This window comes from Strix uralensis, chromosome 23 (assembly GCF_047716275.1).
Source record: "Strix uralensis isolate ZFMK-TIS-50842 chromosome 23, bStrUra1, whole genome shotgun sequence".
Classification (NCBI taxonomy): domain Eukaryota; kingdom Metazoa; phylum Chordata; class Aves; order Strigiformes; family Strigidae; genus Strix; species Strix uralensis.
In genome coordinates, this window is record NC_133994.1 from 8,486,683 (window position 1) to 8,609,007 (window position 122,325).

Below are 122,325 nucleotides of genomic sequence, written 5' to 3' on the forward strand. Positions count from 1 at the left end.
CCCTCCACCTTGGGAGCACCGGGGCAAAGCAGCACCCATGGGTGCTTTCCGCCCCCCACCTTGCTGCTCCCCAGCTTGCAAAGCAGGAACATCCCTTTTTTAGGTCAAAACAGGTCGGGTTTTGTTCCTCCCCCCCCCCCCCCCCCCCCCCCCCCCCCCGCCACCGTCGTTTGCTTAAATCACAATAAAACCACATTTCCCCAGCTCCAACAGGGAGGGGGCACCCAAGGGTGCGGGGGGGGGGGGGCACCCACGCTTTAACCCTCTCCAGCCAAGGGATTTTCACCCTCTTTACAACTTATAAAAGTCTTAGCAGGGCCTCAAATTGCCTGTTTTTCCCCCAAATCACCCCTTTGCCTTATAAACAATAAATCCCACGTGCGTCAAGCCCGCGCGCCCCGAGAAAAGTCCCGGGGTGGTGGGGGGAGGAGGGCACCCACCACCCCGCCACCCACCACCCTCCTGGGGAGCCCCTCACCCCGGCATCGGGGCGCCCCGAGCCGCCGCCGGCTGCTTTCAATTCCCGCCCGGGCGCCATTTCGGAGAAACCACCGCCGTTACCGCGAGCGAGGACGTTTCTCCCGCCTCCCCACCGAGCCATTCCCCCCATTTTCATCCCAAGCCCCCCCCCCCCAATCACCCCCGCACCCCTAAACCTCCACCTGGCCGAGCGGTGCCCGCCCCGGCCCCCCCCGCCCGCACCCATGGGTGCCCCCTGCATCTCCACGGCCTGGAGTCAGCACCCACCGAGGCTCAGTCATCAGGATGCCCAGGGGATAATTAGCAACTCCTGGTGTTAATTAGGGGTGCCGGGAAGGGGGTTTGGGTGGGCACCCCGTTTTGCAGGGAGCCCTGGCTGCGGATAAATACCAAAAAACCCTTTAAAAGGAGCAAAAAAAAAGGGTTAAGTTTAAAAAAAAAAAAAAAATAAGGGGGGGGCAGAACAGCCCAGTTTGGGATTGTTTGCAAACAGCCCCCCCAAAAGTGGGTGCTGCTGGGGGGGGCACCCTTGCACCCCTCTCCTTGCAGAGGGGGATCCTGTGCGAGTCCCCGCGGTTTTGGGTCAAGGGCTGGATGCTGGGGGGGGAGGATTTAGGGGGGACCCCCATTTTGGGGTCCCCACCCTGGGGACCCGCTGGCCACAACGCAAACCCGGCTGGGGGAGTCGATGAGGGGGGGGCACCCAGGGGTGCAATGGGGGAGACTTTGGGGGTGCTGTGGGGTGAAAAGGGGGATCCCTTGGGGGTGCAACGGGGATCCCATGGGGTGCAGTGGGGGGGTGAAAAAGGGGATCCCTTGAGGTGCATTGGGGGTCCCTTGGGGTGCAGTGGGGGTCCCTTGGGGGTGCAATGGGGGATCCCACGGGGGTGCAACGGGAGTCCCTTGGGGGTGCAGAAGGGGCTCCCCTGGGGTCTCAACGTGCATCCCATGGGAAAGACGCATCGCCCCGCGCCCCGGTTCGGCCGAGCGACCCAACCCCGACCACCGCCGGCTTTGGGGTGCGGGATGGGGACCCCCGTCCCCCCACCCCACACTCACCATGGCTGCCACCACCACCACCACCACCCCGCTCCCGCCGGCCGCGGCCCCGCTGGGGCGCGCACCCGCCCGGGCCCCGGCGCTGCTCGCTCCGCCGCCGCGGCCTGCGGGGGGGGGCCGGGGGGGGGCGGAGGGGGATGTACCTGCGCTGGGAAACCAATGGGGCCGCCGGAGGGACGGGCTTCCGCGCTCGCCTCCGTTAACTCTTTCTTGGGGGGGCCCCAACCCCATTTTGGGGGTCCCCGTGTATGTGTTTAACAACCCCTCGAAGGGGTTTGGGGGGGGGGGGGGAGCGTGGCCGGATTTGGCGGCCTCGCAGCGTGGAGTTCCCCAGATTGTGGCTTTCCGTGTGCCGGGCTAATGAGCTTTTTAATTAGCGGTTCATCACCGGCAAGCACCCACAGCTACGCTGCGTGTGGGGTGACACGTGGGACACGGTGACACACACACACACCCCCCCCCCCCCCCGGCGAACCCCCGTGCCACGGCGCTGGGCTGAGCACTGACGCGCTCATCTCACACATGGGGCTGCAAACTGCTTTGCTGGGCTGGGAGAGCACTGGGGGGGGGGGGGGGGGGTGTGTGTGTGCTGGGAGGATTTGGGGGTCTGCAGGAGCCGTGCCCATCCCCGGGGCGTCGGGGGCGGCGTTGGGGCACCCTTGGGGGCACCCCGAAGCTTTCGGGGAGCGGATTTTTGGGCTGAGACCGCCACCTTCTGGGAAGCCACCCACGGCTCCGCGGGCCACGGAGCCCCACGGTCCCCCACGACGGGGAAACTGAGGCAGGGGGAACCCCACTTCTCCATCACCCCCACCCCAAAATCACTCTCGTGTCGCTGGCACGTTTTGGGTGAAAATAACGCAAAATTCGGCAAAACACACATCTTAACACACACACACACCCCCCCCGCGTTTGGCGGGGGAGGATGCTCATCACCCACAGCCATGCTTGGGTGCACCCCAGTCCTCCCAGTCCTCCCAGTATAACCCGGCAGAGGGCACCAGTAAGCCCAGTTTGTTGCCTTTTCTTCTCCGTCCCCCCCACCGTCCCGTCCCCCCCCCCCCCGTTGGCTGCGGGGGGAGGGTGGAGGAAGGGGAGGAGGAGGAGGAGGCGAAGGCCGGGTGCGGGGGGGATTTAAGGGCTCGCTGTCCCCCCGGCCCGGCCTCCTCCCGCCGCCCAGGAGGGACGTGGGTGTCGAGACCCAAGTTTGTGCGGGTACGTGTGTCCCCCCCCGGCGGTAAGGACCCCCCCGGGGCCACCGCTGCCACCCCCAGGGGAGCGGGGGGGTCCCTGGGGGGCGGGGGGTGCGGAGGGGTGAGCGCGCAACGTTGGGGGAGGGTGCGATTGGGGAGCCGGGGGTGTGATGGGGACATGGACGTGAGATGGGGACATGGGTGTGCAACAGGGACACGGGCATGCGGTGGGGACATGGGTGTGCGATGGGGACGCAAGCGTGCAACAGGGACACGGGTGTGCAATGGGGGACACAAGTGTGCAACGGGCACCCAGACATGCAATGGGGTCACGGGTGTGCGATGAGGACACGGGTGTGCGATGGGGACACAAGTGTGCAACAGGGACATAAGTGTGTGGTGGGGACACAGGTGTGCGATGGGGCCATGGGCATGTGGTGGGGACACAAGTGTGCAACAGGGACACAGGTGTGCGACGGGGACATGGGTGTGCAACAGGGACATGGGCACGTGGTGGGGACATGGGTGTGCAATGGGGACACAAGCGTGCAACAGGGACACAGGCATGTGATGGGGACATGGGTGTGCAATGGGGACACAAGTGTGCAACAGGGACACAGGCATGTGGTTGGGACATGGCCATATGGCAGGGACACAAATGTGCAACAGGGACCCAGGCATGCGATGGGGACATGTGTGTGCAACAGGGACATGGGTGTGCGATGGGGACACGGACATGTGGTGGGGACACAAGCGTGCAACAGGGACAACAGGCGTGTGATGGGGCCGTGGACATGTGTTGGGGACACGGGTGTGCAAGGGGGATGCAGACGTGCAACAGGGCTGTGGGTGTGAATGAGTTGGGGACACACGATGGGGACGTGATGGGGACACACGATGGGGACACAGGAACGCAACAGGGACACGGGCATGGGGTGGGGACACGTGTGATGGGACACGGGTGTGCAACAGGGACATGGCCATGCGATGGGGACAGGGACAGGCGATGGGGTCACGGCCATGTGACAGGGACCCCAACGTGCAATGGGGACCCAGCCGTGATGGGGACGGACGTGGCCATGCGAGGGGGTCGGGGACACGCGCCGGGGACCCCGCTGTGCCGCGCACCCACGGGAGCCACGGCGCCGTCCCCAGCCTCGGGTTGGTGCCAGCGAGGTGATGCCCCATGGGCCCAGTGACAAGGGGTGGGGAGCTGGCATGTCCCCAGGGTGTCACAGCAATGACCGCGCGGGGAGGGGACATTTCCTTCCCGTCCTCGCTTGGCCGAGCCCCGGGACGAAGGTCTCGGTGGGGAAACTGAGGCACGGGGCGGGTGCCCCCCCCACCCCGCAGCTCTCTCCTATCCAGCACCCGCGCAGCACCGCAGCATGAAGGCTCTCCTCCTCCTCCTCCTCGCCCAGCTCTGCTCGCCATCGCTGGTCCCCGGTAGGTGAGGTTTTGGGGGGGGGGGGTGTCACCACCCCAAAAGTGGGTGCTGTTGGGTGCTATGGAGCCCGCTTTCCGCAGAGAGGGAGAAGGACCCCGAGTACTGGCGGGGGCAGGCGCAGGAGACCCTGCGGGACGCTCTGCGGCTCCAGCGCCTCAACCAGAACGTGGCCAAGAACCTCATCCTCTTCCTGGGTGACGGTGAGACGGGGGCACCCACCGGGGGCGAAGGGGGGCTGCCGTGAAGTGGGGGCTGCGATAAATGGGTGCCATGATCAATTGGGTGTCTTAAAGTGGGCGCTGTGGTAAAGCGGGTGCCGTGGTAAATCGGGTGTATTAAAGTGGGTGTGGTGACAAAGTGGGTTTGCAATAAATTGGGTGCTGGGATCAATTGGGTTTGCAGTAAATTGGGTGCTGCGATAAGTTGGGTGCTGCGATTGGGTGCTGTGATAAGTTTGGGTTTGCGATAAATCGGGTTTGCAATAAATTAAGTGCGGTGATGAACTGGGTTTGCAATAAATCGGGTGCTGCGATAAAGGGGGTTTGCAATAAATTGGGTGCTGTGATAAGTTGGGTGCTGGGATAAACTGGGTGCTGCGATAAAGGGGGTTTGCAATAAATCGGGTGCTGTGGTAAGTTGGGTTTGCAATAAATTGGGTGCTGCGATATTGGGTTTGCAATAAACTGGGTGCTGCGATAAGTTGGGTGCTGGGATAAACTGGGTGCTGCGATAAGTTGGGTTTGGAATAAATTGGGTGCTGCGATGAACGGGAGTTGCAAAAAATTGGGTGCTGCAATAAACTGGGTTTGCAATGAATTGGGTGCTGCGGTAAATTGGGTGCTGCGATAAACCGTGTTTGCGATAAACTGGGTGCTGTGATAAGTTGGGTGCCGCGACAAACTCAACTTGCCATAAGTTGGGTGCTACGGTAAACTGGGTTTGCAATAAACTGGGTGCTGTGATAAAGGGAGCGCTGCCATAAATGGGGTTTGCAATAAAATCGGGTGCTGGGATAAACTGGGTGCCCGCCAGCGTTGCGCGGCGCCCGTGTGGCGAGCTGGCCCGTCCTCGGCGGGGAGCTGACGGGTGCCCTGGCAGGCATGGGTGTCTCCACCGTCACGGCCGCCCGCATCCTCAAAGGGCAGCTGCAAAACCGCAAGGGCGAGGAGAGTCTGCTGGAGATGGACAAGTTCCCCTACGTCGCCTTGGCCAAGGTGAGCCCCCCGGGGGGGGTCAGATCCTGAACCACACCCCCCCCCCCCCCAGGATGCCCCTGGGGGACGCGACACCCACCGCAAGGTCACGGACGGGCAGCCGGCATCGACTGGGAGCTGAAATTAGGTCAGGGGCGGGCGAAGGGAGCTGGCGCTGGTGCCCGCTGGCCGTGCCAGGGTCCGGCCCGTGGGAACGGGGAGGGGGGGCAGGATGAGGCCGCCCGGCCGTGGGAAGCCGCGGGACCCCCCCCCCCCCGCTTCTCCTGGGGTCATTTTGCTGAACAAAAGGCTTTTTTTTATTATTAAATTGGAAGTCTCGGCTGCTCCCCGCTGTTTCTCTTTGCCCCGCGGGGGATGCTCATGGTGGTGGTTTCCCTCCCCCTGCCTAAAAATGGGCTAAAAAAAGGCTAAAAGTATCAAAATACAGTGAGGGGGGGATGTGTAACTGCGCTGAGGGGAGCAAGGGGCAAAATGGGGGGGCAAGGGGCAAAAGAAGGGGGCACAGGTGAGATGAGGGTCCGGTGCAGCCAAACAGCATGGGGAGGGGAGCTGCAGGGTGAGGATGATGATGATGAAGGCCCAGGGTGGGGATGATGGTGGTGCTGGTCATGGTGATGGTGGTGATGATGATGGAGGTCATGGTGATGATGGTGGTGGTGGTCATGGTGGTGGTGGTCATGGTGATGGAGGTCATGGTGATGATGGTGGTGATGATGGTGGTGGTGGTCATGGTGATGATGGTGGTGGTCATGGTGGTCATGATGATGGTGGTGATGATGGTGGTTTATTTATCTCCCCCCCTCTCAGACCTACAACACCAACGCGCAGGTGCCCGACAGCGCGGGCACAGCCACCGCCTACCTCTGCGGCGTCAAAGCCAACGAGGGGACAGTGGGTGTCAGCGCTGGTGTCACCCGTGACCGCTGCAACACCACCAAGGGCCAGGAGGTGACCTCCATCCTCCGCTGGGCCAAAGATGGAGGTGAGGGGCTGGTAGGCGCCAGAGGTGGGGGTGTAAAGCGATGGGTTTTGGGGGTGTTCCCACCATTGTCCCCTGAATTCGTGGTGCAGGCAAGGCGGTGGGCATCGTCACCACCACACGGGTGACCCACGCGACACCCAGCGCTGCCTACGCCCACTCTGCCAACCGTGACTGGTACTCGGATGGAGAGATGCCCCCAGACGCGCTGGAGGGTGGCTGCAAGGACATCGCCCGGCAGCTGGTGGAGAACATCCCTGACATTGAGGTGAGGATGGGGACGAGGCCACTAGGGACATGGGCTGGAGCCTCCCAGAGATGGGGCCACCAGGGATATGGGCTGGAGCTGGCCAGGGATGGGAACGGGACCACCCAGGGATGGGGACAGGGCCGTGGGTAGGTGGAACACCAGGAACGCCAATGGCTGAAGGACTAGGACCCCCAGTAGATGTTGGGCTGGAACAACTAGTGGGTGAAGAGCCAGCACCAAAGGGTGCAGGACCAGGACTGTGGGTAGATATGGGGCCAGGACCACCAACGGGTGCAGAGTTGGGACCCCAGAAGATGTTGGACCAGGACCACCCATGGGTGCTGAGCCAGAACCCACAGCAGATATGGGACTGGGACCACCCATGGGTGCTGAGCCAGAACCCCCAGCAGATATGGGACCAGGACCACCCATGGGTGCTGAGCCAGAACCCACAGCAGATATGGGACTGGGACCAGCCATGGGTGCTGAGCCAGAACCCCCAGCAGATATGGGACCAGGACCACCCATGGGTGCAGAGCCAGAACCCCCAGCAGATATGGGACTGGGACCACCCATGGGTGCTGAGCCAGAACCCACAGCAGATATGGGACTGGGACCAGCCATGGGTGGGGTGCCTGGCCGCTGGGTGGGTGTGGGACCAGGACCACCGATGGACACACCAGTAGGACCATCGGACGCAGGGCTGGGACCACGAGCACACAGAGAACCCCGAATCAATCCTGCTTAACCCCCCTCCACCCACATCCACAGCCGCCCCCTCCTTTCTCATACTTCCCATACCCCAAACCCTCCATTTTCCCCCCGATTCTGCCCCTCGCTGCGGATTTACGCAGAAATTCAGCCCTGTAAATAAATACTCTTCTGTCCTTCAAAATAGCCCCAAAGCAAAACATTTCAGCCTGTTATTTAGCTCTTTAATAGCCTCTTCTTCTGTTTTTTTTCCCTTTAATATAATTTTAACTCTGTCCCAGGCTGGAAATAATTATATAGCGGGGAAAAGACATTTTTTTTCCCTTTTTTTTCGCTTAATAATTTTGGCGGTGGTGTTTTGCAGCTTTATAATTCACCTTCTGCGCAGAGAAGGGGGGGGGAATAAAAAAAATCTGTGCTTGGTTATAAATAACAGAGGCCAAATAAATCGGACTCCAAAGCAAACAGCGAGAGCCGCGGGATGGGGCTCCGTCCTGGCGGGTTCATGTGGGGACCCCGATGTGGAGCATCCCTCCCACAGATGGGGGGGAAAAAAAATTTAAAAGCCAGATTCGCTGCTGGAAATGGTTATTTTTGTCCTGGGGTTTAATTAATAGGAAGAGATTCAGGGATATTTTGAGTGAGGTGAAATTCCTTGGGTGTTTTTGCCCGTTTTTTTCGCACAGCGACAGGGTTTCCCTGGACATCCCGCTGCTCCGCGTCGGGGTTTTCTCCCTGAATTATGGGGGAAAAATTTAAAATAATTAAAAATATTTTTAAAAATGCATTCTTTGCCCCACTTTCACAGGTGATCTTGGGCGGTGGGCGGAAATATATGTTCCCCAAAAACGCCAGCGACGTGGAGTATCCCCATGAGGACAAGCATCGGGGCACCCGCCTGGACCGCAGGGACCTCGTCCAGGCGTGGCACGATGTCAAGCCCCCCGGCAAGGTGACAGGGACTTTTTTGGGGGTACACGCATATCACCCCACTATAACCTTGAGAAGCCATTCCCAGAGGGAGGAAATATTTTGGGGAGGGGGGTATACAGCAGCCCTGGGGTCGGCAGAGGTGATGGGGAGGTGACAACCTGTCTGTCCCCCGTCCCCAGGTCGCCAAGTACGTGTGGCACCGGCGGGACCTGCTGGCGCTCAACCTCAGCCGCGTCGACTTCCTCCTGGGTGAGTCCCAGCACCCAGGGGTGCCCCGGCCTCAATTGGGTGCTTTGGGGGGACCCCTGGCCTGTGCCAGAATGCTGAGGCAGCTGGAGTGACCGGTTGCCCACCTCAAATGATGCTGGTACCCCCAAGGGATGCTGGTACCCCCCCCCCAAAGATGCTGCTACTCCCTTGGGGATGCTGGTACCCCCCCCCCCCCCCCCCCAAAGATGCTGCTACTCCCTTGTGGATGCTGGTACCCCCCCAAGGGATGCTGGTAGCCACCCTGGGGATGCTGATGCACCCCCAAGGGATGCTGGTAGCCACCCTGGGGATGCTGCTACTCCCCCCACAAGGATGCTGCTACCTCCGAGGGATGCTGCTACCCTGCCCTGGGGATACAATTTTTGTTTTGGCCCGTGGTGCTGGGCTGCAGGATTCAGCTGTGCTGGAGGAAGGAAGGGCTGGGAGCATCCCCCGGCTCCTATCTAATCACCCTGGATCCGGTGGCGTGTGAAATGCTTGAACCAGCACAAGAAGCAGGCAGAAATGCTGGATTTGGCCCCCTTTTTTTTGGTGTTTTTTTTGGGTTTTTTTTTTTTTTGTGGGGAAAGGATGTCCCCAGCAGTGTCACTGCCCCCAGGCCTCTTCGAGCCGGGTGACATGGTGTACGAGCTGGACAGGAATAACGAGACGGATCCGTCCCTCACTGAGATGGTGGCTGTAGCCATCAGGATGCTCCAGAAAAATCCCCGGGGGTTTTTCCTCCTGGTTGAAGGTGTGTGGGGGTGCAAAGGGGAGCAGAGGGGATGATGGGGGATGCATGGGGGAAAGGTGATGGATGCAAAAAGGGGGGGGATAAAGAGGCTGATGGGGGAATGCAGAGAGGGGGGGATAAAGGGGGTGATGGGGATGGAAAAATGGGGGGATAAAGGGGTGGGGGGGATGTAAAAAGCGGGGTAAAAGGGGTAATGGGGATGAAAAGAGTGGGGGGATGCAAAGGGGGGATAGAGGGGATGATGGGGATGCAAAGAGGGGGATGAAGGGGGTGATGGGGTGGAAGGAGGGGATGAAGGGGGTGATGGGGGGCTGGAAAGGGGATGAAGGGGGTGATGGGGGCCTGGAAAGAGGGAGCTGAAGGAGGTGACGGGGGGATGCAAATGGGGGAAAGGGGGTGATGGAGACAGGGGGGATGCAAAGCAGGGAAGAGGAGGGCGATGGGGGATGCCAAGGGGGGGGTGGGGGCTGCAGAGAGCGATGCCGAGCGGTGCCGGGGGCCGCAGGGGGCCGCATCGACCATGGGCACCACGAGGGGAAGGCGAAGCAGGCGCTGCACGAGGCGGTGGAGCTGGACCGGGCCATCGGGCTGGCCACCCGCCTCACCTCGCCCCAGGACACCCTCAGCGTCGTCACCGCCGACCACTCGCACGTCTTCACCTTCGGCGGCTACACCCCCCGCGGGAACCCCATTTTCGGTGAGTCCTTGCTGGGCCACAGAGGGACCCGCAGGGAGGGGACACCCATCAACCCCGGGGACACCCTGGGGACGGCCCCGTCCTGCTGACGGTGCCACCGCCGCCAGGTCTGGCCCCGATGCAGAGCGACGTGGACCGCAAACCCTTCACCTCCATCCTCTACGGCAACGGCCCCGGCTATAAAATCGTGGCAGGCGAGCGAGAAAACGTCTCCGCCGTGGATTTTGGTGAGTGCATTTTGGGGCAAAACCCCCTTGAATTATCACAGCCTGGCTAAAATGAGCGCTTTTTAAAAATTAGTCTTAATTTTTGCTTTTTTTTTTTTTTCCCCCCCAGCACACGCCAACTACCAAGCGCAATCGGCCGTGCCGCTGCGCCAGGAGACCCACGGCGGCGAGGACGTGGCCGTTTTCGCCCGCGGCCCCATGGCCCACCTCCTCCACGGGGTCCACGAGCAAAATTACATCCCCCACGCCATGGCTTACGCCGCCTGCATCGGCTCCAACCGAGCCCACTGCAACGCCGCCGCCCGCCCCGCCGCCACCGTCCTCCTGCCCTTCCTCGCCCTCCTCTTCCTCCTCTGCTAAAGCGCCTCTTGCAAACCGTGGAGGGGGATTTATTTTTAATTCCTCCCCTTTTTTTTTTTTTTTCTTCTGTGGATAGCAGCGCCCAGAAAGAGGAGAGAAAAAGAAAGACTCAGCGGAGTAAAAGCAGCCGCCGGCGGTTTCGTGCTGGGAGCTGCCTCTGTAAATACACGGTTCCTTCCCCTATAATTAGCATCGTTGCCTGCCCCATCCCGAACCCACCGCGGGATTTGGGATGGGAGCCGGAGCCTCCGCGGATAAAACCCCCTCTTTGAGCCAGACGCGATGGGGCTGGGTCCCAAAATGCCTCCCGGTCCCTTGGCTGAGGACTGACCCCAGTGCCCAACTCACCACATGTGTGGATACCCAGAAACCACATGAAGCTGGGAAAAAAAATTAACTCACTGGGTTAATTTGTCCCCAAAACTTGTGGGTTTTGCTTTTTTTTTTTTTTTTTTTGCCTCCTGGGTGACTTATTTTGCTTTTAAATCCTTCAATTCAAGGCAACTTGCTGCCCAGGGAGGGATTTAGGGTGGTGTTGGGGCTGGGGAGCGAAGGGATTTAAGGGGGTGGCACCAGCTGGAGTGTCTTCATTAAGATTGGATAATTAGGGAGGGTAATTAGGGGAGGGGGGTTTTGCAGCTTGCAAGGTGCTGCAGGAGGTGGGGGGGGGGGGAGCAATTGAGGCCTGTGGTAGCCCCAGAGAGGGGCTCTGGGTGTGCAAATGTCACCTTGCACATGCAAATGTCACCTTGCACGCGCAGACGTCACCGTGCCTGTGCAAACGCCACCGTGCGTGTGCAAATTCTGCAGCGTGCGCTCACAACACCCCCACCACCACCACCTCACCCCCCCCCCAAAAAAAATCCCAGTGGGCCTGTCCAATCCTCCCCTTTTTTTATTTATTTACCAGCTTTATAAATAAATCTCCACTCCGGTTTTTTTATTAACCGGTAAACTTTGGAACGGGCGAAGGCGGTGACCCGAGCGGCGCTGGGTTTTGGGGGGGGGGCGGGTGTGTGTGGGGGTGTCTCTGACACCCCCACTTTGCTCAGCGCCCTTTGCACCCGCGCCGGCATCCCCAACCGCGACCCAACCCTGGCGCTGGGGCTTCCCAGAAACCAGGCGGTACCGAGCTATGTTTAACCAGTCCCGGGGTGCTTCGTGGTTTTTGGGGGTTCGGGGGGGGGGGAACCACTTTTTCTTGGCCGGGGATTTGGCGCAAAGCCGGTGGCCACCGGGGCTGCTGGCCAAAGGCCACTCCCGACGCCGCGTTGGCCACCAGAGCTGAAAAAGTGGGTTTGAGGGGAGTGCGGGGTGGATGGGGGGGGGGGGGGGGGGGGGCGGTGTGTGTGAGGGCATTGCCTGCCGAATTTTGGGGTACCTACAGCCCCCCCAAAAATATGGATAATCAAATAAAGGCTTTGCTCAGCCTGGCTGCTGCGAAAGCCCCAAAATTTGTGTAAGTGACCCCAAAAAAGGGTGAATTTGGGGTGTTTTTAAGACCGTGCAGAGCATCGGTCCCTGCTGATGCTTGGGGTTTTGGGGACCCCCCCCTCTTCAGATATCGGGGACCCCGCCTCCAGCAACCCCCCAGCCGTAGCGATAAATAAACCTTTATTTTATACAGGACCTCACGGGAAACACAAACACGATTTGGGGGGGGCTTGAAAAAAATAATCCCTCCCTCCCCCCAATTGCAGCATCCAACCCATTCCACAGCTTTTTTCCCTTAAAATAAAAGGGGGAGGAGGCAGGGGGAGCCCCACTTTGGGTTTGCCCTGGATTTGAGCCCCCCCTTTTGTTTAGGGAGGGGTTGATGCTCCGGTTGGACCCACTCTTCAGTGTGGGGGAGCCCCCTCCGTGTGGCATTGGGGTCATGGGGCAGGGGGGGGCCCTTTGTGGCCCATCACCCCCCCAAGGGGTATTTGGGGTGACAGAGATTGTCGGGGGGGGGACACCTCCATTTTTCTGGGGGTGTCCCCCCAAATCTTGCACCGGGGACGATGGCTTCAGCTCCTGGCACGGGGGTGGCACACGGGGGGGGGGGGGGGGGGGGGAGGCGAAGCGGTGACACACTCCCCTCCCGCCGGGGTGTGTGTGTGGGGGTGACTACGAGCCCTGTGTGGAGGAAAATCAGTGGGTGCACCCCAATATGGTGCCCCCATATTGGGGTGCACTGGGGAGGGGGGGACACAGTCTCACCGGATTAGGGGGGGGCCGCTCCAGCTGGATTTTGATCTCGGGGCAGGGGGGCTCGGGGGGACGGCGGCCTGGGGGAAAGCAGGGGGTGGGGGGGGGCGTGAGCACCCCGGGGGGGGTTCCCCAGCCCCCGCGGTGGCCTGACACCCCGGTGATGGGCTACCTGGGGGGATACCGGGGGGGTCATCCGGCCAGGGGGTGTCGGTGAAGGCGTCGTGGTGGGTCCCCGAGGGCGAGCGGCTCTCCTAAGGGTGCGAGGGGGGGGGTCAAAGCGGTGCTGCCCCCCCCCCTCTGCCCCCAGCCCCCCCCCCCTTGGCACCCCGGTACCCTGCCCGGCTCGCTGGGCTCCTCGGTGGCGCTGCCGAAGCTGCTGGCGCTGGAGGAGGAGCGGGAGAAATCCGGCGGCTCCGGCTTCTCGGCCCTGCCAGGGGACAGTCCCCAAAGCCGGGGACAGGCTGGCACCGTGCCGTGTGGCCGCCACCATGGCCTGCCGCGACGCCGCACTGTCCCCGGGACACGCTGTCCCCACGCCATCCCGCCCCTGGGATGTCCCATCCCTGTGCCACCCTGTCCCTGTGCCACCTTGTCCCTGGGATGTCCCATCTCTGTGCCACCCCATCCCCATGTCATCCTGTCCCCACGCCATCCCGCCCCTGGGATGTCCCATCTCCATGTCACCCTGTCCCCATGCCATCCCATTCCTGGGATGTCCCATCCCCGTGTCACCCCATCCCTGTGCCACCCCGTCCCCACGCCATCGCGTCCCTTTGATGTCCCAGCCCTGTGCCATCCCATCCCCACATCCCTTGTCACCACACCATCCCACAGCCGCCCTGGCCCATTGCATCCCTGTGGCCACCCCATCCCAGTGCCACCATGTCCCAGTGCCACCCAGTCTTTGCACTGCCCCATCCCAGTGCCCTCCAGTCCCTGTGTCACCCCAATGTCACCCCATCCTGGTGCCACCCCATCCCAGTGTCACTCTGTCCCCATGCCACCCCCCCTCCATGCCACCCTAACCCCAAGCCACCTTGTGCCCAAGCCACCCAAGTGCCACCCCATCCCTGTGCCACCCCCCCACATCCCCCTGCTATCTTGTCCCTGTGACACCCTGTCCCTGTGCTGTCCTGGCCCCCTGCTGCCCTGTGCCAGCCATCCTGGTGCCACCTTGTCCCAGTGTCATCCCACCCCAGTATCACCCTGTCCCAGTGCCACCCCATCTGTGTGCTGCCCTATCCCAGTGCCCTCCCGTCCCTGTGTCACCCCATCCCAGTGCCACCCTGGCTCACTGCATCCCTGTGCCACCCCATCCTGGTGCCACCATGTCCCAGTGCCACCCTGTCCTCATGCTGCCCCATCCCAGTGCCTTCCAGTCCCTGTGTCATCCCAATGTCACCCTGTCCCCTTGCCACCCCATCCCAGTGCCCTCCAGTCCCTATGTCACCCCGATGTCACTCCATCCCAGTGCCGCCATGTCCTAGTGCCACCCCATCCTTGCGCTGTCCCATCCCAGAGCCCTCCAGACTCTGTGTCACCCCAATGTCACCCTGTCCCCTTGCCACCCCATCCCAGTGCCCCCCAGTCCCCGTGTCACCCCCTCCCAGTGCCACCCTGGTCCACTGCACCCCAGTGCCACCCCATCCTGGTACCACCCCATTTCAGTGTCACTCTGGTCTATGGTATCCCAGTGCCGCCATGTCCTAGTGTCACCCCATCCTTGCGCTGTCCCATCCCAGAGCTCTCCAGACTCTGTCACCCCAATGTCACCCTGTCCCCTTGCCACCCCATCCCAGTGCCCTCCAGTCCCTGGCCTATTGCATCGCAGTGCCACCATGTCCCAGTGCCACCCAGTTCTTGTGCTATCCCATCCCAGTGCCCTCCAGTCCCTGGCCTATTGCATCCCAGTGCCACCATGTCCCAGTGCCACCCAGTTCTTGTGCTATCCCATCCCAGTGCCTTCCAGTCCCTGTGTCACCCCATCCCAGTGCCACCCTGGCCCACTGCATCCCAGTGCCACCCCATCCCGGTGCCACCATGTCCCAGTGCCCCCCAGTCCTTGCGCTGCCCCATCCCAGTGCCCTCCAGTCCCCGTGTCACCCCGTCCCCGTGCCCCCATCCCAGTGCCGGGTGTGGGACCTGTCGGGGGGCCGGTGGCTCTCGGGGGAGCTGTGTACGGAACAGGCGCCCTCGGGGGCGGCGGCGAGGCCGTCCCTGGGTGGGGGGGAGGCAGCGGGCGGTGAGGTGATACCGGGAGGGGACCCCGGCCGGTGCCAGCCCCGTGTCCCGGTACCGGCGCTCACCTGCCGGCCGGCGCCTCCTGGATGCTCTCGATGCCGATGGCGCTGGAGCGGCGGGAGCCGAGCGGGCCGGGCCGCCGCCGCGACGGGCTCTTCCCGGGTACCAGCAGCGCCTGCGGGTCGCCGTTAACCGGGGACCGGGGGGGGGACACCGCGGGGCGGGGTGGGGGACACACACACAGACACCGGGAGGGGACACGGCGGCTGGGTCCGTGCCGGGGGTACCCACCTCTTCCACCGAGCCCAGCCCGATGGCGCTGCCGCGGCGTCCCCGCCGGCTCCCGGGCACCAGCAGCGACTGGGGGCGGCACCGCGTCACCGGCCCCGGGGGGCACCGGGGCACCGGCGGCACGGGAGGGGCGGGGCCAGCGCGAGGGGAGGGGCCGCGCGGGTGAAAGGGGCTGCGGGGAGGGGGCGTGGCCCTCGCGGATGGGGCGTGGCTTAAAGATGGGGCGTGGCTTTCGCGTGGCTTGGGGAGTGGGCGGGGTCAGAGAGCTTTAGACGCGCGGGTTGTTCCCTGTGGGGGCGTGGCCTCCCGTAGGTGGGCGTGGCCTCAGCCCTGCGGCCGCGGGCAGGCTGGCGGGGCGGGGGCGTGGCCAGAGCGGCGGGGGCGTGTCCCGGGGGCGTGTCCCGGGGGCGGGGCACTCACGCAGGCGGCCCCCGGGGCGCCCTCGGGGGGTCCGGCGGCGGCGGCGGCGGCGGCGTTGGCGGCGTTGGGGGGGGGCGTTGGGGGGGCCCGGCGGGGTCCCAGCCCCACGGCCTCCAGGGAGGGGCTGCGGCCCCGCAGCGCCCGCTGCAAGGCCCCCCCGCGCCCCGTCAGCAGCGCCCGGTACCGCCGGGCGCCCCCGCCCCCGGTGGTTTTTAGAGGTGGGGGGGGGGGGTGGGGGGGCACGGACCCCCCCCATGCCCCACCTTGAAGGACTCGAAGAAGCCCGGGGCGGCGGCGCCGTTGTCGGGGCGCTCGTCGTCGGGGCCCAGCCCCAGCATGGCCTGGCTGCGCGCCTGCAGCTCCTCGTGCAGCGTCTCCAGCAGCGCCGCCCGCGTCCGCTCCTGCGCACCCGCACCGCTGCGACACCCCGCGACACCCCCCCCGCGACACCCCCCTTCCCCAACGCGCCCTCCTGCCCTCGCTGCCGGGGACACGCGGACCCCCCTCCCCCCCAGCCCACGCGGCCCCCCCACGGCGTGAGCAGCACCCACATCATGCACAGCACCCACACACACAGCACCCACGTGCACAGCACCCATGTGCATGGCACCCACATGCACAGCACCCCCCCACACACAGCACCCGCAGCAGGCACAGCACCCATGTGTGTGACACCCACATCGTGCACAGCACCCACGTGCACAGCACCCACAGCACCCATGTGCATGGCACCCACACACACAGCACCCACATGCATGACACCCACACAGCACCCACAGCAGGCGCAGCACCCATGTGTGTGGCACCCACATCGTGCACAGCACCCACTGTACACAGCACCCACATGCACAGCACCCACACACACATAGCACCCACAGCAGCAACAGCACCCACATGCACAGCACCCACACACACACAGCACCCACAGCACCCACCTACACAGCACCCACGTGCATGGCACACACACACACAGAGCACCCACAGCAGGCGCAGCACCCATGTGTGTGGCACCCACATCGTGCACAGCACCCACTGTACACAGCACCCACATGCACAGCACCCACAGCAGGCACAGCACCCACGTGCGTGGCCCCCGCACGCACAGCACCCACGGCATGCATGGTACCCACCTACAGGCACAGCACCCACATCCACAGCACCCACGCTGTGCCCAGCACCCGCATGCCCAGCACCCACAGCCTCACGGCATGCCCAGCCCCCTTGCAGGCACCCCCCCACACCCCCGCAGATGCCCAGCACCCTCAGCAACCCCGTGCCCAGCACCCAGCACCCACATTTGCACCCACCTCCAGCTTGGCGAACTTCTCGGCCTTGTAGCAGGCGTACTCGGCGTTGATGAGCTTCGTCAGCAGAAACTCCTGGAACTCGGGGCCCTGCGGGGGTGAAGGGTGGCCCTGGGTGGCTGCCACCCAAGGACACCCCCCCAGCAGCACCCATGGGTGCTCACCTTCCTGAAGACAGCAGGGTCGGGCAGCGGCGGGCCGAAGAAGGGCACGTCGTCACGGGCGGTGACAGAGACCTGCGGCGGGTGGGAGAGGTGACGGGGCACCCTGCTGCCCCCCCCCCCCAGCACCCTCCGGGGATGGGGACACTGAGGCCCGGGGCGGTACCTTGTAGAGGGTCCCCTGGGAGCCGCCCTGCTCCAGCTGCACCACCACGAAGGCGTGGAGGAAGTTGGAGGCGATCATGTCGGGGACGAAGGGGGTGTTCTCGTCCTGGAAGACGACGGCCACGATGTCGTTGCCGATGTGACGCTTCCGCTGCAGCTGCGGGGACAGAGGGGGGGGGGGATACGGGGACACGGGGACACGGGGGACACGGGGGGGGGGGCAGTCACACCAAGGGGGGCAAAGGGAATGGCAGATCCTGTGCCCCAGAGGTGCCCAGGGGCACCCAGGGTGCCCCTGGAGCTTTTATATCCCATCGACAACACCCTACGGGTGCCCTTCCAAGCCCCCTGCATCCCACAGATGTCCCCCAGCACCCATGGGTGCCTTGCCAGCCCCTGTATCCCATAGATGCCCTCCAGCACCCATGGGTGCCCTGCCAGCCCCCTGTATCCCATAGATGCTCCCTAGCACCCACGGGTGCCCTGCCAGCCCCTGCATCCCACAGATGCACCTCCAGCACCCATGGGTGCCCTGCCAGCCCCTGCATCCCACAGATGACCCCCAGCACCCACGGGTGCCCTGACAGTCCCCTGTGTCCCATAGATGCCCCCTAGCACCCACGGGCGCCCTGCCAGCCCTCTGCATCCCACAGATGCCCTCCAGCACCCACGGGTGCCCCGCCAGCCCCCTGCATCCCATAGATGCCCCCCAGCACCCATGGGTGCCCTGCCAGCCCCCTGCATCCCACAGATGCCCCCCAGCACCCATGGGTGCCCTGCCAGCCCCCTGTATTCCATAGATGCCCCCCAGCACCCACGGGTGCCCTGCCAGTCCCCTGTATCCCATAGATGCCCCCCTAGCACCCACGGGTGTCCTGCCAGCCCCCTGCATCCCACAGATGACCCCCAGCACCCATGGGTGCCCTGCCAGCCCTCTGCATCCCACAGATGCCCCCCAGCACCCACGGGTGCCCTGCCAGCCCCCTGTATTCCATAGATGCCCCCTAGCACCCACGGGTGCCCTGCCAGTCCCCTGCATCCCACAGATGCCCCCCAGCACCCACGGGTGCCCTGCCAGCTCCCTGCATCCCATAGATGCCCCCCAGCACCCATGGGTGCCCTGCCAGCCCCCTGCATTCCACAGATGCCCCCCAGCACCCATGGGTGCCTTGCCAGCCCCCTGCATCCCATAGATGCCCCCACCAGCACCCATGGGTGCCTCTGGAGCTTTTGCATCCCATAGACACCTACACAGCACCCATGGGTGCTCCAGAAGCCCCTGTAACCCATAGACACCCCCAAAGCACCCATAGGTGCCCCACCAGCGCTCCTACCCCACGGGGGTGCCCCAGGACCCCTCACACCCCCATCCTCCCCAAGCACCCATGTGTTTCCCCCTTAACCCTTGCCCCCCACCTCCCTCCACCCCACCCCCCAGCACCCATGGGTGCCCCACCTGCTGGGCGTCCCCCTCAGTGTAGGGCAGCTTGGTGGAGACGTGGAACATGATCTCCTTGTCGCGGAAGTGGCAGTAGATGGACTCGCTGCCCGTCTGCCCGTGGGTCACATCCAGACCCCCCCGAAACCTGGGTGGGTGGGGGGACAGGCACCCTAAACCTGGGGGGTCCATGGGTGCCCCCCCACCCAGCACCCCACCACGTACCCCTTGAAGTCCCGCAGCTGCACCCGTTGACCCAGGACGTCGAGAAATTCGGTGAACGCCGGGCTCTCCTCCGTGGTGCCGAAAAGCTCCTCCTCGGAGGTCTGCGGTGGGGTGGGGATGGGTGCCAGCACCCAGCTGGGACCCCTCCCCGCCCACCCTAACCCCCACCCACCCCACCCCATACCTGCCCCAGTTTTTGGTAGATGACCCCAAATTTGAAGTGGTTGCTGAGCACGTGCTCGTCAAAGGCGAGGATGAGGCGGGACGCCTGCGGGGTCGGGAGGGGGCGGAGGTTGGGTGGCGGGGCACACCCCGGGGTGGCCCCACCCATGGGTGCCCGTGGCCACCACCCCCCCCCTGCACCCTGTCACCTTGGGATAGAGCACAGGGTAGAAGCGATCCACGTTGACGTCCTCGCACACCAGCTGCGGGAAGGATGGGTGATGCGATGGGTGGCTCAGGGTGAGGGGGCACCCATGGGTGCTGCCGGAGGTGTTGCACCCACCTTGGCCATCTGCACCACATTGGGGAACTCGGCCAGGCAGGAGATGGGCACCACGTCATGCAGGGTGCGGGCACGGGTGCTGTGGGGTGAGGCAGAGGTCAGGGTGGCCCCTACCCCCAGCCAGCACCCATGGGTGCCCCCTGGCACCCTGCTCACCGCAGCAGCAGGTGCAGGTGCTCCTGCTCGTCGTACTTGAGGGAGAAGACGAGGTGGCCCAGCGCCGGGTCCAGGGAGTAGTAGTTGAAGTGCTCCTGTGGGGAGGGGGCCAAGCACCCATGACCGCGCCAATGGGTGCTCACGCTGGCAGGCACCCATGCCATGGGGCACCCATCCCCACGAGTGCCAATATCCATGAGCACCCATACCTATGGGGCACCCATGCCCATGGGCCACCCACCCTACACACTGTGTCCATAGACACCCATGTCTACAAGCACCCATGCCATGGGGCATCCAGGTCCCTGAGCACCCATAAGCCTGAGCACCCATCCCCATGGGGCACCCATGTCCATGAGCACCCATACCACCACCTGTGGAGCACCTACACTCATGGTCTCCCATGTACTGAGCCACCCATACCCATGAGCACCCATGCCCATGGGGCACCTATGTCCCTGAGCACCCATGCCCGTAGATACCCACACCCATGAGCAACCCATGTCCGTGAGCACCCATGTCCATGAGCACCCATGCTGTAGGGCACCCATGTCCATGAGCACCCATGCCATGGGGCTCCCACACCCATAGATACCCACACCCACTTCCATGAGCACCCATATGTACAAGCACCCATACCATGGGGCACACATACCCATAGAGCTCCCATTCCCATAGATACCTGCACCCATGCATCACCCATGTCCATGACCACCCACGCCATGGGGCTCCCATGCCCGTAGATACCCACACCCACCTCCATGAGCACCCATACCCATGAGCACCCATATCCATGGGGCTCCCATGCCTGTAGATACTCACACCCACTTCCATGAGCACCCATATGTACAAGCACCCATACCATGGGGCACCCATGCCATGGGGCACCCAGGTCCATGAGCACCCATACCCATGGAGCTCCCATGCCCATAGATACCCGCACCCATGCATCACCCACGTCCATGAACACCCACACCCATGGGACTCCCATGCCTGTAGATACCCACACCCACCTCCATGAGCACCCATGCCCATGAGCACCCATGCCATGGGGCACCCACATCTATGAACACCCAGATCCATGGGGCTCCCATGCCCATAGATACCTGCACCCATGAATCACCCACCTCCATGAGCACCCATGCCCATGAGCTCCCATGTCATAGGACACCCATGTCCATGAGCACCCACACCCATGGGGCTCCCATGCCCATAGATACCCACACCCATGTCCGTGAGCACCCACAGGCATGAGCACCCATGTTTATGAGGTCTCCATGACCATGACCACCCCCATGGGGAACCCACCGACCCCAAGCACCCACACCTGGAGCACCCACGGGGCCTCACCTTGCCCAGGAAGTGCTTGCGGTAGATCTTGGCCGTGTGGTTGCCCTCAAGCCTTGCGCGGGTGCCGGGTGCTGGGGTGGGGGGGGACTCGGGTGTCCCGCTCAGCTGGTGGTTGGTGCCCTCGATCCAGTAACCCCCAAACTGCGGCAGGAGGATGAGGGGGAACGGCCCCTCCCGGCCCAGTACCTGCACCCACAACCGAGGTGGGTGCTCTGGCACCTACCCACCCACCCACCCACCTGCCCTTGCACCCATCTCTGGTGGGGAGTGGGTGCTCTACCTCGTGCACGCTGGGGTAGGGGATGTAGTCCTCCTCTGTCTGCAAGACAACGGGGAGGGGAAGACCACGCTAGCACCCATGGGTGCTGGTTGGGTGCCCCCCCCCCGCGATGCCTACCTTGAGCGGTGGGGGGACGGTGTGGCGCTGCTGGGCCATCCTGCTGCCCTGCGGGAGATGGGGGCTGTGGGTGCCCATCACCCCCCCTTAGGATGGGCACCCTTGGGTGGGGAGCCCCCATGGGGGCTTACCTCGGGGTGCGGTGACTGAGGGGGTGGCTGGAGACACGTCTAGGTGGTGCGGGGGGGTCCAGGGGGGTCCATGGCGCTTCCTGGGGGTGATGAGGGCTCCGCCACAACCCCTCTCCGTGACGCCTGGCCCCTCAGGTAGCGGCGTTACCCCTGAAGCCTACTGATGGCAGGAAGCCAAGCACCACCTTGCTGGTTACCAGGAGCCAGCGGGCCAGAAGCAGCGGGTGTCGGGTCACTACATGGGGGTGCCCGGCTACTGAGGGCCCCCCCCCGCTAATTCATCGCACCCCCTCCCCCCCCCAACCCCCACCCCCCCTCGCCCCGAAGGGCGCCCTCTGGGGGCGGGAGGAGGCGCCGCGCGGGGCAGCACCACGGACAGCGCCGAGCACCGCGCGGGACAGGGGGGACACGGCGACACCGGCCCTTGGTGTAAACCTCGGAGTGGTGTAAACGGGTGGTCGCCGTCCCCCTCCCCCACCGTGTAAAAACACACCCCGGCCGTGGGCGATCCTCGTGGAAACACGAACGCTCGTGCAAAAGCGCCCCATCCCCGCGCAAACACCACCCTGGTGTAAACTCCACCCTGGTGTAAACACCACCCCGGTGTAAACGCCACCCTGGTGTAAACGCCACCCCGGTGTAAACGCGCCCCGTCCCCGTGGACCCGTGGGCCGCAGCGTGACCCCCGCCGGGCAGTGGGGCTGGGGGGGGGTCCTGGGGGGGGCTCCCTCATCGCCCCCCCCGCCAACACCCAAGGAGGGGGGGCAGTGCCCGGGGGGGGGGGGGAACACACAGCACGGGGGGGGGCTGTGACCTAAATGTGGGGCAAGGCTGGGGGGGGGGGGAGGTTGGGGTTAGGGGGTACATGTGGGGCAAATTGAGGGGACTGGGCTGGGGGGGGGCACGCGGGGGGGGTTAGGTGATGGGACCAGGATGGGGGAGGCGGAAGAGGGGGGGCAGATTTTTGGGGGTAGCCGTGGGGGGGCAGGTTTGGGGGGGGCAGATTGAGGGGGGGTAATTAATGTGGGAGATATTGGGGGGGGCAGGTTTGGGGGGGGCAATTTATGGGGAGATATATTGGGGAAGGGCAGGTTGGGGGGTACATGGGGGGGGCTGATCCCCCCCGCCCTGCCCGGGTCCCCCCCTCCCCCGCTCCCCCCCCCCGCGCTGCCGGTACCGGCAGGGGCTGAAGGTCACCGGGGGACGGTGCTGCGCCGGGGGGGGGACACACATCGGGGGTGCGGGGGTGTCTGGGGGGGGACCCCGTTTCCCGGTGCCCGCGGCGCGGCACTTACCGGAGGGGCGGCGGGGCCGGGGCCGGTACCGGAGCGGAGCCGGTACCGGAGCGGAGCGGAGCGGGGGCCCCGCCGCTCGCAGCCACCGCGCCGCGTCACGTGCGGCGGGGCGGGGCGGCCCCTCCGGGGGCGGCCGGCACCGGCAACCGGCACCGGAACCGGGAACCGACCCCTGGGGAACCGACAACCGAGAAACGACACCGGGAAAACGGTACCGGGACCGGCCACCGGGATCCGGCCTTGGGAACCGAGCCTGGCGTCGGGGACGGCGTCACCCCCAGCCTGGGAACCCCCCCTCCACCCCGGGTGTCGTCCCCCCAGGGTGCTCCCCCCCATCCGTCCCCGCACCCTGGGGCTCCCCCAGACCTCTCTCCACCACCCATCCTGGCACCCAGCGTACCCCCCCCCCCCCAGCACCCACCTCCCTCCCAGGGACACCCCAGCTCCGGGGCCCTCGAGAAACGCTTGGCACCGGCTCCCGGCTGCGGGTGCCAGGGCGGAAGGAGCGAGGAGAGGCGGAGGGGAAGGGGGGGTGGGGGGGGGGCTGGCACCAAGCCGGGGCCACGCAGCCCCCCCCCAGGGATGCAGCAGCCCGGGCGACGCGCCAGCGCGGGGACAGGGCACGACGTGACGTGGGGACACCAAAAGCAGCCCTGCAGCTGCCTCGGCCCATCACGCACCGGCGCTTCCAGCGGGTGCCAATTTCTCGAGAAAAACCCTCCGGTGGGCCAAGGTTGGCCTCGTTCCCTCCCCACCCCGAGTTTAGGCTGGGTGGGAGGAATAACCCCCCCCTTTCCTTTAGGCGAGGTGTTAAAATACCAGACCGACCATGTGTATGCGCTTTAATAAGGCTTCCACAGCTCAAATGACAATTTTAATCCAATAATGTTTGCAAATAACAGACAAAACGGTAACTGGGCCTTTGATCACATCTTGTACCTGCGTCCTCGGCGGGACACGGGGATGCGGCCGCACATCCCTTCTCAGAAACACCGCCCCGGCCCTCGCTCATTCCTTCCCCGCTGAGTTTAGAGACTTTAATTTTGCAACAGTATAAGCTCAAGGAAGAGATATTTTTTTTTTTTTTGTAACATTAAAAAAAAATTTAACAGCAAATCGACCAAAAAAAAAAAAAAAAAGGAATTTCCAGGAAATATGTACACAAGTGAGTGCTTCAGTCTGAGAATAAAACCTCCTGCCCGCTCCCGGAGGATGGAGCAGCTGAATTCCTGTCGCTGTCTTTACCTTGGGAAAGAATACGTGGGTCCACATTGCTCCCAAAAAACTTTTAAGAGCTTCACGGTCCCCCAAATGCTGGCTGCTTCGCCCCAAAACCCACCAGGGACGGAGAGGAGGACGCGGAGGCCCCGCGCTCGGCAAAGAACAGCTGTGATTCTTCAGATAAAAGAGAACATTTAAAATGAACGCTACCGGGGTTGGTGGGATGGGGTAGGTCTGTGTCCCCCCCACCCCCGTCTTCTCACAGCCCCAAACTCCTGCAATCCTTTAAAAAATAAAGCTGATGTGGCACCAACTGGACTCTCCGCATCAACGTTTTGCCTCGGAAACAAGTTAAAAGGCTGAAAAGAAAGAGGACAGCGCCCTTTTTTTTTTTAAAGTCTGGAAGCGGTACGCTATTTCCTGCTATTAATAGGCAACGGGGAGAGATCCTTTCTGGGGGCTACAGATGTAAAAAAAAAAAAAATTAGTAATTATTAGTGCATTCCTGAAAAAGGAGAATAGAGGTGAAAAAAAGCCTCTTCCCATGGGAAACACACCACCCACCCGCGCCCCCTTCGCCGTCTCCGTTTCAGTCTCCCCCCCCCCCTCAAGCCACGGGCGCGAGCGCTCCTGGCAGTCCCAAGACTGGAGGAAAAGATGTTATCAAAAGTCATTAAAATACCCCACGTTTCTAAAAAAACACAGTTGACAGAGAAAGACCAGGTGGTTATTGAAAGATCATCAAACGTTTGGAAGTGAAGGCAAGCGGCTGACAAGCCGGCGGGGGCGGCGAGGGAGGCGGCTCCCCGTCCCCTCCGCGATGGAAGGCTTCCGGAGGCAGACCACAGCTTACATTTTGGGTTAAATAGATGAAATTTTTTTTTTTTTGTGGGTTTTTTTGTTGGGTTTTTTTGTTTTTTTTTTTTTTTGAAAGAGCTAGACATTCCTCACAAGTAACAATTTCTTTACTTCCATGCTGTACTGAAAGAGTAATAGTGGATCAAAGACAGGATTATCTGTAAGCAGGTTACACCTAAAGAGTTACTGGAGAACAGATCAAGATGTTTTTGATCTACTGGATTACAACCCCTTGCCGGACAGACGAGCGCGGTGTGGGATTCGAGTCAGGGAATACACGAGAATGCCTCCGTCTCCCTCGCCTGTAAACACAATACGCTCTTTACTGCTGCTAAAACTTTCCAACCTTCCCGTCGTTTTATTAAATATAAAATCAGGAACGCTCTCTTGAAGGCAGGATGTCCTTCAGTGCAATCTGCTTTGACATAAGGCATTTTTGGGGGGCGGGGGGGGGGGAAGGAGGGGTGCAGTCATTTCAGAATGGGTTTCTGCCTTCTGGAAGAGTCAAAGAGTTCAGTCCTGTATCCACCTTTTTTTTTTTCTTTTAATGCCCTACCATGTCAAAATCCTCTTCCCTTCTGGTCGCTCCTCTGTTGCCAGCGTTTAGAAAAACCATCAGTGTCCAAGTAAACCAGTCCCTGAGGAGAAAAAACAACCACCAAAAGATGACGACGCTTATGGGATGGAGATGAAGTTAATGTGGGCTTACATAAAGGGGAGGAAAAAAAAAAAAACACCCAGACTCACCTTTAAATCCTTCTTCAGGCATACAAACTGGGGATGGAAAGAAAACAGCACGGTGTTAGAAATTGTTTCTAAAAGGATCTTTGGTCTGAGCGTGCCCATTGACCGCGACAAGAAAGCTTCAACATCTCTATTTTCTACCTTTACAACCCAAATCCAACACAATCCTTGGCCACCAAAGCGTCTCCCACAATCACAGTAGTGAGGCACCTTCCTCGAACCCCCAAACCTTCCGGGCCACCCCCTCGCCTCACCTTGCATAACGTCGTCCATCGCCGCGTAATCTGCAAGTGGTTCATCAGCCTGGAAAATAAAGCAGAGCAGGGGATTAACGAGCAAACAAGCTCGTTTGGAAGTTCGCAGCCCGATCCGTTCACGGTGCTGCTCGGGAGGGCAGTGGGGAACAGTGTCTGGGAACAAGAGGAGAGGACTCGCTCCCTAATTTAGCTGTATTTTGGGGTGGTACGCACGCAGCTCGGCAGAAAAGGCCAGTTAATAAATGCTCTTTAAAAAAGAAAAAGGAGGATTTTCATCCTCCAAGGAGGATTTTCCTCCTCCAAGAGGAACTCGTTAAATCAGGCCATGGAGCAGTCACGGGTGGGCACGTCCTCTGCACGGCGGTTTTCACACCCACCACAACGTTTCTCTTTGGTCGTACAAAAATCCCTTCAACTCTCTGCTTTATTTGACTTTCTTTTAGCAGCCACACTCTCACGTTACCTTTAATAAAATGACAGACTCGGGGATGACTCCCAGGCTGCCGAGCGTTGCGGTGTCATCGCTCAGTATCTTCCCGTCGATCGACAAATTCTGGTCGAAGGGAGCAACTGAAAATGCATGCATGATCTGTGCCAACAGAATGAGACACGCTGATTTTGTGCGGAGGGAAAAAAAACCGTACCGCCGAGCTACACAAAAATACCACGTTTAGAAGAGCAACACGCGCCTTTCGACGCCACGTGGGATTTTTATACTCTTTCCCTCCATCCCCTCCCAGCCACATGCTCCTAATTTTGTGTTTTCTTACTCGAGACGACTCATTCCTTGGAGGAAAACCACCTTACCTGTATTTTCAGCTCTTTCAGTGTCTGATTAGCAGAAACAAGCAGCGCTTTCTCCCCTCTGACTTTCCTGTGCCGGGTGCTTCGCCTGATGCCTTGCTTTTGGTAAGTGATGAAGCTCTGGTGTGAGACCTTCTGGCGCTTCGCACCGCCGTTGGTCTAGAAACAAGAGGTAAAAATCAAGGGCCCGAGTTTGGGATTGGTGGAAAAAGACAACCTCTCTGTAGCCCGGACTGCGTTTTGGGTGCATGGGTCATGCGAGGGAAGGCACAAAGTGCTGAGAAGCCCCTTCAAAGTTTTGGGCACCTCAATACGAGAGAGATCTCGAGGGGCTGGAGCGAGGGCAGAGGAGGGCAATGAGGCTGGGGAAGGGCCTGGAGAATAAATCCTGTGAGGAGAGATTGAAGGAGCTGGGGCTGTTCAGTGTGAGGAGGAGAAGGTGAGGGGAGACCTCATCACTCTCTGCAGCTCCCTGAAAGGACGTTGTGGAGAGGTTGGTGCTGGTCTCTTCTCCCAGGGGATTAGTGACAGAACAAGAGGGAACGGCTTTAAACTGCAACAGGGGAGGTTCAGACTGGACATGAGGAACAAATGTTTCACAGCAAGAGTGGTCAGAGAGTGGAATAGGCTGCCCAGGGAGGGGGTGGAGTCCCCATCCCTGGGTGTGTTTAAGGGTCGTTTGGATGAGCTGTTGGGGGATGTGGGGTAGGGGAGAACTTTGTAGAGTCGGGCTGAGGGTTGGACTCGATGATCCCGAGGGGCTTTTCCAACCTGAATGATTCCGTGGTTCTGTGAAAGCAAACCGCCACGTGCAAGTGTCAAGAGGACCGAAGGACTCGCCTTGAAACCTCAGTTCCTGCTTCTAACGCTGGCGTGGGGCGGATTATCAGCCAAGCGTACAAGAGGTCAATATCTGACCTCTCCAAAAACAAAGCGATGGGGTGGTACGACCATTAAAATGACAATTTAAGACACCTAGTTTTAGCAGTACACAGAGGAGGAGGGCTATCCCATCATGCTGACTCAAGAGGATGATGCAAAACCAAGGGACCTGGTGGTATTTTTGATCTCTACCTGGTTAAAATCTGGGTCTTGCTCCCCCTCTGGCTTGTTTTCCTCCCTTTCCTCTTCAGCTTCTGAGCTGCTCACGTTCAGCTCCGGAGCAGCGTCCTTCATTACCTGAAGTCACAAAAATCATTCTCCGTAACTAAGCCGACAACATCAACCCAGACTGTCACATCACGGCAAACAGCTTGCAGAGACCTCCAGGATGTCACCTCGATCCAACGAACCGAGGCAGAGCAGGAATAACCCAGGGATCTGCTCCACGTGCTCTGCAAATTCTTCTCCCCCTCCTCCCCAGCTGCATCGAGCCATGGGGGGATTCGGCTCAGGAGAACAAGCTTCTCTATTGAATTGCAGGTGCTTCCTGCGGCTCAGGACCTGCCCTCCTCTCTAGGCAAAGGGAAAGTCTCCAGGGGCCTGCACTGATTTCTTTCCCATTAGCTGGCTGCTTCTCTGGTTCATCTAAGTGTATTACAAAAGCCCTAACACGGAGAAAGGAATATTATCTGTAAATTAGACACTTATCCATCCCTGCAGCAGACTGACAGAGGCACTCAGCACCATTATTTATGGGTCTGGAGGCTGTAAGTAAATGAAATCTAAATAATTTACACAAACGGATAAATAAAAATGATGTTCAGTTCTGTGTAAGTCACTCCAGGAGGCGGGGAGCTGCCGGACGTGAATTCACAGCTAGCTTTGGCTGGAGCTGGGGTTTGCAGGAGCCCAGGAGACTGGCACGCTCTCCATCCTGGATGCCTGAGAACTCGTTTCTCCATCAATGTATTTGCAATTAACAATGCAATTTCAGCTCCCGAACATCCAGCACCAACCGCAGCCTCCCCAGAGCCCTCCGGATTCCAGCAGTGCCGCCCTACGTTGATTTTACACGGCCGTGGCTTCCCCCTCTCGCAGCGTCAGCCAAAGGAGGTTGCTGGGGGTCGCAGAGGGAGGAAGAGCAGGGGTGAGGGGATGGGAAATGCTCCCCGACTTTTTGCAAATCCAAAGCAGCAGGGAAGAAAGCAGTGGCTTGGAGTGCCGCCGTCCGCAACCCTCGCTGGCAGTGCTGCCGCGCTGCTGGCGGGGCGTTAGCGCTGCTTCGCATCTCGCCGAGGCTGCCCTGTTAATGAGGGAGCTTGCAGGCAAGCTCTCGCCCCCTCTCTCTAACTCCAGCTGCTCGGCAAAGAATAGCTGCCTGTTTTTTGCCAGCCCTACATGTGAGCACGGTCCTGTCCAGCACCAGGAAAAAAAAAAAAAAAAAAAAAAAATCCAACCAAACAACAACCCTCCTCTGCACCAGAGCCAAGATACAGCCTTGGGATTCAGCCTCGAGACAGGCTGAAATCCCATCGCTGATGGCTCAAGACCGTGCTGCGTGTTCTCCATCTCACAACCAAGGCAGAAACCCCTCCAGCCTCCGGCGCCCTGCGGTTCTACAGGCTCCGGTCCCTCCCTTCGACTGGCAGGGAGGTGAAAAATCAGTAAGAGGCAAAAAAACCAAACCCCACGCTGCGAAGGTGAGGGGAACGTCTTTATCTGAGCTTGCACATGAGCCTTGGTTTCCTCCTTGAAGCATAAAAGGAGGCCTAAGGAGGAAGGCTTACTGTAACCAGCTTTTGGGTACCTGTAAAGCCAATTCTAGACCTGACACTGATCCCTTAAGACACCAGTAAAGCAGAGACGTAATTCACAGCTTCGTAAGGGATCCTGAAAACCATCTCTAAGTCCACTGCTATTTCAGCATGGAGGTTAGGAGCTTATTTCTGTCACTTGAGCAACCAGGAAAGGAAATGACAAATATTGGAGGGGGAGGAGAACAGGTAGAGCCTGATAACACATTATGAAGACAGAAACGGTTACAACATTGCCTAAAATAATCAAAGCTGGGAACATTCGTGAAGATACCCAGTAACACAAAGGATCCGTTTGGCAAAAGGAAGCCTTGAGGAGAAGCGACAGCTTCCCCGGGCCGCAGAGCTGGGTGCTTTTTGCCCACAACCACCACCACAGGCCACCCAGCAGCCCCACCAGCAGGTCCCAGCCCTGCGGGGACGTGACAGGCTGTGACAGCCGTCGCGTTCGGATCGTTATTTGGGTACTCGGTGCAGGTTCCCTTAAATGAAAGGAAGCCAGGATGAGTAAAGACCGAGGGAGAGAGCCCGTACCTTTTTATTATCCACCACTTTATGGATGTAGATGGTTGCTTGGGTGTACTCACGCAAGTCCCGCTGCTGTTGGCATAACAGCCCTTCTCTGCACTCTGGACAGAGTTCTGGGGAGGCACAAAGGAAAAATGCATTTAATTGCTTCAGCTCCTCGGAGACACCGGCCCAATGCCTCTCACCGCTAACCCGGAGGGGATCGCACAACCAGGGGCCTCTGCCAAGCTGCTGTTTACCACTGATCCCCCTAGATCTGACCCTTTATCTGAAAAAGAGCCATTTCCCAGGGAGTCTGCACCAATTAGCAAAAGAATAGGGCACAGACAGCGGCAAAAGATTCACTCACGGGGCTCAGAGGTGTAAAGTGTGCTCTCCGGGTCCGCCCCGGCAGCTTGCGTTCGGGTAATTTTGATGACATGATCCACGACGAAGAGTTTTTGAATCCTCTCCCACTCGCTGGGCCATATTAGAGCTATACTGTGCAAAGGAACAAGAACGTGCTTTATGACATGGAAAAGCCAAGCCCCGAGCTCCTGAACAGCTTTCCCTTTTCTTTTCAGTCTGTTAATGAAAGAAAAGCTGCAAAATCAATCCCTAACTCCAGCGACACGGGAGGGCCTGTACGCCCAAGATAACAGGGTAACAGTAGCGTGTTATTAGTGACACTGTACTGCTCCAGTCATGCCGGAGGGAGGATGGATTTGGAGAGGAGCGGAAGATCCACTACTTTTAGTTCTGCATCACTGCAGAAGCAACGCTACAGAGCATGAACTGAGCCCAGCACCCAGCGCTCCGGGGGCAAGTCTCCCAGAAAGCAAATTGTAAGGAAGGCGGATGTTTCTATGCCCCGGTCAAATTCAGGGTAGTTTATTGTTAGGAACTAGCCAAGCTGAAGTAAGCTCTCTTTTTTTCCTGACCCAGCATCCTTCAACAATTTAGATCTTGCCTTGCATGAAGGCTAAGGTGGGCCCGAGAAAGCGTATCTGTTAATTTTGTTCAAGGGAAAGCATTCGCTCCTCTTGTTGCTGCAGCTCAGCGAGCCTCCGGGAACGTTTCCCCAAGGCTCACGAGAGACAAAAGGCACCTGGCAGACACGTGAAGAGAAGAAACTCACAGTTTGGAGTCTTCTTTGGTCATGGAAGCGTAGGTGAACATGAGGCCCCCGTGGGGGCAGAGAAGAGCGCTGTTTCCTACCGAGGACACGGGGCTGCATCGCGTCGGCCTCCTGCACGGGCAAAGGAAAGCGGTTTGCAAAGCCTGGCCAGGTTATTTCACAAACCCCACAACTCTGCAGGCAGCCAAGGAGAAATCACAGGTGAATATTTACAGGAGACATTCCAACAGGGAATATTAAAATCTACTGCCGATGAGGAAATCAGATCTGCGTTCCTGCGCGTTGCAAAATTACTCCCCTATCTAGCAGAGATTTCCATCTCCCACCACCAGCAGCCCGTGGAAACAGGATTGAGCGGTGACCTTTGCCTAGGATACAGCTCCAGACAGATGAAAAAACTAATCAGGTTACTATCTAATCCAACCATCTGGTTAAGACACAGTAAACAAGGAAATTCAGTTTCTTACCATGTATTACAACTGCTACGAGCCCTGCAAAAATCAGCTTCCTTGTTTCCACAAAGGCAAACAGCAGGTAAGGACACACCGCGCCGGGATTCGAAAGCAAAATCATTATCTACAGCCCCCCAAAAGAAGGAATAAAAAGCACCAAAAACCTCAAGCCAAGTTACCTGACAAATTTCCTCCATTCTTCTACAAAGAACTGCGAAACAATATACAGCTCATCTGTCTCCTGGAGGTGAAAAAGAGAAGGAAAAAGAAAAAAAAAAAAGGATCTTTTTTAATTAATCCAACAATAGAGAAGCAATGACTGTTCAGCTTTTTCTGCAGTGCTCGTTCTCTTTGAGACCTCAGTGTTTTTGCCATGACAACTCCATCCAAGCGCGCTGGGGAAGCCAAGTAAAATAATTTGGGATCAAGTACTAAGCACTTACGTTACTAATCTCGTGTTTATTACAAAGTTAGTTTAGCTTTAGATCCAATTATCTTTAATTCACAGCAGGAAACGGTCATTTCCCCTGGAGCAGCTACGGACTCCCCAGCACCGTGTTTTCTCTCGCTGGGTACTTGGGGTCTAAAGCAGATTTGTCTCTGCACCCTGGTGGGTGTGGGGTGAGACCACCCCAACCTGCCTCATTTGCTTCACCCATCAAAACCCAGAAGTTTCTCCTTTTAGCAGCAGCACGGATTCAAAACCGTGGCCACGCACCCTCACGAGGCAGCAGTTTTAGGATAAACTGCTGTTTTCCTGGCCTGAATGATTTACCATGAGACTGTCTGCTCCTGGACAAGAAATCACTGAGATACTAAGAGCTGGGTGACAAAATAACTTCCGTGCTCGCTTATCCTCACCACCTTCCCTAACGCAGATTTAAGGGCTCGCTCCATCTTTCTGCAAGAAAATTCAGCATACCTGAGGAATTAATATACATATATATATATATATTTTTTTTTTTTAAATCTCCTTTCATCTCCTCTAGATTAAACGGCTCCGCTTATTTTTTTCCCTGAACCTCAACTGTTTTGGATCAGGAAAACTCACAAAGCTTGAGGGAGAGGTCTTCAGCTCTTTTTTTATCACGCTCCGTTGGGAAATTCAAAGAGTGGAGGATGTAGCCTCGTTGCCTGGAGAGACCCTCCTATTTCAAGCTGACCCACAGCGATGGGCTCCAGCTTTCCATCACCTACTCCAGCTACAAAAGCAGACCCAACTGGATACTGCCCTTACATACTGCTGGTAGGGCCTGGCAGCTCTCCAGCTCAGCACAGAGTGTTCACCATTTAAACCCTTTCGGGGCTCCCCGGTTCTGAGACAGGGATCCACGTTGACCTCAATATTTATCCACGGCTGGAGAAGGCACCCGAGAGTGGCAAGCTGCCCTCACACGTAGCAGCGACCGAGGCAGACACCTGCCAAAGCAGCTTGGCAGGATCGAAGAGTCAATCATTAATCAGCGCTGCGAGACGTCCGGGAGCCAAGGCGTGGAGCCAACAGCTTGTGCCATTTCTTTTGAGCCGCCTTGAAGCCCCAGGAAAAGTCCTGGAGAGCCGCACGCTCGTACCGGGGAGAAGCTGGTACGAGAGGTCTTGCACGATCATCGCTCCTATTTGCAGGGCTTCAGCATTTTGGGAAGCTCCCCCTGAGCTCTCGGGATGGAGCATGCTGGAGCACAGGTGAATTTTGTCCTGCCACGAAGGCAGACGGAGGGCGGTGGAAAGCCCTTCTTCGGTCCTTCTAGGGGCAGAGGTAACCACAGCAGCAATATTGTCGCTGCTTATCAAGCTGACGGCGGGCCAGCGACAGCTATGTTGGCACACGAGCCACTCTCGTGTATCTTTAGCAGGGCTTTGTGCCAGCACAGCTAATCGGGGGAAATCACACCTCGGCACAACACACGTGTAAGCGCTGCTGGCACAGGCTCCCCAGCGCAGGCACCGTCTCGCTTGGACCGAGTGAATGATTATCGGGTAGCCTCTCTCACAGGCAAAATAAAATTTCTTAGGGAGAGGGATAAAACCTAATAAAAACCTCCCTCAAGGCCTGCTACCTTGCCCTGGTTGCCCTCCTTCCCGTACCTGAGGCCAGCTGCCCAGGCAAGGTCTGCACTTATCGTGAAACAGGTTCTGGAGAGAAGTTTTCTGCTCGCTGGCCATCATCTTATGCAGAGCTTCGTTCTCCTCCCCTTCGCGCTCCAAAATCTGCATGAAACAGTTAATTACACCACAGCTTCAGTTCCTAGCTGCTATTAGAAGGTGACATTACTTCCCCCTACTGTACTGGGTCACGTTAAAAAGAAAACCAGAAACATGACCACGTATTTACAGTCAACAAAAGGGTAACGTCATTTGGCATTCAAATACCTTGCACTGGGAACAGCACTCTTTGTTATTTGGGAATTCAGGGGCCTTTGGAAAATATTGCTTGAGTTTCTCCCAGGCTTCCTTCGAAACCACCCTCCGTTCGTTTTCGGAGATGCACAGGTCACCTGCAGAGAGAGAGCCAAGGGAAGGGCTTTGCTCTTGATGTGCTCAGCGATGTTTTGCAGCCCTAACTAGATTGAAGAGATTACAGGGTATAAACTGGGGGGGAAGACATCCACGCACGTATCAGCCAACACTATGTCAGCAAAAAAGAGCGCAACTAATACACAAAGTCACCTTCAACTTCTTTATCGTTTCCTTGTTTAGACAGGAAAAAAAATAAATACAACTTTAATTCCTATAAACATCCTTTCGGTTTCCAAGCTCATGAACCCAAGCAGTGGATCAAATACAAGCAGCAACAGAGATGCTCAGAAAAGCAAGGACGAGCCGAAGAGGGCACAGGGCTGCTGTTTTCTGATCTTAGCGATCCATAGCTACATTTTTATGGTGACTCCATTTACCAAACTGCAGACTAACCGCAAGCCCCATGGAACAGGAGCTGGGTGCTTTCTGCACCCTTGAAAAGCAAAGTTACAGAATCACAGACTCGTCTAGGTTGGAAAAGACCCTGAAGATCCTCCAGTCCAACCATGAACCTCACCCTGACTGTTCCCAACTCCACCAGATCCCTCAGCACTGGGTCAACCCGACTCTTCAACCCCTCCAGGGATGGGGACTCCCCCCCTGCCCTGGGCAGCCCATTCCAACGCCCAACAACCCCTTCTGCAAAGAAATCCTTCCTAAGAGCCAGTCTGACCCTGCCCTGGCGCAGCTTGAGGCCATTCCCTCTTGGCCTGCCGCTGGGTCCTTGGCTCAAGAGACTCATCCCCCCTCTCTGCACCCTCCTTTCAGGGAGTTGCAGAGGGCCAGGAGGTCTCCCCTCAGCCTCCTCTTCTCCAGACTAAACCCCCCCAGTTCCCTCAGCCGCTCCCCATCAGACCTGTGCTCCAGACCCTGCACCAGCTCCGTTGCCCTTCTCTGGACACGCTCGAGTCATTCAATGGCCTTTTTGGAGTGAGGGGCCCAAAACTGAACCCACTCATCGAGGTGCGGCCTCACCAGTGCCGAGCACAGGGGTGAGATCCCTTCCCTGTCCCTGCTGGCCACGCTAGTGCTGATACAAGCCAGGATGCCACTGGCCTTCTTGGCCACCTGGGCACACTGCTGGCTCCTGTTCAGCCGGCTGTCAATCAACCCCCCCAGGCCCCTCTCTGACTGGCTGTATAACCTCAGATGGCTTTGCGTGCCCTCTCCAAGCACCTCAAAAATCTGGGAAGGACAGATTCCGCACTCTAGATCTGCTCCAGGGAATGGCTGAGGTGTGAACATCAGAAGCAAGATTTACCAGCTGTCCCGCAGACAACTTGCCTGCTGTATTATTTATCCTGATGCTCAAGCAGCTCAAAAAAACCCCCAAAGAAGGGTTTAGTTGCAAGGCATTTGTTGTTTTAGCAGCAGCCATAGCGGAAAGGTTACGCTCACGCATTTAGACCCCACGTGGCGACACGAGCTCCTTGGGAGCTTGGGAAAACGGGGGAAGACGAGGGCTCGGGGATCCCACCAGCTCGCGGGGGTGACGATGGCCAAGGGGAAAAATGCCACGCATCTCCCCGCGGCGAGAAATAAGAGGAATGGTTGTTGCAATAACCGAGGTGCAAACCGGATTTGGATGCGGCACGGGAACGTTCAGGCCTCGGTGGGGATTTCACCCAGCGAGAGGGAAGCAAAACAGCAACCGCGAAGTCGTGGCGCTGAGCGGTGTCCACCAAAGGGCGTGATACCTTATTATCTGCTTCTCTATAGCCTGAGGAGCTACAGAAAGGAGGCAGGGAGAAAAGGCTCCTTCCTCCCCACCCTCTGGTAGCTCTTTAACATTACAAGCAGCTCCTCAGGCCCACGGACCCGACAGCTTTCCTCGCTCCAGCCAAGCCTGGATTTCTGCCAGCCCTGAAGGGAAAAAATAGCAACGCTCCCCTCCTGCTTTTCCTCTAATAAACAAAGGTCGGGCTGGACTGCTTCGATGCGGCACTTGGCCACTTGTTCTTCATCAAACACGACCAAGTGGCCCAGCTTTACCATATGAGGAGGCAGGACCAGGCTGCTTTCCAGAGCCAGCAAGGATGGGGGAAAAAAAAAAAAGAGCTTGTACAAATAAGTGCCTTGACACCGCATGATTAATGAAAGTAGATTAATACACTGTTGAGTGGAAGAGGTGGAAAAAATCAGATCTGGGTGTGTGGGGAACAAGTGCTTTGCCATCTGGAAGATGATGATCCTAACCGCTGCTGACCCTGCTTCCCGCTCCCACCATCCAGGGACACGTTTTGGGCACGGACATCAAAGAAGTCTTAACTTAGTATCTGGAAAAAATTATTCGCTGGGGTCGGGCAGCTAGTGGAGAGCGAGAAATTGCAGCAAAGATGCAAAGGGACTTCTTAAGGGAACGCCCGGATGGCATTTCTGGAGGCCAGCCAGACCTCACAGATAAAGCGCTGGCTTTTCCAGAGCCTACCATGAAGGCAGGAACTTCCTCCACAGCAAAATCAAGGCTGTAGGACCGGGACTACAGATGTGCTGATACACTCCAGAGGGAAATTTTAAAGGTAGAAATGTTGTTTTCCATGAGTAATCCACGAGTTAGCTCAAGATGATGAAATCCGACCTGCCAGTGGCCCCCGTATTTAATATTTATTCTGATATGACCCAAAGTCACAGATCAACTAGCGATTTACCAGCATAATATTTTCAAAGGCCTATTGGCCTATTTTTATCGTGTCTGGCTACATTAAATGTTTCATCACCACGCTGCTTGCTCTCATTTAACAGCAGCAGCCCCGCGGCAATGGGAAATACAGCGTTAAAAAGGCTCTGAAAACCAGCTAATGCTGTGACAAAGTGCTTAAACACCCTGCTTTAAAACGAGGCTTTATCAAGCCATTACTCTACATCCTTGATTAGCCTTGATGACAGGAGGTGTGTTGCTAATTTATGGCATGTTTCTTTCTTACTAGGAACAAGATCAAGCATCCCTGGCAGGGAAATTGATGCGTACAAACAGGAGCTGACTAGAACAGTTATGTCTGGGAGCAACGTACAGGCTAAAAAAAGTGAGATTTCCACAACAGGGTAGCCAAGGATGTAGGTAATGAACCGTCACTTAGCAAAACAACTAACACCGGGTCAAAATCTTATGTAAATGGACACCAAAGCACAGCAGGTTGGTAAATCGATATCCTTAGTGGTCCCAGCCACTCGCAGATAAGCCCGTGTTTCCACAGTCGTTAGGTAAGTGCTCCTGTTTTCATGTAAACCGAGAGAATAAATGGACACTCTCAGCTCCCACCTTGACTGATTTACACCATTATTTTCTCCTAATGCTTCCAGAGCTTCCACAGGGCTGCAGATCCTTGGTGCTGCCCTCGCCCCGCCACGTCGCTTCGTTAGTGCGAGGAACAGACGCTCATTTCCGCATCCCAGCACCTCCTGCCCCCTCCAAGCATCTCAACGTTTACAGCCCGTTCGCTGCCTTACAAAACTCAGCCTGCAACGGGATAGCGCTCGCAAGTGAAGCTCAAAGTCTGAGTGGCAAGAAACACCAGGCAGATGAGAATTAAGCGTGTTTCCTCAGAAACTATTCATGTTGGCCTTAGATGGAGCAAAGGCTACAAGGTTAATGTCTTGAGCAGTGGGCAACAACAGATATATTCAGCTCCATCCCCCACAGAGACTTACCATGTGGGCAAACGATGTCCTCGTTAAAATTTAACTCCTCTTCCTCCTCTCTCTTCTCTTCATTCGATTCATCTAATTAAAAAAGTAAAGAAAGATACAAGAAGATTGCACAGAGTTCCTCTCCCAAGGAAAGGAAAAATCTTGGGGGGAAAGGAGCACGGTTGCCTTTCAAATTGCAGCAAAACCCTTAACTCAAGGGAGACTTTGGGAGGAAATTTGTTATTCTCAAATGTCTTGGCCTCTGGGCAGGCGGGATTACAGCCTACAGGCCACGTAGGAGTGCTTTGAAGTGCGTGGAGCACAAGCCTGTCCTTTGTGAGATTACAAAGGACGCATTTGTTATGGCTCAAACACCGCAGGGGTTCACTGCTCCCAACGATCTCAAGTTTAACCTAAACACAAGCCTAGGTAAGAGTGCAGGGAGCAGAAACCTTCCTGGCAAAATATTAGTCCGCTCTTTGCCTTGAGGATACTGATTTAAACCAGATGCTGCCTGACAAACTAAGGGGGAGCCTGCCAGGGGTTTGACCAGCCCCACATTAATGTGTAAGTTATAGTTAAGAACCGTAGCTCCACAGACAGAAGCGCTGGATTTGGAGCATCATAAACACAGTAACGTGTTGGTAAGTCTCTAACGAGAGAGTTGGCTTGTGAGCAATTCAGATGTACTACTGGGAGTAGAAACGGAGGTCACCACGGAGGAAGGCGGTGTGGTAACTCAGCAGAGAAACACCTTTTTCTCAATGAATGCTCCACCAGCAGCGCCAGCTTACAGATATTATCAGGAGGGCTGTGGTGTTCTCAGAGCTTTCAAGCTCAAGATCAATGCCATTAGCCCATCATCTCCACTTTCATTCAAACAAGCTTCTTGCCCTCAGTTCCAAAACAAAAAGCTCAACAAAATATCCAGTTTCCAAAGGTTTAAAGAGCAAAAAGCAAATATAAAAACCTCACAGACTCATGATATGGCCACAGAAGAGAGTTCAATTCATGACTTTTTTTTTTTTTCCCTAGGCTGTATTTTGCCAGTGCTGCTTTACCAGCTGCATCGTTTCATCCACAGACCTTCACAATAAACATCTTTAGCCCTTCCCCAAGGCAGTTTTCATGTTTCTTCCTCCCCTGTGCTCTCTCGTTCAGATAAAAGCAGAGGAAAAGATCACGTGTCTGGGGGGGTAATTTTACACAGCTTTGTAGAACTACTTACTACCTCATCTTCTTCTCTGGGTGCAAAGATCACCCAGCAGTTTTGAAGTTTATCAAATAAAAAGCTCCTTCATTTAAGCAGCTTTTTATTTGATTTGTTATCCTTTCCTCCCTACCCATACAAGGGAAGCAAAACAGCTACAAGAACACCTGACGTGTCTTTTGTTAGGAGGTACCAGTCAGAGCTGGTGGGTCTCTACAGCAGCAGAACTACCTTTGTTTTGTGCATTTCCATTCATTTTTCCATTACTGTGCTCTGTGTCTTCATCTTGCTCGTTTAATTGCTCCAGAGCCAACTGACGCCAGCTCCGCAAGGATGCCTTTCCAACCCAAAATCCATCGTTCCTGCAGAGAGAGAACAGCGTTGGCAATGTGAATCACAACTCCTTTGGAGCTCAAACAGGAAAATCTTTAGGAAAAAGCTATTTAAGCACTTCTGGAAAAAAAAAGAAAAAAAAAAATCTCTGACAATGTTTGAAAGCGTCGGGACTTACATACCCCTTGACTGTTATCTTCAGTAAGTTCGTAACTGTTTTGTAGTCTTCGTTTAACTGGTTTTTCAGTCGCAGGATTCGACACCTTTCTACCACGCAGTCCTTGCAAAGTGCTTTGACTGGGGTGGGGGGAAAAAGAAACACAATTTATTGCAGTTTCCTGCACAGGTGGCTGAGCTTCTGGCTGGTTTGAAAGTGCTCAGACAGGTATGTACCAACTACCCTGGACTCAAGGCTGGAGATTTCACATGTAAATGAGGAGATCCCTGGGGTTACTGCCAGATCAGGCCACATTTGAAGCTTAATAAGTGTAAAATGCTTCAGATGAGGTGTGAGCTGTACTGGCTTCACAGCTCTCCACAGCTGGTATCAAGTCTGCAATTACAGCTGCCAGGCAGGTCACGCCAACACACAGCCACTTAGAGTCAAAAGGTAGGACAGTTAAGGCATACGCAAGGAAAAAACCTGTATTGTGGCACTTTGCCAGTGAAACCCAGAAAAAAAAAAACCCAACCTCCTGCAAAGCTATGCTGGACCAACAGGGAGTGGAAATCCTACAGCTGGGCATATATTTTCATCTGGGAGCAAGAGGGTCACATCCAGGGAAGTGAATCGGAGGACAAGGGCATCCATCCATCCCTCCCAGCTGTACTCAATGAAAAAAAACCTGCAGGCAATCTTCCAGTTGCCTAATAAATGTTGGCCTGGGTTGTTGGTTTTTTTTTTGGGGGGGGGGGGAGGACAGGCTTTTGGTTTGGTAGGGGTTTTTGGTTTTTTTGGGGTTTTTTTTTTGTTTTTTTTGTTTTTTTTTTTTTTTTTTACAAACGCTGCCTGCGTCACAGCAGTTTCTGCTGGTTGAGTTTCTTCCCTATAAGCTCCTAGCAGGAGCTGAGCTAATTTGGTCTCAGTGGGAGTTATTGAGCTCCTTTATAAAAGAAACTAAGCCTGGGGCTCGATTAAGGGAAGCCCAAAGACCGTAGGGGCTGGACTGACCCCAAAAATCAAAATGCACGACAGATGCCTGCAACACAAGCACACAGGCTAGCAGGTATGCGCTTCCCTCGGATGAAGCAGCTCGGGACAGGCTAAAAGGTGAAAGACAGTAAATGATTTTCTTGGCCCGCACACATCCGTGCTGCTCTGGAGCGCAGGCTGCTGGCAAGAGGCAGCACAGATCCGCACGCTCCACGAAACGCTGCCCACGCAGGATCTGTAGGTGCTGCAGGCATGGAAAATCATTTTCAAGAGTCTGGGGCGGGGGGGTTGCATGTGCAAGTTTTGTTATTTTCTAGAATCGACTTCATAAAACCTTGCAAGTATTATGTTTTCTAACCTAAGCGCTCCACTGCTTTCTCAGAAATTCCTCCACGCACAGCTCTCCCTAGACAGAGCAGAACTCGGGTATGAAACAGACTCTGCGATCAGACTAACTCTATTTGTTTGAATGCTAACGTAATTAGGTGATATTAAAAAAAAAAAAAAAAAAGTCACCCGGAAATAACAGCGCAGCACAAAAGCCATGCATAGAAACAAAGTTATGATGATAAAGGACAGCTCAAAACGGGGCTGGGACCAGAACACGGCTCCAAAACATGTTCAGCACATGAGAACGTGACTCGGAGAGGGCATTTTCTAGCCTCACCGTTCAGCCGGGGCCCTCCTCCGTATCTCCTGTAGAAGAAGTCAGCCACGTACTCCGATATCCTCTTCATAATGGGTATTTTATCGGGATGGAGTTTGCCGTGTGAGCACAGGCAGGCTGTGTTATCTATTGGTTTTGGAGGAGTGGACTCATCCAGCCATTTCTGCAGCCATTCGAGAGAGATGAAGTCGTATGGGGAACCTGGGAGGGGAAAAAACCACAAAGAGAAACAAGCCCGTGCGTGTCAGCTAACACACAATGCAGCAGATGGTATTTTATAATTACGCTGATATTCAACGGTACATTCAAAAATTAACAGGCTACCACTGTTGATCAAATCTCTGCAGTACAAGTTTTCAAACATCTGATCCAGCTTCCCTCACCCCATTCCCATCTCTGGATCGCAGGTTTAGAAGGCAGGAGCTATGTGAAATGAAGATATGCAAGAACAAGCGGTCGTTTTGCATTCAAGCAATCGATATGAAACAGCAGAGCGCTCCAGGTAGGAAAGCAAATGCTTTCAGACTGCTAAACCTTTAGGGGCTTACTGAAGAGTAGTCGAGGAAAGGAGAAGGTTTTCCAATTGTCCATCGAGGGACAGATAATAATATTTAAATTATGATCATACATTAAATGCTCTTTCTATAACAGAACGAGCTCACTGGGGTAAATTGAAAAATAAAAGGCAACAAGAGCAAAGAGACGAGGTCAGCGTTCGCCTCACCCCTTCAGTGCCCAAAATTTCAGTGTTATTCTGGGCCGCTCTTACTCTGGGTGAGAAACACTTGCACATTTTAAGATTTACAGTGCAAACAGACACTTGCTCAATTTTTTTAGTACGAGCACGACTTTTTTTTGAAACAGAGCAGCAGGCCCGCCCTTGTTTGCTGAAGGAGAAACACCTTGCACAAAGCCAAGGTTCAGGAGCAGGTCAGTGTCTGTATGAGCAGTGAAACAGCTTTGGGTGAAACCCACATCTCTTGATACTGAGAATTCCGTGAGATGAGAGGGAATTTAGGAGGAAATTAAACGTTTTCTGCTGATGTGAGGAGAGCAGCTCTGAAACCGAGGTGAAATGCAGCCGTTAGTTACATTTATCAAATTAACACAAATCTGTAATGTTTCACACGAAGGAACAGAGAAGCTACAGGAAAATATTCTGTCTTCCAGCTTGCACTGGATCTTTGTGAAGCTGGGCTTCAAACCCTCTTCTCTTCTGCAGCATAAATCAGCAGTATTTTCATCTTATGCAACGCCATCAGAGATATACAGCCATGACCTCCAGAGAATTGCAACGCTGTCAGAAATGGTTTGCTAGTTTGGGATGAAAGCTGCCTCCCCCGGAAAGTACGTTTTTCTGGGGCAGGCTACACGAAGCTGGCAGAAAATGTGTCTGCACAGCTGCGGAGAGAGTCCTGCGGGATCGGCCCCAGAGCAGCTCTGGGATAACGCTGCTGCCTTCAGCTGCGCTAGCAAGCTGCTGCGCCCAGGATGCGCCCTGCAGCGAGTCGTGGGTGCCCTCAGGGCAGCGCTTCAGGTCTTCAAATTGGGGCAGAGGAGCTTTACCTGTACCTGTACAAACCATCTTTTTGAGATTTATTCCTCTGTCGCGTTAGAAATGCCGAGAGCAAACTATTGTGTTTCTGCTAAGGGGGAGAGAAAACGCACCAGGGTTGTGCTTGCTGCTCCTTTTTAATGGTGACTCAGGGCAGATTCATACCTCCACCACAACTTTGATTTAACGGTGACATTTTAACACCCCTCAGATTTGTGGGGACTCGGCAAGATGAGCTGCGACACCCTCCTATTCATGAGTTAAGCGCCTGTTGTCTGCAGACCGGGGTTCATAAATTGAAGAGGCAGACATTTACAGGAGCCGAGGAGTCTGGTCCTCAGCTGCTCGGATCTCACTGCTGGTTCTGAGCACCGAGCAACGAATACTAAAAGCTAAACATCAAACTGACAGGCTACACAGTTAAATACATTTTAAAGTCTTTAATTACAAATTTCCTGGAGATTTTAGGACCTGCACACAGCGGAGAGGAATTCCCCATGCTGGATGGACAGAGCAAGAGCCCCTACGCTTGTTTTGAGGGAGATGGGAGAGAAAAATAAGGGGAGGGAATGAAAATCCTTGTGCTCAGACATGCTGAGGTGACAAAACACAAGGAACAGTAGGAAAGGATTAACCCCAGTCACTCACTGGACGGACTACGAAGCTGAGACATGGAGCTCTGAAGGACTGGTGGGGATGAATCAAGTCATTTTCTGCTGGAGGTCGGGCATTCTCGTACTCTGTTACCTGCTGATTAATTTGGATCAACAGCTCCCAAAACTCGCTGTGAGTTGGCAATCTGAGACCGACCAGTTATTCTGCCTCGATGCTACTAACCGCTAACGAGACGAGCTGCTCACCAGGCAGAAGAAAACAGTCACAGTGCATGGAAGCACACGGGAGACTGACTGATGGGGAAGGAGCAAGAGGGAATTAGTGACGGCAGAAGCCATCAGAATGAGCAAAAAAGGAGAAAAATAGGTTAAGGCAGAAAAACAAGAGCAGGAAAGCAAATCCCAAGCATGCACACAGCAACAATAGAGAGCGATCGCTTTCCTCTTTGAGAGGGCTACAGCTAATGCCTTCCAGCAAAGTGTTCAGGCCACAGAAGTGAGTTGTGGGTTAGTAACAAAACATTACTAATCTTAACAACAGTCTACTACAAAATACTACCACAATATCTTACAGACCAGCTTCAGCGGGTAACCTTTTGTAGAGCTCCTTCACCTCTTCGTGTTTGATTTTGCCTCTGGCCACGCTCTGTTTGCGCATCTCGGCCATTTCGTTGCACCACTCCTCAAACTTGCAGTTATCACGCTCTACCAGCTCCTGCAGAAAAGCTGTTGGGAAAGAAGAAAAAGCGGTCATTCCGAGGAAAAATGCCAATTATGTTAATTATCCCTGCGATTGGTTATCTAGGGATAACAAGCAAGCCTAAAAATTCCCTCACGCAGCTACCGACACAAGTCTTTCTGAAAGCCAAGCGCACGGACGTTGCTCTCTCCAATATTTGTGGTTGTAGATGATTAAATGCAACTGTCCTGCGCAACACAACGGCGCCCAAGAAAATAATTTACTCGGGTTTGGTTGCTGGTGTTAAGAGAAATCCTTTGCTTGCTAACAAGCCTACGCTGAGCGCTGGCGGTCGCGCAAAGTGTGATGGGGTTTGGCGAGAGGCTGCAGAGCGGGAGCGCGGCAGGACGCTTTGCTGCCTGCTTCAATCCCTCCCTGCTATTCCTCTTGCTCCAGCCGTTTCTCTGCCTCCCACCGAGAGCAGCTCCTCTGTGCTGCCAAGGACCCGTCGTTCCCAGGGGAGAAGCAAGAGCTTTTCACCCTACGGCTACACCTGAAGCCTGTCCCGACGCGCAGCCCCACGGGTACGCGTGATCTCAGCGAGAGGGGTTGAGCACGTTGCAAACCCAAGGACAAAAAGCCCTCAGGAGACGAGAGATAAGCCAGGGCAGATCCTGGTGTCGACAGAACAGTGAGGGAAATGGGAATTTTTGCTGTCGCCGATGGAAAAAACCCAAACAAACCAAAGCTCAGCAGGGGAAAATAGAAGATAAAACACTTCCCTCGCGGGGCTGGTGTACGGGAGGGGGAAAACACTGCTTATCTGAAGCCTTTTCCTATTTAGCAGTATTTTGAAGAGCTAAAATATTTCCAGAAAAGTTAACACTTGTGCAGCCAGAAAGCACAATGTCCACGCTGGGAGAATATACAGTATTAAAAAACAACCAGCTTGACCCCCTTGAGGTCAGAGCCAAGTTACGTCTCTCCACTGTCCTGGAAAAGCCGCTTTTAACAGCATCAAAGCAAAATGCCTCAAATTTACAGTTGCATGAAACCTCCCCGCAACCACACTGCTCAACTGCTGCCCTTCGCTCCCTGTTCCCTGGCAGGCTTCCACGTGAAACAAAGGCAACCACGGGGCTGCGCAGGAATTTGGAGCTGGGTGGAGAGGCTTTTGCCGAGTTATTGTTTCGGGCAGAGGGGTAGGAGGAAAGTGAAGGCAAGAGAGCTCAGGAAACAGACTGAAAATGCGGTACAGAGGCAGAAATTAGCACTAATTCCCAATGCTGTGCGGCTCAGAGGGTGGGTTTTAGTGGTGGGGGGGCTGGAAAAGTTTTGGTGCTGTTATTAGCAGGGAAAAAGCTGTACAGTTTACCCCCTCCCCATCCGGATAACCAGAACAAACAGCAGAGGTCCAAAGGGGACATGTCACCTCTGCTGTCCCCGCTTTGCAGGAGGGAAGAAGGTGGAACACACCTCCATCCCCATCAGCACCAGAGACCTAATTAATCTCTCTAATCAAGTAGCATGCAAACGCGAAGCATCATTAAATCCACAGGCCAAACCTACAGGGATTTCTGCCACCCCCAGTCATTCTAAAGCAAGACACGAAGGCGCTCGTGCAAAACTCCTGTTAAGGGCTTGCATCCTCTTATTTTCATGCCATTTATTCTCAATATGGCAAAGATTAAGCACTCACAGAAGAAACCTGACATCTGTCAGGATTATTCACCTCCAGCACAGTACGTGTGCTGCCGATCACATTTAACCACGCTGCTCTCCTTCGCCTTCAGGAACCCGAGCGGTTCCTGCGGGATCCCGGCTGCGAATCCCAACGCTCCCGCCGCTGCACGCGGGCTGATCTCCTCCTAACCCTTTCCCATCTGGTTAGGACGGCGAGGCGTGAGAGGCACGGGATGGGATCAGCAGGCTAATATTATTTAAGTGCTAAGAAAGCCCGGGGGGTTTCACTGGTCATGACACTGAGTTGCCATACGGCACCTTTGGGGGCTCGTGGACAGTGGTCACAAAAGGGGCTTCGAGCAAAACCCCGACTCCTGGCCCACCTGGAGCAAGGTGAGGCCTAGAGAGTCAAAGCTCACTTACCTGGTACTTCGATTGTCAGAGATTTCTCCCGGGTTTGCAGCCTGTATACCAGCATGTAAGCATTGCGTGAGCAGTGAGTCCCTTTCCCGCACTTAGGTTTACGAGTCTGGGATTTGGAAGGTTCCGCTGCGGTACAGAAGGCAAAACATAATAAACACACAAGCTCGCTTACTGATTCTCCGTTAACGGGACGAGTTTGCCACCTAGCCGGCTTCCCTCTCCCCGCTGCACTCTGCCAGGCCTCTTTTTGCCAAGCGCTGGGCTTGGCATGAGCCAAAATTGTATCCCAAAGCAAGACCCAAATCCCTCCAGCATGTCTGGAGGCAGGGTAATTCAAAGGGACCAAAATTAGGTGCCTGCTCTGAACCACCCTTCTACAAGAGCCTTTCTTCTCTCCCCAATTAAACCTCACCGAGCCAAAAGCAGCTCTTACAAAAACATCCTTTCTCCCCTCTGCCTCTCGTCCTGGTGTCCTGACACCAAAGAACAGCCAAATCCTCAGGGAAGAAAAATCTTATTTACAAGTATGTGAAAAAACACGTGCCCTTCTGTTGGACAACAAAGCTTTTATGGAGCAAACAGCCACGGAAATGGTCATTTCAGAGCAGCTGGTGGTGCGATGTAAACTTGTGTTGCAAGAGTTGCTGTTTCCAGACAGGCTGCCAGGCAAGGAAATACCACTTATCTACAGCTGCAACTTCAAAAATCAACCATTTTTTTTATTTTAAAAGAATAAAGGAAAATCCCTCCATAGGTCAAACTCTAAATGGAACCCTGAAATATTAAGAAAAGTGTCTGTCTTTCCCAAATCCTGGAAAAATTCACGTGCGCCTCCTACCACACCATCCAGGGGACTTCCTAAACCTTCTTTATTTGCATTTTCTCCAAATATTTTCTAAATTGCTCCCATCTGTGTGGCCAAGCTGCAGGACTCTCCCACAGCAGACCTCTGCTTTATGTTAGCGACCTTCTGCTGTTGCATGCATTTGTAACAGAGAAGAGCCTCAGTTTTGCTTGGAGTAGGCAAATATATATTGATAAATATATTAAGCCTCCCAGCCTGCAGAGGCTTCTAAACACACTTTACTTATATTCTACAAGCAGTCTTGTATTACAGCAAGAACACTTACTGGCGGTTAAGCATAAACCTTTACAAGATCGAGGCTACAGCAGTTTATTTACATCTTATTTTGCTACACTGGGTAATGCAGGAGGTTAAAAAGAAAGGCTGAGAAGCTCCGATTTCCTTTCAGGGCTTATTTTTCTGTCTTACACCACTAGATGTCTAGCCAGCTTCATAATTTGGTTGGAAGCAAGCGGTAGTCAAACATTAACAGGATGACAAAGCTGCTCCAGTGGCAGACAGCGTTTATGCACAACGTGATGAAGCGCAAGAAGGTGTTTACTAGCACGAAAGCTGAAAATAAAGCAGCATCACGCAGATGAGTGCACGGAAGGAACTGGGAGAGGGAGGCTAGGCCCGTGCCTGCTCAAGGGCGTGCTCAGGCTGACGTGGTTTTACAACAAACTAAAAGAGCAAGTAAGTCTGAGGGTGTCTATTCACTAAGCTGTTACTTAAGGATGCTTTAAAGAAGGGCAACGTTTCATAAAAGCCAGCTGCAGCAAAGCATGAGCATCCCGCTGGGCCAGTGTTTCTAGGAATGGATTGCTTGCACTGTAAGTAAAATTTCTGGCATAATTTCCCCATTTCCTGGTACTGCAAAGCGTCCTGTGCTAAGGAACACTGAGCGACTGCAAATCCGAGCACTCAAAATGCCAGTTTAATGCTGAACCACTCCTATAGATCGACTGCAGACCAAGAAACCCGTAGGTCCGGCCCCAGCCCAAGCTCTCCAAGAAATCAAGACCCTGTCTCGTCCAGGGAACACGGTTATCTGGGCAGCACCAGGACACCAGCACAAGATGAGCTGATGCAGAACAGAAGAGTGCAAAGGAGAAGTAAAAAGTGCCGAGTAAAACAGGCAGCTTTGGCTTCCACGCCATTATTTAGATCAAGATTTTTTTTTTTTATGGAGACTCTTTACTGCCTCCAAGTAAAACACCTCAGTGGAAATAAAAATATAATGTGTTAAGGAAACTGAAAGTAATCTCGTTATCTGTTCCTGAGCCTCCTTTTAGACACCAGCCAAGGAAGCGGCAGCTCGCCTGTTTCACCCCGATAAGATGCTGATAACTCGGGCAGCAAAAATACTAGAAAAACTGATCACGAGGTGTGTGCACATAACTCGGGGCTGAAATGAAGAAAATCTGGCTGCCATTAACAGAATTGCCATTTCACACATTCCTCCTAAGATGTGACAGCACGCATAGGAGCACTTTTGTTTTAAGAGTAACAGGGCCTCCATGTATTCAGCCTCCATGTTTTTTGGGGAAAAGAGTTATTTTAAAAGGGCACTCACAACTTAAAGGTTTTACCTAGATCTTCCTCAATCCCCAACTGCAGTTTCTTCCCCTCCATCTTGTCTATGTCTTCATCGTTAAACTTGTACCACTCGCCCGTCTGCGGATCCTTCACGTGGGCGATGTAGTGCCCGGAGTAAGCGCTCACGCCTCGGTGTATGAGGACAGCACTAAGTTCATACACGTAGACGCCGTCTGGAAGGAAAGCAGCAGTCACACAGCGCTCTGGATGAAACAGCACACGTCTTTTCTCTCCTAGCACTTAATGTTTTTGCAAGGCAGCAGACAAAGACTGCAGTTATTTGAAATGCGGGCTTCAAACAACTCTTGACATAATTTTCCATCAAAAAGAGGATTCAGATCTCTTGTCTGCTGAGGGGCGGTGGGTACCACTAACGAAACACACTGCACAAAACTCACTTTTTTGTTCCATAAAAGGCTCCATGTCAAGCAGCTCGGAGAAGCCGATGTAAGTGTTCAGCTTTTTCTTATGGCCAGTTTGTCTGTGTGGAGGCAAAGCTTTGGTTCAGGGGAGAGCAATAACAACTCACACCTCAAAATAACTCTCCTTGAAACCCACCCAGCATCCCCAGAGAAGCTCACGCAAGCACTCAATCCTCAGTCTCTTAAATTAATGCAGACAGAGCAGACGACTTCCCAGGGAGCTTCCACAGAGCCCAGGGCACTCCCGCTTTTCCAGCACGCGCTGCAGCGAGGGGCTTACCTGTCAAACACAAAACGCATCAGCTGCAGGTTGAGCGTGCAGGGAAGACTCAGCAGCCTGATCTTCCTCGTGGCATTCTGCTTACTCTGACAAGTTTCGCAAAAATAACGATTGTCCCCTTCTAATTTTTCTTCCTGAGCGGGGAGGGGAGGCAGAAAGAAAGCTCTTGAGAAGAGGTTACCACTGCAAAGTCAACCAGTACAAGCTACTCAGCAGCTGGAGACTGAAAAGCACCGAAGTTATTTTAACCATTTAAGTCTCTATCCAGCTGCTTTCCAAAATAATCTCCGAGTTAAAAACACACACTAATAAATGTACTTTATCACATGGCCATAATAGGCTGCTCTCACTTTAAGAAAAATTTTAGACCACATCAAGCCCTATTCCTAGTTCTCAGGTTGCTTAAGCAGGTTTGCTCCCCACTTGACTGAGTTGGTTTATACCAGCGAGGGCTATGGAAAAAGAAAATAATTAAATCGCCCTTTTATGAGCTCATGTGGACCAAGTTAATGTAAAGCCACATTTTAGCCTGGAAACTACTTGTGCTCAGCCACACAAACATCACCATGTAAGAGTCATTGTCTACGCCCAAGTCGATTCAGTGGCAGGATTAGGCCAGAGGAGAACTCCAACTGCCCTAAACAAGGTCACCGGGTTGTTTCAGTGGCAGGAGGAGCAGACAAACTTGAAGTTCACCATTTCAGGATTTTAATGCGTGTCCACAAACCAGTCTTTTTTCATAGCAGACCTTCTGCAAGCCGAGCAACCGGTTTGCTGAGCGCATCAGCGGAGCCACTGCCCAGCAGCCAGACAGCTCAGGTACAGAGTCACGTTTCAGGTTAGTTCTGTCCTAAATATTTTTAGTTGAATCCACACCCCGAACCTTTAACATGCCAGATCTTAACTTCAGATCTAGGCAAATTTTCAAGTCGAATTAAGAGCACTTGCAGCTGTTCCTGCAGCTATTCCCGGCCCTCCCTAGTATTTTTGAGAGCACATTTTATAGCGGGGAATGTCTCCTGTTGCTATGCAGATGAGCGCGGACATAGGAAACACAAAAAGCAGCCATTCTCCCGGTGCTATCCATGACAAAGCACGCAGGGACTTTTTCCCCAACTTTGCTGGGAAAGTATTTTGACTAAGCATTGGACTTCCAAGTACTTTTTAAAGCACATGCGCATGTGCTACGCTCTGGCCCAGAGTAAAAAACATTTCCTATTGGATGCATCTCAGTGAGACGACTCAGTTGCTTCACTCCAATACCGGCCTCAAAGGCTGTTAAGTGGTGGAAGGAATTAAAACACCTTGCTAAGAACAGCAGGACTCAAAAACCAACGAGCTCGTACCTTAAGAAATTCCGTTATACAGTCTGTCAACTGCTTGTGCCCTTGGATGTTTAACTCCAGCTCATAAAATTTAGACACGAGTTTGGACTCCCTGCCACACTGGTTGCAGCTAGGATTTAAAAAAAAAAAAAAAAAAAAAGACAAAACCACATGAGGACAGGTCACTGGTTCATGTGTCTGAATTCCCCAGCCACTAGTAAACTGCTCCTTGAGCTATAAAACCAGGAGAAAAAGTTAAGTCAGAGTTAATGCAGTTCACACCTCTACACCACAAAAACTCTGCAAGAAGGTGTAAGCAGGATAATAGCATCTACCAGGAAAAACAGGAGCACCTGCTTACAACTTGCATACACCACTTTATGTCACTTTTGAGGTGAAATCCATAGCTCTGAGAACACAGGAATGAAAACACGACACCCGAGTATGCTATTTTTTGGCTGCAGGACTTTACGTTCCATCAACTCACCTGCAGGTTTAATTGTTAAATTTTCATTAAGGAGTTAAACGCAACTGGAGAACTGCAACACCATGCGCACAGAATCAGGAAACCTAAAAGCTAAAAAACTCTTATAAAATGTTTCAGTAGAAGCTTACCTGCCTGCTTCAGTTCTTAGGAGGGATCCTCCCCCCTCAAATTCTTCTAAAATGTGTAAATATTTACAGAAAGGTTCTTCCTGAAGACCAAATACTTACACCGTGACGTAGGCATACTCTCCACAGAACTGCTTTTGCACTATGTTTCGAACATCTGGGTTTTTTTGTTTGGATAAAGTATCTTCCAGCAGTGACATGAACAGCTTTGAAAACTCCTGGGCATCCTAGAAGACAAAGCCAAGTCCGTTAACAATACGCCACAGCACAAAGCCCAATCACAACCTTGTCGCTAATTTACTGCAAATTACCCGGAGCCCTACACACAGGCTGCACGGAGGCTCCTGCGTGCACTGAATAGAAAAAAAAGACCAGTCGGGAGAACTAAAGAAAAAGAGGAATTTGCCTAAAAGGAGTGCGAGGCCCCCAGCGTGAGACCACGGCGGGAGTTAACCTGGCTCCCGGCCAGCCGCGCCGGGTGGTTTGACTTCTGCCCCGCTCCTCGTAGGGCTCTGGAAGGAAAAAAAACCACTCCTGCAGAGCTTTCTATCCCATTAACGCTTGTTTTTCAAAGCTCAGCATGCAATTCAAGCTGGCCCTGCTTGTGTTAGAGGCGAGAAAAAAAAAATAAAAACACCCCAAAAATGACAAGCTGCCCTGTGGATTTGTCCCCTTCTGCAAGGCTTGGGAGCTTCCCCACACTCATCTCAGGGCCTTCCTCTCCCACCCTGGCTCTCCTTTGCTCTCCTCTTCCAAAAACAAACAGGCTTTGGCCTCTCCCAGCTGTCCTTTAGTATCACCGGTCGGTAGCGACCGCTTCCTTCCCCTCCCGCATCCTCCCAAGGAAATGCATGCTGGCGCTCAGGCTCTTCCTCCAACAATCTCCCTCTTACTCCTCAAAGTGTATTTTCAAGCCGTGCCCTTCTCCCGAGCCCTCTTTGGCTTCGGTGAGAGCCCCACAGGACCCATCCGCAGCACTCCCCCCTCTCTAACCATGTTTTCTCTGCCCCACACATTCACGTTGAACCTTGGCTGGCTCCTGGTGACCCAACCGAACGTCTTCTCGCCTTGCGAGGGCCCTTCAACCCCTGCTAAACCACCCACCTGGGAGGAGCAGCCTATACAACAGCCACAAAAGGACCTTCATGGCGGCTTCAGCTCCCACCCCGCACAGTGCCAGGGTCGATCAGGCACTAACACAGCTCCCGTCCCCACCCCATCGCTCCCTGGGCTCCTCCTGCTCTCCCACACGGACGGGAAGGACCCAGAGCACCGCTTCTCCCTGTTGTGTTTCTCCGAGCAGCAGAACCCAGCTCAGAGATGTTAAAATAACATAAAAGGGCAGTTTCATGCTGCTTTAAAGAAGGTAATCACTCGAGGAGCGCGCCTCAAACCTACCTGCTGCTGCCCGGTGTCCAAGCCCAGTGCTTTGACGAAGCCAGAGGGATCGATGTATCGCCTTTTGCTGTTCTGCAGCAAGGCAAACAAGTACTGGAGGTGTTCACAAATGGTCTGAGGTTCATAGTCTAGTAAAAACAACAAGTTGCACAGGTTACAGCAAGTAATTTCAGGCAAGAGATAATTGTTCCGAGTAATTTGCTCGTTCTTCCTTCGTACAGGTAAATTTAACGATTAGAAACGGTATGTTTTTCAAAGCTGTTTTAAATTATCACGAGATCTGAAGAGGTTCATGTCAGTGATGACAGCAAAGTCCCAGCACAGACCAAATATAGAATCAGTTAGGTTGGAAAAGACCCTTAAGGTCACCGAGTCCAACTGGAAGTATCCCTCAGTGCCAAGCATGAGCTGTGAGCGAAGAGTTTAAGCAGCGTGCACCGACTACCCCGTAGCAACAGCTTATTTTTTACTCGAAACGGTGAAACGCCATTTAAAAATACCACAAAAACTGGAACAGAAGAATTCAGGGGCCGCCCTGACCCAGAGCGCACCTACAGCGCCGTACCATACCTCACCAGAGGCTGTCACGTCCACTGTGCAGGCAACTGGGAGCCTCATTCGTACCGGGGACCCAAATTTTCATCCTCCTCTGGGATGAGTGTGGCCCCACAGTAGCACAGATCAGCCCCAACCCACATGCTTCCACCATCATTAAAGTGGGAACCAGTTTGGGGAGCAGCCCGGCAAGAAACAAACGCAAATCAGATTTTTTCAACCAGATCAGATCACTCGCGATTTAAGAAACAACTTGGATAAAGGTTGGTTTGTTCCCAAAAGCTGGGTGAGGGACTCAAAAACAACGGCGTGGCGATTGGATGAGCGGCTGTAGCTTCACCCATCAACTCTCCCAATAAACATTATCCCAAAGCTGACGCCAACATGAAAAATTCTAGGAGAAAATGAGCAAAACCACTGCCATTTGCAGCTGACGAACTTTCACCCACCTTTGTCTTTCGGGATGCCCTCTCCGGCCACGTACTCGCTGCAGGTGCTGGGACACAAGTAAAGGGCTTGCCGGAGCTCCAAGTTAAGAAACCACATCTGCAAGAAAGTGTTCACGTAGCACGTGGCGCCGAGGTTCGTTAAGCCCACGAACGCGTTCTGGCGTAAGAGAGAAAGCAACAGTCGTCACTCGCCGCTGCGGAGGAGCAAGCGGAAATCCAGCAGTTGGGGCGGCCGCTTTAAGGCTGTTTGTCGGAAAAACGCCGCTCCGGCATCACACAAACAGCCACGTCCCAAACTCCCCGGCTACAGGGGGGACACGAGGTGTCACCTCCCCTCGTCCCCATCTTCCCCTGGGGACCAGGAAGGGCAGGGGATGCTTCTGAGGGGAGCGATACCTTCTTACGGCGCTCATAGTTGGGGTCATCAATGTTGTGGAAGCTGTTCTCGTCGATCTCTCCCAGCCACACGTGCTCCCCGATGCCCACCAGACAGTTGGGGTTCCCCCGGCAGTTCCTCCTGTAGAGCCAGCACCGGCCCCAAACTGTCACCCCCGCGGAAGGGACGCTGTTGTCCCTTGGGGGGGTGGGGGAATGTAATCGTGGGGGATGAGGACAACGAGGGGGACCCCATAATGTTAAACAGAGTGACCAGAGTGAGACACAGGTCCCCCCCAAAACAGTGGTTATGGATGAACAAGGAGATGGAGGACTGGGGGGGGGGGGAAAGGGGGATCCCAGGGAAGAGTACAGGACCTAGGGAGGTCCCCTGCATCTGGGGAGACAGGCAGGGAGAAGGGGTCCCCCACAACGCGGGGTGGGCCCCCTACATCTGGGAAGCCAGGCAGGGAGACCCCCCACAACCCTGGGGAATGGGGGTCCCAAACAACTGAATATGGGGGGTCCCCATCGACCCTGAGTGACCCACAAAGCGCGGTGTGCTTCCCCAACCTCACGGGACGGAGGAGGAACGTGGGGTCCCCCCAGCCCTGGGGGGCGAGGGGCCCAGAGAAGGGACCGGGGGAGCCCCCAGACCCTCAAATAGGGGGTGGAGGAGAGGTTTGGGGTCCCCTACAGCCCTAAGGGAGCAGATATGGGGCGGGGGGGAGGCAGCGGGCCGCCCGGCGAGGGGAGAGGACCCGTGGGGAGGGAAGGGCCGGCGGTACCGGCAGGCGCCGCGCTGGCAGGGCTCCAGCCGGACGCGGTAGGCCGCTTCGATGTGCTCCTGCGCCACCGCCTCGGGCGGCACCGTCTCGGTCCAGCGCCACGCCGCTTTCTCCAGCTGCAGCCGCGGCGCCATCGCCGCCGCCACCGCCGCCGCCTCCTCCGGCCCGGGCCTGCCCCGGCCCCGGCCCACGGCCCCGGCCCACAGCCCCGGCCCGGTCCCGCCCGGTCCCACCCGGCCCCTCCCGCTGCCGCCGCCGCCGCCGCCGCCGTCAAGGCCAGTGACGTCACAAGCGCGACGCCCAGACGGGCGCGAGGCGCTGACGCCAACGGGCTGCGACGCGCGACGCGCCGGGGGCGGGGCCTGAGGGGGGCGGCTCCTGGCGGCGGGAGCGGAGCGAACGGCTGGGGAGGGGTGTGCGGGTGTCCGCAACCCCTGCACCCCCCTGCACCCCTATACCGCAACCCCTGCACCCCCCTGCACGCCCCCGCACCCCCATACCGCACCCCCTGCACCCCCCCGCACCCCCATACCGTAACCCCGAACCCACACCCCCCAGCAACCCCCATACCCCCCCATCCCATACCCCCCCCGCACCCCCATACCATAACCCCTCCATACCATACATCCCAGACCCCTATACTGCACCCCCATACCATACCCCCCCATACCATAACCCCCCGAACCCCCCCACACCCCAGCAACCCCCATTCCCCCCCACCATACCCCCCTGCACCCCAATACCATAACCCTTCCATACCCCTGGACCCCCAGACCATTGCCCCCCCATACCATAACCCCCCCCCGCACCCCACCGCTCATACCATACCCCCCCATACCATAACGCCCCATACCCTAACCCCCCATAGCACCCCACCACCCATACCATACCCCCCCATAGCACCCCACCACTCATACCATACCCCCCCCCCCTTGCACCCCACCCCCGGCGCAGCCCCCCCAGACACGGCAGCCGCGCTGGTTGTCTCTCTCCTTTAATAGCTGTCCCCGCGGGGGGTCCCCGCCAGCACCCCGATTGTCCCTCGCGCCCCCACCCCGCTGCCACCCTAGGGGGGGGACCCAGGCGGCCCGGCCGTCCCGGCACAGTTTCAGGGGGCCGGTGGGGAGGGGGGTGTAAACATTTTTGGGGGTCCCGGCCCCCCCCCCGGAGTCACCCCGGGGCAGCAAAGCACCGTTTCCTCCTGGCTTTTTTTTTTTTTTTGGAAAAGAATAAAATTGACCAAATTCCCCCCAAAATATATTTGGGGGGGTTAGGAGGGGCAGGGGGGGGCGGGGGACCCCCCCACCGCGCCGTGCCGCAGGTCGATGGGGTGTCGGGGGGCCCCGGCGGACGCCAGCGCCAGCCCCCGCAGGCACCCGGTGATGCCGGAGGTGAACTTGCCGGCCGTCAGGCTGCGGGGCTCCGGGGCACCGCCTGCGCGGGGACACGGCGGGGGGTGGGGGACCCAGCTGGGCTCGCCCGGTGGCCTGTCCTGGGTCACCTGCCCACGTCCCAGCCCACATCCCATCCCATGTCCCATCAGCTGTTCCCACCCCATGTCTGCTCCGTGGTCCCATCTCGTGTCCATCCCATGTCCCATCCTGTGTCCCACATGACCCATCCCATGTCCCACCATGTGTCCCATCTCATGTCCATCCCATGTCCCATCCTGTGTCCCACATGACCCATCTCATGTCCCACCATGTGTCCCACCTCATGTCCATCCCATGTCCCATCCTGTGTCCCACATGACCCATCCCATGTCCCACCATGTGTCCCATCTCATGTCCATCCCATGTCCCATCCTGTGTCCCACATGACCCATCTCATGTCCCACCATGTGTCCCACCTCATGTCCATCCCATGTCCCATCCTGTGTCCCACATGACCCATCCCATGTCCCACCATGTGTCCCATCTCATGTCCATCCCATGTCCCATCCTGTGTCCCACGTGTCCCATCTCATGTCCCACCATGTGTCCCACCTCATGTCCATCCCATGTCCCATCCTGTGTCCCACGTGTCCCATCTCATGTCCCACCATGTGTCCCACCTCATGTCCATCCCATGTCCCATCCTGTGTCCCACATGACCCATCCCATGTCCCACCATGTGTCCCATCTCATGTCCATCCCATGTCCCATCCTGTGTCCCACGTGTCCCATCCCATGTCCCACCATGTGTCCCACCTCATGTCCATCCCATGTCCCACCATGTGTCCCATCCTGTGTCCCATCCCCTGTCCCATCCAGTTTCCATCCCGTATCCCATCCCATGTCCCACCATCTGTCCCATCTCATGTCCACCCCATGTCCCATCCCGTGGCCATCCTGTGCCCTGTCCCATCATGTGTCCCCTTCCCATGCCCATCCTGTGTCCCATCCCGTGTCTCACCTCATGTCCCACCCTGTGCCCTCCCCATGTCCATCCCGCATCCTCTCCCACGTTCCACCATGTGTCCCCTTCCCATGTCCCCATCCCATCTAGTGTCCATCCCATGTTCTACCCCATGTCCCCTCCTGTGTCCTCCCCTGGGTCCCATCCCAAGTCCCATCATGTCACCCCTCCCATGGGCCATCCTGTGCCCTGTCCCATGTCCTGTGTCCCATCCCATGTCCCCTCCTGTGTTCCACCATCCGTCCCACCCCTGTCCCAGCCCATGTCCCATCCAGTTTCCATCCCATGTCCCATCCCCTGTCCCATCCCGTGTCCCACCCTGTGTCCCATCCCGTGTCCATCCCATGTCCCACCCTGTGCCCCCCCGTGTCCCCCAGGTGCCACCATACCCACGTAGACGTTGCCCTGGGTGTTGGCCATGATGTTGGCTCCTGGTGACTCTCCACTCACCGGCTCCTCCCCATCCACTTGCAGCCACCCGCGCCGGCCCTCTCTGCACAGCACCCATCAGCACCCGCACCCCGACCCCCACCCCGACCCCCGCCCTGACCCCCACCCACCTTGTCACCATCACCCGGTGCCACTCCCCATCGTTGATGGGGTCTTCGGAGACGATCGTGGCCTCGCCACTGCCCAGCTGGTAGCTGCAGGGGTGACGTGGGCTCAGCACAGGGAGCACCCTTGGGCGGCACGAGGCACCCTTGGGTGGCACAGAGCACCCTTGGGTGACACCAGGTCCCCCCGCTCACCTGAACACCAGGTGCCCATCCTTCAAGCCGAGACCAATGAAATCTTTGGCTTTGCCACCCTCGCTGGGCTCCTGTGGGCGCAGCGGGGCGGTGAGCGGGGCGGGGGGCACCCTGACCCCCACCCTAACGGGGGGTCAGCACCCCGGTCCCCTCCCCGGCGGTGCCCCGTGCCCCGCTCACCGCCCCGTGCCACAGCAGCAGCCCGTCGGCGCTGCCCGTCCGCAGCTCCAGCTCGATGGCTTCGGGCGCCTCGGGGGGGCTGCAAGGAGAGGGGGCACAGCTCGGTGGGTGCAGCACCCTGGGGGGGGCGCAGCACCCCGGGCAGGGGGCAGTGGCACGGGTGGGGGTGCCCCGTCCCCGGTGTCACTCACCCACGGGGAAAGAGGTGACCGGGCAGGGCCAGGTAGGAGCCGTCCCGGAAAGCGGCGCTGAACTGTCCAGGGGCGTCTGTGGGGAGGAAGAGGAGGGTGAGGGGGGGTGAGGGGGGGCCACACGCAGCTGCCATCCCCGCGGCACAGCTTTTGGGTGCAAAAAGGGGGAAAATGGAGCCGGGGACTTACCACCTCCCCCGCTGCCTTCCTGCCAGTCCTGCTCCAGCTCCGCCAGCGCCAAGCCTGTGGGCGAAGCGGGGTTAGGGACAGGGCGGCCCGTGTCCCCCCCCACCCCCCCGCTGTGTCCCCAAAGTGTCCCCAAGTGTCCCCCCGCTCACTGTGCTGGCAGTAGGGGCCGGTGTAGCCCTGCGGGCAGAGGCAGGCGTTGCCCTTGCAGGTGCCGCCGTGCAGGCAGGGGTTGTGGTGCAGGCAGCGGTCCTCCTCCCGCTCGCAGCGCGGCCCTGGGGACACGGAGGGGGACACCGGGTGACGCCAGGGTGCTCAGACACCCCTCGCACCCCCAGAGCACGCTCGCACCCGCGTGCAAACACACCCGCGCGTGAACACGCGCGCGGCGGAGGCACCCACGTGCAAACTGCACCCGGCGCAGAGCACGCGCGCGTGCGAGAGGCACAACCGCACGGCACGCGCGTGGCAGATGCACACGTGCGCACACGCGACGCGCACACGTGTGCACAGCACGTGGCCGGCGCGTGCCCGCAGCACACACTGCGCGGACATGTGCGGCAGATGCACCCGCTTGCACGCCGCATGCGTGCACACACAGCGCACGTGCATCTGCAGCACACGTACGTGCACAGGGCACATGCATGCACAACACACACGTGCACATGTACATGTGCAGTGCACACGCCTGCACAACACACACAGGCACATGTGCACCCACAGTGCACACGCATGATGCATGCACAGCACATGTGTGCACTGCACAGATGCACACACAGGGCACACGCATGCACAACATGCATGTGCACACATACATGTACGGCACGTGTGTGCACCACACAGAGGCATGCAGAGGGCACATGCATGCACAGCACATGTGCACGCACACACGCACAGTGCACACGCATGATGCATGCACAGCACATGTGTGCACTGCACAGATGCACACAACAGGCACACGCATGCACCACACACATGTGCACACATACACATGCAGTGCACATGCATGCACAATCCACATATGCACACATGCATGTACAGCATGTATGTGCACTGCACAGGTGCATGCAGAGGGCACACGCATGCACAGCACATGCATGCACACATACACACAGTGCACATGCATGATGCACGCAGAGGGCACACGCATGCACAACACATGTGCACAGATACATGTACGGCACGTGTGTGCACCGCACAGATGCATGCAGAGGGCCCACGCGTGCACAACACACATGTGCACACATACATGCACAGTGCACGTGCATGCACAACACACACGTGTGCACACATATGTGTATGGCACATGTATGCACTGCACAGATGCATGCAGAGGGCACATGCATGCAAGCACACATGCACGCACACACGCACAGTGCACACACATGATACATGCACAGCACATGTGTGCACTGCACAGATGCACACACAGGGCACACGCATGCACAACACACACGTGCACACATACACACAGTGCACACGCATGATGCACGCAGCGGGCACACACATGCACAACACATGTGCACAGATACATGTATGGCACGTGTGTGCACCGCACAGATGCATGCAGAGGGCACACGCATGCACAGCATACACGTGCACACATGCACGCACAGTACACACGCATGCACAGCACACACATATATGCACAGGGCACACACATGCACAACACACATGTGCACATGTATGGCATGTGTGTGCACCACACAGATGCATGCAGAGGGCACACGCATGCACAGCACACGTGTGCACACATACATGCACAGTGCACACGCATGCACAACACAGATGTGTGCACACATACGTGTATGGCACATGTATGCACTGCACAGATGCATGCAGAGGGCACACGCATGCACAACATGTGCACAGATACATGTATGGCACGTGTGTGCACCACACAGATGCATGCAGAGGGCACACGCACGCACAACATGCACGTGCACACATACATGTACGGCATGTGTGTGCACCGCACAGATGCATGCAGAGGGCCCACACACAACACACACGTGCACCCATCCACGCCCAGAGCACGTGCACACACAACACGCGGCACATGTGTTTCCCAGCGCACACGCTCCCGCTCCCAGTGCCCACGCTCGCACACGTGTACACACGCAGCGCACACACGCGTGCCCGGCACGCTCCATCCGCGGCGCACATGCGTGCGCACGCTTACAGGCACGTGTGCAAACCACACACGCGTGTGAGCGCCCCCCGACTCACCGCTGAAGCCGGGGGGGCAGAGGCAGCGGTAGGCGGGGGGGCCGGCGGGCAGGGGCAGGCAGCGGCCCCCGTGCAGGCAGGGAGCGGGCAGGCAGGGCGAGCTCTGCCGGCACTGCCCCACGCCGCGGCTCCGCACGAAGCTGTAGGACAAATCCACCTTCTTCCCATTGATGGACACCTGGGGGGACACCACGGGGAGGGGGGGTCAACCTCTGTCCCCCCCCCCCCGCTGCCGCCGAGGGGACCCACGTGTCCGGGATGGGGTGTGGGGGGGGGCTCACCTCTCCGATGCAGCCGCGGAAGGAAGCGTTGGTTGGGGGGCGCAGGGGGGGCTCGGTGCCCCCCAAGTAAAGGGGGGAGCGGAGGTTGAGGCCTTGGCTCTTGCCGGGCGAGGAGCGTTTCACCGGGGGGGTGTCATCCACCCACAGCGTCCCGTCCTTGTGCACCCGCTCGGCTGTCACCCGGTGCCAGCGGCCAAGTGTCACCGGCTCGGTGCTCCGGAGCACCGCCGGGCCTGTAGGGACGGGATGGTGGCATCAAGGGAGGTCGGGGGACCCCGGGGATGTTGGGGGACCCCGGTGGTGACAGAGGACCCCAGTGACACCAGGGGACCGCACTGATGCCCAGGGACCCTGGTAGTATCTGGGGACCAAAGTGATGCCAGGGGACAGGTGTGGTGTGACAGTGATGCTTGGGGACAATGGCAGTGCCTGGGGACCCCAGGGATGTGGTGCCAGGGGACACCAGTGATGACAGGGTACCCTGGTGACATCTGGGGACCCTGGTGATGCCCAGGGACCCTGGCACTGCCTGGGGATGACAGTGTCACTGAGAGACCCTGGTGATGTGGTGGCAGGGGACCCAAGTGACACTAAGGGACACCAGGGATGCCAAGGGGGACCCCAGTGATGCTCAGGGACCCTGGCAGCACCTGGGGACCCCAGTGAGGCCAAAGGGACCCCAGTGACACCAGGGGACCCCAGTGATGCCCAGGGACCCTGGCAGCACTTGGGGACCCCAGTGAGGCCAAAGGGACCCTGGTGATGACACCAAGGGACCTCGGTGATGCTGGGGGACCCCAATGATGCCAAGGGACCCCAGTAACACCTGGGGACCCCAGCAGTGCCAAGGGACCCGGGTGATGCCTGGGGACCCCAATGACACCAAGGGACCCCAGTCACACTTGGGGACCCCAGTGGCTCCTGCTGCAGCTCGGGGACCCCTATGATGCCAGCGGACCCCAGTGATGCCACCCCACCTCTACCCGGGGTCCCCGGTGCCACCAGCCCTGCCCCAGTGTCACCGTGCCAGCCCACCTGAGCCCAGCTCGTAGCGGAACTCGAGGTGGCCACCGGCCATGGCCAAGGCGACGAAGTCCTCGACGGGGGCGGCTTTGCCGGCGCTGAAGAGCAGGAGCCCGTCGGGTGCCAGCGGCAGGAACTCGGCCTCCACCCGCAGCTCGTGGTGGACGTTGGTGAGGGGCGGGTAGGAGACGAAGGCGCCCGCCTCGCCGAAGGACGGCACGCTCACCGCCTCGCCTGCGGCACCCCCGCGTCAGCGCGCGGCTGGTGGGACCCCCTCCTCCAGCCCCCCGGCGCCCATCTCCCCAGCGTGGTCCCCAGCTCTGAGCCCGTGTCCCCAGGGTGGTCGCCAATCCCCCATCCCCATCATGGCCATCTCCCTGGGATGGCACCCAATGGCCCATCTCCCCAGATGGCACCTAATCCCCTGTCCCCATCCTACCCGTGTCCCCAGGGTGGTCCCCAGCCCCGTGCCCGTCTCCCTGGGATGTTCCCAACCCTCTGCCTGTGTCCTCCAGGGTGGTCCCCAGTCCCATGTCTGTGTCTCAGGGTGGTCCCCAGTCCTGTGCCCACCTGCCTGTGGTGGTCCCCAGCCCCATGCCCCTGTCCCCAGGGTGGTCCCAACCCCATGCCTGTGCCCCAGGGTGGTCCCCAGCCATGTCCCCATGTCCCCAAGGTGGTCTCAGCCATGTTCCCATCTCCTCACTGGTGGTTCCCAGCCCCATGCCTGTGTCCCCAGTGTGATCCCCAGCCATGTCCCCATCTCCCTAGGGTGGTCCCAGTCCTGCACCCATCTCCCTGGGATGGTCCCCACCCCATGCCCATGTCCCCAAGGTTGTCCCAGCCCTGTGCCCATCTCCCCAGGGTGGTTCCAGCCCTGCACCCATCTCCCCATGGTGGTCCCCAACCCTATGCCTGTGTCCCCAGGGTGGTCCCCAGCCATGTCCCCATCTCCCCAGGGTGGTCCCAGCCCTGTGCCTATCTCCCTGGGACGGTCCCCACCCCACGCTCATGTCCCCAGGGTGGTCCCCAGTCATGTCCCCATGTTCCCAAGGTGGTCCCCAGCCCCATGCCTGTGTCCCCAGGGTGGTCCCCAGCCATGTCCCCATCTCCCCATGGTGGTCCCCAGCCTCATGCTTGTGTCCCCACGGTGGTGCCAACCCCATGCCTGTGTCCCCAGGGTGGTCCCAGTCCTGCACCCATCTCCCTGGAACGGTCCCCACCCTATGCCCATGTCCCCAGGGTGCTGCCAGCCCTGTCCCCGTGTCCCTGTGGCTCACCCTCGGTGCACCGTTCCCCAGCCTTGCCCAGGTGGCAGCGGCAGGTATAGCCCTGCCCGTCCGGCCGGTTGACGCAGGTGGCATCAGCCCCGCATGCCTCTGTAGGGTGACAAGCGATGAGCACCCATCCAGGGAGGGACATTGGGGTGACATCCCCAAGGGACAGGCACCCACCTGGGTGACAATGCAAAGCCTGCGAGTACTCGCAGTTGCTGCCGGTGAAGCCGTGGGGACAGCGGCAGATGTAGGTGCCACTCTCAGCATCCTGGCACACGCCACCATTCTGGGGAGGGGAGGGGTGACATGGGTGTCAGAGATGGGTGGGGATGGGTGGGCATCACCCCTCACCCCATCCTCACCTGGCACGGCCGGTCCTGGCACGTGGGACAACTGGTGACACCGTGAGCCTGCAGGTCCATGTCCCCAAAGGCCACCTCCTCCCCTTGGATGCGGAGCTGGCGCACGCAGCCTGCGGAGGGATGGAGATGTGGGGGCGTGTGGGGGGGTGACACGATGCTCAGCGCCCCACCGATGCCCCCCCAAAACCCATCACTCACCCATAAAACCACGGCTGAGCCCCGTCTTAGCCACGGCACCAAAATCGGGGTACCCCCCCAGGTACAGCTCCTCGTTCAGATCCAGCCCTTGAAACTTCCCCTGCGGGCACAAGTGGGTGGGCACCACCTCCAGCACCCTGACCCCCACCCAATACACATCAACCCTCCCCTAAAAAATACCTGGGAGGTCCCGTTAATGGGGGGGTGCCCGTCCAGCGCCAGCGAACCCCGCGTGAGGTTGCGGAGGAGGCGGACGGTGTGGTACTCGCCCAACCGCAGCGGCGTCGGGTGCCGGATGGTGGCCATGCCCGAACCGGCGTCAAACCTTATTTTTTGGGGGGTACAATAGGTGTGGGTGGGTGCTAGCACCCACCTGCCCCACCCTCTCCAGCACCCACTCATGGCTCTCACCTAAATTCGGGGCGGCCGCCCACCAAACCAAAGGAGATGAAGTCGGCGCCGCTGGTTTTCCTCTGCCCGTTGTAGAGGAGAAGCCCTGTGGAGTGGCAGTGGGTCAGGCAGGATGGTGCCCACCCTGGGTCGGGGTGGGGGGGGGCACATCCTAGGGGACCCCAAAATACCCCCAGGATGGAGGAGAAACCCCTCCATAAGTTGGGGGGGGCTTAGTTGAATAGAGGAGAGTTAGAGGAGGGAGAGGGGAGGGTGGAGGGAGAGTGAAGGGAGGAGGAAACGATGGAGGGGACATGGGGGGGGACACATGGGGGGACACGGGGGTCCCGTTGGCGCTCACCATCAGCAGCATCAGGTCGGAAGGTGATGAGGATCTCAAACCTCTTGTAGGCGTCCTTGATGGTGGGCAGGGGGAGGAAGGAGCGGGGCGTCTGCCCGAAATAGGGGACCAGGCGATCTGCGGGGATGGGGGGGTCAGGAGGGGTGGGGGTACATCGCCCCCCCCCGACCCTCTCCGTCCATCTGTCCATCTGTCCATCCGTCCTCACCTCGGACCTTGAGGACGTAGTAAGCTGTCTCCTGGCCGCGGCGGTTGGCGGCAGCGCAGGCGTAGACGCCGGCGTCCTCGTGGTGCACGGCCGGCAGCGTCAGGATGTTCCCCTCCACCCTGGCACCCGCTGGCAGCTCCCCCTCCAGCTGCGGCAGAGCAGGGTGGGGGGATCAGCACCCATAGGGTGCCCCCCCCCCTCTCCTCTGCACCCCCATCCCTGCATCCCTCCATCTCACCTTGCTCCAGGTGATCTCTGGCACTGGGAAGCCAGATGCCAAGCAGGGCAAAACAGCCGCTGAACCCACCGAGACTTCCTTCACCTCCGGCTGCCCGGTGATTTGGGGGGCGGCTGGGGACACACGGAGGTGTCACCACCCTGCGGTGCCACCGCCCGTGCGTCCCCAGCTCCGTGCCCCCACCCTCACCTTGCACGTGGAGGATGACATGGGACTGGACGGTGCCCACAGCGTTGGTGGCGGTGCAGCGGTACTGCCCGGCGTCCGCCCGTTCTACCCGTTCGATGGTGAGGGTGCCGGCACGGACCAGCACCCCGGGTCGGATACGGCCCCCCACTTTGCTCCAGGTGACGTGGGGACGGGGTTCACCCAAACCCAGGCACTCCAGCTCCACTGCTGTCCCTGCCAGCACTGTCTGCACCGCCGTCCGGATGTTGATCAGGGCCCTGGGGAGAGCTTAGGGGGGACAGCGGGGTTTTGGGGTGCCCCCCGGCATGGGGGAGGCATTGCAGTCCGGGGTGCCAACCGGAGGAGTGAGAGATGGGGAGAAACGAGGTGCTCATGGGCATGGGGAGACCACTGTGGTGGCTGTGGGTATGGAGAGAGATTGGGGGTGTTGAGGTGCCCACGGGCATGGGGAGAGATTGGGGGTATTGGGGTACTCACAGGCATAGGGAGATATGGGGTGCACCACGGTGCTCATGGGTGTGGGGAGAGATGGGGGGTACTGGGGTGCCCGTGGGTGTGGGGACAGATTGAGGGTACTGGGGTGCTCACAGGCATTTGGAGAGACTGGGGGTGTTGGGGTGCCCATGGGCATGGGGAGAAGTGGGGGATACTGGTGTGCCCACAGACATGGGGAGCAGTTGGGGGTATTGGGGTCCCTGTGTGCATGGGGAGAGATTTGGGATACTGGGGTGCCCATGGGTGTTGGGAGAGATGGGGGGGTACCGAGGTGCCCTCAGGTGTGGGGAGAAATGGGGAGTACCAGGGTGCCCATGGGTGTGGGGAGATGGGGGGTCCCAGGGTGCTGATGGACATGAGGGGACGGGTCAGCGGGCACCCCTGGGTTTGGGGAGATGGGGGTTCCCAGGGTGCCAGTGTTCATGGGGGACAGGTCAGGGGGTGCCCGCATCCCCTGGTGCATGGGTGTCACTCCTACCCTGGACGGTGAGGGTGGCCCTGTCCTCCGCCTGCCCGCCTGGGGCGCTGGCCCGGCACACGTACACCCCCTGCGCCCCCCACGCCAGCTCCGGCATCCTGCAGGGACACAGCCGGGGTGTGGGACCCCATGGGGGCGCAGGCAGGGGGGATCCCACTGCCCCATCCCCCTCTCCTTACCGCAGCACCCCATCCCGCACAGTGTGGGTGGGGGGCAGCTCCCCGCCGTCCTTCAGCCACTCCAGACGCGCCCGGGGGTCCCCCGAGACAGTGCAGGCGAATTCGGCAGTGCCACCCACCCCCTTGACAAGGGTCCCCGGCGTCACCCGCACCGTCAAGGGACCACCGCCGGCGTCCCCACCGTCACCAGCGTCACCTGGGCAGGATGCAAAGCCCTGATGGTACCCGGTGGCATGGGCATCCCTGGCGTGCGGCATCCCCGGGGCGGGGCGGGGCTCACCGTGGACAGCCACGCGGGCAAAGGTCTCGGCGGTGCCGACGCGGTTGGTGACGAGGCAGCGGTAGGTGCCGGCGTCGGCGGGCAGTGCTGGGCTGATGCGGAGGAGGCCGGCGCGGTGGATGACGCGTGCTGAGAGGCTGCCGTTGACCTTGTCCCAAGCGTAGAGCAGTGGCGGGGTGCCGTGGGCCAGGCACTGCACCTGCAGTGCATCACCGGCGCGCACCGCTGTCTCCTCCGGCAGGCTGGTGGCGTACGGCGGCGCTGCGGGGACGGCCGGTACCGTCAGCGCCCGGCAGCGGCCGGGATGGGGCAATGAATGGGTCAACAGGGCAAGGAGATCATTGGTGGGAGGGTGGGGTGGAGATGGATGGACTAGAGATGGATGGATCCACGAGGGAAGGGATGGGTGGAGGAGTTAAGAGATGGAGAGATGGATGTGAGTTGGGCTGGAGAAACAATGGATGGATCCACCAGGAAGGAATGGATGGAGGCGTTTGAGAGGAGATGGAGAGGCGGATGTGAGCTGGGATGGGTGAGCGATGGAAGAAAGGAAGAGATGGATCAATGGATGGATCAATGGATGGATGAGTTTGAGAGGAGATGGAGAGGCGGATGTGAGCTGGGATGGGTGAGCGATGGAAGAAAGGAGGAGATGGATCAATGGATGGATCAATGGATGGAGGAGTTTGAGAGGAGATGGAGAGGCGGATGTGAGCTGGGATGGGTGAGCGATGGAAGGAAGGAAAATGGATCAATGGATGGATGGATGGATCAATGGATGGATGAGTTTGGGAGGAGATGGAGAGATGGGTGTGTGCGGGGATGGATGAGGTGGGTGAATCCACAGGGAAGGGGTGGATGGAGGGGTGTGAGCAGAGATGGAGAGGTGGGTGTGAGGTGGGATGGATGAGCAATAGCTGAATCCGCAGGGAAGGGATGGGTGGAGAAGTTTGAGAGAAGATGGAGAGATGGGCGTGAGCTGGGATGGATGAGAGTTGGATGAATCCACCAGGAAGGGATTGATGGAGGGGTGTGAGGAGATGGAGACGTGGATGTGAGCTGGTACAATGAGTGATGGATGAATCCACAAGGAAAGGGTGGATGGAGAAGTTTGAGAGCTGGGTGTGAGCTGGGATGGACAAGAGATGGATGGGTCCACGAGGAAGAGGCTGATGGAGGGGTGTGAGAGGAGATGGAGCGATGGGTGTGAGCTGGGATGGGTGAGTGATGGATGGATCCATGAACAGGGGATGGATGGAGGAGAGAGCAGTAGCGATGGATGTGCATGGGGACAGGACAAGCGGATGGACACACCCACGGGAAGGGCTGGATGACAGAGCTCGAGAGGAGATGGAGATGAGGATGAGTGCTGGGATGGAGCGAAGATGGATCCACGAGGAAGCGCTGGATGGGAGAGTGGGAATGGCGATGGAGACAGCCACGTGCAGAGGAAGGACAGACAGGATCCAAGGATGGGTGATGGCAACAGTGGAGATGGCAGGAGGGACCCAGGAGCACCCCAACCCCCGCCACCCCCTTACACTCCACGTCGAGGGTGACGAAGACCTCAGCGAAGCCGGCGGGGCTGCTGGCATTGCAGATGTACTGGCCCGAGTCCTGCTGCGCGGCGCGGGGGATGACCAAGGTGCCGTTCACCACCCGGTGCTGCCAGGGCAGGGGTGCCCGCAGCTTCGACCACTCGATCCGGGGTGCCGGTTCACCTACGGGCAACGCAGGTGCCCATCACCGTGGCATCGGGGCGCCGCGGCTGTAGAACCCTCCTCCGCCACCATCCTCCATCCTCCCCGTACCTCTGGCCATGCAGTGCAGCGTGGCCGTGTCCCCGGCCACCACAGTGACGGCAGGCGGCGCGGTGACCTCAGGGGCACCGGGGTGCCGCTGGGCCGTCTCCACGTTGACGTCCACCCGGGCTTGCGCCGAACCCAAGGCGCTGTGTGCTGTGCAGACGTAGGTCCCGGTGTGCTCCGGCTTGGCTGGTGAGAGCTGGTGGAGAGGGGACAGGGTGGGTGGTGAGCCCTGGGCACCAACCGGCGCCCTGCGGCACCCCAGGGTGCCCCGCTGACCTGCAGGATGGCCTGGCTGTCCATGTGCAGCAGCGTTTGGTGCTCCACCTTCTGCCGGGAGCCCAACCGGCTCCAGCGCACCAGCGGCCGTGGTTCACCCCGGCCAAGGCACTCCAGGCTGAGGGATTTGCCTTCCTTCACCGTCACGGGGCCTGGTGGCATCACTGACACCGTGGGGGCACCTGGAGAAGGGGGAGGACATCAGCGTGGGCATGGGGACACCACCACTAAAAACGCTGGCATGGTGATGGGGACACCATCACCCTGGGGGCATCTGGAGCAGGGGGAGGACATCAGCGTGGGGATAGGGACACCACTACTCCAGGAGCACCTGAAGCATGGAGAGGACATGGGGATGAGGACACCACCACGCCGGAGGCATCTGGAGCACATGGGGACAGGGCCAGAGCCACTCCGGCCACCTCGCACCTTGCACCAGGAGGTTGACGACGCTGCTGGCGACACCGAAGCGGTTGGAGGCCACGCAGTGGTAGGCACCCTGGTTGCCCACGTGGGCGCCGGTGATGGAGATGACCGAACCATTGGTGCTGATCTTCACGTTGTCTGGGCAAGAAGGAGCCGTCAACACCAGGGCCACCCTGGGGACCGCACTGGGACCACCCTGGGGACCACCATACCTTGGAGATGTTGGCCAGGTCCCATCCGCCAAGTGACATTGATGGGCCGGGCACCGTCATGGACGCGGCACTTGAAGGTGGCATCCTCGCCCGGTGCCACCGCCATGCTGTGCGGGTCGATGGAGATGATGGGGCTCTGCAGACCTGAAGGGACAAAGGGACAGAGAAGCCACCAGTCACCCATGTCCCCCATCTCCCCCCCCGGCGTCCTCTATCGCCCTGTAGCCGCACTCACGGTAGCTGGAGCTGTCACGGGAGCTGACGGTGACAGCGATGGTGGCCTCACGGGAGACACTGCCTGTGTCTGCCCGGCACACGTACTCCCCTGAATCAGCCACCGAGAGCTGCGACAGCCGCAGGCGGGACCCCGAAACCTGGGGACACAATGGCAGGGTGTGGTGGCATCACCAAGCCACCCATGGCCACTATCCCTCACCCCGCTGGTGTCCCCACCTACCTGATGCTTGGCCGGGAGGGACCCACCACGCTTGTACCAGGTGATGGTGGCCTGTCCCTGGCTGGCCACCACACAGTCCAGGTCCAGGGTCTGTCCCTCGGTGACAGAGGATGCCGAGGACTCGATGCGGATGGGCGGCGTGACGCCGGTGGCTGCGTGGGCAGTGAAGGGTAAATGTCCCCACAGGTCCCTGTCACCCACCAGGACCCACCCCCCAAAGGGTGGCACTCACAGTGGGATGGGTTGGCTCCATCATCGATGGTGACGACAAGGGACGTCTCCTGCGTGACGCCGCTCGATGTCACCCGGCACACGTACTCCCCTGAATCGGCTGCTGTCACCTGGGGGATGCGCAGGCGGGTGCCCGACACCTTGGAGGGGACAATTTGGGGATAAGTCAGCACCAGAGAGCAGGAGACGGGACAAATTTAGAGTGACCCCGCTCTGCGCCCTACCTGGTGGCCGGCGGGCAGGGAGCCACCGCGTTTGTACCATGTCACGGTGGAGGGGCCGGATCCCGCCACCACGCAGTTGAGGTCCAGGATCTGTCCCTCAGCGATGGCCGAGGACAAGGACTCGATGCGGAGGGGCTGGGAGACGCCAGAGGCTGGGGGAGGACAGGGAAAAGGGACATTTGTCACGAAGGTGGCACCCATCTGTCCCCAAGCGCTGCCCTCTTGCTTGCACTCACGGTAATAGGTGCCAGCTCCACCAGGCACGGTGACAATGACAGATGCTTCCTGTGTGACAGTCCCCACGGTCACCCGGCACACGTACTCCCCCGAATCAGCCACCGACACCTGGACAAGGCGCAGGCGGGTCCCTGACACCTGGGGAGGTGACAAGTTGGGGACACATCAGTCTGATGTGGAGCTGTACCCTGCAGGGTGATGCCACCTCCCCAGCGTCCCACCTGGCTGTTGGGGGGCAGAGCCCCCCCACGCCGGTACCAGGTGACGTGGGGGTGACCCTGTCCTGCCACCATGCAGTTGAGGTCCAGGGTCTGTCCTTCGGTGACGGTGGCGGACGAGGTCTCAATTCTCACTGGTGGCGTGACGCCAACGGCTGGGAGTGGCAATGGGGTCAGTAGGGCGGCCACCATGTCCCCATCGTGTCCCCATGTCACCTCCCACCCATCCCAGTACCATAAGAGGAGCCAGCGCCGGTCTGGATGGTGACAATGAGGGACGTCTCATGTGTGACACCGCCTGATGTCACCCGGCACACGTACTCCCCTGAATCAGCCGCTGTCACCTGGGGGATGCGCAGGCGGGTGCCCGATACCTGGGGGAGTGACACACGTGAGAAAGAGGACACAAAGCGCTCAAAACCCCAAAAAATCCCTTTTTCACCCCAAAATGCTTATCTGGTGTCCCCTACCTGGTGTTTGGCTGGGAGGGACCCGCCACGCTTGTACCAGGTGATGGTGGCCTGACCCTGCCTGGCCACGATGCAGTTGAGGTCCAGGGTCTGGCCCTCGGCCACGGAGGAGGACGAGGACTCGATGCGCACCGGGGGGGTGACACCAACAGCTGGGGACAGAGATGGGAGGGTCACCCCAAGGACCGTGGCATGGTCCCCCAGTCCCCTGTCACTTCCTGGTCCCCACTCACGGTAGGCGCTGGCACTGCTGGGCTGGATCGTCACCACGATGGAGATTTCCTTGGTGGTGGCCCCACTGGTCACCCGGCACACGTACTCGCCCGAGTCAGCCGCTGTCACCTGCAGCAGCCGCAGCCGGGAGCCAGACACCTGCGGGAAGGGGACACAGGGGTCACTGGGGCCACTTGAGCTTGCACAAGGCCATCAGCAGTTGTACAGGGCCATCTGGGATTGCACAAGGCCATTCGAGCTTGCACAGGGCCACCTGGGCTTGCATGGAGCCACTTGGGCTTTCATGGGGTCACTTGGGCTTGCATAGGCCACCTGGGCTTATATGGGGCCACCTGGGTATGCATGAGGCCAGCTGGACTTGCATGAGGTCACATGGGCTTGCATGGGGCCACCTGGGCTTGCATGGACCACCTGGGCTTGCATTGCACAGAGCCATGGGTTAACCCCAACCGCCTCCCTTGGAGACATCCCCCTCCATGTCCCCTACCTGGTGCTTGGCCGGGAGGGACCCCCCGCGCTTGTACCAGGTGACGGTGGCCTGTGCGGGGCTGGCGATGACGCAGTTGAGGTCCAGGGTCTGGCCCTCGGCCACAGGGGATGACAAGGACGAGGACTCGATGCGCAGGGGGGTCGTGTTGCCTGGAGCTGGGGACCGAGACGGGTTAGAGACTGTGGCCACCACCACATGTGACCTTCCAAGGGACACCAGGAGCCCAGGAAGCCAGGATGGGCACACCCATGGGTGGCTTCCCCAGGGAGCGATTCATCCCAGACGTGGGGACACTGCAGGGCAGTGCCACCCACCCATGGGTAACGTCCCCCATCCCCCCTGTCCCCACTCACGGTAGGCGCTGGCACTGCTGGGCTGGATTGTCACCATGATGGAGGTTTCCTTGGTGGTGGCCCCGCTGGTCACCCGGCACACGTACTCGCCCGAGTCGGCCGCTGTCACCTGCAGCAGCCGCAGCCGGGAGCCGGACACCTGCGGGTAGGGGACACAGCGGCCATTTGGGCTTTCATGGGGCTTCTGGGGCTTGCACAGGGCCATTTAGGCTTGCACAGGCCACCTGGGCTTGCATGGGGCAACGTGTGCTTACACAAACCACCTCGGCTTCTGTGGGGTCACCCAAGCTTGCATGGGTCTCCTGGGCTTGCACAGGCCACCTGACCTTGCATGGGGCCACTTGAGCTTACATGGGGCCACCTGACCTTGCATAGGCCACCAGAGCTTGCATGGAGCCACTTGAGCTTGCATGGAGCCACTTGAGCTTGCATGGGGCCACCTGACCTTGCATGGGCCACCAGAGCTTGCATGGGGCCACTTGAGCTTGCATGGGGCCACCTGACCTTGCATGGGCCACCAGAGCTTGCATGGGGCCACTTGAGCTTGCATGGGGCCACCTGGTCTTACATGGGCTACTCAGGCTTGCACAGGGCCGTGGGTCAATCCCAACCACCCTCCTTGGGGACATCCCCCTCCATGTCCCCTACCTGGTGCTTGGCCGGGAGGGACCCCCCGCGCTTGTACCAGGTGACGGTGGCCTGTGCGGGGCTGGCGATGACGCAGTTGAGGTCCAGGGTCTGGCCCTCGGCCACGGCGGAGGACGGTGACTCGATGTGCAGAGGGGTCGTGCTGCCGGGCGCTGGGGACCGAGACAAGAGGGTGACACCAGTGACAGCGACAGAGCGCTGCCAGCACGGGCATGTGAGAGCTGGCTCAGTGCCGTGGCACATGGGGAGCCCCCGCTGTGGCACTGTCACCCCCCTGTCCCCACTCACGGTAGGCGCTGGCACTGCTGGGCTGGATTGTCACCATGACAGCAGTTTCCTTGGTGGTGGCCCCGCTGGTCACCCGGCACACGTACTCGCCTGAGTCGGCCGCTGTCACCTGCAGTAGCCGCAGCCGGGAGCCAGACACCTGCGGGGAGGGGACACGGGGGCCATTTGGGCTTCCACGGGGCTGCTGGGGCTTGCATGGGACCATCTGGGCTTGTATGGGGGCCACTGGGCTTGCTCAGACTTGCACAAGCGCCATCTGGGCTTGCATAGAGCCACTTGGGCTTGCAAAAGTGCCAGTTGGGCCTGCATGGGCCACCTGGGCTGACATGGGGCCACCCAAGCTTACATGGGGCTGTGAATCAACCCCAACCACCCCCCTTGGGGACATCCCCCTCCGTTGTCCCCTACCTGGTGCTTGGCCGGGAGGGCGCCCCCACGCTTGTACCAGGTGACGGTGGCCTGTCCCTGCCCGGCCACCACGCAGTTGAGGTCCAGGCTTTGTCCCTCGGCCACCGTGGATGAGGATGCCTCAATCCGGACGGGGACACCTGAAGCTGGTGGCCCTGGGGGTGGAGGACAGAGCTGTGACAACCCGTCTGGGACCAGCATGTCCCCCCCAGTGCCACCGAGCCCGGTCTCACCGTAGGATGAACCGGATCCGGCCACGACGGTGACAATGACAGACGCCTCCCGGACAGTGGTCCCCAAGCTCGCCCGGCACACGTACTCCCCTGAATCAGCTGCCGTGACATGGGGGACACGGAGCCTGGACCCTGAAACCTGGGGTTGGGGACACGCATCAGTGTCACATCGCAGGGGACAGGGCAGGATTCGGGGCGCTGCCCGTGCTGCCTGCGCCCTACCTGGTGGCCGGCGGGCAGGGAGCTGCCACGCTTGTACCACGTCACGGTGGCAGGGCCGGATCCTGCCACCACGCAGTCGAGGTCCAGGGTCTGTCCCTCGGTGACAGACGGGGACGAGGACTCGATGCGGACAGGTGGTGCCGTCCCTGCAGGGAGGAAAAGGGGGGACACGGGTGGGTTGCAGCCCCCCTGAAAGTGTCCCCAAACCCTGCTGGCGTCCCCCACACGCCTCACCTGGCACCACCGCCACCTCGATGGCGGCACGGGCCGTGCCGGCGGCGCTGGTGCCCACGCAGAGGTAGATGCCACCATCGGCCACCGTCACGGCGGGGATGACCAGTGTGGCGATGTCGGCGTGTTCCGCGCGGGACTGCGGCATGAGGGTGGGTGTGAGCAGCACCCGCGGTGCACCCACACCCCCCTGGGAGCACCCAAGGGTGCCAGCACCCGGCTCACCTGCGGCGGTAAGGTTCCCCCCTGCTTCTCCCAGGTGATGGTGGCGGTGGGTGACCCCGAGACCCGGCAGTAGAGCCGCACCGTGGAGCCCTCCTGCACCTCCGTCCGCTCCGGGCTCACCTGCACCCGGGGTGTGCCAGCCGCTGTGGGAAGTGGGGGGTCAGGGTGGCACTGGGGGGGTGATGGGGCATGGTGGGGACAATGGGGACGATGTGGGTGACATGAGTGAGGCAGGTGATGGAGATGATGGGGATGGATGATGGGGATGGATGGGGACAATGAGGATGATGGGGGTGAGATGAGTGAGGCAGGTGATGAGGATGATGGGGATGATGGGGATGGATGATGGGGACAATGGGGATGACGGGGGTGACATGAGTGAGGCAGGTGATGAGGATGATGGGGATGGATGATGGGGAACGATGGGGACAATGTGGGTGATGGGGACAATGGGGGATGAAGGGGATGATGGAGGTGGTGGTGACAGAGATGATGAGGATGATGGGGACAGTGGGGGTCATGGGGATGACAGGGATGATGGGGTGACAGAGATGTTGAGGGTGGTGGAGATGATGGGGGTGACAGTGATGATGGGGGTGACAGGGATGATGGGGGTGACAGTGATGATGGGGGTGACAGGGATGATGCCAACAATGGGGCTGGTGGGGACAATGGGGCTGATGGAGATGGAGGATGGGGATGATGGGGTGTGACAGCAATGATGTATGTGATGAGGAGGATGGGGACGATATGGATGGGGATGGTGGGGACAAGGGGCGTGACCGGGATGCTGGGGATGACGCTCACCTTGCACGTGGAGGAAGGCCCGAGCCGTGTGCTGCCCGGCGCTGCTGCGCGCCCGACACGCGTAGTGCCCCTCGTCGGCGGGCTCGACGGCGCCGAAACGCAGCGTCCCCCCCTGCACCACCGCCCGCGGCGGCAGCGTGCCTGCGGGGACACGGCCCGCTGTCACCCCCGCTCGCCGTGTCCCCAAGCTGGTGCACCCCCCCTCATCCCCAGCAGGCACCTACCGAGCCACTCGAGGGTGGGTGGGGGGTTGCCGGTGACCACGCAGCGAAACTCAGCCGGCTGCCCCGGTGCCACGCTCAGCTGCGCTGGCTCCACGGCGGCGGTGGGGGCGGCGGCGGTGCCGGCTGTGGTAAGACCCGGGGGGGGGTGCTCAGGGCTCACCGGGGCCCCCCCCATGGCGCTGGGCCCAGGCGGTGGGGACGGTGAGAAGCAGAGAGGGGGGGGGTGGCGTGGCACAGCTGGCAGCAGGGTGCGCGGTGGAGCCCCGGCATGCAGCGGGTTGGGGGAGCGTGTAGACCCCCCCTCGGCCTCCCCCTGCGGTGACTTACCTGGTCTGTGCCCCTCCATAAACTCAACGGGTCCGTAAAACATCTGCGTCTTCGAGGGGGCTGCAAGAAGGCGCCAGTCTCAGGGGACCATGCCCGTCACCCCGGTGTCTGGGCACTGAGTGTGCCCGTCACCCCCCCCCCCAGCATCTGGGCGCCCCGCGGGCTCACCCTGGACGTAGAGCGTGGCGGTGCCCTCATCCATGTCCAGCATGTTGGAGCCGGTGCAGACGTAGACGCCAGCGTCCTCGGGCCGCACGCTGCGCAGGGTGAGGATGCCGTTGAAATCCACGGCGCCGGCCGGCAGCGTCCCGTGGTTCTGCCGCGTCCACACCAGGGTGTAGGCGGGCGACTGGGGGGAGAGAGGGAGAGGCCTGAGGCCATGGGGATGGGCAACAAGGAGTCGCGGGGGGGGCTGTTGGGGATGGAGGGGGCTGCACAGGGGGTACCCGCAGGGGAGAGGTGGGCACCCAAGGGTGTTCACAGAACTACAGAATCATTCAGGTTGGAAAAGCCCCTCGGGATCATCGAGTCCAACCCTCAGCCCGACTCTACAAAGTTCTCCCCTACCCCACATCCCCCAACAGCTCATCCAAATGACCCTTAAACACACCCAGGGATGGGGACTCCACCCCCTCCCTGGGCAGCCTATTCCACTCTCTGACCACTCTTGCTGTGAAACATTTGTTCCTCATGTCCAGTCTGAACCTCCCCTGTTGCAGTTTAAAGCCGTTCCCTCTTGTTCTGTCACTAATCCCCTGGGAGCAGAGACCAGCACCAACCTCTCCACAACGTCCTTTCAGGGAGCTGTAGAGAGTGATGAGGTCTCCCCTCACCTTCTCCTCCTCACACTGAACAGTCCCAGCTCCTTCAATCTCTCCTCACAGGATTTATTCTCCAGGCCCTTCCCCAGCTCGTTGCCCTCCTCTGCCCTCGCTCCAGCCCCTCGAGATCTCTCTCGTATTGAGGTGCCCAAAACTGGACACAACCCTCCAGGTGTGGCCTCACCAGTGCAGAGCACAGGGGGACTATCACCTCCCTGCTTCTGCTGGTCACACTATTTCTAATCCAAGCCAGGATGCTGTTGGCTTTCTTGGCCACCTGGGCACACTGCTGGCTCGTGTTCAGCTGCTTGTCAATGAGAACCCCCAGACCCTTCTCTCCCAGACAGCTCCAGCCACACCTCCCCAAGCCTGTAGCCATGCAGGGGGTTGTTGTGGCCCAAGTGCAGGACCTGGCACTTGGCCCTGTTGAAGCCCATCCCGTTGACGTTGGCCACCGATCCAATCTAGCCAAGTCTCTCTGTAGAGCCTCCCTGTCCTCGTGCAGATCGACACTCCCGCTTCACTTGGTGTCACCTGCGAACTCACTGGTGACACACTCTGTGTCCTTATCGAGATCATCCATAAAGATGTTGAACAGAAATGGTCCCAGCACCGAGCCCTGAGGAACACCACTTGTGACCGGCCACCAGCTGGATTGAGCTCCACTGGCCACCACTCTCTGGGACCGATGTGTTGATGTGTCCCATAGAGTCACATGGGCACCCAAGGGTGTTCGGGGGGTCCATAGGGCTGCATGGGCACCCAAGAGCGTCTCTGTGCCCTGCATGGCCCCGTGGGCACCCAGAGGTGTCCCTCTACTCTGTGGGACCAGCTGGGCACCCAGGGGTGTCCACATGTCTTGCAGGGCCTTAGGGGCACCCAGGGGTGCCTGCATGTCCTGCACAGCCAGGTGGGCACCCAGGGGTGTCTCTCTGCCCTGCAGGGCCCCCTGGGCACCCAGGGGTGTCCTTCTGCCCTGCAGGACCCCACAGGCACCCAAGGGTGCTCATGTGCCCTGTGTGACCAGGCAAGCACCCAGGGGTGTCCCTATGCAGCCTGCATGTCCCTGTGGGCACCCAAGGGTATCCCCGTGCCCCGCACGTCCCCATGGGCACCCAAGGGTGCCCACATGCGCCCCGCCATGCCACACCCCCCTTGGATCACCTTGCTCTTGGCGGTGCAGACGAAGGTGACGTCAGCCCCGGGCTTCACCCGCTGCACCCGCTTCTCCTCCACGGTGACGGTGATGGGTTTGCCTGGAGTCTCTGTGCCAAGACGGGAAAGCTGAGCCCCCCCTCCGCTCCTCCCCTTGATCCCCGTGTGTCCTGTCCCCCCCCTCGGTGACAACGACCTACCTGTGACAATGACCTCGGCGCGGCTGGCGTTGCTGTGCCGCAGGTTGCGGCAGGAGCAGACGTAGACTCCGGCTTCAGAGGGCTGGATGCTGGCGAAGTGCAGCTCCTCGCCTAGAGGGGGGGACACATGGGTGATACCCCGCGTCCCCTCCACCTTGGGGACACCCCGGTGCGTCCCCCAAAGCCAACTCAATACCTTGTCGCCGGCTCTGGGCGCCCTCGGGGAGGGGTCGCCCATCTTCTCGCGCCCAGTGGTAATAGAAGGGGGGGTCGCCGCTGGCCTGGCACCGCAGGGTGACGGCGCTGCCCTGCGCCACCGTGGTGCGCGGCGGGTGGACACGGACAGCCAGGGGGTGCGGGGACCCCCCTGGGACACACGCCTGGCCGCGCACTGTGGGGTCCCCCACGTAGCCAGGTGCACAGCTGTGGGGGAAAAGGGGGTGAGTGTACAGGGGGGGGCACGGGGGGTATAATGGGGGGCATATATTGGGGTGAGCCCACTGGGGTGAGTATGTCGGGGTGAGGATATTGGGGGGGTATTTTGGGGTGACCATATTGGGGTGAGGATATTGGGGGGGGTATTTTGGGGTGACCATATTGGGGTGCATGTAGCAGGGTGAGCCAGCAGGGTGGGTATATTGGGGTGAGCATATTGGGGTGCATATAGGGGGGTGAGCCTGCTGAGGTGGGTATATTGGGGTGAGCACATCGGGGTGGGTATATTGGGGTACATATAGCGGGGTGAGCCCTTTAGGATGCATATATCGAGGTGAGTACTAGGGGTGGGAATATTGGGGTGAGTATATTGGGGTGCATATAGCGGGTGTGAGTCCTTTAGGACGCATATATCGGGGTGAGTACATAAGGGTGGGAATATTGGGGTGAGTACATCAGGGTGGGTATAGCAGGAGAACATCGGGGTGAGTCTATGGGGGTGCGTATATCAGGGTGAGCCCATCGGGGTGGTTATATTGGGGTGAGCACTTTGGGGTGGGTATATCGGGGTGGTGAGCACATCAGGGTGAGTATATTGGGGTTGGTATATCGGGGTGAGCCCATCAGGGAAGGTATATGGGGGTGAGGCCATTGGGGTGAGCACATCAGGGTGGGTATATTGGGGGGACCACATCTGGGTGACTATATCAGGGTGGGTATAAGGGTGAGCCCATCGGGGTGAGTATGTTGGGGTGAGCCCATCGGGGTGGGTATAGGGGGGTGGGTATACTGGGGTGAGCTCATGGGGGTGAGCACTTTGGGGTGGGTATATTGGGGTGAGCACATCAGGGTGACTATATCAGGGTGGGTATATGGGGGTGAGCACATCAGGGTGGGTATATCAGGGTGAGCATTTTGGGGTGAGCCCATCAGGGTGGGGTTTTGGGGTGAGCCCATCGGGGTGAGCACTTTAGGGTGGGTATATTGGGGTGAGCCCATCAGGGTGGGGTTTTGGGGTGAGCCCATTGGGGTGGGTATACTGGGGTGAGCCCATGGGGGTGAGCAAGTCAGGGTGGGTATATCAGGGTGAGCATTTCGGGGTGAGCCCATCAGGGTGGGGTTTTGGGGTGAGCCCATCGGGGTGAGCACTTCGGGGTGGGTATATTGGGGTGAGCCCATGGGGGTGAGCACTTTGGGGTGGGTATAAGGGTGAGCCCATTGGGGTGGGTATGTTGGGGGGGACCACATCAGGGTGGGTATATCAGGGTGAGCATTTCGGGGTGAGCCCATCGGGGTGGGGTTTTGGGGGCACCGGCCACCCCGCCGCGGCTCTCACCGCTCGCAGTACTGCCCGGCGTAGCCCGGCTCGCAGGCGGTGCAGCGGTACCCGCCGCCTCCCAAACTCTCGCAGGTCCTGGAGAACCTGTGGGGACAGGGTGAGATGGGGGTGTGTCCCCTCCCCAGTACCCCCTTGCTCTGGCTCCGGCACTCACTGGTTTTCGGGGTACGGGAGGGGACAGGCGCAGGGCTGGCAGTCCTCAGGGGTGCCGGCGGTGGCATCCCCGTAGAAACCGGGGGCACATTGGTCACAGAAATCCCCTGCCGTGTTGTGCAAGCATCCCTGGGGGGGACACACACAAACTGGGGGGGTCACAGCTGGGATGAGACCCCAGCCCCCCCCAAAAAACCTGCTTAACATCAAGACTTACGGAGCAGACGCCGCTCTCGGGGTGGCAGCTCTCCGAGTGCCCGTTGCACTCACAGAGCTCGCAGTGCCCCAGGTACAGCCCCCCCCCAGTGCGGGTGTAACCGGGGGCACAGTCCTGCCAAGGGGGGAAGAAAAAGGGGGGTTCAGTGTTGTGACACCCCCTCTGCAAATACCTGTGGGAAGGGGGGGTGATGACGGGGATGCTGAGGGGGGATGCGGGGGGCTCACCTGGCAGGACAGCCCGTGGTACCCGGGGGGGCAGCGACACTCCTCCACCTCAGCGGCCGGGGGGAGGCCGGGCTGGGGGGGCACGGCCGTTTCCATGGCAACGTCGGCGATGCTGGATGCAGCCGTGCTGGTGGAGTAGGTGGCTCGGATGAGGATCTCATCCAGGTCGGCCAAAGCCATCAGGAGATGCTCCCGCGTCGCCGGTTGCCCGTCCGGCCGCTGCCAGTATTGCTGTGGGCAGAGGGGGGTGTCAAGGAGGGGGGGGGGGGACACACACCAGCTTGGCATGCCATCGGGATGGGGGACATCAGGGACAAAGGCCACCCGCCCCCTCCTACCTCCCGAAAAATGATCTCGAAGGTCTGGGGGGTCCGTGGGGGCAGGTCGGGCTGGTACGCCACCAGCGTGATGTCATTGCCCTGTGGATAGAGGGGGGTCAGAGGGGGTCCTGGTGTCACTCTGTCCCTCCCCCCCCCCAGGCACCCCCATACCGTGATCTGGATGTCGGCGTCAGGCAGGGGGGCTCCCTGCCCCCCTGGGGTGTAGGTCAGGGTGTAGCGGAGGCGCCCACCATAGGAGCCCACCTGTGTGGGGAGATGGGGTGGGGTGGGGAAGGGAAAAGGAAGAAGAAGGGGATGGGATAGGGATGAGATGGGGGTGGGACAGGGATGGGGACAAGGGTGGGGACAGGGATGGGGAATGGGGATGAGGAAGGGAAGAGAAAGGGGATGAGGATGGAATGAGGATGAGAAAAGTGAAAGGGAAGAGGAAGAGGACGGGACAGGGGTAGGGATAGGGACAGGGATAGGGATGGGGATGGGGAAGGGAGAAGGAAGGGGATGGGGATGGGGATAGGGATGGGGATAGGGATGGGGATGGGGATAGGGATAGGGATAGGGATAGGGATAGGGTTTGGGATGGGGAAGGGAGAAGGAAGGGGATGGGGATGGGGATAAGCAAGTGGAAGGGAAGAGGAAGGGAAAGGGATGAGGAAAGGGATGGGAATAGGATAGGAATGGAGATGGGGAAGGGGAAGAATGTGGAAAAGGAAAAAGGAAAAAGGAGAAAGGAAAAAAGAAAAAGAAAAAAGAGAAAGGAGAAAGAAAAAAGGAGAAAAGAGAAAGGAAAAAGGAAAAAGGAGAGAGGAAAAAGGAGAAAGGAGAAAGGAAGAAGGAAAAAGGAGAAAGGAGAAAGCAAAAAGGAGAAGCCAGGAGATGGGGGAGGCTGTGCCCACCTCCCCCTCCACAGACCCACGGGACGAGCACCCAGGGGTGCCCATGGGGAGTGGGTGCAGCCGCTGCCAGGCTGGGTGCTCCCACAGGCACCCCTGTCCCCCGGGGAGGGAGGCACCCCCTTACCTTGTCCCCCTGGTAGGGCGGCGGCAGCTGCCAGTAGTAGGAGTCGGGGGGCAGCTCCCCAAAACGGTCGTAGGTCAAGCGGGGTTGGGGGGTGCCCGGCTCCACCCGGAAGCCGGTGCCCACCCGGGTGCTGCGCTGCCGGTTCACCAAGGCAAATCCCTGGGGATTCCCGGGAGCGAAGGGCGTCCGGACCTACAGGGTGGGGATAAGGGTGAGCGGGGTCGGGGACATCTGGAGACACCCTGGGGACATCGTCGGGGACACTCACGGTGCCGCGGGCGTAGGCGGTGCTGGCGCAGTGCTGGACGATGCCCATGCAGAAGCAGGGCAGGCAGCCGGCCGGCTCGCTGGCGCTCAGGTGGAAATGGTGGGGACGACAAGTGGCACAGTGGGGACCCTCCACGTTGGCCTTGGAGGGGGGGACGGGGACACAGGGTGGGTGTCATTGCCTTGTCGTCCCCTCCCAGGGCTTGGGGACATGCTGAGGAGGGGGACAGGGCTCACCTTGCAGCGGCACTGCCCGTCGGTGTCGCAGCCCTCGCCGATGCTGCCGCGGGGGTCGCACTGGCACTGCCCGCTGGGGACACCCGGCTCTGTGGGGCGGGGTGGGGGGACATGGGATGACAGCCGTTAGGCAGGACCCCCCCTCAGTGCCACCACGGGAGACACCGCCTCGTCCCCTCCCTGTGACACTCACCTCGGCACGGCTCTCCCCGCAGCGGGTCCCCCACGTAGCCAGGTGAGCACCTATGGGGGGAGCATCAAAAAAAATCCAGTGAGGGGGGGTTGCACCCAAAAAACCACAACCCCCACCCCACTCCAGGTTCCCCCGGCACCTCTCGCAGAGGCGCCCGCTGTGTCCAGGGGCACAGGCGCTGCAGGTGGGCTGCCCGTCTGTGTCCTCAAAGCAGCTCTTGGTCACTCTGCGGAGGGGACAAAGGGATGGGTGAGCCCCTGCCGGTGTCCCCAGGGACGTAGAGGACAAGGGGGTGGCACCTACTGGGTGTCACCGTGTGGTCCATGGCAGGGACAGGGCTGGCAATCATCCGGGGTACCCCGGGTGGCATCACCGTAGTAGCCGGGTTGGCACTTGTCACATTGGGCACCTTCCGTGTGATCCCGGCAGTCCTGCAAAGAAGAGGGGTTACGGTGTCGGTGACACTGCCATGGGGATCCCTGGGGTGTCCCCTCACCGTCCCCAGCTCACCTGGCAGACACCGGTCTCAGGGTGGCACTCGCCGGCGTGGCCGTGGCACTGGCACGGCTCGCAGGTGCCCAGGTAGAGCCCGGCAGTGCTGCGGGTGTAGCCGGTGTCACAGTCCTACGGAAGGGGCACGGGGACAAGCAGGATGAGCCACCGCTCAGTGTCCCCAAGGCCAGGGTGAGGGGACACCGAGCGTCTCACCTGGCAGGAGGCACCGCGGTAACCAGGTGGGCAGGCGCAATCCTCCACCTCCAGCGCTGGCGGGCGGCCGGTGGCGTGTGGCACCGCCACGTCCAGGCTGACATCGGCCAGTCTGCGGGGCGAGAGGGGATGTCCCCACCGCTCTGCTCGCCTGCGTCCCCGTGTCCCCCGTGTCCCCTCCCCATCCCTGGTACCTGCTCTCCTCCGGTTGATCGGAGTAGGACGCCCGGATCATGAAGAGGTCGACGTCAGCCAATGCCATCAGGAGATGCTCACGGGTGGCATCGCGCCCGTCCGCCCGGCGCCAGGCACGCTGCGGGCACAACCGGGGGGTGACCACCGTGTCCCCAACCTCATCCCAGGGTAGGGCGGGGGGACCCCCACCAGTCCTCACCTCGCGGAAGGGCACGGTGACAGTGGTGGGGACACCAGAGGCGGGTTTGGCATCGGAGAAGTGCTCCAGGAGGATGCCGTTGCCCTGCAGCAGGACGTCGGGCTGGCGCGGCAAAGGTTGGGCACCCGCTGGTGCCCGGTGTGTCACCGTGTACCGCAGCTCGCCGCCATACGATGTCACCTGCGGGGAGGGATGCAGCGAGGCTCAGCCGGGCTCGGGGATGTCCACCTTGTCCCCCAGTCGGCCCCAGTGCTGGCACCTTGTCGCCGGCGAAGGGCGCGGGCAGCACCCAGTAGTAGACGTCACGGGGCAGCGTCTGGAAGGCGGCAAAGAGCAGCTCCCGCGGGGAGGAGAAGCGGGCGCCATCGCCCACTGTCCGCGTGCCGGCCAGGTTGGCCAGGCTCAACGGCGGCGTCTCTTCGGCCGTGAGGAGAACCTGGAAGGGGAGTGGAAAGGGGCTCGGTCGTAGGCATGGCATGGTATGGCACTACAGGGCAGGGCACAGCACATCAAGGCATGGCACGGCACAACATGGCTCTACATGGCCTGGGATGGCACAGCGCTACATGGCACAGCATAGAAATGCGTGATGAGTCACAGCACAACACGGCATGGCATGGCATGGCACAGCACAGCACTACACGGCATGGCACAGCGTAGCACAAGAGGGCACATGTTACAGCATGGCACAACATGGCATTGCACAGCACAACATGGCACAACACGGCACGGTATGACGTGGCATGACATTACACGGCACAGCATGGCATGACATGGCAAGACATGGTGTATAATGGCATGGCATGGCTTGGCATGACATAGCATGGCAGGGCATGGCACAACATGGCACTACATGGCATGGCATGGCTTGACATGACATAATATGGCACGGCATGGCATGGCAAGGCATGGCATGGCACAACACGGCACTACATGGCATGGCATGGCTTGACATGACATAGTATAGCACAGCAGGACATAACACGGCACTCCATGGCACAACATGGCACTCCAGGGCATACAAGGCTTGACACGACATAGCACGGCAGGGCAAGGCACAGCATGGCATAACATGGCATATAATGGCATGGCATGGCTTGCCATGACGTAGTATGGCATGGCATGGGAAGGCATAAGATGGCATAGGACATCATGGCATGGCTTGACATGACATAGTACGGCACAGCAGGACATAACACGGCACTTCATGGCACAACATGGCACTACACGGCATGGCAAGACACAGCATGGCATAACGTGGCAAATAATGGCATGGCATGCCTTGACATGACGTAGTACGGCATGGCATGGCAAGGCATAACATGGCGTAGAACAGCATGGCATGGCTTGACATGACATAGTATAGCATGGCATGGCACCACATGGCACTACATGGCATGGCATGGCTTGACATGACATAATATGGCATGGCATGGCATAGCAAGGCACAGCATGGCACAACATGGCACTACATGGCATGACATGGCTTGACATGACGTAGTATGGCACAGCATGGCATAACATGCCACTACACTACACGGCAAGGCTTGCCATGACGTAGCACGGCACGGCATGGCACAGCACGGCAAGGCACTCCATGGCACAACATGGCATATAATGGCCCGGCATGGCACAACACGGCACTACATGGCATGGCATGGCTTGATGTAGTATGGCACGGCACGGCAAGGCGTAACATGACATAGAACGGCATGGCATGGCTTGACATGACATAGTATGGTGCAGCATGGCACAACATGGCACTACATGGCATGGCATGGCTTGACATGATGTAGTACGGCACAGCATGGCACAGCATGGCATATAATGGCCCGGCATGGCACTACATGGCTTGCCATGACATAGTATGGCACAGCACGGCAAGGCATAACATGGCATAGAACAGCATGGCATGGCTTGACATGACAGTATAGCAGGGCATGGCACAACATGGCACTACACGGCATGGCATGGCTTGACATGACGTAATATAGCACAGCATGGCATAACATGGCGTATAATGGCATGGCATGTCTTGACATGATGTAGTATGGCAAGGCATGGCACAACACGGCACTCCATGGCATGGCATGGCTTGACATGATGTAGTATGGCACCGCACGGCATGGCAAGGCACGGCATGGCACAACACGGCACTCCATGGCATGGCAAGGCTTGCCATGATGTAACATGGCACGGCATGGCACAGCACGGCATATAATGGCCCGGCATGGCACTCTATGGCCCGGCATGGCCTGGCACGGCCCGGCCCGGCGCGGGGGGGTACCTGGTGTCGGCTCCAGGCGGAGCTGGCGCAGTGCCGCGAGACGCCCATGCAGAAGCACGGCAGGCAGCCCTCGGGGTTGGCCGCGCTCAGGTGGAAGGTGCCGGCGGCGCAGGCGTCGCACAACCGGCCCCGCACGTTGGGCTGCGGGGGGGTGGGCGCCGTGGGTGGGGGGTGCCAGGGGGTGGGATCGGATCAAGTGGGTGCTGGGGGACTGGGAAATGGGGTGCTGGGGTGGGGAGGGGGGGGGCTGCCGGGGAGTGGAAATGCAGGGGGTGGGACTGGGTGCTGGGGGGCTGGACTGGGTGCCATGGGGGGGTTGGGATGGGTGCTATGGAGGATTGGACTGGGTGCCACAGGGGATCAGACTGGGTCCCGGCAGGGACTGGGATGGGTGCTATGGGGCGGGGTTGGAATGGGTGCTGGGAGGGGTCAGGCTGGATGTCATGGGGGGGTGGAATGGGTGCTGGGAGGGGTCAGGCTGGGTCCTAGGGGGCAGGGGTGGCAGTGGGTGCCCCAGGGATCGGACTGGGGGTCATGGGGGGGTGGAATGGGTGCTGGGAGGGGTCAGGCTGGGTGCTATAGGGGGGTTGGAATGGGTGCTGGGGGCAGGGGTGGCAGCGGGTGCCCCAGGGATCGGACTGGGAGTTATGGGTGGTTGGAATGGGTGCTGTGAGGGGTCAGGATGGGTGCTATGGGGGGTTGGCATGGGTGCCGGGGTGGATCAGGCTGGGTGCCCCAGGCACTGGACTGGATGCCATAGCGGGGGTCAGACTGGGTGCCCAAGGGATCCCACTGGGTGCCACGGGGGGTGTCACACTGGGTGCTTCGGGGATCAGACTGGGTGCTGTGAGGGATGGGAGCACCCAGCCCCCCCCCCGCCACCCCAGGGCCCTGCCCCCACCTTGCAGCGGCACGTGCCACCGGCCGCGTCCTTGCCCCCGCGGGCGTCACACTTGACGAGCTCCTGGCCTGTGGGCAGCGAGGGTGAGGGTGGGGGCACCCCTGGGTGGCTCGGGGGGGGGGGTGTCACCCCACAACCAGCACCCACTACTCACCGATTGGGGTGCACTTGCCACCTGGCTGGATGGGGTCTCCCTCGTAGCCCGGGGCACACCTGTGGGGATGGGTGGGTGATGGGTGGGGGGTCTCGGGTGGGGGGTCTCGGGTGGGGGGAGGTTATAGGGACACGCCCCCCCCACCTCTCGCAGCGGCGGCCGGCGTAACCGGGTGCGCAGGCGTCGCAGGTGGCTTGGCCGTCCGTGTCCAAAAAGCACGACTCCGAAAACCTGCGGGTGACAATGACGGTGACATAGCGGGGCTGTGACATTCGGGGGGTCCCCTGGGGTTGGCACTCACCTACGAGCTGGCTCAGTGTAGGGACAAGGACAAGGGTGACAGGCGGTGGCCGTGCCCTTGGTGGCATCGCCGAAGAAGCCGGGTTTGCACTTCTCACACTGGGGACCCTCCGTGTTGTGCTGGCAGTTCTGGGGGGGACACACGCACACGTGTGGCACGGAGGGGGGTGACAGCGTGCCACATCCCTGTCCCCTTGTCACCCCGCACCCCCCCTCCCTTACCAGGCAGTGCCCAAAAACGGGGTCGCAGGTGCTGGAGTGGCCGTGGCAGCCGCAACCGGAGCAGGTCCCCAGGTAGGGTCCCCTCGTCACCCGCTCGAAGCGGGTGGCACATCGCTGGCACGACAGACCCGTGTAGCCCACGGGGCACCTGGGGACACAGCGGTGTGACGGTGGCATCGCGGCGGCGGTGACACCGAGCCCGCGACCTCGCTCCCGGCAGTCACCTGCACTCCTCAACGTCCCCAGCTGGCCCCAGGCTGGTGTCACTGGGACTGGTGACATCCATGGCCACGTCGCTGAGCCCCACGCTGGCCATTCGCCCGTCATAGACCGCCCGGATGAAGATGCCCTCCAGCCCCTGCAGCACCAGCAGCAGCAGCTCCCGGCTCACCGGGGCACCCTCCTCATCCTCCCAGTGGTCCTGCCAGGATGGTGACACTGGCGTCACCCCAGGGTGACCAGCTGCCACCATCAGCATCACCTGCTTGCCACCACTGGTATCACCTGCCCACCACCAGCATCGCTTGCTCATCACCACCAGCATCACCCACCCATCAACGGTATCACCCACCACCACCAGCATCACCCACCCATCACTGGCATCACCCAACCATCACCAGTATCACCCACCCACCACCACCAGTATCACCCACCCATCACCGGTATCACCCACCCATCACCAGTATCACCCAACCATCACCGGTATCACCCACCCACCACCACCAGTATCACCCACCCATCACCGGCATCACTCACCCATCACTGGTATCACCCACCCACCACCACCAGCATCACCCAACCATCACCGGTATCATCCACCCACCACCACCAGTATCACCCACCCATCACCAGCATCACCCACCCATCACCGGTATCACCCACCCACCACCACCAGCATCACTTGTCCATGACCACCAGCATCACCCACCCACCACCACCAGCACCACCCATGACCACCAATATCACCCACCACCACCAGCACCCACCCACCATCGCTGTCACCCCCCACCCAGCTCCCACCCACCTCAGTGAAGGGCACGTGCCGCCAGTTGAGGACATCGGGCCGGGTGGCCCCGACACGTGCCCGCAGCTGCCGCCCGTGGCCCCGCAGCACCACGTCAGGGTGGGTGGTGGGCTCGGGGGGTCCCCGCCCCAGCCGGTACCGCACCCCGTAACTCAGCGCTCCCCCGTAGGCATCCACCTGTTAGCATCAGCGAGCTGTCAGCAGCTGTGCCACTGGCGTCCCCAGCCCTGTCCCCACCCCGGTGTCACCTTGTCCCCAAGGAAGGTGTCCGGCAGTGCCCAGAAGGCGTCGAGGGCCAGGAAGCGGCGGGACAGATCCAGGAGCTGGAATTCCTCGGCGTCCGTGTCCACGTGGAGCTGGGTGGCCGAGAGCACCTGCGAGGACGGTGCCGCTGGCACCGTCACGTTGACGCCTGCGGGGAGATGCTCAGCCCCTGCTCTGTCCCTTGTCCCCCCTGCCCCTTGTCCCCTGGACTCACCCTTGAAGTCGTCGGGGCGGTCGAAGCGGAGGCGGAGGCGGTGGCGGCGCCGGGCGGTGGCGCGGCAGGCGGTGGTGACGCCGAAGCAGAAGCAGGGCAGGCAGCGGGATGTCCCCGTCACTTGGAAGTGGCCCTCGGGGCACGGCCCTGCGGAAGACGGTGGGTGACGGCGACGGGGCCATGGTGGGGGGGGCGGGATGGGGAGGGGAGGGCGGGGGACGCTCACCGGGGCGGGTGACGGTGAGGATGCTGTCGGGGATGCCGAAGACCATGCCGAGGGTGTTGATGGCCTCGCAGGTGTAGGCGCCTTGGTCGGCCTCTTTGACGTCCCGGATGGTCAGCGTGCCCTGCCCGGCCTCGCTCACGATCGACACCCTGCGCGGCACGCTTGGCACCAGGCGGGGCACACGGACCCGCCCCCAAGTGCAAGCCCCGCCCCCAAAGTGCAAGCTCCGCCCACCGCGCAGCTCCTGCTGGCTGTTAGCGCCGCCCCCTTGCCGGGAATCCCGCCCTGAAAGCCACGCCCCCGGGCAAGCACCGCCCCCTTGTGCAAGCCCCTCCCACTGCAAGGGCTCCCCCCTTGTGCAAGGCCCTCCCACCACAGGGCTCCCCCCTCGTGCAAGCCCCTCCTACCACAGGGCTTCCCCCTCGTGCAAGCCCCTCCCACCATTCCAGGCCCCGCCCTCCAAAGCCCAAGCCCCACCCCCTCTGCAGGCCCCGCCCCAAGCACAAGCCCTCCCCAATGATAAGCCCCGCCCCCTCCCACCAAGCCCCGCCCCCAGAACACCACGGTCAGCCCCACCCCCTTAGACCCCGCCCCCTCAGCCCCCACCCATTGGTTCCCCGCCCATCTGGCCCCGCCCCCTCCCCCGAGGCCCCGCCCCCACCTGTGGCTGCTGGGGGTGTGTCCCCAGTTGAGGCGCCAGGTGATGATGGGGGTGGGGACGCCGGTGGCCACGCAGGTGAAGGTGACCGTCTGCCCCGGCACCGCCCGCACCGACTCCCGGGGGAGCGTCACCACCTGCGGGGGCACTGCCCGCACCCCCCCGTCACCACCCCGACGGACCCCGCGTGGCACCAGCACCAGGTCCCCAGAGCGGCTTGGGGACGGGGCCACCAGTGTGGCACCCGGCGCTGTGCCACGGCACAGGGTCCCCAACGTGGCACCATTTGGGGACAAGGTCACCAGCACCAGGTCCCCAGCCCAGCTTGGGGACAGGACCACCAGTGTGGCACCCGGCACTTTGCCATGACACAGGGTCCCCAGCATGACACCACTTGGGGACAGGGCCACCAGTGTGGCACTCAGGACCACATCATGGCACCAGGTCCCCAGCATGGCACGGCTTGGGGACAGGGCCACCAGTGTGGCACCCGGCACTTTGCCATGACACAGGGTCCCCAGCATGACACCACTTGGGGACAGGGCCACCAGTGTGGCACTCGGCACCACATCATGGCACCAGGTCCCCAGTATGGCACGGCTTGGAGACAAGGTCACCAGCACCGGGTCCCCAGCCCAGCTTGGGGACAACGTCACCAGTGTGGCACCCAGCACTGTGCCATGGCACAGGGTCCCCAACGTGGCACCACTTGGGGACAGGGCCACCAGTGTGACACCCAGCACCTCATCATGGCACCAGGTCCCCAGTATGGCACGGCTTGGAGACAAGGTCACCAGCACCAGGTCCCCAGCCCGGCTTGGGGACAAGGTCACCAGTGTGGCACCCAGCACTGTGCCATGGCACAGGGTCCCCAGTGTGGCACTTCTTGGGGACAGGGCCACCAGTGTGGCCATGGCACAGGGTCCCCAACGTGGCACCACTTGGGGACAAGATCACCAGTGTGTCACCCAGCACTGTGCCACGGCACAGGGTCCCCAGTGTGGCATTGCTTGGGCACAGAGTCCCCAGCACTGCCACCAGCACAGTGCCATGACAGAAGGTCCCCAGCACAGCACGGATGTGGCACAGTGTCCCCCACAGTGTCCCCAACCTGGTGCCATGGGCCGGCGTCCCTGGGTGCAGCGTCCCCAGCCCGGCGGCACGGCACCGCGTCCCCAGCACAGCTCGGGCGCAGCATCCCCAACACACAGCCACCACTCAGGGTCCCCAGCACCAGCCACCACGCCTGGCAGCGGTGTCCCCTCCCGGTGTCACTCACCGCAGCCGACCTCGTCGGAGCGGTCGGGACAGTCGGGCTCCCGGTCACACTGGTAGCTGGCCCGGATGCAGCTCCCACTGGCCACGCACCGAAACTCCGCCGGCCCGCACGCCGCACCGGGTGCCTTGGTGGCTGCAGCGGTGACGGTGACACGTGTCAACCAGGGCGGGGGGGGGGGGGGGGGCGCCCGTGTCACCGCGTGCGTCCCCAACCCGGCCGTACTCACGGCAATCGGTCTCGTCGGAGCCGTCCCCGCAATCGTTCTCGCCGTCGCAGCGCCAAAGCTTGAGGGCGCAGTGCCCGTTGCGGCACTTGAATTCGTTGGGTTCGCAAGGGGAGGGGGTGCCTGGGTGATGGGGGGGGGGGGGGTGTCAGCACCCATAGGGTGTCCCCACCCCGCCCCGTCACCGCAGACTCACCGCAAGCTTCCTCGTCGCTGCCGTCGGCGCAGTCGGGCTCGCCGTCGCAGAGGTAATCGCGGGGGACGCAGCGCCCGTCGGCGCAGGCGGCTTCGCCCGCTCGGCACCCCCCCGCCGGCACTTTGGGGGGGCGCGGGGTGAAGGGGCGGTGCAGGGAGGGGGTGACGGCGGCCGTGACGGTGCTCACCGGGCGGGTGGTGGTGGCGGGGCGGGCGGTGGTGGGGGGCATCCGCGTCGGGGGTTCTGCGGGGATGGAGGGTGAGGGGGGGGGGTTATGGGGGGGAAATGGGGGTGAGGGGGGGGGATGGGCGGGTGGTGGGGGGAAATGGGGGTGCAGGGGGGGTTATGGGGGGCTATTGGGGGAAATGGGGGTGCTGGGGAGGTTATGGGGGGGAAATGGGGGTGCTGGGGGGTTATGGGGGGTTATTGGGGGGAAATGGGGGGGCAGGAGGGGGTATATGGGGGTTATAGGGGGAAATGGGGGTGCAGGGGGGGTTATGGGGGGAAATGGGGGAAATGGGGGTGCTGGGGGGTTATGGGGGGAAATGGGGGTGCAGGGGGGGTTATGGGGGGAAATGGGGGAAATGGGGGTGCTGGGGGGTTATGGGGGAAATGGGGGTGCAGGGGGGGTTATGGGGGGCTATTGGGGGAAATGGGGGTGCTGGGGAGGTTATGGGGGGAAATGGGGGTGCAGGGGGGGTTATGGGGGGAAATGGGGGTGCAGGGGGGGTTATGGGGGGCGAAATGGGGGAAATGGGGGTGCTGGGGGGGTTATGGGGGGAAAAGAAGATGCAGTGAGGGGGTTATGGGGGGTTATTGGGGGGAATAGGGGGGCAGGGGGGGTTATGGGGGGGAAATGGGGGTGCTGGCAGGGTTATGGGGGGAAATGGGGGTGCTGGGGGGGTTATGGGGGGAAATGGGGGTGATGGGGGGTTAGGGGGGGAAATGGGGGTGCAGGGGGGTTATGGGGGTTATAGGGACAGAATGGGGGTGCAGGGGGGTTTATGGGGAAGTTATTGGGGGAAATGGGGGTGCAGGGGGGTGTATGGGGGAAAGGGAGGTGCAGTGGGGGGTTACGGGGGGGTTACTGGGGGAATGGGGGTGCAGGGGGGTTACGGGGGGGTCTCACCGCAGCCGTCCTCGTCGGAGGCGTCCCGGCAGTCGGGCCGGCGGTCGCAGCGGTATTCGCCGGCGACGCATTCGCCGCTGCCGCAGGTGAACTCCGAGGGGGTGCAGGCGCGTGGGTGGGGGGTCACTGGTTGGAGGGGGGGCACAATCAGGGTGACACCCCCCAAAATATCCACCCACCAGAAACTGGAGCGGGGGGGGTGTGGTGTGTCGAGACACACTGGGACACGGGACCAGGCAGCGTGATGGGATACATGGGGCGGTTTGAGCCCCCCCCACCCCACAGCCCCCCCCAAACCTGTGATAGCCCCCCCAAACCCCCCCCCCGGTGCTCACCAGCCCCCAAGCGCCGGAACTGGAAGCCGTGGGGGGAGGTGGCGTAGGAGGCGATGGAGCCGGCGGCCAGCAGGTCCCGCAGGACCCCCCCCAGCTGCGCCTCGTCCCCGTTCCCCTCCGAGCCCACATCCAGCTCCACGAAGACGTCGCCTTCCAGCTCTCTGGGGGGGTGGGAACAGGGGGTCAGCACCCCAAAAATCTCCCTACTGCACCCCCAAAATCTCCCCTGCACGCCCAAAACTTCCCCATCACCCCAAACCCCCCACAAACCTCCCCATTTCTCCCCATCGTCCCAATTCCCCCTGTACCCCCAAACCTCCTCTGCGCCCCCAAAACCTCCCCATCACCCCAAACCTCCCCACAGCCCCCACAAACCTCCCCATCACCCCCAATTCTCCCCATCCCCTCAATTCCCCCTGCACCCCCAAACCTCCCCGCACCCCCAAGCCTCCCCATCATCCCTAGCCCCCCTATAGCCCCCCCAAACCTCCCCACTGCCCCCCAACCTCCAATCAGCCCAAATCTTCTCCATCCCCCCAATTCACCCTGCACCCCCAAACCTCCCAGCCCCCCAAACCCCACCTGCACCCCAAAACCCCCCAAGTTCCCTCAAAACCCCCTGGGCCCCCCCAAACCCCCCCAGCTCACTTGATGAAGACCACGCTGACCACCTGCTCCCCTGGCACCTTGTAATACTCCGACTCCAGCTGATGGGGGGGGGCGAAGCAGAAAATGGGGGTGTCAGGGTGCTCCCTTGGGTGCCCCCCACCCCCAGCAGCCCCCCCTCCCCGTAACCCCCCTCTCACCGCATCCACCACAGCCTCGGAAATCTCCCGAAATTCCTCAGATTCGGGGTCCTCCAGCTGCCGGCTGTAGTCGATGCTGCGGGTGAAGTTCACCAGCGCCCGGAAATAAACTGGGGGGGTGTCAAAAATGGGGGGGGGGGTGTGTGGTCAAAAATGGGGGCGTGGCACCTGCACCCCCCGAAAATACCCCTCTGTGATCCCCATCCAGCTGTGACCCCCCCATCCAGCTGTGACCCCCCCATCCAGCTGCCCCCCTAATATTTGAGTGTCCCCCCCCCAATATAAGGCATTGAGGGAAAAAAGTGGGGGTGCAGCAAGGGGGGGGAGGTGTCCCCCAAAATGTGCCACTTACTCAGCGGGGGGTCGTCCTCGGGCTCGGCCACCACCATGCCCGCCGGCGCGGGGGGGGGCCCGGGCGCTGCCCGCCGAGGAGGAGGAGGAGGAGGAAGAGGAGGAAGAAGAGGAAGAGGAGGATGAAGAGGAGACAGAGCTTGAGAGCGGTGACACACGGGTGACACCCAGGGGACAGGTGCCACCCCAGGGCGTCCCCTTACCGGTGGGTGCCAGCCCGATGCTGCCGGGTACGTGGGTAGTGCTCGCCGGCGGCCAGGTGACACCGCTGCCATCCTCCCCACTGCCATCTGCAACGGGGACAGCGCGGGTGGCACCCAGGGTGGCACCCACCCATGGCGACACCCACCCAGGGTGACACAGACCCACCCAGGGTGGCACAGACCCACTCAGTGCCACCTTACCACCAGGTCCCAGTGCCATCTGCAATGGGGACAGCGCGAGTGGCACCCATGGTGGCACCCAGCCATGGTGACACCCACCCAGGGTGACACCCACCCAAAGTGGCTCCCATGTATGGTGACACCCACCCAGGGTGGCACAGACCCACCCAGTGCCACCTTACCACCAGGTCCTGGGTGTCATCTGCAATGGGGATGGTGCAAGTGGCACCCACCCATGGTGACAGCCACCCAAGGTGGCACAGACCCACTCAATGCCACCTTACCCCCAGCTCCTGGTGCCATCTGCAATGGGGACAGCATGAGTGGCACTCACTCATGGTGGCACCCACCCATGGTGACACCCACCGACGGTGACACCCACCCAAAGTGCCTCCCACGTATGGTGACACCCACCCAGGGTGGCACAGACTCACTCAATGCCACCATACCCCCACGTCCTGGTGCCATCTGCAATGGGGACAGCGCAAGTGGCACCCACCCATGGTGGCACCCACCCAGGGTGACACCCACCCATGATGACATCCACCCAGGGTGGCACAGACCCACTCAATGCCACCATACCCCCAGGTCCCGGTGCCATCTGCAATGGGGATGGTGTAAGTGGCACCCGTGGTGGCACCCACCCATGGTGACACACCCCAAAGTGGCTCCCAGCCATGGTGACACTCAGCCTTGGTGACACCCACCCACGGTGACACCCACCCAAAGTGCCTCCCACGTATGGTGACACCCACCCAAGGTGGCACAGACCCACTCAATGCCACCATACCCCCAGGTCCTGGTGCCATCTGCAATGGGGACAGCGCGAGTGGCACCCACTCATGGTGGCACCCACCCAGGGTGACACTCACCCAGGGTGACACCCACCCATGATGACACCCACTCAGGGTGGCACAGACCCACCCAGTGCCACCTTACCCCCAGGTCCCGGTGCCATCTGCAATGGGAATGGTGCAAGTGGCACCCATGGTGGCACCCACCCATGGTGACACCCCCAAAGTGGCTCCCAGCCATGGTGGCACCCACTCTTGGTGACACCCACCCATGGTGACACCCACCCAGGGTGGCACAGACCCACTCAGTGCCACCATACCCCCAGGTCCCGGTGCCCTCCGCAATGGGGACAGCACGAGTGGCACCCGTGGTGGCACCCATCCATGGTGGCACCCAGCCACGGTGACAGCCCCCCCCCCCCCCCCGCCACCCCCCATCCCCCGGTGCCACCTTACCTCCAGATGCCACCAGGTCCTCGTCATCGGAGAGGTGCTCGTAGTACCGGCGTCCCCGCGTCCCCCCGACGTGGTCGGCCACCGTGTCCTCGGGGAAGGAGGTCTCGGCCAAGCCCCGGGTGCCGCGGGTGACCTGGGGGACACCCGTCACCCCCCCGCTGGGTGCCAGGCCACGTCACCACCACGGGGGGGGGGACACACGGGTGGGTGCTGGCAGGGCCGAGGCCGCATAGCTGTGCGGTGCAGTCAGCGCGGGGGGGGGGGATGAGCTCATCACCCACCCACCGCATTCCTGCGGCGCCACGGCAGCGGGCACACGCGTGTGCAGGCACACGGAGGGGGGTGCGCGAGGGGAGCGCGGGCCGGGCACACGCCTTCGCACCGCTACATGCGTGTGCCAACACTTGGACGCGTGTGCGCGCTGACACGTGGCTGTGCACAGGCGGTTGCACCGCTCTGGGTGTGCGCCGACACGGGGACACGTGTGTGTGCTGACACGTGGATGCGCACACGCGTTTGCACCACTACAGGCGTGTGCTGACACGGGGACGCGTGTGCGCACTGACTCACGGCTGTGCACACATGTTTGCACCGCTACATGCATGCATCAACACGGGAACGTGTGTGCACGCTGACACGTCGCTGTGCACATGTATTTGCACCACTACACGCACGCACCAACACAGGGACACATGTGCACGCTGACACGTGACTGTGCACACATTTGCACAACTACATGCGTGTGCCACCACGGGGACACGTGTGCACGCTGACACGCAGCTGTGCACACACGTCTGCACCACTACATGTGTGTGCTGACACGGGGACACATGCACTGACATGTGGCTGTGCACACATATTTGCACCACTACATGCGTGTGCCAACATGAAGACACGTGTGCACGCTGACACACAGCTGTGCACATGCATTTGCACTGCTACATGTGTGTGCCAACACGGGGACGTGCGTGCATGCTGACGTGTGGATGTGCACACATGTTTGCACCACTACATGTGTGTGCTGACATGGGGACACGTGGCTGTGCACACGCATTTGCACCACTACATGCGTGCACCAACACAGAAACACGTGTGTGCACTGACACGTGTCTGTGCACACGCATTTGCACAGCTACATGTGTGCCCCGACATGGGGACACGTGTGCACAGTGGTGTGGGGCTGTACACACGTGTTTGCACCATTACACGTGTGCCCTGACACAGGCATGCATGCGCACACCCCCACGTGACTGCGCACACGCGTTTACACCACCACATGCGTGCCCTGACACGGGGCCATGCGTGTGCGGCGGCGCGGGGCTGTGCACACGCGTGTGCCCTGCTAAGCGTGTACACGGCCACGGGAACCCACGTGCACACCGACACACGGCTGCATCCGTGTGTGTGACCCCACCACACGCGTGTCCACCCCGACACGTGACCGCGCACACGCGCCCGCGCCCCCATCGCTGCCACGCGCCAGCCCTCGGCGGCGCCACCAACACGCGCACACGCGTGTGCACCGGCCCCCGCTCCTGCACAGCCACCTTCGCCCCCCCACCCCCCCCACCCTGGCTGTGCACACGCGTGTGCACCGCCCCGGCGGGTGCCCCCCTCACCCCCCCTTGGCGCCCGCCGGGGCGAGGAATCCGTCGGGGCAGCACTTTGCTGTGCAAACAAGCGCCGGGGGATTAAGCGGGAGCTGGGGACGGGGGACAAGGGGGGGGGACAAGGGGGGGGACACAGGGGGGGACGTGGCCACTCGCCCGCACGAAGAAAGGGGGACACGGCACCCCAAGGGAGTCTGGCTCGGGGGGGGGACACCCCGTGGGTGCCAGCCCAGCCCCGGCCGCTTGTGCGGGGGGAAAAGTGGGTGCAGGGGGAAACTGAGGCACGGAGGAGGCCACGCGCGCGCTGAGCGGGGGGGTGCTCTGCCACCGCCCCCCCACCCACCCCCATGCACTGAGCGTGTGGGTGCTCAGCTGTTGTCCCCCCACATGTGCACCGAGCGCGTGGGTCCTCTGCCATTGCCCCCCCCGCCACGCAGCGAGCGTGGGGGTGCTCAGCTGGGGCTCCCCACATGTGCACTGAGCGTGGGGGTGCTCTGCCAGTGCTCTCCCATACATGCACTGAGCGTGGGGGTGCTCAGCTGTTGTCCCCCCACACATACACCGAGCGGGTGGGTGCTCAGCTGGGGCTCCCCACACGTGCACCGAGCGCATACGTGCTCTGCCACTGCTGCCCCGTACATGCACTGAGCGTGTGGGTGCTCTGCCGTTGTCCCCCCACACATGCACTGAGCGTGTGGGTCCTCTGCCGTTGCCCCCCCCACCACGCAGCGAGCGTGTGGGTGCTCAGCTGGGGCTCCCCACATGTGCACTGAGCGTGGGGGTGCTCTGCTACAGGACCCCCCCTGCCATGCACCGAGCGTGTGGGTGCTCAGCTGGTGCTCCAAGCGCGTACGTGCTCTGCCACTGCTCCCCCGTACATGCACTGAGCATGTGGGTGCTCTGCCGTTGTCCCCCCACACATGCACTGAGCGTGTGGGTGCTCAGCTGGGGCTCCCCACATGTGCACTGAGTGCGTACGTGCTCTGCCACCGCTCCCCCACGCATGCACTGAGCGTGTGGGTGCTCTGCCCACTCTCCCCACACATGCACCGAGCGGGCGGGTGCTCAGCTCCGGCAGACAGCGGGCCCCATGGCAGGCAGGCGGAAGGGCAGCTGCCTGTCCTGTCACCGGCGGTGGCCGGGGAGGGGACAATCACCCCTCTCCTGTTACCGGAAGCCTCCCCGCGCCGTGGCCCCGCACCCGGACGCCTGGGTTCCCCCCGCTGCCGCCGCCGCCGCCGGGGCACCGCGCCCGGCCGGACGCTGCTGCCGCCGCTCACATTTTCCACTCGCCGGCCCAAATCCTGCCCCGCACCCTGGGGAAAACTTGGGGGGGGGGGGGGAGGGAGCCCGAGGAAGAGGAGGGTGAGGAAGCACCACCCTGGCCCACGTGCGACTTCGCTCGATGAACCTTGTGCCCCAAATTGGCGGGGGGGGGACACACACAACACGACACTTCAATCCCCGCCCCCCCCACCTATTTGGATGTGCCCCTTTGTCAAAATCTGGCTGTGCCCCCCCCCCCCAAAAAAAATCTGGCTGTGCCCCCCCAAATCTGGATGTACCCCCCCTTTACTTCATCCGGGCGAGGAAGAGGAGGTGACGCACAGCAGGAATAATAACCGGGGGGGTTATTAATAGCAGCCCCCCCCCAGCCTTATTGTTCCCCCAAGGTCGTGGCTAAAAGGTGTTTCCCCCCCCCCCCCCCCCAAAAAGCCCCATCTGCCTCCCCTGGGGGTCCCCCGGGACCGAGGGAACCCCGTCGCGGTGCTGAGCCACCCCCGGGTTTAAGGGGGGCCGGGACCCCCCCGGGTTTTGGGGTGGGGGGGCTGCCAGCGCAGCTGGTGGGATGCTGGTCCCGAGGGGGGTCCAGGCAGCTGCCTAAACCCCCCCCCCCCGCCCCCGGAGATTTGGGGGTGAAAACAGCTGCGGGGTCAAAGTCACTCCTAAGAGGGGGGGGGGGCCCCAAAATATGTGTGTGCCCCCCCCGCTGCATTCCTCCCCGCTGGCATTGCCTAATTTATCCCAAAAGAGCCGGGTTTCGGGGCGGGGGGGGGGGGGGGGGGGGCGGGAACGCCCCAGGGGCGCCGAGGGGACCCAGGCGGCCCGGCCGCCTCCTGCTCTTCCTCCTCCTCCTCCTCCTCCTCCCGGCCAGGCCATCTTTGGCCATGGGAAAGAGCTGAAGGGAGCGCGCGGGGCCACGTGCGCTGGGGGGCCTTGGGGGGGGCCCTGCGGGGACCCCAAGTGTCCCCCAAGGGGGGACACGAGTGTGTGTGTGTGTCTCCCCCCCCCCCCCCCTTCTCCCCGCGAGCGAAGCTGGTGCGAGCGCGCACACGAGCGTGCAAGAGCGCGGGTGCAAGCAGGGGGGGGCCGGGTGCGTGTGAGTGCACACGCGTGTGCGTGGCTCCCCCCCGACTCCCCACCCTTCCCCCCCAGGCCTGACGATCTTATCGCACATTCCTGCTGCGCCCTCGCCCCCCCCCCCCCCCAACATTAACCCTTCGCAGACCTCGGGGGGGGCGGGGGGGGGCACCCCACCACCACCACCCCACCCCGCCAGACACACACACCCCCCCCCGTGGGAGTGGGTGGACCCTCCCCTGCATTTTTTTTAGGGGGCGGCACATTCCTCAGCATCCCGGGGGGGGGATAGTGGGGTGCTACCCCATCAGGGTGTCCCCAAATCCGCCCTGTCCCATAGCGGAATGGGTTTGGGGGGGAGGGTGTAAAGTGGGGACCCCCCCCCCCCCCCCAGCCTTCTCCGTCCCCACCAGCCCCCCCCCGGGACGTGGGTGAGAGCCCCACGGAGGAGGGGGGGGGCAGCCCTGCCAGCATGGCCCCGAGCAACAAGGCCCCCTCTGTTCTCAGCCCCGGGCACCGTCCCAGCCCCAAACCACCCCCCTGCCCCCCCCCCGCCACGGGGGGGGCCCCCCCATATCGCCACCAGCCCCCCTACCCGGCTTAGGGACCCCCCCCTCAAATAGGGGGTGCCCTGCCCCACGGCGCAAACCCACCCTGCACCTTCATGGGGGGCACCCAGAGGTGTCACCCCCCCCCTCCCCCGCACCCCACCTGGGTGTGGCCCCCCCGCCCCAGGGCACCCCCAGACACAGCCCCCCCCCGGGGGGGGGAATTTTGGGAGAGTTATTTTTAGGGTGGCCGGCGCCACCCGTCACCCTTTAAATTTAGCCCGGGGCAGGAGAGGGGGATGGGGGGTGCGGGGGGGGGGGCAGCACCCCAAAAGCTGGACGCGCCCCTATACGTGGCCACCACCCAGGGCGAGGGGGGCAGTGGGGTCCCGGGGGGGCACAGCTCGACCCCCAGGGTCACGGGCACATGGGTGGCTTTGGGGGATGATGGGGACCCCTCACCCCGGAGCCTGGGGGACCCCAATTCCCTGAGGGGACGGGGCATGGGGACCCCGCGTGCCCCTGGTCCCTGGGGGGGGGGGCCCCCAGTCCCTTGAGGCATGGGGACACCACACACCCCGGGTTCATGGGGGACCCCAATTCCCAGGCGGGACAGGGCATGCGGATGGGAACCCCACCTCTCTCCCTGATGCCCGGAGGGGGAACCCCCAATTCCCTTTGGGGGCCAGGGCCGGGGGCTGGGGTCCCCACATGCCCCCGGTACGGGGGGGGGACGGGACGGGACACCCCCAATCCCTTAGGGACTGGGGCAGGGTGCCAGGGACCCCACATTCCGCCGGTCCGGGGGGGGGACGGACCCCAATCCCTTAGGGGATGGCGACCCCACCTCTCCTTGGTGCCCGGGGGGACCCCAATTCCCCGACGGGACAGGGCAGGATGCTGGGGTCCCTGTGCCCCCTCAGTACCCGGGGAGGTGCCGGGGGGGGGGAACCCCGATTCCCTTATCGACCCGAGCACGGTACCGGGGACCTCCGCTCCGCTCGGGGCGGGGGGGGGGGGGGGGAAGGGGGGACCCCAATTCCCTCCAGGCACAGCGCAACCCCCCCAACTCCTTCAGGGGACCCCAACTCCTTCAAAGGACCCCAACTCCGCGGAAGGATCCCAAATCCGGAGGGGGGGGACGGGGGGGGACGGGACCCACGACACCCCAAGTCCTTTAAGGGACCCCAACCCCTCTAGGGGACCCCAACTCCTTTCGGGACACCCCCGGGGCCCCGGGGACGGGGGGGTCACTCACTCCGAGGAGGGTTCCCAGCAGCAGGAGGGCGCCCAGCGCCGCCGCTCCCCCCGGCCCCATCGCCCCGCTCCGGCCCCGCCGCTCCGCTCCCGGCCCGCTCCGCTCCGCGCCGCGCCCGCCCCGGGGCCGCCCCGCCCCGCCCCGCCCCGCGTGGGGCGGGGCCACCCGGGAGAGCGCCCCCGGGGGGGGAACGGGGGGGCACCTCTGGGAAGTGGCACGGGGACACGGGGGGGCGTGGGGACACCGGGGGGCACCTCTGTGAAGTTGCATGGGGACACGGGGGACATGGGGACACCTCTGGGAACTTTGATGGGGACACGGGGGGGCGTGGGGACACCGGGGGGCACCTCTGGGAACTTTGAGGGGGACATGGGGGGGCGTGGGGACACCGGGGGACGCCTCTGGGAACTTTGAGGGGGACATGGGGGGGCGTGGGGACACTGGGGGACACCTCTGTGAAGTTGCATGGGGACACGGGGGGCGTGGGGACACCGGAGGACGCCTCTGGGAACTTTGATGGGGAAAGGAGGGGCGTGGGGACACCAGGGGACACCTCTGGGAATGTTGATGGGGACACGGGGGCACGTGGGGACACCGGGGGACACATCTGGGAACGTTGATGGGGACACGGGGGGGCATGAGAATGCCGTGGGGGACAGGGGACACCGCTGGGTACTTCCACGGGGACACAGTGGTGCGTGGGGACACAGGGGACACCTCCGTGCATGACCGCGGGGGCTCGGGGGGGTATGGGGACGCCGTGGGGGACACAGGAGGGACCCTCTGTGAACTTTGGGGACACAGGGACACGCGGGGACACCGGGAGGTAGCTCTGTGCATGCCCACGGGGACACGGGGGGGGGCGTGGGGACACCGGGGGGGTGCCTGGGGGGGCACCCCTGGGAACTTCCACGGAGACACGGGGGTGACACGAGTGCCCCCGTGGGACCCTGCAGCCCGCGGGCACATGGGGCAGTATGGGGGCTATAGGGGCACAGGGGGTTATAGGGGTTATGGGGGGCACCAGGGGTGGGGGGGGTATGGGGGCTGCGGGGGTACAGGGGGGGTTATAGGGACTGTGGGGGGCACCAATGACAGGGGGGTATGGGGGCTATAGGGGACACAGGGGGGTTATAGGGACTGTGGGGGGCACCAGGGGCGGGGGGGTTATGGGGGCTATAGGGGACACAGGGGGGTTATAGGGACTGTGGGGGGCACCAATGACAGGGGGGTTATGGGGGCTATAGGGGACACAGGGGGGGTTATAGGGGCTGTGGGGGGCACCAGGGGCGGGGGGGTTATGGGGGCTATAGGGGACACAGGGGGGGTGATAGGGACTGTGGGGGGCACCAGGGGCGGGGGGGGTTATGGGGGATATAGGGGCACAGGGGGGTTATAGGGGCTATGGGAGGTACCAGTGACAGGGGGGGTATGGGGGCTATAGGGAACACACGGGGCGCGATTTGGACTATGGGGGGCACCAGTGCCGGAGGGGGTATGGGGGCTATAGGGGTACAGGGGGGTTATTGGAACTGTGGGGGGCACCAGGGGCAGGGGGATATGGGGGCTATAGGGGACACAGGAGAGGTTATAGGGGCTGTGGGGGGCACCAGGGGCAGGGGGGATATGGGGGCTATAGGGGACACAGGGGGGGTTATAGGGACTGTGGGGGGCACAGGGGCGATGGGGTCCGGGAGGGGGAATATATAAGGCACTGAGTCCATGGGGGGTATAGGGGCCATAGAGGCCATATGGGGACACCAGGGACGTGGGGCAGTATGGGGGACACAGCAGGGATTATAGGGACTGTGGGGGGCACGAGGGGCAGGGGGGGTATGGGGGCTATAGGGGTACAGGGGGGGTTATAGGGGCTATGGGAGGTACCAGTGATGGGGGGCGTATGGGGGCTATAAGGGACACACGGGGCATTATTTGGACTATGGGGGCACCAGTGCAGGGGCGTATGGAGGCTATAGGGGTACAGGGGGAGTTATAGAGGCTATGGGGGGCACCAGGGGTGGGGGGGTATGGGGGTTATGGGGGTACAGGGGGGGTTATAGGGGCTGTGGCGGGCACCAGGGGCAGGGGGATATGGGGGCTATAGGGGTACAGAGGGTGTTATAGGGACTATGGGGGGCACCAGTCGCAGGGGGGCTATAGGGGACACAGGGGGGCTTATAGGGGCCATGGGGACTATGGGGCACAGGGCTCTATAGGGTCTCCGCCGGGGGCGGCTGGCGGGGTGCCGGGTGCCACGTCCCCCCAAGGCCGAGGTTAATGTTTAACCCCCCCACCCCGTCGCCCCCCCCAGCACCCAGGTGGGCACCGGGTGCCCGTTCCCAGGGGTGCCCTTGGGTGCCCTCGATACCGGGGGGGATTTAAGGCCGGCGGCCACCCCTGGGTGCCCTGACTGAGCAGGACCACGATGCTGAGCCTCCTCTTACTGCTGGTGGCCGGTGGTAAGGTGTCCCCCCCCTACCCGTGTCCCCGAGCCCCCCCACCCGTGCCCCCAACCTCGGGGGGGGTGACAGGTGCCCTGTCCCGCAGGCAGCCGGGCCGCGGTGCTGCCAGACTCACGGGTGGTCAACGGGGAGGATGCCAAACCCTATAGCTGGCCCTGGCAGGTGAGCGGGCAGGGGGATTTGGGGGGGCGGGGGGGGGCACCCATGGGTGCTGTGGCACCCACTGGTGTCCCCGCAGATCTCGCTGCAGTATGAGCGGGACGGCACCTTCCGCCACACCTGCGGCGGCTCCCTCATCGCGCCCGACTGGGTGATGACGGCTGCGCACTGCATCTCGTGAGGGACACCCCCCCCCCGAGACCCACGGCGGGTGCTGGGGGGGCGGGTGGGGTGCTGAGGGAGTGGGGTGCAAGGTGCAGGATGGGTGTAGGGTGCCGGAGGGGTTCGTGGGGGGTACAGGGTGAAGGGATGGGTGCATGGAGAGGATGGAGGGTGCAGGGAGGACGGGGTGGGTGCAGGAGGGGTGCAGGGGGGTACAGGGGGATGTGGGGTGCAGGAGGGGGTGCAAGGGGGTGCAGGGAATGGTGTGGTGGGGTGCTGGGTGCATAGAGATTGTGCAGGGATGGGTGCAGGGAGCGGACAGGGGTGCAGGGGGTAGAGGGTGCATGGAGGTTGTGCTGGGTGCAGGGTGGGTGCAGGGGTGATGTAGAGTGCAGGATGGGTGCAGGGAGGGGTGCAGGGTGCAAGATGGGTGCATGGAGGGGGTGCAGGGTGCATGGAGGGGTTGCTGGGTGCATGGAGAGGGTGCAGAGAGGGGTGCAGGGCTGATGTACAGTGCAGAATGGGTGCAGGGATGGGGTGCTGTGTGCATGGAGAGGGTACAGGGTGCAGGAGTGGGGTGCTGGGTGTATGGAGGGGGTGCAGGGTGCATGGAAGGGGTGCTGGGTGCAAGATGGGTGCAGGGATGGGGTGCTGGGTGCATGGAGAGGATGCTGGGTGCAGGGAGGGGTGCAGGGGTGATATACTGTGCAGGATGGGTGCATGGTGCACGAAGGGGGTGCTGGGTGCAATATGAGTGCCCAGAGGTGGTGTAGGGTACAGGGAGGGGGTGCTGGGTGCATGGAGGGGGTACAGAGTGCAGGGTGCATGGATGGGGTGCTGGGAGATATATTGTGCAAGATGGAGGCAGGGATGGGGTGCTGGGTGCATGGAGACGATGCTGGGTGCCGGGATGGGGTGCAGGGGTGATATACTGTGCAGGATGGGTGCAGGGAGGGGATTCTGGGTGCATGGAGGGCGTGCAGGGTGCTGGGTGCAGGGAGGGGTGCAGGAAGGCTGCAGCACCCCGGGGTGCCAGCGGGCGCAGTGTCCCCTGACGTCCCCGTTCCCCGGGCAGCTCCTCGCGCACCTACGAGGTGGTGCTGGGCGAGTACGACATGGGTGCTGGGGAGGGCCCCGAGCAGCGCATCCCCGTGGACCCCGCCGACATCTTCGTCCACCCCAAATGGCGAAGCTCCTGTGTTGCCTGCGGGTGAGCACGGTCCCTGGGCGGGGTGGGGGGCGTTGGGGACACTGTCCCCAAGAGGCCTCCCCCACCCTGTGACACGTGTCCCTGCGTGGTGGCAGCAATGACATCGCCCTGCTGAAGCTGCAGCGCCCGGCGGTGCTCAACACCCAGGTGCAGACGGGGCGGCTGCCGCCGGCGGGCACCATCCTGCCCAATGGGTACCCCTGTTACCTGAGCGGCTGGGGGCGGCTGGCCAGTGCGTCTGGGGGGGACACGGGGAGGGACGGAGGGAGGGGGAGATGGTTGGGAGATGGAGGAATGGTTGGGTGGAGGGTGGGAGATGGTGGGGAGATGGATGGGGAGGTGGATGGGGAGATGGTGGGGAGATGGAGGGATGGTTGGAGGAAGGGAGGGAGGGAGAGGGAGGGATAGTTGAATGGATGGAGGGATGGAGGGATGGTTGGGGAGATGGGGAGAGGGATGAGGGGGTGGATGGGGGTAGATGGGGGAATGGAAGGATGGAGAAAGGATGGATGAGGTGAAGGAGGGAATGATGAAGGACTGGAGGGCTTGAAGGATGCGGCGATGAAGGGAGGGAGGGAGGGAGGGAGGGAGGGATGGATGGATGGATGGATGATGGATGGATGGGTGGATGGATGGATGAGGGATGGAGGGATGGATGGATGATGGATGGATGGGTGGATATGGGATGGATGGATGAGGGAGGGATGGATGGATGGATGGAGGATGGATGGATGATGGATGGATGGGTAGATGGATGATGGGTGGATGGATTGGATGGATGGATGATGGATGGATGGATGGATGATGGGTGGATGATGGGTGGATGGATGATGGGTGGATGGATGGATGATGGATGGGTGGATGGATGATAGATGGATGATGGGTGGATGGATGGATGGATGGATGGATGGATGGGTGGATGATGGATGGATGATGGATGGATGATGGATGGATGGATGGATGATAGATGGATGATGGGTGGATGGATGGATGGATGGATGATGGATGGATGATGGATGGATGATGGATGGATGGATGGATGGATGGATGGATGGATGGATGGATGATAGATGGATGATGGGTGGATGGATGGATGGATGGATGGATGGATGGATGGATGGATGGATGATGGATGGATGATGGATGGGTGGATGGATGGATGGATGGATGATGGGTGGATGGATGGGTGGATGGATGATGGATGGATGATGGGTGGATGGATGGGTGGATGGATGATGGATGGATGATGGATGGATGATGGATGGATGGATGGATGGATGTGTGGATGGATGGGTGGATGGATGATGGGTGGATGGGTGGATGGATGGATGATGGATGGATGGATGGATGGATGATGGATGGATGATGGATGGATGGATGGATGGATGGATGGATGGATGGATGGGTGGATGGATGATGGATGGATGATGGATGGATGATGGGTGGATGGATGGATGGATGTGTGGATGGATGGGTGGATGGATGATGGGTGGATGGGTGGATGGATGGATGATGGATGGGTGGGTGGATGGGTGGGTGGATGGGTGGCCAGCTGGCCGGATGGCCATGGACAGTCAGGGCCAGCAGCAGGGCAACCAGCACAGCCCCCCCCGGCCCCCCTAACGCCCGGCTGGCAGCGGGGGGGGCGCTGCCCGATCGGCTGCAGCAGGCGCTGCTGCCCGTGGTGGACTACGAGCACTGCACCCAGCCCGACTGGTGGGGCGCCCTGGCCATCCGCCGCACCATGATCTGCGCCGGCGGCGCCGAGAAGGCCGGCTGCAACGTGAGTGCCACGCCAGGCCTTGAGGGGGGGGACACACACCAGGACCCCCACGCCGGCGCTGACCCCCCCCTCCGCTCCATCCTGTACCCCAGGGCGACTCGGGGGGTCCCCTGAACTGCCAGGCGGCTGACGGGCACTGGGAGGTGCACGGCATCGCCAGCTTCGTCTCGGGGCTGGGCTGCAACGCGCCCAAGAAGCCGACGGTCTTCACCCGCGTCTCCGCCTTCGAGGACTGGATCGCTGAGGTGGGGGACAGGGGGCACGGGGTGCTGGGGTGCCAGGATGTCAGGGTGCTGGGGCACCAGGGGACAAGGGTGCCAGGGTGTCAAGGTGTCAGGGTGCTCAGGGTGGTGGGGGGCCATGGTACCAGGGTGCTGGGGTGCTGAGCAATGGCGTGCCATGGTGCCAGGGTGTTGGGGTGCTGGGGTACCAGGGTGTTAGGGTGCTGAGCAATGGAGTGCCAGGGTGTGGGGTGCTGGGGTACTGGGGTACTAGGGTGCTGGGGCACCAGGGTGCTGAGCAATGGGGTGCCATGGTGCCAGGGTGTTGGGGTGCTGGGGTACCAGGGTGCTGCTGGGGTGCCCTGAGCAGCTTCTCCCTTCCAGACCATGAGCCAGAACTGAGCGCGGCGACAGCGGCGACAGCGACCTCCCGGCCCGGCATCGGGCAAATAAACCCAGAGTGCTGGCAACCAGACGTGTCCCTGTGCTGGGGTGGGGGCACGCGCAGGGGTGGCAGATGGCACTGACCAAGCGGGTGCGCGGAGCACCCACAGGTGCCCAGATACCGCGGGGATGGGCACCCAGTGACGGTTTGCCCTGAGGAGCCGTGATGCCATGGGGAGGGGCACCCATAGGTGGCCAGATACCGCAGGGACGGGCACCCAGTGACACCCAGGTGCCACGGGGACAAGCACCCCGAGGTGCCCTGAAGCCACGGGGATGGGCACCATGATGCCAAAGCAACAGGTACCCCAAGACACCTTGATGCCACAGGGATGGGCCCCCTGAGGTGCCCTGAGGACACAAGGGGCGGGCACCCAGTGACACCCTATCACCACGGGGATGGGCCCCCCCCGAGGCGCCCCGAGGCCCCAGGGATGGCCCCCTCCAGGCGCCCCAGGGCCAGGGCTGGCCATGGCTGTGGCTCTCCCACCGCCTCCTGCCCTCCCAGCCCGGCCGTCGCTTCGCAACCGCCGCCACCAGCGCGTGACCGGCGAACAAAGAGCCCTTTCACCGGTGACCCCGTCACGGCCAGCACCCCTGGGACCCCCCAACTGGGGCACCCCAGGTCCCCCCACCCCACCCAAGCACCCCGCAGGGATGGGTGCTACAAGCACCCCCCGATTCCCCCGGAGATCCGGGTGGAAAATTCCTGCCGCGGGGCACCGGGGCTGTATAAGTTTTATTGGCCCCTTGTCACCGTGTCCCGCGGGACCTTTGCTCTCCCCGCGGTGGCCCGGCACCGCCGCCATCGTCCGCCAGTGCCGCCCCGGCATGCTGCGGCCCCGCCACTATCACGGGTCCTTTGCTCAAGGAGGGAGGGGGGCTGAGGCCGCCCCAACTCGTGACACCCTTGCACAAGTGGGTGCCGTCTGCTGAGGGCCCCAGGGAGGGGTGACAGGGGTGACCTAACCCGGCAGCACCCGGCTGAGCCGGCGGTTTCTTATCGGCACCAGCCATGACCCCCGTGGGCGCCGGCGGCGTGAACTGGTGGTGAAATGGCCTGGGGTCAGGCGCAAATGCCCCGCGGCAGCAGCTGGGTGCTGGGGGCTGGCATGGGTGCTGTGGGACTGGTGTGGGTGCTGTGAGCATGGCATGGGTACTGCAAGACTGGCGCAGGTGCTATGAGCCTGGCATGGGTGCTATGGGACTGGTATGGGTGCTGTGGGCATGGCGCAGGTGCTGCGAGACTGGCATGGGTGCTGCGGGACTGGTGTGGGTGCTGTGGGATTGGTATGGGTGCTACCAGCATGGTATATGTGCTGCCGTGGGTGCTGCAAGACTGGTGTGGGTGCTGTGGGCATGGTGTGGGTGCTGCAAGACTGGTATGGGTGCTGTGGGACTGATATGGGTGCTGTGAGGCTGGCATGGGTGCTATCAGCATGGTAAGGGTGCTGTGAGACTGGCATGGGTGCTGTGGGACTGGCATGGGTGCTACCACCATGGTATGGGTGCTGTGGGACTGGTATGGGTGCTACAAGCCTGGCATGGGTGCTGTGAGCCAGATGTGGTTACTACAAGCCTGGCACAGGTGCCGCAAGCCTGGCACGGGTGCTGCAAGCGTGGGATGGGTGCTGCGAGCGTGGGATGGGTGCTGCGAGCCTGGCAGGGGTGGTGCAAGCCTGCTACGGGTGCTACAAGCCCGGCAAAGGTGCTGCGAGCGTGGCACGGGTGGTCCACACCTGGCCCGGGTGCTGCGAGCCTGGCACGGGGCCTTTGGGGCTGGCACGGGTGGTATGAGCCTGGCACGGGTGCTGCGAGCCTGGCATGGCCCCCTGGCCCCCCCCGGGGCAGCTCCTCCCTCGCCGGTGGTGCCAACCGCCTCCGAAAACCCCCGTGTCCTCTGGCCGGACCCACCCCCGGCACGGTGACTCAGCCGGCCAAGCTTTTCCTTATATAACGCGGCGTCGCCGCTGCGCCGGGCCAGCGCCCGCTCAACTGCCCCTGCCTCAGTTTCCCCTCACCAGGGTGTCCCCGTCGCCGTCACCGCAGCCATGTGGATGGTGTCACCGCCGGTCGGTAAGTGCCAGCTCGACGCCCCGATGCCGCTCGGTCCTTTCGCAAGACGCGTCCTCCCGCAAAAATCGCCGGTTCGGGGGGTTTGAGAGGCAATTTAAGGGTCAGCGGGTAAGTGCCGCTTGCTCCGCCCTGTGAATTGGGGCAGAAAAGCGTAAAAAAACCATCAGACAGCCCCCCCCCCAAAATAGGCTCATTCTGCACCTAATCAGTTGAACCCCCTTTTTCCCTCAGCCCTGGGGGGGTGAGACCCCCCTGGTGGGGAAGACACCCTCCGTAACGCACACAGGATCAACCAGGAGAACCAAACCCACATTTTTCTCCCCCAGAAATAGTAATAAAATGCACAGGCAGTGGCGTGGAGCTGGGGAGGTCCCTCCCGCCCCGTTGCTTTCAGGGCTAGAAACGTCAAGAATGGTAAAGTCTGGGCGATGCCTGGGGATTGTGATGCTCGCTGGTGCCTGGATCTGGTGTAGCAACGGCACTGATAACCCTCCCCGGGGGCCTGATCCTGCCTGGCGCTGGGGAGGGTGACAGCAAGCCCCAAAATCACCGTCTTTAGCCCCTTTTTGCCTTTGGAGACCCCAAACCCAACTGGCTTAGCCCCAGCCAAGGTAAAAAAGCCGGGGGGACGGCGCCAGGCACGTGCTCAGCGCCCCCCAAAAACCACCGGAGCCGGTAAAATCCGAGGCGGCGCAGTGACCACACCAGATCGAGGGGGATTTTCCATCCCCAGGCGCCCGGCTCAGCCCGCACCGGCGGCTCGGGGCGCGGTGTCCAAAGGTCACCGCCGGCACACGGAGCCGCTGACCCCATCAAGATTCCCCAAACCAGGAATATATTTTCATCCCTTGCAACCGACGTTTGGTTTTTGTTTGGTTTCGTGGTTTTCTCTTTTTACACCTCGGGAGCAGTTTTTGGTGGCGTTGCGGCACCGGGACGGTGATGAGTTGGCCCGGGCTCAGCCGGGAGCGGGTAAAGGGGGGAGGCGAGGGGAGGGGGTGGCTTTTGTTTTGCTCTGACGTGCTGTTTTCTTTCAGATGAAGGATCTCACCAGCTTGTCTGGCTTTGGGACCACGGCAAAGGCAGGGTGCAAAGCCCACTAGTAGGACATGACCCTTAAACTCTTTCTCTAAAGCTTAGCCCTATAGGTATATAAGATCAATAGAGCTTAAAACCGGGGTTGGCTTTTAGTCTAAGCTTGGGTTTGGATTTATTTTTCTTATTTTTTTGGTTTTGTGCTTCTTTTATTCGTTTATTTGGTTTTATTTTCGCCTCCAGCGGGTAGATAAGATGCAGGGCTCGCAAAAAAAAAAAATAAAATAAACCCAACAAACTTCGCCGCTTGCTAAAAAGGCTTTTGGGGGCTTCGGTTTGAGGAGGGGAACAGCCAGCCAGGCTCCCACTGTCGGCAGCGCGCCCCAAAATCTCCAGCCCCTTCCCAGCGCTGGAGGAGGGGGGGGGGGGCTGCGGGGTTTTGTCCCCCCCTCCCCAGCACCGACCTGCTACCTCGGGGAGGGTTTAAACAACTCCCCGGTTGGAAAGGGGCCGTGGTTCTGCCCTTCACCGGCCGCCTCGGCGCGTTGCAGGTGTTTTCCAGTCCACGAAGAAGCTGTTCCTGAGCGAGCGGGCGGGCCGCGGTCGGACGCTGGAGTTCATCCGGAAAAACGCCGCCAACGGGCTCTCCGTGGCCAATCTGGTGGCAGGGCTCTCCTCCATCCTCTGCAGCCTCAATAGGTGGGGAAAAAGGAGAAACTGGGGTGAAACTGGGGGGGTTGTCACAGGGGGTCACCCCCGTTTTGCCCTCTCCACACCCCCCCCCCCAGGCAATACCACCACTCGTGCTGGCTGCTGCTGGTGGGATTTCTGCTCGATTTGGCCGACGGAGCCGTCGCCCGACAGCTCGACGCCTGCTCGGCGCTGGGTGAGTCCGTCCCGCCGCTCCGGCAACCCGCCGCCCGGCTCTCCCTCCTTCCCCGACCCGTCTGGCAGCTGCCCGCTCGCTGCCCGCAGGTGCCAAACTGGATGATTTCGCCGATTTCACCACCTTCGGGCTGGCCACGGCTCTGCTGCTGCAGCCGCAGGGTGTCCTGGATGGGCTACTGGCCATCGCCTACGTGATGGCCGTATTCGCTCGCCTCTGCTTCTTCTCCAGCGGTAAGCCGGGCTTTTAGGGGGGGCATCGGGGTGGGTTTTTTGGGGTGATTTCCCCCTCCCCGGCTGAATATCTGGCACCCAGCAGGGATCCCCTTCACCTACCGGGGGCTGCCCTGTCCCTACGCCTCCTCGCTGCTGGCGGGCACCTTCCTGCTGACGGGGGGTAACGTCACCCTGCTGCGTGTCACCGCCGTCGTCATGATCCTCTTCATGGTCGATCGGGGTTTCTACCCCCACGACAAGGTGCTGGAGTCCCAGCTCTGGAAGAAATTGGTTTACGCCGGAGGTAAAGACGGGGACAAAATCAAGGGGGGGGCGAGCTGGCGGCGGAGGAGGAAGGAGCAGATCCCAAAGGCTTTTCCCAATCCGTAGGGGTGGTGGCCGTCCTCTTCTCACCGACGGCGGTGGCTTCCGTCTATTGCCTCGCCTGGTCGACATCCTACATCATCTTCCCCTTCGCTGTCTGGAGCTGCAAAGCCTAAACCCGTCTTTGCCTAACGCCTAGTAAAGCCTTCCTCTTCCTCCTCCTCCTCGCTCTCGGGTGCCGCCTCCTCCACGGGGATCTCCCTTCGCTCTTCTCACCGAATCCGACCCGCGGTGGGAACCTGTTTAGAAAAGAAAAGGGAAATAATTGAGTGGTAGGAAAGGCTCCGCTTCAGGGGAGCCTCAAAATTCCCTCCCCGCACCCCACTTGTGGGGAGGGCGTGAGCAAAGCTCCATCCCCTGTTACAAGAACAGCCCCGCTCCAGAGACCCCCCAAACCCTTCCCTGTGCGGAGAAACGTGAAATTTAGGGATTGCTCCCACTGTACAGTGTTAATTTATTACGAGGGGGAGGTTTACACCCCCAAAAACGAGGACGCCCCCTCCCTGGGGGAAGAAAGCCGCCGATCAAATCTCCAGAGGGATTTTGAAACCTGACGCACCAGCAGCGTTTTGGTATTTATTATTTCACCCGTCGCTGTAGGGAAATAATCTCTCTAACACGTTTTATTTTCCTCCCCTCTCGGTGTTTGCTCCCTGGGGCACGGGAGGGAGGCGGAAGGGGAAAGCGAGATTTGAAACTGGTGATCTGAACTCTCTGGAAAGCCGGAGGATGCCGGACGGTGGCGGCTGGAAAGAGGAGGGCGTGTGGGTGGAGGAAGGAAGCGAAGGTCAAACCTCGCGCCGAGTGGCGGAGAGAAACACTCGGGGTCCCCGGGGAGGTTCCTGCGGCGCGAGCAGCTGCAAGAGCTGGACGCGGCCCCCGCCATTTTCCCCCCTCTGTGTGGCCGAATCCAGGCACTGGGAGGGCAGGACCCTGTCCCTTGGCAGGGCCGAGCTCTGGCTCGGCGGGAGGAGGGCCGGAGCGGTGACCAGCGGCCGCAGCTGCTCTGGCAGCCGGCCCCGATCCGGCCACCCCCGCGTCATTCCCACCCGGCACTGGCCCGGAGCTGCCGGCGCCGTTGAGGGACCAGGAGCCGGAGAAATGTGGAACCACCACAGATTTTATTTAAAAAAAAAAAAAAAAAAAAGTGGTTATTCGATAATAAATAACAAAAGGGTTAGAAAAGGAGATGGGCGGCAGATGGCGGGGGGGCTGGGGGTGTCTGTGCGTGCCGCCTCACTCGCCGGAGCCCTGCATCTGCTTGCAGAAGGAGTCAAACTGCTGCTGCTCCAGCTCTGTCATCACTCGGTTGAGGGCGTAGATCTGCGGGGAGGGGACAGAGAGAGGCGATGGGGGCAGGTTTGGCCCCAGCGTTGCCGTCGTCCTTCCCCCCCCCAACCCCCGGGGTCGCTCACCTCCGCCCTCTGCCGCTGCTTCAGCTCCTGCTGGGCTGATTTCTGCTTGGCCTTCTCCAGGCGAGCTGCCGGCTCCCGGGGCTTCGGCCTCTCCTTCCGCCCCCCCGCGCTCGGCTCCATGGCTGGGGGGGGGGGTGGGGGGGTGGTGGTGTCACCCCAGGGCCACCCCCTCTTCTGCCAGCCCCACTGCCCCTCCTGACTGCCCCCAGCCCCACGGACAGCCCCCCATGTCTACCCCTGGGCCCACAGCTCCCTTGGGCCTGGAGCTCTAACCCTGCCCCACGGCGCCCCCCCGGATCTCATCGCCCCCTCCCACCCCACCAACCAAGGGTCACACAGGGCCGCCTCCTGGCGTCTTGAGACCCACAGGGCGCCCCCACACTCCCCCCAGGCATCCTGAGCCCCTCAGGCGCCCCCCCCCCACACCCCCAGGCATCCTGAGCCCCACAGGTGCCCCCCCCAACACACCCCAGGCACCCTGAGCCCCACAGGTGCCCCCCCACACACTCCCCAGGCATCCTGAGCCCCACAGGTGCCCCCCCTACCCCCCCCAGGCATCCTGAGCCCCACAGGTGCCCCCCACACCCCCCCCCCCCAAGCATCCTGAGCCCCTCAGGCGCCCTCCCCCACACCCCCAGGCATCCTGAGCCCCACAGGTGCCCCTCCCCACACCCCCCCCAGGCATCCTGAGCCCCACAGGTGCCCCCCACACCCCCCCCCCCCAAGCATCCTGAGCCCCTCAGGCGCCCCCCCCCCCACCCCCCAGGCATCCTGAGCCCCACAGGTGCCCCCCCCAACACCCCCCCAGGCATCCTGAGACCCACAGGCACCCCACACACCCCCCCTCAGGCACCCTGAGCCCCACAGGTGCCCCCCCACACACTCCCCAGGCATCCTGAGCCCCACAGTTGCCCCCCCACCCCCCCCACCCCCAGGCATCCTGAGCCCCACAGGTGCCCCCCCACACACCCCCCCAGGCATCCTGAGCCCCACAGGCTCCTCCCCGTAACACTCCCCCGTGCCCCAGCCCCTTCAGCTACCCCATAACGCTCCTTCACCGACGCCACAACAACACGCCCAAGCCCCACACACCCCCGCCGTCCTTTGGGTGCCGCCGCCCCTCAGTGCCCCTTCATCCTCCCCTTCCCAGCTACCGGGTCCCCTCAACGCCTTCCCACCCCCCTTCGCGATTCCCGGTACCGGCGGGGCCGTGCCCGAGGCAAGATGGCGGCGGCGGCGCCCCGCCCGCTCGGCGCATGCGCGGACGTGCCGTCGGCGCAGTCCGCGCCCGCGCGCGCACCGCCCCTCCCAGCGCGCATGCGCGGACCCCGCCGGGCGGGAGGGTACAACAGTGCCCCCTGGCTGGCGGGAGGGGAACCGCGGGGAGGGCGGGACCCCCCCTACACATCAATCACAGCCCCTATAGATCACAGCCTCGTATAGCCCCCCCCATCTATAACCCTCCCCCTGGACAGCCCACCGCTCTGTATCCCATGTCCTGTATAGCACACCCCTATATATACCACAGCCCCTATACAGCCCACCCCCTACACATCATCCCCCCTATAGAGCGCAGCCCCTACACAGCCCACCCCCTACACATCATCCCCCCTATAGAGCACAGCCCCTATACAGTCCACCCCCTACACATCATCCCCCCTATAGAGCGCAGCCCCTATACAGTCCACCCCCTACACATCATCCCCCCTATAGAGCGCAGCCCCTATACAGCCCACCCCCTACACATTGTCCTCCCCATAGAGCGCAGCCCCTACACAGCCCACCCCCTACACATCATCCCCCCTATAGAGCGCAGCCCCTATACAGTCCACCCCCTACACATCATCCCCCCTATAGAGCGCAGCCCCTATACAGTCCACCCCCTACACATCATCCCCCCTATAGAGCGCAGCCCCTATACAGTCCACCCCCTACACATCATCCCCCCTATAGAGCGCAGCCCCTATACAGTCCACCCCGTACACATCATCCCCCCTATAGAGCGCAGCCCCTACACAGCCCACCCCCTACACATCATGCCCCCTATAGAGCGCAGCCCCTATACAGCCCGACACACGTGCAGGGCCCTAGAGCACAGTGTCACCCCTATATACATACACCTTCCGCAGCCCAGCCCCTCCCTGGAGGCAGCATCCCCTATACGGGAACTGCTCCTATACGTAGACAACCCCTGTATGGACCGCTGCCTGTCCCCCTGCCGTACCCCGGTACGGCATGGCGCAGTATAGCGTGGCACAGCACGGTGCACGGCGCTGTACATACGGCACAGCACGGCCGTATAGGTGACGTGGCGCAGCACCTACGGCGTCGCACCGCCCGACGCACTCCATACGTCTCGCCACGCTGCACCCCGGTGCCGTACGGCCACCCCAGCATCGCCCCCCCCGCCCCAGGGCTCTCCACCACCCAGCCCCTTCTCTCTAAATCCGTTTATTGCAGCAGCCCGGACCCCCCCCCGCACCCCCCACACCCCCCCCCCACCACCCAGCGCTGGGACCCTCCTGGCAGCACAGCACAAGGAGGGGAAAACGGCCGGATTCTGCCCAGCACCGGGGGCAGGATCAGCCCAAACCTCCACCAAACAGCGGGAAAACACCCGAGGGGGGGGCACACACACATCACCCCCCCCCTCCGTTAGATGCGAACGGTGTTGATGCGGAGGGGTTGGACGTTCTTCCCGTTGGCGTGACTCTGCCCGGGACTAAAATAAGAGCAGAGCTTGCCGGGAAACCTCTCCCGAAAGGTGTAGAGCCAGGACATGTCGTCGGCGTTGTAGAAGATGAGAAGCCCCTTGTCGTAGTCCAGGAAGACCCCCACCTTCTCCAACTTGCTCTTGACATTGAGCCGGGTCCAGGGCTCGGTGCAGGCGCTGTACTGGTTACCGTCGTGCATGACGATGCAATAAAAACCTCGGCTGGGTTGAATTTGGATGCTGCCTTTACGGGTGACGGCTTCGTGGGCCAAACCGATCATCCACTGGGTCTTCTCGGAGACCACCACCTCCCAGTAGTGGACCCCGCCACCGAAAGCCTCCGAACCCAAGACCGAGACCTCCACGTCGAAGCGTTTGGGGGAGTCCTGCAGCGGTTGGGGGTGTAGGTTGCCGTAAGCCACGATGGTGCAGTCGTCGGAGAGGATGAGGCGGTGGTGAGCCGTGCCGGGGTCCAGCGTCAGGGCTGCCGGCACTGCGGCACATGGGGACAAGGAGAGGGGGGACAAGCGTCAACGCAGCCCCCAGACCCAGCGTGGGGGGGCTCTGCCCCGCCGGTTTGCAAACCACGGTGGTGTGGAGGTCACCAGTGCGTCCCCATCCCTCACCGGTGCGCCCCCACCCCTCACTGGTGATGTCTCCATCCCTGTCCCTCACCGGTGATGTCCCTGTACCTCACCCGGAACTCCCCGCCAGCCCATCCCCGCACCCCTCACCGGGATGGATATCCTGGAAAAGGGATTTCCAGATGGTGTACTGCAGCGGCCCCATGTATTTCGAGGTGGGAAAGTCCTCGTAGGTCAGGTTGGTCTCGTGGATCTTCCCCTTCAGCCTGCGAAGGGGAGATGATGAAGAGGAGGGGATGACGTGGAAGACCCCGGTGTCACCCTGGTGTCACCCACCTCTCGGAAAGGGACGCGACGCCGGCTAAAAAGACGTGTTTGTCGGCTTCGGCCAAGCGCTCCTGGAGGATCTGGCTGCCCTCCTGCACCTTGCGGAGCTGCTGGCTGTAGCGTTGGATCTTCTGCTCGATGTCGGTCAGCGTCCGCGCCGTGTCCGCCTCCAGCTCCTCCAGCATCGCCTTCTGCCGCTCCCGCAGCAGCCGGTGCAACCGCTCAAAAGCCTCCCCGATAGTCACCCGCAGGCTCTTGGCTGAAGACTTTTGGGGTGCAGGTGGGTGTCAGGATGCCCCAAAACCTGCCCTGACCCCTCCATGAATCCATAATTCCCAAAATAAACCCCTACAGCCCCGTTAACCCAAATGATTCCGGATGCTCCAAGCATCCAAGGATGGATATTTGACCCCACGTCTCTATAGGAGACCTAGAAAACCCCTATCGCTGGTGGGGATGGAGAGAAAATTGAACCTCGCTGAAAGCTGAACACCTGAGCAAGGAGAAGGAGATAAATATAAAATAAAAAAATTAATGAAAAAGATAAAGAAAAGCAGCCCTGAAGGAAATAAAAGGGATGAGCAGCCTGATGGGCGGCTTCGTCAACCTGCTGGTGTGTTTTGGGGTACCAGGCAAGGAAAAAATGGGGCAGATCCATGAAACTGTGGGGTTTGGGGTCTTTGCGGGTCCCCAAATCAGGTCGGTGGGGCTCGGGGCTGGGGTGCTATCAGGGGGCACAGCCACGTCCCCTCTCGTACCTTGGTCTCGGCCAGCTGCCGTTTGAGGAGGTGCAGGGCTTCGGTGTGGCCGCGCTCACTCTCCTGCAGCCCCTGGAGCTGCTCCTTCAGCTCCCGCTGAAAAAAAAACCCACCATAAAATAGGGGATTTTGGGGGAAAAAAGGGATCCTGGCAGGCAGCTTTCCTGCCAAAACTCAGCTGATGGGGTATGGGGGTCGTGGGGAAGGGGGTGGCAGGGGCATGGTCGGTCCTTGCTGGCATGGGGGTCCCATCCAGGGCAGAGCAGGGGGGCAGGTAATGGCTTGGGGGGGGCAGCTCAGCGGATGCATGGCTGGCTGGTTTGGGGGTCCCCAAGGACCCCCAGTGCGGATGGAGAAAGGGGGGATCCCGTGGGGGCAGCCACAGAAGTGCCTGTGGGTTGATGGACGGACAGAGGGATGGGAGGAAACCACAGGACTGACTGAAGGGGTGCAGGGACAGACGGACAAGAGCCAACACACAGAATCCCAGAATCATCTCAGTTGGAAAAGCCCTTGAAGCTCCTCCAGTCCAACTATGAACCTCACCCTGACCGTTCCCAACTCCACCAGATCCCTCAGCGCTGGGTCAACCCGACTCTTCAACCCCTCCAGGGATGGGGACTCCCCCCTGCGGTGGGTGAGGCAAGGTGGGGACGGACAGACGGAGCTCAGAGGAGCAGCTCAGGGCAGGGGCTGCTGGAGGGATGACGCTCCGTGGTCAGGGAGGAATGGAAAGAGGGATGGACGGACCCACCTGCAGCTCCTCGAACGCATCGTCCACGTTGGTGACCTGGTGCTGCTCGTGCACGGCGGGCTCGTCGCAGAAGAAGCAGACGACGGCGCGGTCGGTGAGGCAGAAGAGCTTGACCTTCTCGTGGTCCTTGCAGGGGAAGGGGCTGCGTTGGGCACCCAGGATGGCGTCCAAGGGGAAGGCGCTGTAACGCTCCACGATGTTGGCCAGCTTGAGGCTGGGGGCCAGGGTGGGTTCGGCGAAGGTTCGGCGACACTCGGGGCAGTCGCGGGTGCCCTGGGGCTCCTGGCGCACCCAGTGCTCGGTGATGCACCGGCGGCAGAAGTAGTGCTCGCAGCCGAAGCTCACCGGGTCCTGGTAGATGCTCAGGCAGATGGAGCAGAGCAGCTCGTCCTTCAGGCTGCAAGCCATGGCTCGGGGCTGGGGGAGAGGCTGGGGGGGGGCAGACGGTAAAGGGGGGGGTCTGGGGAATGGGGGGCCTGGGTGTGAGGCTGCTAATGAGGGGGCTGGGGGAATATGGGGGGAACTGGGGGTCAGGTGGGGCGGTGGAGAGGTTGCAATGGGTGGGGGGGGATTGGGGGTGAAGGTGATATGGGGGAGCCCGGGGGGGCTACAATAGGGCTGCAATGTCGGGGGGCACTAGGGGTGAATCTGGTGTGGGGGACCCGCGGGGGGCTGCGATGGGGGGGACTGGGGGTGAAGATGATACGAGGGAGCCCGGGGGTGAGGCTGCGACGGGGGCGCCCGGGGGAGCGGCGGCGGTGGGGCTGCAAGGGGGGGCCGGGGTGAGGCTGAACGAGGGGGGGACCGGCAGTGAGGCTGCAACGGGGGGACCCGGGTTCGAGACTGCCCCTCCTGCTCCCGTCAGGAGCGGGGTTCGAGACCGCCCCCCAGCTCCGCGCCCCGCCAAGCTGCGGGTTCGAGACCGGCTCCCGCCAAAGCCCCGGTTCGAGGCCTCCCCCAACTGCCGGGTGCCCGCTGCCCTCACCCAGCCGGTGCCGGTGCCGCTACCCGGTTCCCAGTGCCGGTGCCCGGGGAGGGGAGGAGCGATCCCGCCGCCGCCGCCTCACAGCGCGCCCCGCCGCGACGGGCGGGGGGTGAACGAGGAGGAGGAGGAGGAGGAGGAGGAGGAGGAGGAGGAGGAGGAGGAGGAGGAGGAGGCGGGGCCTGGCGGCACTTCCTGCCCCCCCCCCCCCCGCAGCCCCGGTGGTGCCGCCCCCGCCCCATTGTCCCCCGCGCGGCGCGGCCCCGCCGGCGCGTACCACCGCCCGCCCGCGGGGGGGGCGCTTAAAGGGGCCGCGCTGCCGTTTGACGCTGGGGCGCTTAAAGGGGCCGCGGCGGAGGGGCGATCCCCGGAGCTCCGGCCGGCGGCTCCAGCTCCACCCTCGGCCCCGCGGCACCTCCACCCCGTGTCCCGGCCCCTCCAGTCATCCGTCCGTCCGTCTGTCTGTCCAGCCGGCCGCCACCCGTTTGCCCACCCAGCCCTCTGTCCGTTCTTCTGTCCCTCCACCCGTCCACCCATGTCCCACCCCGTCCCTTAACCCTTCCATCCATCCACTTGTCCTTCCGTCCTTCTGCCCCTCCATCTGTCCATCCTCTGCCCCTCCATCCATCCTGTTGTCCCTCCGTCCCTCTGTCTGTCCATCCCTCCATCCCTTTGTCCCTCCATCCCTCTGTCCCTCCGTCCATCCCCAGCTTTCTGGCCCCACCAGCACTGCCCCATCCCAACAGGGACAAGGGACAGGGGACACCACAGGTGACACTGACACAGGTATTGCTGAGAAAACACCATTTTCCACCAAATTTTACCAATTTGGCCAAAAATCACGTTGAGAGGAGCTGTGGGTGACAGGCTTCCGCTGTCCCCTCCTATGTCACCGTGATACTCGGCTGCGGTGACCTGTGGGACCTACGGGGACCGGTGGCCTTTGCCAGCCCTGGCTGCCCCACGGCAACACCGGTTGCCCCACGGCGAGGCTTCCCCTCGCCCCAAAAGACCCTGGGGGACCCTGGGGACCCGTTTGCTCCCCGCCGAGGAGCAAGCAAGGCAGAGGAGGTGTCCCCCCAAAACCCCGGGGCAGGAGGGGGATGGCGGGCAGGGGACGAGGGGGCCTGGGGCCAGGAAGGTGGAGTTGGGGACACACACACACACACACACACGCAATTCCCGGGGGGGGTTCAGCCGCATATTTTGGAGGCGGCGTGAACGCCTGGCCGTGAGCCAAAGGGAACAAACTCCTCGGCTTTCACCGCCGAATCGCCCCGCTCTGGCTGCTGGCACCCCCCTTTTCTCCACATCCCCCCCAGATCCCTTCCCCTCCTTTTGGGGAATAACCACCCGCTTTGTTCCTCTTCCCGACAGGCCCAAAGAGCTTGGGAAAAGCCAAAAAAACAAAACAAAAATATATATAAAAACCCCGCATGGGTTTGGATTTTTTTCTGCTTGTTTTTCTGCATTAGGAATTCAGGTCTTGTCTCCCCTCGGGGACCCACCGGGGACCGAGGAACGGCTGAAATTATATCATCAAAGCCACGCCGGCGAGCAGGGATGGGGCCAGCTCTGCCGGAGAAAAAAAAGAAAAAAACACCCTTTTTTCACCCCAAATCCAGCCACGCTCAGATTCAGGGCTGGGGGGGGTCCCATCACTGGTCGTTAACGGGTTATTATTTAATTTGTATCCCAAGCGTGTGGCCAAAATACCTGGGAAATCGGGGTGCTGGAGAGCATCGTCCTGCCGGACCACGTGGCGGTCAGCCGGGATTGCCGACGCTCATCCCGGCGGCTCGTTAGGCAACGAGGGGAAACCACGGGGCAGCTGTGTTTGGGCAAACAGGGAAATTAATCCCGTTTAATTAGTAAATTGGCTTCGTTACCTCTTGGTAACCCCGGTGCGAGCCGGGGGGGGCTCCGCTGTGCCTTGATTACTGGTTTTTTTTTGGGGTACACAGCTCCTTCTCGGCTCTGGCGTGTCAGAGGATGCCAGGACGGGGCGAGGGTCTGGACGATCCAGCAAAGCGCTGTGATGCGCCCGCCGGGCAGGGAAAACCCGGCTCCTTCCCACGTGTGCCGCGTGTGCCGGCTCTGCCCGCGGGATGCTGGCGGGAAGGGAGGCCCCTGAGCCGCGGTGCTGGAATTTTCCCCCCCCCCTCCACCACCGTTGCTGGATGAAACGGTGCTGCCGGCGGGATGGGCACGCCAGGACGTGCCCGCTTGGCTCTCGGCATGCGTGCCTCCATCCCAGCACCAGTTTTTCTCCTCGACGGAGCCGAGGCAGAGCGCCGGGAGCATCCCTCACCATTTGAGACCTCC

General features: G+C 60.8%; 9 protein-coding genes across 28 annotated transcripts in view; 3 read left to right on the forward strand and 6 right to left on the reverse strand.

Annotated features, from left to right (window-relative positions):
- ECE1 (endothelin converting enzyme 1) overlaps positions 1-1,658 on the reverse strand; it is a 12,247-nt gene extending 10,589 nt beyond the window's left edge. Inside the window, exon 1 of the mRNA XM_074893027.1 lies at positions 1,540-1,658. Coding sequence (XP_074749128.1) covers positions 1,540-1,542 — 3 coding nt within the window. The 5' untranslated portion in view covers positions 1,543-1,658. The remainder of the gene's footprint in view (positions 1-1,539) is intronic.
- Positions 1,659-2,669: 1,011 nt separating this feature from the next.
- On the forward strand, positions 2,670-10,976 carry ALPL (alkaline phosphatase, biomineralization associated). Of its 2 annotated transcripts, none has more exons than XM_074893044.1 (12): positions 2,670-2,754; positions 4,086-4,178; positions 4,260-4,379; positions 5,278-5,393; positions 6,201-6,375; positions 6,465-6,640; positions 8,142-8,285; positions 8,446-8,515; positions 9,135-9,269; positions 9,775-9,966; positions 10,074-10,193; positions 10,303-10,976. In XM_074893044.1, the coding sequence occupies exons 2-12, from the start codon at positions 4,121-4,123 to the stop codon at positions 10,551-10,553; spliced, it is 1,557 nt and encodes a 518-aa protein (XP_074749145.1). In that variant the 5' UTR covers positions 2,670-2,754; positions 4,086-4,120; the 3' UTR covers positions 10,554-10,976. The 2 variants fall into 2 exon arrangements, with proteins under 2 accessions (XP_074749145.1, XP_074749146.1); XM_074893045.1 differs by having other exon boundaries at positions 2,725-2,754; positions 4,101-4,178.
- Positions 10,977-12,150: 1,174 nt separating this feature from the next.
- Positions 12,151-23,266, reverse strand: RAP1GAP (RAP1 GTPase activating protein). Of its 10 annotated transcripts, none has more exons than XM_074893037.1 (22): positions 23,247-23,266; positions 21,531-21,719; positions 21,400-21,447; positions 21,283-21,321; positions 21,003-21,188; positions 19,653-19,747; positions 19,497-19,575; positions 19,363-19,416; positions 19,176-19,259; positions 18,992-19,092; positions 18,785-18,914; positions 17,330-17,485; positions 17,167-17,238; positions 17,006-17,092; positions 15,962-16,099; positions 15,699-15,842; positions 15,053-15,347; positions 14,889-14,963; positions 13,080-13,173; positions 12,916-12,997; positions 12,756-12,823; positions 12,151-12,671 (listed from the first exon to the last, which is right to left on the reverse strand). In XM_074893037.1, exons 3-22 carry the CDS (start codon positions 21,436-21,438, stop codon positions 12,563-12,565), a joined length of 2,127 nt encoding a protein of 708 aa, XP_074749138.1. In that variant the 5' UTR covers positions 21,439-21,447; positions 21,531-21,719; positions 23,247-23,266; the 3' UTR covers positions 12,151-12,562. The 10 variants fall into 10 exon arrangements, with proteins under 10 accessions (XP_074749138.1, XP_074749139.1, XP_074749137.1 ...); XM_074893038.1 differs by lacking the exon at positions 23,247-23,266 and adding an exon at positions 22,826-23,227 and having other exon boundaries at positions 21,531-21,687; XM_074893036.1 differs by lacking the exon at positions 23,247-23,266 and adding an exon at positions 22,826-23,227 and having other exon boundaries at positions 21,531-21,690.
- A 386-nt stretch (positions 23,267-23,652) lies between these two features.
- USP48 (ubiquitin specific peptidase 48) lies at positions 23,653-54,815 on the reverse strand. Of its 4 annotated transcripts, none has more exons than XM_074893025.1 (27): positions 54,611-54,815; positions 53,844-53,964; positions 53,448-53,544; positions 52,444-52,571; positions 51,148-51,272; positions 50,455-50,563; positions 49,109-49,242; positions 48,805-48,887; positions 48,400-48,579; positions 45,964-46,089; positions 43,755-43,904; positions 41,010-41,210; positions 39,372-39,486; positions 39,088-39,218; positions 37,668-37,739; positions 33,873-33,997; positions 33,588-33,710; positions 31,682-31,743; positions 31,051-31,161; positions 30,283-30,413; positions 29,940-30,046; positions 27,784-27,888; positions 26,713-26,868; positions 26,369-26,494; positions 25,903-25,951; positions 25,652-25,678; positions 23,653-25,542 (listed from the first exon to the last, which is right to left on the reverse strand). In XM_074893025.1, the coding sequence occupies exons 1-27, from the start codon at positions 54,742-54,744 to the stop codon at positions 25,520-25,522; spliced, it is 3,051 nt and encodes a 1,016-aa protein (XP_074749126.1). In that variant the 5' UTR covers positions 54,745-54,815; the 3' UTR covers positions 23,653-25,519. The 4 variants fall into 4 exon arrangements, 3 of the variants coding, with proteins under 3 accessions (XP_074749126.1, XP_074749125.1, XP_074749127.1); XM_074893024.1 differs by having other exon boundaries at positions 53,448-53,604; XM_074893026.1 differs by lacking the exon at positions 27,784-27,888 and having other exon boundaries at positions 53,448-53,604.
- A 773-nt stretch (positions 54,816-55,588) lies between these two features.
- On the reverse strand, positions 55,589-101,521 carry HSPG2 (heparan sulfate proteoglycan 2). 3 transcript variants are annotated; one of them, XM_074892998.1, is made up of 94 exons: positions 101,431-101,521; positions 95,654-95,786; positions 94,224-94,310; positions 94,022-94,087; positions 93,670-93,779; positions 93,512-93,570; positions 92,864-93,024; positions 92,529-92,654; positions 91,400-91,642; positions 91,207-91,326; positions 90,981-91,112; positions 89,705-89,849; positions 89,044-89,192; positions 88,818-88,964; positions 88,588-88,751; positions 88,340-88,516; positions 87,540-87,736; positions 87,316-87,463; positions 87,095-87,222; positions 86,938-87,024; positions 86,794-86,852; positions 86,640-86,707; positions 85,739-85,879; positions 83,711-83,887; positions 83,452-83,631; positions 83,252-83,370; positions 83,058-83,169; positions 82,860-82,973; positions 82,653-82,780; positions 82,489-82,575; positions 82,350-82,399; positions 82,157-82,245; positions 81,921-82,061; positions 81,653-81,844; positions 80,786-80,878; positions 80,633-80,713; positions 80,295-80,525; positions 80,068-80,181; positions 79,852-79,979; positions 79,695-79,781; positions 78,120-78,346; positions 77,924-78,034; positions 77,733-77,833; positions 75,916-76,096; positions 75,748-75,807; positions 75,421-75,543; positions 75,197-75,337; positions 74,390-74,532; positions 74,168-74,303; positions 73,934-74,079; positions 73,712-73,850; positions 73,479-73,633; positions 73,071-73,209; positions 72,783-72,934; positions 72,135-72,273; positions 71,779-71,936; positions 71,291-71,429; positions 71,058-71,209; positions 70,823-70,961; positions 70,591-70,742; positions 70,369-70,507; positions 70,133-70,284; positions 69,910-70,048; positions 69,678-69,829; positions 69,456-69,594; positions 69,221-69,364; positions 69,012-69,146; positions 68,583-68,764; positions 68,310-68,502; positions 68,040-68,219; positions 66,499-66,759; positions 66,219-66,414; positions 66,040-66,137; positions 65,067-65,333; positions 64,878-64,990; positions 64,640-64,787; positions 64,432-64,548; positions 64,092-64,176; positions 63,861-64,005; positions 63,681-63,780; positions 63,483-63,592; positions 63,298-63,406; positions 63,124-63,222; positions 61,859-62,080; positions 60,824-61,056; positions 60,543-60,720; positions 58,466-58,588; positions 58,317-58,370; positions 58,128-58,203; positions 57,937-58,015; positions 57,757-57,827; positions 57,568-57,651; positions 57,397-57,500; positions 55,589-56,044 (listed from the first exon to the last, which is right to left on the reverse strand). In XM_074892998.1, exons 1-94 carry the CDS (start codon positions 101,488-101,490, stop codon positions 55,881-55,883), a joined length of 12,654 nt encoding a protein of 4,217 aa, XP_074749099.1. In that variant the 5' UTR covers positions 101,491-101,521; the 3' UTR covers positions 55,589-55,880. The 3 variants fall into 3 exon arrangements, with proteins under 3 accessions (XP_074749099.1, XP_074749100.1, XP_074749101.1); XM_074892999.1 differs by lacking the exon at positions 94,022-94,087; XM_074893000.1 differs by lacking the exon at positions 75,421-75,543.
- Positions 101,522-102,038: 517 nt separating this feature from the next.
- Positions 102,039-108,464, forward strand: CELA3B (chymotrypsin like elastase 3B). The gene is made up of 9 exons (XM_074893047.1): positions 102,039-102,124; positions 103,742-103,889; positions 103,978-104,054; positions 104,131-104,228; positions 105,289-105,423; positions 105,519-105,655; positions 107,061-107,206; positions 107,299-107,451; positions 107,812-108,464. Exons 2-9 carry the CDS (start codon positions 103,856-103,858, stop codon positions 107,827-107,829), a joined length of 798 nt encoding a protein of 265 aa, XP_074749148.1. The 5' UTR covers positions 102,039-102,124; positions 103,742-103,855; the 3' UTR covers positions 107,830-108,464.
- Positions 108,465-108,592: 128 nt separating this feature from the next.
- On the forward strand, positions 108,593-113,103 carry TMEM269 (transmembrane protein 269). 4 transcript variants are annotated; one of them, XM_074893048.1, is made up of 7 exons: positions 108,593-109,947; positions 110,985-111,029; positions 111,534-111,681; positions 111,771-111,868; positions 111,958-112,101; positions 112,184-112,387; positions 112,474-113,103. In XM_074893048.1, exons 1-7 carry the CDS (start codon positions 109,923-109,925, stop codon positions 112,581-112,583), a joined length of 774 nt encoding a protein of 257 aa, XP_074749149.1. In that variant the 5' UTR covers positions 108,593-109,922; the 3' UTR covers positions 112,584-113,103. The 4 variants fall into 4 exon arrangements, with proteins under 4 accessions (XP_074749149.1, XP_074749150.1, XP_074749151.1 ...); XM_074893049.1 differs by having other exon boundaries at positions 108,594-109,947; positions 112,187-112,387; XM_074893050.1 differs by lacking the exon at positions 110,985-111,029 and having other exon boundaries at positions 108,594-109,947.
- A 466-nt stretch (positions 113,104-113,569) lies between these two features.
- On the reverse strand, positions 113,570-115,197 carry SVBP (small vasohibin binding protein). Of its 2 annotated transcripts, none has more exons than XM_074893052.1 (3): positions 115,083-115,197; positions 113,883-114,004; positions 113,570-113,790 (listed from the first exon to the last, which is right to left on the reverse strand). In XM_074893052.1, exons 1-3 carry the CDS (start codon positions 115,138-115,140, stop codon positions 113,704-113,706), a joined length of 267 nt encoding a protein of 88 aa, XP_074749153.1. In that variant the 5' UTR covers positions 115,141-115,197; the 3' UTR covers positions 113,570-113,703. The 2 variants fall into 2 exon arrangements, with proteins under 2 accessions (XP_074749153.1, XP_074749154.1); XM_074893053.1 differs by lacking the exon at positions 115,083-115,197 and adding an exon at positions 114,975-115,053.
- A 1,199-nt stretch (positions 115,198-116,396) lies between these two features.
- On the reverse strand, positions 116,397-120,112 carry TRIM62 (tripartite motif containing 62). Its single transcript, XM_074893046.1, has 6 exons — positions 120,004-120,112; positions 119,019-119,447; positions 118,265-118,360; positions 117,516-117,772; positions 117,330-117,445; positions 116,397-117,088 (listed from the first exon to the last, which is right to left on the reverse strand). Exons 2-6 carry the CDS (start codon positions 119,424-119,426, stop codon positions 116,538-116,540), a joined length of 1,428 nt encoding a protein of 475 aa, XP_074749147.1. The 5' UTR covers positions 119,427-119,447; positions 120,004-120,112; the 3' UTR covers positions 116,397-116,537.
- Between the last annotated feature and the right edge of the window lie 2,213 nt (positions 120,113-122,325).

Excerpts from the sequence above, each read along its gene's own strand:
- TMEM269 (XM_074893048.1), top strand. The coding sequence starts at position 109,923 with ATGTGGATGGTGTCACCGCCGGTCG. Across the intron at positions 111,030-111,533 it reads GCTTTGGGACCACGGCAAAG|GTGTTTTCCAGTCCACGAAG; the intron begins GCAGGGTGCAAA and ends GGCGCGTTGCAG. Across the intron at positions 112,388-112,473 it reads GAAATTGGTTTACGCCGGAG|GGGTGGTGGCCGTCCTCTTC; the intron begins GTAAAGACGGGG and ends CCCAATCCGTAG.
- SVBP (XM_074893052.1), bottom strand. The coding sequence starts at position 115,140 with ATGCGCCGAGCGGGCGGGGCGCCGCCGCCGCCATCTTGCCTCGGGCAC. Across the intron at positions 114,005-115,082 it reads CCTCGGGCACGGCCCCGCCG|CCATGGAGCCGAGCGCGGGG; the intron begins GTACCGGGAATC and ends CCCCCCCCCCAG. Across the intron at positions 113,791-113,882 it reads AGCAGCGGCAGAGGGCGGAG|ATCTACGCCCTCAACCGAGT; the intron begins GTGAGCGACCCC and ends CCCTCCCCGCAG.
- ALPL (XM_074893044.1), top strand. The coding sequence starts at position 4,121 with ATGAAGGCTCTCCTCCTCCTCCTCCTCGCCCAGCTCTGCTCGCCATCG. Across the intron at positions 4,380-5,277 it reads CATCCTCTTCCTGGGTGACG|GCATGGGTGTCTCCACCGTC; the intron begins GTGAGACGGGGG and ends GTGCCCTGGCAG. Across the intron at positions 9,967-10,073 it reads CCGCGGGAACCCCATTTTCG|GTCTGGCCCCGATGCAGAGC; the intron begins GTGAGTCCTTGC and ends CACCGCCGCCAG.
- HSPG2 (XM_074892998.1), bottom strand. The coding sequence starts at position 101,490 with ATGGGGCCGGGGGGAGCGGCGGCGCTGGGCGCCCTCCTGCTGCTGGGA. Across the intron at positions 69,595-69,677 it reads CCCTCCCGGCCAAGCATCAG|GTTTCGGGGTCCCGCCTGCG; the intron begins GTAGGTGGGGAC and ends TTGTGTCCCCAG. Across the intron at positions 64,991-65,066 it reads TGTCATCCTCCACGTGCAAG|CCGCCCCCCAAATCACCGGG; the intron begins GTGAGGGTGGGG and ends GTGTGTCCCCAG.
- USP48 (XM_074893024.1), bottom strand. The coding sequence starts at position 54,744 with ATGGCGCCGCGGCTGCAGCTGGAGAAAGCGGCGTGGCGCTGGACCGAG. Across the intron at positions 46,090-48,399 it reads GGGGATTGAGGAAGATCTAG|CGGAACCTTCCAAATCCCAG; the intron begins GTAAAACCTTTA and ends TCTGTACCGCAG. Across the intron at positions 30,414-31,050 it reads ACCAAAGAAGACTCCAAACT|TATAGCTCTAATATGGCCCA; the intron begins GTGAGTTTCTTC and ends TCCTTTGCACAG.
- CELA3B (XM_074893047.1), top strand. The coding sequence starts at position 103,856 with ATGCTGAGCCTCCTCTTACTGCTGGTGGCCGGTG. Across the intron at positions 103,890-103,977 it reads CTTACTGCTGGTGGCCGGTG|GCAGCCGGGCCGCGGTGCTG; the intron begins GTAAGGTGTCCC and ends CCTGTCCCGCAG. Across the intron at positions 107,207-107,298 it reads CCGAGAAGGCCGGCTGCAAC|GGCGACTCGGGGGGTCCCCT; the intron begins GTGAGTGCCACG and ends CCTGTACCCCAG.
- RAP1GAP (XM_074893037.1), bottom strand. The coding sequence starts at position 21,438 with ATGGCCCAGCAGCGCCACACCGTCCCCCCACCGCTCAAG. Across the intron at positions 21,189-21,282 it reads CCTACCCCAGCGTGCACGAG|GTACTGGGCCGGGAGGGGCC; the intron begins GTAGAGCACCCA and ends TTGTGGGTGCAG. Across the intron at positions 16,100-17,005 it reads AGAAGTTCGCCAAGCTGGAG|GAGCGGACGCGGGCGGCGCT; the intron begins GTGGGTGCAAAT and ends GCGGGTGCGCAG.
- TRIM62 (XM_074893046.1), bottom strand. The coding sequence starts at position 119,426 with ATGGCTTGCAGCCTGAAGGACGAGCTGCTCTGCTCCATCTGCCTGAGC. Across the intron at positions 117,773-118,264 it reads GGCAGCTGGCCGAGACCAAG|TCTTCAGCCAAGAGCCTGCG; the intron begins GTACGAGAGGGG and ends GCACCCCAAAAG. Across the intron at positions 117,089-117,329 it reads TTTCCAGGATATCCATCCCG|TGCCGGCAGCCCTGACGCTG; the intron begins GTGAGGGGTGCG and ends CATGTGCCGCAG.